A 144,179-nucleotide genomic window follows, 5' to 3' on the forward strand; every position below is an offset into this window, starting at 1 on the left:
AATCAAGCAGAATGAGCGGGGGGGAAAATGTGTTGATTTAACAAAATGTATATTATGCTAAATGATGCTATACACATATATACTGACAGTATATATACTAACATGCTTTTTTTTTACTCATTCTACTTTACAGGAATTATTCATAGAGCCCCCAATCACCACTTCCTGGTTAAAATATGTCCTTTGCACAACCACAAACCCCCACTAGCCAGTGTTCATTCTGACTATCGATCATGCACCACCACAGATGCATGTGCATATGCAACTGTGCAACTATTTGTCAAAGAGAGAACAGAGAAATCATATGTTTGGGAGAAGGGAAATATTTGCATTGTGCTCCGACACAATATGCTGATTTATGCTAAATAAGGGGTCAGACGTTCACAAGTATAGTGAAACATCTCTATTAAGCCTACAGGTGCCTGATCTGATGCACATACCCCACATGTAGAGAACAGTCTGTGCTTTACAGGCAGGAAAAGCAACGTGGCCTTGGCACTGCTAATAAATGAACGAATGTGTTAGTGCATAAACATGGCTGGGTGTTCCAAACACTACTACTAACCAGCACACAACAATTACTAATGTTCCTAACTTCCTAGTAACACACAAGAATCTAAATACATGAGATACAGCATCTCAATGCCAAGTAACATTTGCAATATTAACAACATTAGCTCAGCACAAAAGTATTTTTTAATTAACGTTATAGGCTACAATTCATGCGTCTGTTTATTGCCTTGTGAATCTGCACTCAAAGAATCCACTAGGTGGCACTGTGCATTACACATTAACGTTACCTTCATTCAACTTTCTAGAAATAAGTATATCCACCTTATTCTGCTCTAAACAATGCGCGCCACCATGACGACGACTCCGGTTGCCTACTTCCGGTTCGTAGTGATAGACCTACTACCTGTAGCAGTGAGAGAATGAGTTCAGGCTCTACATGTGCTGTTGTTGTTTGTTCTAACAATTCAAAGAAGATAAAAAACTTTTTAGAAACTGATTGCTTTGAGCATAAGATAAAAAAGGAGAGAATGCCCATGTCTGGTTCCATATCAGCTACATTCAATGCTAGAGAGTAGACGTTTTTGGTTAGCTGCGCTAAAACTGAAGCATCCACCGAAAAAGGTGTATGTCTGTTCGCACCATTTGTTGACAAACGCCTATACGTTACCAGTCGGGATGGGCATTTCAAGCATAAATATTATTCGAAGATCGCTGGGTAATATTCGATTATTATAAGAAAATCGCACCCCTCCATCACATCACGCACACATTGCATGTATAGGCTACACACCAGAGCATGTGAGCAAAGCGGAGCGGTGTGACGCTTAATGTTAAAAAAACCCTAAAACATACGTTTTTCATTTTATGTTTCATAATATAATTTTTTTTTTTATTTCATCTATGCTGATTATATGAAAAGGGAACCGGATGAGATGAGTCAGATAGGATCATAAGATGCCCAATATATCGGAAAACATTTGGAATGGGTCAGACATGATTTTGACCACTTATTAAGTTTTGTTTTGTAGAAAGCCTTTCTTTAAAGTGAATTTAGTTTAGTATAAATTGTATCTTCATTTTAATCAATGTTTCATCAACAAATTGCCAGGATTAATAAATAAGAAGCAAATATAGTAGAAAATATAATCAGGACATGAAGGCACCGGGGCGTGAACTGGAGCGCGTCTCATAAATCAACCGAAACTCAGCGTATAAGATACTTGCCTAACAGACCTGAGAAGTATATCTACAGAAAGCTTGAAATGTCTACTTTTAACCAAAATAATTAAAAACGAACAGAAATGGGCTGCTCTCTGCTTATGTAGGTTAATTCGTATGAAGTGTGCATTTCTCTCTATAGGCGCGTTCACTACTGCGAAGATGGCGAGTCAGCATCGTCAAATTTATCTTTGCAGTTGACACTGACAGAAAACACTAGTTTATTAATAAACAATTCAAATTTTTCATGCATAATCATTACTTTTGCCGGGTTTTTTTGTGGCAAGCTTTATGAGTGCTTGAGATGCGGAATAGGCAATATATTACAAAAACACTCATTATGGTTTAGCATTCTCTCCCATATAGTACACATAACTTCAGTCGTGCACGGGCAGCCCTACTTATTTCACATATTATCTAACCAGCGCGTCACTGCGGGCGTTCTGAGCGAGCGACGCGTAATCTTCAGAAATGCGCTCTCGCTCTGGAGGAAATATTACCACTCCGCTCACATGCTCTGGTGTGAGACAATGTGTATCTTCTTCTGTTGTCTGAGAGTTGACAGCTTTTAGATGCATTATTGGCATCACCAGCTTCTGGTTACATACACGTGTCACCGCATCAGAACCGAAAACATGGGTTCTGGATTTTTTACAGACAATAATCGCACAACCTATTTAATATTCTATAATAAAATCAACTAATCAAATATTCGAAAATCGTGACTCATTCCTAGTTACCAGGGTCTGATCTATATCCATTTGCCATGTGTTTCAGATTGTCATCCCCACATCGCTAAGTTAACGTTAAACTAAATCGAAAAAAAAACATTCATCAAAAGTGATCTGATCAGGTTATTTTTTTTAAATCACAGATAAAAACAAAATGAAAATTTGTAGCCAACAACTACTTCCCATCTTGACCGAACAATTATCTACTACTTTATTAACTTTAAAAAATATCACCATAGCCTTTATGCTAGTGCTCGCATGCTATGTAAACAAACACTTCAGCCGAAGTAGAAAACCATTTAGTCCGTTGAACCCGCTATGAATCATGGGTAATAGAACGGACGAAGAATAAGGTTGATTCTGGTAACGACGTTAACTGGTATCGGTGGAAACAACGGCAATAGTAACTTTTGTTAGTAGCACTCTATTTTTCCTCCATGAAAAGTACATTATCTTTCTAATGTTGATTATTATATGTAACTTAGTTATGTAACTCTGTATTCTGTTAAGAAACGTTTGCTATACAAGGAAAAATATTTGTATACAGCATACAGAAATAGAACAGTGAAGGAAATTCTAAGTTGGGAAATAAGCATTTTTAACTATTTGCAAAGAATATTTGCATTAAAATATGAACACATAGCCTAGTTTTATTTGTATGGTTATATTTATGTCGAAAGCGTAAACGTTTCTTGTGTCGTCACACTCATTTCAATTCAAAACGGTCATATTTGAGAAAAAATTCGAGTAGTTTGCATCACTGGATGTTACTGTCGGTCGTTTAGTAATTCTATCGTAAAACAGTTGACATAAATAATGTTTGTTTCGCTTTTTACATCTTACCTCTTTCAACGTCAAACTGATGCTTCGCGCTCTGATTTTGTGACCAGTAAACCCCGCCTACTTTGATTTGAATTGTAATCTCAATCACTTTGGTGAGCGCTGTTGGACCGCTGTGGTTGACCAAACTAAAATGTAACTTTTAAACATTTTTGTCATCCAAACAATATACAGAACACTGCGTAATGGAGTGCAGCAGATCAGTATACGAAATTAAAATATTCAATTTACTACTCTGTCATTTTATTACATAACGTTAACGTTAGTTTTATTTAGTAATGTAAGTTACACGACCGACTTCCGCGTGCGTTCCTCCGTTGCTATAGGAACAGACGGATGCAAGTCCACGTGGACGCGAGTGTCCCTCCCCGTGAACGCGCAGTAGTGAGTGTTTGATCAAACTTGTCGCCAGCTTTCTTTTCTCATGTGTCCTTAACGCGGTCAGCTTCAGCTTCAGTTTCAGGATCTTCTGGACGTTAAATTAAACTTCAGCCTCAGTCTTTAACTGCTTTGCAGAAATTGTCTGCAGTCAGTGTCACTTCAAGATTGTGAGAAAATGTTTCACTCTTAATAGTAACTTAGGTAGACTAATTTTCAATAAGATATTGTCGCTTCATGGGTGGATTTTATGAAGTAACATCATCGGCTGCCAGTTTAAAGGTAATTTATTTTTTTTTTTTTTATTTTTTTACTTAGATCTGCGTATAACTTGACCATGTCTGCGTTCTGTGCTTTGGCAACTCTGAACAGGAAGTGTGAAAGAAAGTGTGTGAAGGAATCTCCTACTGAGAGGAGGAAACAAGTGTTCCTGTTTTTATCAACTGCTTGTAGAGTTGCATATTGTTTTTCATGTTGTACACAACTTTTTCACTTTGGTCCATCTATGAAAGTGCATTTTTTGCCTTTGAAATTGCACTTCACTTTCTATGTGATAGGCAAGAACAGTGTATTTAGTAACACAACTGTGTTGTTCTCTTTTAAATTTAGAGACTCCCTAGGCATCGTCTTTAGCTACTGTGCCAGTACAGTGTTGTCTAACTAGACTGGCAAGAAAAAACTTTCCTGATAAAACATAATGTTTGCATAGTGTAAGATCTTTGTTGAACCTACCGGGACACACTAATTGTGGATGGTTTATGCTAAACTAAAGAATCAGCTGATGATAGTGTTCCTGTAGGTGTAACGTTACTATATATATATATATATATATATATATATATATATATATATATATATATATACACACTGTATACTGTAGTCAACATTTGAAGTGGATCAAAACCTTTCATCAAAGTTATACATGAATTTTGAACAATACCTGTTCTTGTCTTAGGACAACTTTGATTAACTTTTTTGATTCACTTCAAATGTTGACTACTGATCCAGTCTGGTTTTTAGACATGATATTTAAGTTTGTCCACGCACCTTCAGTAAACTGTTTAAACTCCATAATACAGTACAGTGTTCTCTTCATTAACATGGCAGCATTGATAAAATTTTCATGCAAAGCAGTAATGATATTCCTTTTGAAAGAAGTTCACAAAAGGATGATGTAGCTCTGGTGAAAGGACTCAATAGAGCCAGAACTCAATAGGCTAAGATCAACTTATTTTCTTTTCCTGAAATGTAGTAAAGACTTTACAAATGATTCTATAGATAGACTGGGGTTCTTTAAACTTTATCAGGTCAGGTGACCATTTGTTATACTGTACATTACCATTCAGTATTTGAGGTCAGTCCTTGAGGTCCTTTATTCAGCAAATATACATTAAATTGATCAAAAGTGCCGGTTAATTACAATTATATTTCAATTAAATACTGTTCTTTTTAACTTTCTATTCATCAAAGAAACCTGAAAATATTAAGTATGTTTTCAACATTGATAACAATAAGAAATGTTTCTAATAAGCATATTTGAATGATTTCTGAAGTATCATGTGACACCGAAGACTGGAGTAATGATGCTGAAATTCAGCTTTGCCATCACAAGCATAAATGACACTTTAAAATATATAAAAATAGAAAACAGTTATTTTAAATTGTGGTTATTTCACAATTGTACTGTTTTATTGTGTTTGATCAATACAATTACAGCCTTGGTGAGCATAAGAGATTTCTTTCAAAAACATAAAAAAACCCCTCAAAATCAAGATAACATTTTTCACCTAAAATTTAAAGCCAAATTAGCCCTACAGGGGGAGAAAAGGACTTTAGAAAGATGGCAGCATAATTTTATTTTTACACAGATAGGTAGGTCTATTAGTAAATTCTGTTGTCTTTAGTTATCCTTTCCTTGTTACCTGAATGTCTTAAAAATGAATAATGTTAAAAGTTTAAATTCATACAAAAACAACAATGTTAATATCTTGACTTTTTAGAGTCTAAAATATACTATTAAGAATAAGAAAAGCATAGCTATTTAGATGGTGCAATACCCTTTTCTCACTTTTGTATTTCAGAAATGTACACATCTCTGGAAGGAAGTTAATGTGCCTCAACTTGGCCATTTTGGTGTATTTTTTGTACTAAAATATTGTTAAAATTGGTATGTTTAATGGAGTTTTTTGATAAAAGGAAAGAATATACATTACTAGTTTCAACAATATTTACATTATATTTAGGCATTCCTCTTTAAATACTATAAGTCTAATTTGTTTGAAAATTCATCACATTCGGTTTTTGACAATTGAAAATGAGTAAAGTTAAACAATTTGCCCATGGAGCTGCATTGAAAGCACTATATATCTTGGATTTAACAATTTCGGGCCTTTAAAAATAAACTTACTGTACCAAAAGAAAAGTTGAAGAACCAGAACTTAAAAGGATATTGAGATATCTTTAATACTTCTTGAGTTACAGGTATGCACTCTTTGAAGAAGAGTTTTTTTCCCCCATTTTTTTAATTGTCACCATCGGAATGTAATGAAACAAAGATTGCTAACGTAAACATATTTAACTACTGACATACCAATCTCCTTAAAAATAAAATAATGATGCTGCCATTTCTTTCTGAAGTCATGTTACCCCCTGTAATTTAGGTCCATTTTGACCCTAAAGTCATTTTGGATTTCTCAAATATTCATCCAAATCCATTATTTTGGCATTCATCACTATTTATGTTTGTCTTTATTCAGAATCAAAAATGTGGAAGGAAGTTTTATCTGAACTTTGTGTTTAACACATTTTTTTCCAAAATGAGTTAGATCTAGTCTTGTTGAAGAGGCTGTGACATAAATTTGCCTGTGGCTGACATGATTTTTAGCTTTCCTTATTGGGCTAGTTTTGAGTTTGTGATTATTGGTCAGGTTTATAACGCCACTGAAAGCATCATTCGGTTTCACAGCAAACTTGTGGATTTCCCAGTCAATACACCAGACGAAATGCACAGCACCACTCTGTGGCATGGCTTGTCAGCTTCCATCAATCCCATTAACGTTCAGCTTGTGGTCACTGAACAAATAACGTCTGTATTCCCTTAATAAGAAAGACAGTGTTCCAGTCCTCTAGTTTCTGCTATTCTTGGCAGCCAAGGACTGATTGCTTTTTTGTCTCTCCAGGTTTTTATCCAACAAGACCCTTATGAAAGTCATATGCAAGTGCCACACATAGTTTGTAGGGGTTGATGTTCTCTTAATTAAAGTTCCTTTCAAAAATTTTCGGAGAGGCATGACATGAGTTTTTACTAAGAACCCATCTTAAAGTAATTTTACATGTGATACGCTCATGTACAGTACTAAATAATTACAAACAATATGTATGTTCACTCCAAAGTTGCGAATTCAACCTTAACTTTTATAAAACATTTGTGAATATGTTTGCCTCATATTGGTACATTGGTATGCCTCCTAATCATCCCCATATATACTCATTGGCTTCATCACTCTGTTTATCACTCTGTCTCCACTTGTGTGTGGTGGGCGTTCTGGCGCAATATTGCTGCCGTCACATCATCCAGGTGGATGCTGCACATTGGTGGTGGCTGAGGAGATTCCCACTTCCATATGTAAATGGCGTTGAGTATCTAGAAAAGCGCTATATAAATGTAACAAATTATTATTATTATTATTACTAGCCGTCAAAGGGTACATTTACATGACAACGATACACTAAAACAGCGTTTTTCGTGTACAGACAAACAAACCACCATGAAAACGACAAAAAAACGCTGTATTATACATGCCAGGCCTGTAGTTGGCGACATCATTTTGTAAAGAAACACTACACACCTATAGACCTTATGCACCAGAGAAACGAGGGCGCCGCCATCTTTAGAATATTGTCTTTGAACTTCCGTTTTTGCGTTCGCTCTGTATATTTCTATGGCATCGCTGTCCAGGAGTAATTAGCTGGTGAAGTTGATTTATTTATTGTAGAGTTAATGAAAGTTATCATGAGCATTGTAATGTTTATCATAAGCATTTGTAAAGCATATGTCTTAGCAAATGGACCTTGGAAATGTTTTAAACAAGCCGTTCATTCATAACTACGCAAGATCGCTGTGAAAATACAAGACCGGAAGTCAGAAGACAACGAGCTCAGCGCTGAAAAGGGGCGTGGCTACATAAGGTCTATAGATTGAACACAAGCAACAGCATAGCAACATGTGTATAATAACAACCACTTAGAACATATTAGAAACCACATAGAAACACCCTGGCAACCACTCACAACATCCTAGTATTGTGGCAGCAAGTTAAAATAAAATTTAAAAAATAAATGTAACATTTTTTTTTAGAAAATAAACCACTAATAGAAAATGTCTATAGTTACATAATCGTTTTTTTGTTGTTTTTGTTGTTTTTTTTGTAATATAACTGTTTTAAAATAAGTTTCTTATGCTCAACAATGCTGCATTTATTTGACTAAAATTATTACTGTTATGACTTTTTTATATAGATTAATATATTTTTAAAAATGTAATTGATTCCTGTGATGGCAAAGCTGAATTTTTAATATCACATGATCCTTCAGAAATCATTCTAGTATACTGATTTGCTGCTCAAGAAACATTCTTATTGCTATCATCAATGTTGAAAACACTTGTGCTGATGTATTTATTAGTCTTGTAACGCCTTACAGACCACACACATTTGAACACAGCTCTCTAGCAATTGAAGGCAGATCCATCTGTGGTTTCTCCTCTTTAATACCATTTTCTGTAAATAAACAGAACAATTAATAACAATTCAGCTATAACATGTCGAATGGGCTGTATGCAATGATGCTTTCTCTGAATTCAGAAAATGGACATGTTTATGACCCTCTTTACTCGAAAAACATAACCTGTCTAAATATACACCTTGGCGCTTTCTCTCAATCTGTCGTTCTCTTTCTTTTTAAGGCTCTTTCTTTTCCTGTGCCCATCTCCGTACCCTCGTTGTCTAATTAAAGAGGTGGTTGCTAAGAGATGGTGCTTGGCGGCACTCTAAGAGGATGTGATGTGGTGTAACTCAAAAGCTTTGTTCTCTCTCTCTGCTCTTCTCTTCTGTCAAGGGCTGACCCATGTGAGGAAGGAGAGTTCGCACACACATACGCACACACAAACACACATACACACACATGGACACCATGGCATCTTTCTCCACCTTCAACACCTGTGGCTCCAAGGTGGATCGGGCGTCCCATCGTAGGGGAGAAGACAGGCAGGGGACGCCCAGTGACAGCGACTGTAGTGCTGTGCTTGAGAAGACCAAAGAGTTCTTCCAGATTTGTGACATAGAGAGCAAAGGCTTCATTACACGACGGGATATGCAGGTAAGGATGTTGGGAAGGGAAAAAACGTAAAAAAAGGCGTTTATGTGATTTGTGATTAGGGAGTTTTATTGGTAAAGAAGAATGAAAACACCCAAAATGTATCATCTGGTTTTCCTGGCATTCTTTCCGCTGCAAACCATGAGCTAATTAAACCAAATTGTGTTTGTTCACCCATTAAATTGTTTACTTGCAAAAGAACATAAACGGCGTTTAAAGTAATTCACTTAAAAAAAAAACCAAATAATTAATGACACAGATTGTTAAATATGTAATTGGCAATTTGGTCTTGAAAAAGTACAAATTAAATGCAACATGCTTCTGTACTTACCTAACACAAAATAACAAAAAATATATATTTAAGGGTTCTTACAGTCTTGGAAAACTTGGATATATCAAGATTTTTTTTTTAATTGTTATTTATCTATCTATCTTTCTATCTATCTATTACATGTTTATTTTAAGGTCTAAAATATTTCAGCTATCAGATATAAAATATATCAGCTAATAATTGTGTATATATAGGGTGGATGTTCCGCTTCTTCTTGCGGATGTCAGAATCGAAGGAGCATGTGAGACCGTACTGGAATTGGGGTGGGCGTTTTGAGACCACCTCTTCAGTTGTATTATTGTGCAGATTCGATCACCTCTCCCATTGATTGTACATGCTTCATTTGAAGTCCTGCCCTGAAGAGCCTCTTTCAAAAGCATCACAGCTTTGATCCAGTGTTTGTGGAACATGCATTAAACATGGGTTCCTCATCTTTATTTAAATTATGGCTCTTATTTTTTCAACCAGTTTGGAAATAGATCCCACGGTTTTAAATCTTTCTATTATATCTTTGTGAACATGCTATGAAAACTGTGACAAAACATTTACGTCTTTGACAAAGTAACTTGCATCACGGGTCTACCACATGTTGGTCTGGCAGAAAACGCTGACAACACTATTGGCGTTTCAAAGAGCAGCTTTTTTTTCTAAACCTTCAGGCTGTTAAAAAGAAAAGGCTACAGGAGGTTTATTACTGTTGTTAGAAACTGTCACGTTGGTTTGCGGAGGAAAAGGGTGATGGCTCACAGTTTGTGTTCATCTTTACGCAAATGTTTTCACACGTCTGTCAGCATTTACAACTGACTTTTACGAGTACAGAAAAGGCCCAAATTATTCTGGGACAGCTGATACTAGAGCATATCTGAGCAAACATTTGTCATAGGGTGTGGTATTTGCTTCCTAAGAATAGTAACGTTCTTGCTGTGTGTTAACTGGGTTGATCACTGTAAGATACAGCGTGTGTGATTTTAAAGCTGTCAAACGTCAGCCTTGTTTAAAACTTTTGTCATAACACACAAATAACCTAGTAGAGAACTGAGGAATATATGGTTTGGTTTGTTTTTATAGTGAAATTCAGTTCATGCTTCATAAAACAGGGTTTTGATTTACTTTGTAAGACCAATTCAATTGATTATATTTGATTGGTCGTCTAAATTTAATCATAAAAATGTTTTAAAAAGATCTGTTCATTTATACTCTTAATCTGCTCAGTTTTAGGGGACGCAAAATGCATTGTGCTTCTCATAACGTCTGTATCATTTGTCATGTTGTTGTAGAGGTTAAATGGAGAGCTTCCTCTGAGCGCTGAGGAACTTGAGAATGTCTTTGACACTTTGGACACGGATGCCAACGGATATCTGACCTTTGAGGAGTTCTCTTCTGGCTTTAGTATGTTTCCATTGCATTGGCGGTTCGGATTTGAATTCATAAAGCAGTCATTTAAAAAGCACACACACTTTTTCCTTGATGTATACTATATGTTGTATTTTCCGTTGTCTATATCATTTACTTGCTATTGTGTTTATGTCTATTCAGGTGAGTTCATGTTTGGCACTGGTGTGGCGCCAGTAGAGCCGCATGTAGGTGAGGAGCCGGTCTCAAGAAAGACTCCGGAAGTGCTCTACGAGAGCCAATGGGAGGAGAGAATCAGCAGGGCAGAGGATGATGAGGAGAAACACTTCTGCATGCTAATGGAGAAACTGGGGGCGAGCAACATCTTTGAAGAGTGAGTGTCATTTCAGTCAGCCACATTTACTGGAAAATCTACCGCCTTTTTGAAATGGATCCTATGTTTGATTTTCTTTTTTAGTTTGTTATATATTTTAGTGATGGTTTAAACATCAGTGGACGTTTTCTTGCATGGAACTACACTAGCTAAGATACTGCTTTCATGTTTCAAACGCATTATTTGTGTATTTCTATCTATAATAACTACAGTTATTGTAATTCTAAATGTCATAATCATATAATTTAAATAGTGTATTTACACTAAATTAACAAGCCATAGGAAGTTAATATATAGATATAAATTCCCCCAAAACAGTCAATGGTAAGAGATAGCACACATTTACCCCCTTGTCCTGGGAATCTTTTTAGATTTTATATCAAATCAGGGAACTACACTGCGACCAAAATGGTCGCATATGCGACCTTTTGAAATGCCATTGCGACCCTAATTTTTTATGGGTCGCAAATGTATCACTGATTATTTTTGTACCTATGTTTTTAGGCAATATGCTATGCTTTACTATGAGCATTTATTAAAACAGAAATGTGTATTTTAAGAATACGTTTTATAACGTGCTCTGAGCATTCAACACATCAAGTTGGCTTCAGCCCCGCGACCGTTACTTAGATTAAAACGTACCATTGTATCAGTGCTGCGCGAGCTCTCTCTCTCAGAAACACGGACGCGCGCACACAGAGAGAGAGAAGATAATTGTAAAATGAAAATTGGCTATAGTTTAAATTTTGTTCTTGCTTGTTTTTTTTCTGTCAAAATGTCAGAAAGCATTTTGTATTATCCATCCGTGTTTTTAAAATTCGTTAAATGACGGCCGTTTTACTGCTAACACAGCCCTCATTATAGGCCTATGTCGGATTCATTTAACTTATACTTGATATTATTTTTATAATAAGTGATTTGTTATGCTATTATTGGACTTCTTTCTATTCATTGTCAACTGTTTTCTATAAATATGTTTGTATTGGCTAACATTTATTCAGCTAATGCGTGTCCTGTTTAAAATGTGCAATGTTCAAACGCAAAGACAGCACGTCACAAATAGAAGCCGTTTTCCCTGGATATTGGAATAATAAATACAACACTTTTTTTTTTCAGCATTTTTTTTTTTACTCTTTTCTAGGGGTTTCTTAATTTTAGACAAGTTGACCAGCACACATTATATGCAATGCAATATAATGCATGCGTGTCCTATGTGTGACATATTTTGCACACAGGTAAAGGTGCCCAATATCAGTCATTTCTAAAGTAAAAAAAAAAGAAAAGAAAAGTGTTTTTAAAAATATCTCTTTATTTGATTATCAGTAAATTTGTTTTCTATACAGAGATATCGACCATAACAGCAATATTAATATCGGTTATCGGTATCGGCCACAATTTTCACATCGGTGCATCACTACTTACGAGTTCACGAGTCTGCCCATCTGTGCAAACCAGAGCATGTTGAAATCCATTTTGCTCTTTATTGTGTACAGTATTTTCTATTGCAGTAAATCTATCCCAACCAATGTTAAAGAAAACAAAAACAAGGCGGCATGTGGTTTAAAACATGGCAAGTAAAATAAAAAGCACATCTGTATGCAATACAGTTTCATTATTGTTCATTATTATCCAGAGCGGCTTACTATAAATAATTTGTGCGACCAAATCATATTTTGCGCTAGTAACTGAAAAAGTTAGTAGTGCAAGTGCCACCAGTGGAAAAGGTTAGTGTAGTTCCCTGCAAATATCAAACTTAAAGAGCTTATATATTTTTAATATTGTTGTAAAAAAAAAAAAGTTATACATTGTTGTATAGAAATGTCTTTATTTTGTAAAGTTTTTCCTTTTGATATTATGATTATTTTAAATTTTACTTTGAGTTTGTCATAAAATTAACTTGTTGCTGATTTGACGTTAAATAAATATATAAGAGACAGCAAATTCCCAAACGAAGGCACCTTTGATAAGACCAAGGGATTATAAAACGGGTCAATTATTGTCTTCTCATTCACCATATGGTCAGTTGAGCCCATTTTTGTTACGCATGACCGAATGCACATTCAGCAAACTACCGCCACTCCTAAAAGGCAAACGGTGATGGTGGAAGACATCAATTATAAAAGTTCATCGTTCTGAGTGACTGTAATCCTTGTGTACAGTTATTGCTTTTTCAAAGGGGAGCTGACAGTTTGGATTAGATTCTGATATGCATTTCTAGTCTCAGACTTCACGGCCACCGACCGTTTGCTGAACGTCTGATGCATATGGCACACAACACTTCAGGAGTTTTACTGTCGTCATCTGATTGGTTGAATTTTCCAGGATTAACGGGAGACGTGTGTCGCGTTCTTTAATGGTCCGACTGGAAACGAGGCCGTCATTATGCCAAATCCCCTTATGGAATAAGAAAGCCGTCGTGTTTACGCCTGTGACAATAAGCACTTATCAGGATTAACTAAACGTTGGATTTTCAAAAGTATGTGAAGCTACCAGCATCATTGTTGCAGTCTGTTATTGTGGGGACATCGACTTTACATTTTCACGCCCCTAAAAATGACGCAGAACAAAATTAACTGCGATTGGTTGCTTTACATTTTGGTTAGACGTAGGGCAAATTCCTATCGGAAGTGAGTATCCCTTTGCCCTCCTCACTCTGAAGGGCAGTACATTACCATAAATAATTAAATTAACCCTAACCCTTGAAGTCACCATTGCATGTTCCCTTTGCTAACGGACCTGTGGAAGGGCCCTTCGTGAAGGCATTTAGTTGTTCACTTTCATTTAGAATGCGCCTACAAATGACAGCCCCTTCTGAAGTGCTCTTCAAGGGTGCAAAAATAGTATTTGGAATTCACCCATAATCTTGGGCCGTCCTTGGCCAATAAAAGCTGCTATGGAGTTCAGACATTCTGCTGTCAGTCTGAAGGTCTGGCTACGCGAGGCTAATGCATCTCATATATCAGCGTAAATATACGGAGCCCCTAAAGGGACATGGTGGAAAAAAATATGAGATGGGAGGAAAAATAATAAGTCAATGCTTTTCATAGAAGCTTTGCGTTTGCCCGCAAAACATTTGCGTTCCCCTGCAAAACTTTGTGTTCGCTCGTAAAATGTTTTGCGTCTCAGGGCTTGACATTAACTTTTTGAGGCACTTGTCCTTCGGACAAGTAAATTTATGTTTCACTTGTCCATGCACAAAAGTCACTTGTCCGGGTAAAGATTTATAATTTTATCTAGGGCTGCACGATTTGGGGAAAATGTCATATTCCTATTATTGAGATCAATATTGCGGTTGTGATATGCGATTGCGATATAATAAACAAATGGTTTCATGAGTCAACTTGTTTGGTTCTAAACCAAATGCACACACAGATTAGTGATAATTCTGAAATTAGCAATAACAACTAAATGATTGATAACACCTATAATGATCAATAAGCCATTGATGTTTGGATAAAAATGAACTGTCTAACAGGTAGGACATATACAGAAATTGAATAAAGTTATCAAACAGTCTGCGCAGCATAAATTATAAATTATATATAGACTACTCCTTATTAAAGCTACACAAGTTCTTTAGTCAAGAGCAGTGAGTAATTTTCTCTGTTCCCTTTGTTCTTTCATTAACTTTACTGACAGAACACTTTATTAGTAGCTGGCCCTTTAAGAGCAGCCGCTGTGGACAGAGACGCGGATCTCACACGCGCCTCATTCTCTCACGAGTCACAACTCTTTATGTCCATCATAAGACTGCTCTTGTGTTATGAAGATACTCGACAAATGACATTTTGGCTTAATTGTGTGTGTTGATGTTCGTTCAAGCGCGAAAGAGAACTGTATTCTGGCGCGCGGTCTGTGCATGCGCATCATACTGGTGCGCGTCTTTCTGCGAGTCACATTCAGGACATTCACAGGCCATTCACATTCAGGACATGTCTTCGTTTCAAATCTGTAAAATTAAATCTGTAAAATAGACGTAACGAGTGGCACATAACGTGAAGTAACATGGCATTTTATTTTGCTTGAAATTTAACTTGTCCGGTCGGACAACTAATTTTCTCTTCTACTTGTCCTACAAAAAATCCACTTGTCCCGGACAAGCGGACAAGCCTTAATGTCGAGCCCTGCGTCTGCTTGCAAAACCTTCTGATCTCTTTGTGAGCAAACGCAAAGTTTCTCGGCGGGACGCAAAACATTTACGAGAGAACGCAAAAGCATTGACAAATATTTTTTGCTCCATCTTATATTTCTTTCCTACACCATGTCCCTTTAGGGGCTCCGTATAAATACAACCTTTTGTTTAAGTTTTATTTTCACACAGTCGTGATGTGTAGTTTTGATTTCCTTTCAGGAGACCTATTGCTATTGTGAGCTTTTCTTTACTACAGAAAACTCGGTTAATTATCACCATGATTGAGAAATAATTAATTTCCAAGACCCAGGTTACTTTACTGAAAACATAATTGTAAAATTAAGAGTTTGAAGTTTCTTACTTTGGGCCTTTTATTTATTTATAGACATTTTAACAGTCAAACATTTAATATAGTGCAGTGCTTGTTGAAGCACATTGTTTGTGGAGTGTGATGCAAGATACTACAATAGATAAAAGTTACTTTATGTAAAGATAAAACATACAGCAAACTTTAAAAACTGAGTGGTTGTGGATTTTTTTTTTTTTGGTAAGATATATGATGCAGTAAGTGTGTTGTGATGTCACAGTCCAGGAGAGGTGCGGAGTCTTTGGGCCCAGCTCAGAAGAGATGAGCCTCACCTCCTGTCCAATTTTGAGGAATTCCTTTCCAGGGTCACTTATCAGATCAAAGAGGCCAACCAGGAAAGGACAGAGATGGAGACTGCCCTTAAAAGGTCAGATATCACTTTAGAACTTTTGTTCCTTTTAGAATGTTAACACATCATGCATTTTAAAAAGGATGTTATATTTGTAGTCATATACAACAAGACATTACTACCATAATTGAAAATTTTCTTAGGCCGTGTGTCCACCAAAGCGTTTTTTCACGCAGCTGGCGTAAAATTCCAATTGTTTTCAATGGGAGCGCCTCGTTTTTTAAACGCCATGAGCGTAACGAGGCGCTGAGCGTATATTTAATGCTCAAGCGCTGAGCGCCCGGCGTTTTTTACTGGTCGCCTAGAGTTGAAAAATGTTCAACTTTGGGTAAAACGCTGCGCTCATCACTGTCACTTTTTACACAGCCGTCCAATCACAGTGGAGGAGGGGCGGGACAAATACCACACGACCAACTGTCACAACATTCTTTCTGTACAACGACGTCAACCAGCAGAGCTAACCGAACAAAATGGATGAAAAATAAATTTTTAGTATGAAACAAAATTATCTGCGAAATCAGTTACAAGTAAACTGTGCTGCGGATATTCTGTATCATAGCAACGAATCGTCTCAACTGAAAAAACGCAGCGCTGCCAAAACGCTCTCAAGCGCCCACAGCTAGGCGTTTTCAGCAGAGCGTCCAGCGTTTTCAGCCGGCTAAAAACGCTTTGGTGGACACACGGCCTTAGGGTATGTTCACACTTGGTTCTTTTGGTCTGGACCAAAAAAAGAAAATGATAAATATAGTCCTGGTTCGCTTAGCGTTTACACTGTTATTTTTAACACCGAACCTAAATATACAAAGCAAAAAAAAAAAAAGCTTTTATGATGAATATTTTGCAACAGAACTTGTCGAACATCTGAAACAATGCTGTGTGCTGGGCTAAATGCGTTTGCTGTATGTACGCACATATGATAGAGCTGACAACTCATTAGAGTTGAGCTTATAAAATGTGTAAAGGGAGTCAAAATAGCGTCAGGAATTCCTCAGTTGCAATCAAACAAAGATCTGCTTCGAGGAGACAGGGTTCTGATGCCTGTACCAAACTGTGATGGGCAAAATTGTGACTATGATGAGAAAAAATAGTTAAAAGCAGACCGAGACCCATCTTTTCATCGTTCTATGTCCCCTTGTTTGGGGCACACCAGAGTTTGGATGGCAGCGAGACTGCTGGCTTGATAGCAATGTGTACTGTGCCTTTTAAAGGCATATTTTTGAAATCTGTCAGTCTGACCTGCCAGTTATCACATACGCATGACATTTATTGTAAATGAAATATAATATCATGCTGCTTTTTCTCCTAGAAGATTTCTCTAGCTGCCTTTGTTTCTAACTTCAATATTCTCTCCCAGCAAACCGAGAGAGAAAAAATTTGAAAATGAGTTAAAAAAATAGAGAGATCTTTCTCATTCCATGAATGCATTGAATAGTGTTTAATACTTCGATGTGACCAAATGACTTAAAAGCTTTTTGATTGATCCTGACATCTTTAATAGGAAAGCGGTGACACATGATGATGAAATCCAGAGGCTGTATGAAGAAATGGAGCAACAGATCAAGAATGAGAAAGACAGGATACTCTTAGAGGTGAAGCTTTTATTACAATTGGCCATTTGAAATAACCCTAAACCCTGAGTATACAATATATTAACATTAACCTCAAATTGTGCACTTTAAGGAAAGTATAAAGGAGGACTATAAATTGAAGAGAATAAATCTCATAGAACTGCATTGAAGGAGGGATCTGAGGCATATGTAGAGACCAGAATATCATAGAGATTTAGGAAAGGCGTCTTTTTACTTTGACCAATAAAGAACTATTTATGGTCTTTAGAGATTAAAACAGCTCCTGATGTTGCATTATATATGTTCCTTTGATCAGATATTTGGTTCCTGGGCTCTTGTAATTCTATCTGCATTTTCTTCAAATAAAGTTATGATTCTACAGTAGGAATAATAACTGTTATTATGTTTTTTGGTGGAAACTATAGTAAATTGGTAAATTTTTATGTGATCTTTATGTTCTCCAGGATACTGAGCGGTTCTTGTCTCGCAGTCAGGACTTGGAGCATCAACTTTCCACTAAGGAGAAAGAACTGGAAATTCTTTCTAACAAACAGAAACGGGTTTGTCCCAACAAATACCTTTGTTTGTTTACGTAGTCACCTAACCAGTTTAACTAGTTACATGTATCAGGTAATTGCTCATACATTCACTATTTGAATAATACATTGCAGTTAAAGCTGCTGTAGGTAACTTTTGTAAAAAAAAAAAAATTGTTTACATATTTGTTAAAACTGTCATTATGTCCTGACAGTATAATATGAGACAGATAATCTGTGAAAAAATCAAGCTCCTCTGGCTCCTCCCAGTGGCCCTATTGCCATTTGCAGAAATACACCGCTCCCGGTCAGAAACAACCAATCAGAGCCAGGAGGAATGTCTTAGCAGTGTCAATCACGCTAGTGTACGCGCTGATCACACCCCTCTCTTGCACAGCGCGGGTGCGTACCGTCGTTCAAACTCAAGATTGCCGGTGTGCTGCAGCTGTGCTAATGGCGGAGAAACAAACCTAAACTGCCAATTTCTCGAGTGGCACCTGCTCATAAAAGACATAGGTAAAAGGAAAAAGACCGATGACAATAAACAAGCGAAAAAGAAAGAATTAGACAGAGCCCATTGACTCGGTGTCAAAACTCTAGCCACATAACATGTAACGTTAGATAAAATGTCACGCACTGTGACAAGCAACAATTGAAACCTGCTAATTCACTGGCTTGTCATGTTGCTGAAATAATGTACCAGCAAACCTTATCTAGCATTACATTTCGCTAGAATAATGACTTACATACTGTAACGTTAGTTACCGTTATATTAACGTTATCTTACTAGCTATTTATAACTTATAGAAACAGTGCAACGTTATAAAGTTACATGTATTGCAAAATACGTAATGATTTGAGGACCAAGTTTCTAATCAAAGTATGGGCAGGCCATAGTCAATTTAAAGCATATTGTTGATGTTTCGTCCCTATCAGTGAATGTGCCATCACTGTTTATAATCTGCCGTCGGTGGTCCTGCTTACTAGCCTGCGCGTTCACGGCAGGCTCCGCTGTGGGGGAGGAGCTGTGGAGGGAGGGCTGTAGCGCAGCAGAGAGCAAGGGGGTTGGACCTGTAAGTTGTGCTTGTTCAAATTTTCAGGCTAAGTCAACGTTTTCTCAAAACTCCCTACTGCAGCTTTAAATAAAATTAAGGAAATGACAACCAACTGCAGTGAAAAAAAGAAAATTATATTTTGAAGATATTTGATTAGGAATTACACAGAGTGAGCTCTTTTCCAGAAAGAGTTTTAATTCTGAAGTAAATTTTACTCAAGAACAAATTCACATCTAAATTTTAAGAACTCTAACTCATATAAATATTACTCAGGTTTTACATATTTTTCTCAGATTGTTTAACACAATCAGCAGGTGTTGTAGATCATTTGCTGGAAATTTTTGTTCAAATTTTGGAAAGCAGTGTGTGACGCACACAAAAATAAATGCTGATCTATACACACAATAAACAAAACCCAGCAAAGCCTTTCAATGCTAATGAATGAACAGAAAGTAACAAGTCTTAATGCTTCCTTTGCTTCTCTCATTACAAGCTTCATTTACTTCTCGTCTGTGAACAACTAAACCAAATTACTTTCTTTATTGCTGCAATGCAACTTTGTGCAAAAGTGATTAAACTTACTATCAGTCTCTGCTAATGTGTTTGACTTTTATGTAAAGATCGAGCTAGAGTTTGGTACTGCATGTTTGGCTAAAGACATGATATTGTGTCCTTTTTGTGTGTATATTTAGCTGCATAGCTGTGTGTAAAAGCATGGGTGCAAGAGCTTTCTTATCAATTCATTCCTCCCACAATGTCCCAGCCAAACATTCACAATAACACTTCCAAGGCCATCTCAGTTCTAGATAGTGGTGTAAATATGCATGTCTGGCATGGATGCCAAACATTTGTGTAAAACCTGATGGTCATGTTATCCAGCATGATTTGAGACTGTTTTAAATATATTCTTGTGCTTCAATTGTTTACATGATAGCTCAAATGTTTAATTTGTGTGTACACATGTGATATTTGATCTCTGTTAGCTGGAGAGTCAGTGTCGAGAGCTGCACAGCGAGCAACGAGAGGTGGCCGTGGAGAACGTCAAACTCAAACAGTATAATGACGACTTGAGCCGTGAGCTGGAACACACCACCCAGGAGCTGAGCCTGGCCCAGGAGCAACTCATGCTGCTGCAGGATCAGTCCTCACGCCTGCACGAGGAGCGAGAGATGTGAGGATGTTATGAAATGTTAGGATATTGGATGTTAGGAAATCATCTAGATTAAAAGCCAAAGCTTATTGTGAAAATGCAAATAAGCAGAGATGTTTTCTTGATATTTGTAGTTTTGAGTAATCAAAAGAGGTACTACTATCTAATATCATACATGTATCATACAAATCTAATATACATTATTTATATACAGAGTGCTTGTATGTACAGTTGGAATCAAAATTATTCAACCCCCATTGCAAATCTGGTTTATTGGTAACATTTACAGACTTCAGCTGTTTGCAATGAACAAATCAAACAAAAGTAATTGAATTAGCTCAACACAACACAAATGTTTCAAGTGTTTTATCCTAATGCAACTTTTAATGACTTCTGCAGTCTCAAAATTTTTCAACCCCCTAAATAGAATCCCTCACAACAGCACAAATCTGCAAAACAGGTGTTGTCTCAAACACACCTGATGCTACTAATCAAGGGCTTCATTAGTTGCACCAGGTGTGCTTTAGCTAGAACACATGAAATATCTGAACTCTCTAGGTGTGTCGAGTGTCATGTTTGGCTATATGTTAGAAATATGGCTAAGTCAAAAGAAAGGTCCAAAAAGTTAAGAGAAAATATTATCGCTCTTCATACACAAGGAACAGGATACAAAAAGATAGCGAATGCACTAAATGTTTCTAGAGAGACCGTTGGAAGTATAGTTCGCAAGTTCAAAGTTAAAGTAATAGTGGTTACACTACCTGGAAGGAAGCTATAAACGGCTGCAAGCAGATTTCTGAGAAGGCAGGTTCAGAAAAACCCTCCAGTGACTACAAAAGACCTGCAGCAAGACCTGGTGGCAACATGCACTGAGGTTTCAGCTTGCACAGTAAGACGTGTACTAAACGCATGCCAGAACTCCACGAGTACACCACTGCTGCTGACCCAAAAGCACAAGAAAAGTCGGCTCCAATTTGCTCAAAATCATATAAATAAGCCACAGAAATCTTAAGATTCTGTTCTGTGGAGCGATGAAACTTTTCGGCTATATGGATCAGCGGTATGTCTGAAGGAAGAAGAATGAAGCATTTTTTGAAAAGAGCACACTGCCTACAATTGAGCATGGTGGTGCTCGGTGATGCTCTGGGGCTGCTTTGCATTATCTAGCACTGGATATCTGCACCGTGCTGAAGGCATGAATTAATTTTTGGGAAATCAGGAAATCCTTGGAGAAAACGTCAGTGAGGTGGTTGAAGCTTGAACGACATTGGAACTCCCAACAAGTCAATGATCCCAAGCATACCTCAAATTCCACCAAGGCTTTGTTACAGAAGAAGTCCTGGAAGATTCTACAGTGGCCACAGTCACCTGACTTGAACCCCATAGAAAATCTTGTGGGATTTGAAGGCGGTTGCAGCACCCAAACCCAAAAATATTACTGAACTGGAGGCCATTGCTCATGAGGAATGGGCTAAGATTCCTCGGAAACGCTGCCAGAAGCTGGTGTCTGGTTATACATCTTGTTTGCAGCAGGTCATAAGAGCAAAAGGGTGTTCTACTAAGCACTAAAGATGCTTGCCATGAAGGGGTTGAATAATTTTGAGACTGCAAAGGTCATTAAAAGTTGCAGTTTCAGTTGAATTTGGGGAAACCACTTGAAACCTTTTATGTTTTGAGCTATTTCAATTACTTTAGTTTGATTTGCTCATTGCAAACAGCTTGAAGTCTTTACATTTTGCCAATAAACCTGATTTGCAATGGGGGTTGAGTAATTTTGGATATATATATATATATATATATATATATATATATATATATATACACATGTATGTATGTATGTATGTATGTATGTATGTATAGAAAGTGTAATTTATTCTTGTGACAACAGCTTAATTTTCAGCCTCATTACTCCAGTCTTCAGTGTCACATGGTCCTTCAGAAATCATTCTAATATGGTGATTTATGCAGCATAAAGTAAAGTTAAATAATATGTCACAATTCCGTTTCTTGATATTACAGTAGTGAAAATTAGATTATTTACTTAGGTATTTATATGTTTATTTAATGTTGGTTTCTCATTATGTCAATTCAGTTAGCTTTTGTACATTTTCCCTTGTTTGATTTATTGTCAGTCTTGTTGCTAAACACATTGCCATTAACAGAGTTTGTGTTTACTACAGGGAGATTTATAGGGTTACAGAAAGCCTGCAAAGAGAAAGGGCCAGTCTTCTCAAGCAGCTTGATTTGCTAAGGTAAGACATTTCTATAAATGAAGGAGAAGGTCTTTATGTTTGCCCAGAATTGAAATGTGTTCTAATTAATTCCTCCTAGGGAAATGAACAAACACTTACGAGATGAAAGAGACATGTGCTATCAAGTAGGTTCATGTAGACGTTATATAAGACATTGTACTGATCCTGCATTTTGACTATTTCAAGTAATTGTTTGCTGTCTCTCAGAAACCAAAGACTGCTGCTGCAAAACTCTCATGGACACAAAGGTCTGGATCAATTCCTGTCAATCACGCTGAGCGGAAGCAGTCATTCAAGAGGTAAGGCTGTGTGAAAATGCCATCTGTACACTCACCGGTACTCAAGATGAAAGGATACAGTGAACCTGCAAAATCAAATAAGATTTGAGTCTCCTGAGAGAAAAGAACTAGTCATCTTAGACCCAAGTTTAATCAAAGCTTATTGTGAAGACGTCAATAAGAAGACGTTTTCTTGATATTTATAGTTTGAGTTATCAAAAAAGATACTACTACATCTTGCTCATTTCATTTTGGTGAATAAATTTAAATATAGGCTGTTGTTGTCTCCAGTGACGAGGATGAAGAAGTTCTGCTGCATTCTAAGCGGAAGAACGTGAGTGGCGTAAATGGGCACAGCATGAACCTGGAGGACATGGTAGATGGGCGACCTTCTTCAAAACACCAGCTTCAGAGGATCATCTCAATCGAGGAGGACCACCTCCCGCAACTCCTTCAGCGGGGTTATCAGGCCCAGCTTAGAGAATGGAGTGAAGATGAGGAGTTGGAGGAGGGCATTGATCTTCAGATGAGCAATATTTACCCCACAACCAGCACTCCGACCTCTGTTTCACCCCCTCTAGGAGTCGCACACACGCCCACCTCACCTAGGGGACAGCCTGTGGGCAAAGAGACAGCCCACTCGGTGAGAATATGACCTGATTGGCCAAAACATTTGTTGAGGTTTCAAAATGAGTACACTTTTAAAAATAAAGGTTCTTTATTGGCATCAATGGTTCAATAAAGAACCTTTAACATCCATTTGATCTTTACATTGCACAAAAAAGGCTCTATGTAGTGGAAATTGGTTATTGAGATGAATAAATGTACCTTTATTTAACCAGGCAAGACACTTAAGAACAAGTTCTTATTTTTAACAACACCTTGGCAGGAGAATTAAAATCTCCTGAAAAACATACAAACATACATTGCAATACACACACATATATACATTCAATGAAAATAAAATCTTCACATTTAAGTTTGTACATTGTGTATAAAATTTGAGCATTTGGGTCAAATGGATCCTGCTGATAGAGGTCCCCTTCCATCATTTTTTTTCCAGGATGAAGGGTCCAGTTCAGGTCCAGATCGTTTGTTTAAGATCGTTCTGGTTGGAAATTCCAGCGTGGGAAAAACGTCTCTTTTACGCCGCTTCTGTGATGACTGTTTCCATCCTGGTACATGTGCTACTGTAGGTCAGTGGCCTTCCCTTTACTTGTTAATGTTTTCTAGTGTCTATAGGTAGTTTTGATTTATTCAACCTAAATAGCCTCAATAAAGCACTAGTTCACCCAAAATGAAAATTGTCATGATTGACTTACCCTCATATTGATTCAAACCTATTTCTTTGGGTGTGAGGCCACAGCTTGCTTCTTAACTTGTCACCATGTTGTTGGGTCTGTTAATTCTCCACGTTCTAATGACAGTGAGACCTGTTAAAAGATATTTAATCTCACAAAACAAGGTTTTACTTTCATCCTTTAACACACTCAGGACTATTTCAAATATAACACTAAGTATAGATGTCATAGACTTTTGTAATAGTCTTAACTGCCCATTTCATTGTTTTTTTTATTGCGTCAATAATAGTACTTATTATTATTTCTATTTTTATATCTTATGTTTATCATTTATTTAATAGAAATACTGTAAAAACATTAATATTCTGAAATATTACCATTTAAAATAACTGTTTTCTATTTAAATATATTTTAAAATATAATTTAATCCTGTGATGGTAAAGCTGAATTTTCAGCATTGTTACACCAGTCTTCAGTGTCACATGATCTTTCAGAAATCATTCTTATATGCAGATTTGGTGCTCAAGAAACATTTCTTATTATCAGTGTTGAAAACTTTTGTGCTGCTTAATTATTTTTGTGGAAACTGTAAAATTGATGAATTTCCTTTTTTGAATGTTCCTTTTTTTTTACCATGTTACCAAGTCACTGTTTTGATCAATAATGTGTCCTTTCTGAATAAAAGTAATAATTTCTTTTACATTTTTTTTACTAACCTCAAACTTTAAAAAAGCTTTACAAAATAGCAATGTAGCAATACCATGATGCAGTAATACCACAGTATTTTGGATATGTGCTATGATATTGATCGATTATCATATTCATTACATACACCATGATATTTCCATGGCACTTAAAAACAATAACATGAAAATAATGTGTCTAAATTTGCATGATTCCTATATTGAGCTGGTTTTAAACATTTATCAATAACTTGGTATTGACTAAAACTACAAATCAATTCCATCTGCCCTTTAGTCAGGGCTTGTGCGCGTGAAAAAAAAAAAAAAACATGAAGCATTAAGTGCCAGACCCCCTTCCTCCTCTTTCAGACTGACTTCTTACATGTGTGTGACGTGTGCAGGTATTGACTTCAGTGTGAAGACTCTAACAGTGGACAACAGCCAGGTAGCTCTGCAAATGTGGGACACAGCTGGACAGGAGAGGCAAGTGATATTTGCTAATAGAAACGAGTTTAATTAGGCATAATCTGCATGTTATCAGAGGCCTAGTTGTTTGTTGATCATGCCATTGTGTCTGCTAACTGAGAAAACGGATGAATGCAAAAGTTCCATTGTGGGTTTCCACCGTCAGGTATCGCAGCATCACCAAGCAGTTTTTTCGCAAGGCCGATGGTGTGGTAGTGGTGTATGACATCACTAGTGAGCAGACTTTCACGGCAGTTAGGCAGTGGCTGACCAGCGTGCAGGTGAGTGATTCATTTCCACTTTCTTTAGGACTAAAAGACAAAAATGTATGCTTATGTACACATAAACCTTTAAAATGAAGTTTTTTTAAAATATTGATTGAAATTTTAATGAAATAACGTGGTAACAATATATTTTGTCGAATAAAATGCTCTCTAGTTATGAACATGCCTCTTCCACTTAAATTATAAATACGTCCTACTTCCGACTAGTAATTGCAAGTAGCAATTGGCTTTTTTGTTTATTTTCCTTTTCCATTTGTTTCCATCAGTTGTACAATGTGGTTTTCTTTTTTTATGTATTAGCTATTGGCCTGAAAAAAATAATGTGCCGATAGTCGTCATAAGGAAGAAAACTGTGTTTGTCAAACTATACTGCCATTCAAAAGTTTGGGGCAAAAGTATATCAAAAGTATATATTATATATATATATATATATATATATATATATACATTTCAAATATATATATATATATATATATATATAAAGAACAAATTATTACTTTAGTTCAGCAAGGATGTATTAAATTGATCAAAAGAGACAGTAAAGACATTTATAATAAAAGCATACAAAAGCAAAAGTGATTTTTCTATTCATCGAAGCATACTAAAAAATGTATTATGATTCCCACAAAACTATTTAGCAGCACAACTGACTTTAGCATTGATAATAATAAGAAATGTTACTTGAGCAGTAAAACAGCCTATTAGAATGATTTCTGAAGATTCATTTGACACTAAAGACGAGTAATAATTCTGAAAATTCATCTTTGCCATCACAGGAATAAATTACATTATAAAATAAAACATTTACACAATATTACTGTTTTTACTGTATTTTTCATCAAAAAATGCAGTCTTGATAAGCTTGAGAGCAAGAGACTTTAAAAAAAACATTAAATCACAAACTTTTGAACAGTAGTTTATATCTTAACCAAAAAAAAACGCATTTCAAGTAAGCAAACGGTATCATCACTGCAGGTTTTAATAGTTATAATGGGAAGGGGTTGTCATTTTTCATACTACAGGAGGGAGCAGGTGAGGATATTCCCATAATGCTCTTGGGGAATAAGACAGATCTAGACGGCCAGAGAGTAATTCCGCTGGAAATGGGAGAGAAACTAGCCAAGGTGAGTGAATCTGGGCCCTGGACCTGGCACTTTTGGATCACCATTAAACATATTAAGCATGGCACTCTTGAAATGAACAAGTAAAAGAACAGACTCAGACATCACAAATCAGTGTGTAGTTTGATGAGATATATGAAGTGGTTTCCTGTCAGTTACTGTTGCGTGTACTCAGCAGACATTAAGAACCACACTGAATGACATAAGAATGACTCTTTATTCTTAACATACACTATTCTGTTCACTCTTTCAGGACTTTCAATTTATCTTCTATGAGTGCAGTGCTTTTTCAAGCCACAATGTGACCGAGTCCATGATTCACATGGCAAGGTAAGAGTTCATGGTAACACTTTATTTTACAGTGTTACATGTACTTACTGTACATTACATTTTACGTTACATGCACTTACTGTAGTAATAACAGTAGATTATACATAATAACAAGCAACTTTCCCCAAACCAACCCCTATTCCTAACTCTACCATATAGAAAGTAAATGTTGTTAATTGATATTACCCAGTACGTAAATGAATAAATACACTGTAACAAGGACACCTTAAATAGTCTAATTGAGTTCATTAACAAGTTTATTAAATTACTAATTTCTTTCAAAATCAGAATATGGAAGAGTGTTTTTATGTTCCAGGTATATTCTGTGGTTCACTTAGCAGTTTAATCTGACCAAGAACCACCCTATTCTCACAGAATGCATTTTTGCTTTTCACTGTGTAGAATGTCCATGGTTTTTCTATGTAAACATGCGCTAGACGGATGTATTTGACATTTATGCTCATGTTTGTGCTCATGTTAAGCTCAAGGCTTAAAAAAGTTCAACATTTAAAAAATGCATCTCTATTTCACTGACCTTGAATGCAAAAATGCATTTTGTGTGAACGGGCCCCTTAGACAGGAAATGACTGCCTGACAACCACAAAACAAACCACGGATTGTTTCGTTTTTACATGTTTGGTGCCGGGTTTATCTGTAATCTGTGGTACCACAATAATAGATCAGTATTAACAAAATGGCACATTGGTCCTAGTTGTCAAACAGTTTTATAGAAAAGATTGAAAAATAAGAAATGTTGAAGAAGAATTTCTGTCCATGCACAACAAATAAATACAGATTATTCCACTTGCATAAACGCATGATGAAATATACACTTCTACTTGTGGCTTTTTAGTTTGCTTTGCTTGCTCTGAAGTGAATCTTGAACAAAAATGTTATGCCACCAACCTTAGTTTGCAAGTTTAAAATCCAGTGATTAGGTGGTTTTTGTATTAAAAAAAATGTTTGTGCCTTGTAACCGTGTCTGTTTCTGTATTGTTGTTGTTATTAATACAATTTAAATATTAAATTAAAAACAAAAAAATTGCCTTAGCAACTAACAAAAAAGTTGAAGTTGAAGGATCAAAATGATAAAAATAAAAAAATGTAAATTAAAAAATGTAACTAATTTTATTTTTAAAAAATTGGGGGAAAATGCATGGCAAAAATACTAAAACTAAAATTTTGATAAAAACATTGATAAATACTATAATTATATATTGATAATACTAATAATAAGCTTCAGTAAGTGAATAAACTGTTAGCATAACAATTCTTAATACCTGGAAAAGTCAATTGCATAATGAAACTGCAAAAATTATCGCTTTTCACCACTAATGTTTCAGCCAGCTCATAATTCACACATTATTATTTAGTTGCATTGTACTGCACCTCATATGATGTGACACTTATTTCCCTCTCTGCCAGAGTTCTGAAAGAACAAGAGGACAGAGAAAAAGAGAAAACGGTGTCGCTAGTAGACAGCGCAGCTAAGAAGAAGTCCTGCTGCTAGTAGAAAGCCATCCATAAACACTCACAGACACCTTGGTGTTGGTCTTGGCTGATTTTGGTTTGTCTTGCTCTTATCTTCCTGTTTTCTCCAATATCAGCACTTTTGTATGACCACTGTAGAGTTAAAAATGTTTGGTCTTTCTTTTTTTATAAACCAGTTCCTCTTTAAAGTGTGAAACGGATGAGTTTTATGATAACAATTTAGATGTAGGGCTTTAGTGCACTATAGTTTTGTACACACTAGAATTCATCAAACGTGTCCCTATTAAGGTCATTTAAAACACCCGTCACACTATTGAAGTAAACAAAGTTGTATTTTCGTATTGACTGTTGTTGTACTTTATCTTTTTAATATGAAGTTCTAGGAAAGTGTATTTTAAAATAGCAAAACAAGCTCCTACAGATGCTAGTTTGTTTACAATCGTTTGCACAAATGTATTATTTATTACTTATGATGGATTGAACATCTTAAATTATTCCTTTATTATTCCTAGCAAGCAGGAATGATGGAAAAATGTTTCTATTTGCTCTCACCAGCATGAATATTTTTAACACACTGCCATGAAGCAAGCATATGGTTTGCATGAGGATTCGGTTTTAACAGGGTTCAGTGTTGTTGTTTTTTAACTACATTGAAATGATTGATCTATTGAAATAGATTTTGTCTAACATTGATTTCAGAACACTTTTTGATTGTATTGTATGTATTGTGCCAACAGTAATATATATATATAGTGTATGTCTGTCTGTATTTGTAATTTAATGTAGTCAGTGTTAAATCAGTGCATAAAGTCTAGCAGAATTTATTACTCTTCACACTTACCATAAATAACAATTTCCTCACATTTTTAAGGAAGCATTAATTGTCCACCAGACAGTGGACTTTTGCACATCTAAGAAGAACAATAAGGCTTATACTGTGTTTTATCAAGTCGTTCAGTTTTTCAGTAGTCACAATATGAGTCTTGATATGTAAATTGAGTTTTCATGTGGATTCACACATTGATTCTCTATCATAGCTGGGCAGAATACACTAAATTTGAACACCATGTGAACGTTTTAGATGATTTCACGGTCACAGAGTCTTGTAAATGTTCCTGCTTTATTATATACATGTGTAAATATTAAATAGAAATGTATTTTGAGGGAAATGTTGGAATAAAGAATACTATGTTTGCATTAATTCTAGCTCGTGCTTTCAAGGAAATGGCAAGAGGAGGCATTACATGCCAGCTAACAATAAACACTAAAAAATAAGAATTTAGGTATTGAAAAGGCATTGTTCTGAAAGCTTAGCCTGAGGTTAAACCGGTTAATCCGGTTTTACCTGTTTAAATAAAGTATTTAAATGTTTAAAATGCATAGACAATTCATGTATTTTTTTCTCTGAACTATTTTATTTATATTTTTTTTATCTTGCAGATACTCTTTACACAGCGGGATGGTTTTGCGGTACTTATTTATTTATTTTATTTTTTTAACTGGCTATACTAAAGGAAATATTGAACGTGATGAATTAATATTACCAATGGACCCTACTGAAACATTTAGTGCTGCATATTGCATGTTTCCCATACTAATAAGAATGTGACCCTGGACCAAGAAAAACCAGTCATAAGGGTAATTTTTTTTGCAATTGAGAGTTATACATCACCTGAAACCTGGATAAATAAGCTTTTCATTGATAGATGGTTTGTTAGGATAGGACAATATTTGTCCGAGATACAACTTTTTCAAAATCTGGAATCTGAGGTGGCAAAAAAAAAAAATATTGAGAAAATCGCCTTTAAAGTTGTCCAAATTAAGTCCTTAGCAACGCATATTACTAATGAAGGGAAATAAATTTAATTTACACCATTGATTTACCACGACTAAACCTTTATACACACATTTCATTAAAATATTTCACCAGGAACATATACAATTATACACTTGACTTTTTTCCAAATCTTTCTCTCATTTTTTTAAATATGCTCTCAATCAGGGATGAGGTTACAGTCTAAATCTTAAGTCACACCTGACCTTAAACAGTCCATAAAGTGTTCTTTTATTTTGCCATTGTCCCAGTGGCCTTGTGAGGGCTTTGACTGTATCTCGGTGGCTGACCACACTCACGGCAGCGACCCCGGCTACACGCTCGCACTTCAGCATCCTTAGTTTGCTCCAAGAACAAGTTCATCACAGTGTCCAGTCAGTATCTGGTGTGACCACCATTTGCCTCACGCAGTGAAACACATCTCCTTCGCATAGAGTTGATCAGGTTGTTGATTGTGGCTTGTGGAATGTTGGTCCACTCCTCTCCAATGGCTGTGCGAAGTTGCTGGATATTGGCAGGACCTGGAACACTCTGTCGTATACACCGATCCAGAGCATCCCAAACATGCTCAGTGGGTGACATATCCGGTGAGTATGCTTGCCATGCTAGAACTGGGATGTTTTCAGCTTCCAGGAATTGTGTACAGATCCTTGCAACATGGGGCCGTGCATTATCATGCTGCAACATGAGGTGATGATCGTGGATGAATGGCACAACAATGGGCCTCAGGATCTCGTCACGTTATCTCTTTGCATTCAAAATGCCATCAATAAAATGCACCTGTATTCATTGTCCATTACATACGCCTGCCCATACCATAACCCCACCACCACTATGTGACACTCGATCCACAAGGTTCACTTCAGCAAACTGCTCACCCACACGACACCATACGCGCTGTCTGCCATCTGCCCTGTACAGTGAAAACCGGTATTCATCCGTGCAGAGAACACCTCTCCAAAGTGCCAGACGCCATCGAATGTGAGCATTTGCCCACTTAAGTCAGTTACGACGAAGAACTGCAGTCAAGTCGAGACCCCGATGAGGACGGCGAGCATGCAGATGAGCTTCCCTGACATGGTTTCTGACAGTTTGTGCAGAAATTCTTTGGTTATGCAAAGCGATGTTTGCAGCAGCTGTCCGGGTGGCTGGTCTCAGACGATCTTGGAGGTGAAGATGCTGGATGTGGAGGTCCTGGGATGGTGTGTTTACACGTGGTCTGCAGTTGTGAGGCCGGTTGGATGTACTGCCAAATTCTCTGAAACGCCTTTGGAGACGGCTTATGGTAGAGAAATGAACATTCAATTCACAGGCAACAGCTCTGGTGGACATTCCTGCTGTCAGTATGCCAATTGCACACTCCCTCAAAACTTGTGGCATTGTGCTGTGTGATAAAACTGCACATTTTAGAGTGGCCAGCCTAAGGCACACCTGTGCAATAATCATGCTGTCTAATCAGCATCTTGGTACGCCACACCTGTGAGGTGGATGGATTATTTCGGCAAAGGAGAAGTGCTCATTCAGATTGGAAGAAGCATGAGCTTTTTGTTACAAAACTGTAAGTGGTGGGTCATTGCTAGTTTACTTACATGTGCAGGAATTTGAAAGTATTGCAACATAACCGCTTTCCTTCCATCCAATAGTAAGTCCTCTGTCGCTGACGAGGAGTTTGTTCCTTCCTTTTTGATGAGTGTGTGGTCTCAGAGTTGTTGATTGAACACGAAACCTTCCCTAGGAGGATGAGCATTTGGTCCCTTGAAAATGAAACCGCAAACTAGCTAAAAAAAAGAATTTTATAGATCTGGATTTTGCCAGAGACATGCTTACATTATTGTATTTCATTGTTTTTCACTGGACAATGACAAATAACTTCTATTCTATTCTATTCGATATTCCTGACATCATGCTTATGAAGGAACAGTTTAAACGATTAAACTGGTTGAAATCTTAGCAAGCAAGAGGTAACATGGCGATTTATAAACTTGTCACGGTCGTGACCTGTCTGTACAATTTTCTTTATTTATTTATTTATTTTTACTCGTGGCATACTAACTGGTTGTCAGTTCTCATGGATGCTCTCCTGTGTATCATTTCCTCTGGGGTAAAGAGGCGATAGCATGGCTGCCCATCATTGTACTGACATTTACAGCTGAAAACAAAACAATATCACTTTGTTGAATAAAGGAGCTGGGTACAGCAAAGAATCACCATACACACCTACATGACATCATCAGCTAAGCTGATGTTTTGTTTATATTATAGTAAGCAGTATACTGTGCAAAATGCCATAACCAGTGTGTCTGTTTTTCATAATCTTTTCACGCCCCCTTGTGGACTACAAGTCGTACTACTTTTAGAGCACAATCAAGTATTACACTGCACGTTAGAGGACAAATGGCTTTTATTTTTTGCTTTACCATCCAACATCTTACATCAATATACATATTTATCTTTCATTAGAGAATTATATATCAACCTTTAAAAACAGTCAAGGATGCTTTCAATATGGCATGCTATTACACTTAAACATTTTTCTTGGCTTTAATATTATTAGTTTTAAGCTATGTTATTTACTATTATCTTGACAGATGCTGCAATCATGGCAGAATTATCATTTTAAAACATTTTTAGCATGTAAACCTCAAATTTCAGTAACAAACACTCTATCAGACCTAATTATGAACAATACATATTAATAAAGGACAATGTGCTTTGCTAGTGAACCGAATGTCTTTGGTGAGGACTTGAAAAGTATAATCAGATGTCCCCGGGACGCGACGGATCCCAGTCATCGCCTTGGCAAAGACTCTAATAAGAGCACAGGTGAAGAGCAGCATGCCATCTGAGTCCAGTTCATCAAGATCTCACCGCAGACAGAGCCAACATTTCACATGGCATAGCCTATGTTTTGATATGTATAAATTATGTGCTGTTTCTCTCTCTATTTTCAGCTCTGTTAGCAGATGCAAGTGGAAATGTAATTATTACACACCTAGAATCATAATTAACACTAACACTACATATTACAATCTCATAAAGCTACTAGAAAAACAAATTCACAAGTTCATCACATCACTGTATTGCAAACTCTCATTTGGCTTGTAATTTCCATTATTAGCTTTTGATTCATTTTCCTATGATCTTCATATAGGCGAAAACTGTCATTGATGCCTCAAATCTTATTTTTCTATTATGGATGGGTCATTCTCAGGAAATGGTGTCCACATGATGCACTACATTCAATTACTAGGATACAGAACTTAATGATTTTATATTATCAAAAAATTACTTTGGTGTGTAATGCACAGAACTTTTAAAATAAAACATTCCGTTTTAAATGTATCATTTTCTTTGTATGTCCATGCATCTTAATATAGATTATAAAAAAAACGTAAAACTAAATTGTCCTTTTATTGAAATATATAGAATGCTTAATACATTTGCAAACAAACAAACAAAAAATTCAGATAATGTTGCGACAAACAAAATTGATTTGTTTGAAAATATATTTCAACATCATAAAAATGTATCACCACATAATTTTCCTACAGTCTTTATCAATATTTTTTATGGTCGCATTTATGTAGGCTATGTACATTGGCTTCGTAAAGCTCAATAGTTGTTTTTGCAAACCAGGTGGGAAAATATCATAAAGCACAAAGCAAAAAAGAAATGCTGACTTTAAAAAAATAATGTGGTATTGGCAAATGATATTTAACTAAAAACTTGAAATTTTCAATCACAAACAGCCTCGTTTCCTGAGAATGACCTGGATTTTGTTAAAACCTGATCCTAAATCTACAAAACAACGTATGCTACTGCAATAAAGTTGTTAAATTTAGTTCAAATTAATTATTACTACATGTTTGTAAGTGGAGTCATTCTCTTAATACAATATATTAAACTTCGCAATGTCTAGGACTCGGACGCACACCTTCCAACATGAACTCACACTCTTAATATAAAAAGCAAAGTAACCATAAACTAACACTTAACATTCATAAGCCCATGACATTATTTTGTTTGCAGTGGGGTGCAGTCATAGTTGGCCCCTGAACAGTCGGAGAGATGGCGTACTAGTGCAGGCTATAGTTGGCGAAGGCAAGGACGCTAGAAGTGCCACCCTGCTCCAAAAAACAGTGGCGAGACTCCCAGGAATAACTTATGTCCTGGTCTTTCTGTGTTGCTGTAGCCATGATCTGGAGCAGCTCCTGCATCTGCTTCTCTGAATGCTGTCAAGAACCGTCTCTCGCCTCTGCTGGATACTTAGCGCATCTTATAGTCGTGAGCGATAGCGGCCTCACATAGCTGGCCTTTAAAATCCATCTCAAAGGTAAAGTCCAGATCACGCTGGATAGAAAACAGGAGCAAGCAGAAACGTTAAATTGTACGTAGAATCATTATAATAATTTGAGTTAACTGAATAATACACTACCATTCAAAAGATAGATTTATTGCATTATAACTGATTCAATTAATCAAAAGTGACCGTATTGACTTTAAGGGCCATATTTTAACAATCTAAGCGCATTGTCTAAAGCGCAGGGCGTAAGTGCACTTAGGACGTGTCTGAATCCAATTTTGCTAGTTTAACGACGGGGAAACGGCATGCACAGCACATGGCCTAAAAGGGTTGTCCCTATTCTCTTAATGAGTAATTGGTGTGTTTTGGTTGTAACGTACAAAAAACTAATCAGTCTCATCTCCCATTCCCTTTAAAAGCTAGTTGCGCTCACACCATGGCGGATTGGATTGATATTATTTACACAAATATGCAAGCGGAAAGACTGAACGCTTCTCCGGAGTGCAAACGAATCTGCTCGTGCGCAAGTTTGAAGCTGTGTGTGTGTGAGAGAGGTTAAAGCACGCGAGCAGACCATCTACGGGACAAGCCGAATTCCACAATATATTTTTGTACACTATAATAATCACTTAAAATACATCTTTTTATTTTTAATATTTGGCTAGTTTGTGTGTTGCGCAGTGCCCTGTGTGTGTGTAATAAGCAGAGTGTACGTGCGTTGTGGACCCACCTGTAGGCGCATATCACTAATGCTTCCCTTTAAATGACAAAAAAAATTAAAATACTGCACCATTGACTTTAGACCTGGGGCCTGTACCATGATGGTAGTTGAACAAACTCAGGGTTGCAGGATTAGTTTTGAGTTGACAAAACCAAACCAATCCAACAAGGCTTTGTTGGTACCATGATGCTTGTCATCAACTTTCTCCTTCAACTCAGGCTTTGATCCTGAGTTTAGGAGTTTAGGTGTGACATCAGTAGCCAACAGCCAATCACACGTTGAGAAAGAGTGAAACAGATTAATTTCTCGCGAGAGAAGCAGCACAATTCCCTTATTAAATAAAAGCATTAAAATAGTACAAATTTAATCAAATTTACACATCAAGAAGAAAACAGCTGTCTATGAAAGAGGACAACTAAAAGAAAAGGTCTCGCTACTGTATATCAGTGCAAGTAAAAGTTGTGAAGTTATTTCATACAGCTGATAAAGGTATAGAGAGAATTGAACATTTTAGCTCTCATGTAGTTATTTTATAGCTTCATCTATTGATGATAGAGCGTATTTATATTACCATTATATATTTATTCATTTAAACCGCATAATAATAATTGATGAACTAAAATTGTACATCTGTGATTGATTAAGGCTATAATAATTACATAAATAATATAAAAAAAACATACAAATCTATTATTCTAAATAAGCATCACTAAAAACCAGACGATTTTGTCTTTAAAAATCATTTGCTATGTAGTGACCTTTCATTTGGAGTAGAAACAGGTGGAGTGACTTTATGGCATCAGACATGTGACACTTTGCTCACAGCTGATTGGTCCAAGTTCGGTTTGCAACCTCTTACCTGGAACATGACCTGCCCCAGACCAGGTTAGCCGCGGAGCGTAAGTTACTATGGCGATGAACACTGCTTAAAGCCAAACCACTTTCATGGTCCCTTAAACCCAGGGTTGTCGCAAACTAAACTGAAACATAGCTGGCTAGCCACCTAAACCGGCTTCATGGTATAGGCCCCAGGTTTTTGTTGGTCAATGGCTTAGTCTATTTCAGTTGCCTCAAAATAGCAACGTGGCAACAATGTGCCTGAACAGACCTCGTTTTCAGACTAACACGCCAATGAATTGCAAAAGCGAGTTATAATGTCAGACTTTTCAGATTCTTTTCCCTCACAATTGTGAATTTAAATCTCACAATTCTGTCTTTTTTACCCCTCGCAATTGGCAGTTTATATCTGTCATGAAACAGAAAGATTCACACAAGTATAATCAACAGGTTTATTTGCAGAAGTATGTGATCGCAACGATGGAAGCAGGTGAGTAACTGAACAATATAGTGTTCAGGATGGATATCTGGATGAGTAATGGTCTTATCTGTTGCAGGTTCTGAAATGGAGATCAAGGCAGATGACTGAAGACAAATAGTTTGAGTAGGTATCGTGCAGGTAAGGAGTAAGATAAGTGTTCTTTGAGGGAACAACAAGACCAGATCATGGTGAACTGCAGTGGGAAGAGTTATATAGTGACAGGTGACAGCGATCTCTGTGATTGGGAAGTGCATGCAGGTCAGGGCCAGGGAGGATGATGGGAAATGTAGTGAGGTAGTGACTAGCATGGTGATCGTGACAATATCCTATGGAAGCTTGTTTCTGCCACAGAAAAAAAAATGTAATTGCGACTTTTTATCTCACAATTCTGACTTTATTTCTCGCAATTGCGAGAAAAAAGTCAGAACTGTGAGATAAAAAGTTGAAATTATCTTTTAAATTGTTTTATTCCGTGACGGAAAGAAGCTTCCATAATATACCGCAATTCTGACTGACTGATTTTTTTTCTTACAATTGCAATTACGAAATATGAGATTACAATATGAGAATAGAATATGAGTTTATATCTCTTAATTCTGGCTTCGCAATTGCGAATTTGTGAGGGGGAAAAAGTCCAAAAAAAATATTCAGTGGTGGAAACAAGCTTCCATGGAAAAGTTTTTTAAAATGGTAAAAATATTTCGCAGTATTCCTGTATTTTTTAGATCAAATAAATGCAGCTTTAGTGAGAATAGAAGAATAGAAGACATATTTTCAAAATATTAATCAAATCATACAGACCTCAAACCTTTGAAAAGCAGTGTATTTAAAGAGACTGGAAAGCATGTTTTGAGCAGTACTTATATTAATCAAAGACAGAAAGAAAGAAAGAAAGCATATTAGTAATGAGGGCACATACCACGTTCTTCTCGTTTGGCTTCATGCTGACGGTGCCGACTATCTCCTCTCCTCTTTTCACAGTCAAATACTCCTCCAGATAAAACACTGTTTGCTTCCAGTGTGTGTACGGGGAATCTGGTGCTACAGTGGAGTAAACCGAAGAGAACATAAATAACATTAAATAAATAATAGGCTACATCACACATTGTTACGGCTTACTGGACTCTCTGAAACACTTAATTCTGATTGGTTTCTGCATTTTATAGGTCAAATAATTTTTATAATGGCCGCTACTGACCATGTCATGCTGTCTTTTTTATCATATATAATTTAAACTTCAATCAAAAAATCTATATTTCATGTTAATATATTTATTTGCTAAGCAACCATGATATAGTTGATTAATATTACAAAATATCAGGGTCCTGATCATCCTGTCTGTTTTTATTTTGCAATAGACATGAAACTCTAACAATACAAGTGAATCTTGTACTAACCCTGACAAATTCACTTCACATATTCAGATTATGCTTTCACAGACATAAATCTGTGTAAGCCTGAACTTATTTCAAGGTTGCTGCCAAATAAGGTGCAAATCTTTGTGTGTGTGGATTTGAGAGAGGAAGAAAGGACTCTAAAGGAGTCTATCTGTTTTCTTTCCAGCTGAAATATCACTTGTGCTTCCGTTCCACCCAAGAGGAAACGTCTGCATGCTTACTGAGCAATACGCCGAGCCAGAAAGATCAATAGAACTTAACAGAGCCCTCAGATCAAAATCCCACAACACTTCAACACTGCAACTCCACATCCAGGAGTCAGGTACTCTCTTGCCTATACAATGGATCAGACTGCTAAGGTACACAACAGGGGGGGAAAAAAAGAAATGCAACAACAAAAACACCACACAAATCCTCTGTGAAAACCAGGAGCACAGATCTAATTTGTGTCCAGGTGCTAAACAAGACTTTGGGGACAGAATTAATAACGCAGATGACATTATATAGCCTTTACACAAATATTTCACATGTCATTTACAGTATAATGAATGTGGAAAGAAAGAAAGCAGACCAACAGAGGGCGCTACTTGTCATTACGTTCCAATTGGTGTAGGTTTGCTATCGTTGATGTGTTAAAGTAACACTATGTAGTTTTTCAACCTTCATAATATATTTCCAAGACCCTTGAGATGGTACATCGACTTACAATAGGTTAAATGACACGTCTGCCATAGCCTGACGTGGTCCGTATCGCTTTTACAGGCACTATGTAACTTCGGGTTTCGGGTAGTAACCGGAGCACAAAAAGAACTACAAAATTGGACTGCTTTACGGCATACATAGTTTTTCTTCCTTTGTAATGTCTTTCATAAAATCATGCATCATACTCTACCTTGTCTTGTGGCCATTGTTGATTCCAAAGCCGGTGCTGGATAAACAGCGAGCGTGCGCGTGCGACAGTATAGCTGCGGTAGGCTAAATTATTTACGACAGTGGTAATGGACAATTCTGCTTCCAACCTGTAGGGCGACCGCAGAGGAAAAGTTCCTTGGTGTTGCTTTAAGGCTCGGTTATACTCCAGTTTGGACGCGTACATGGACAGCTGCGGACAGCACGGATGCGAACTACTATACTGTCTGCTGAGGTCCGCTCGGTGAACGCGTTCCATGCATGCGCAGTAGATCGGCTAGATCAGCTTTTTTTTTCAGCGCTTTCGCAGTTTTAACCGCGCAGAAAAATATTTTATATTTTTCATAAAATATCAATTTTATGAAAATATCAATATTTATTACAAAATATAGGCTATTTTATTTATTATAGTGTGTAAATATGTATGTATGTAATTGTTTGGTGCCTGTTTTGGTTTAATGCAATGTTTTTGGCATTGCTGTTTCACAACTGAACCACTAGAGAGCAGACATCGACCACAAACTCAAAGTACACATTCACATACACCATGTGGCCACAGGTGTCTAACATAGAAGTTTTTAAACACCACACCTGTGGAGAAGCCAGTCTTTTTATGACACTTGGTGAATTCGATATTAAAGTAGGTGACCAAAGCATGGACGTAATCGTTCCTCTGGATCTGCAGACAGAAGGAGGAGGTGAAGGACAGTTCCTCTGGCTTCACCGTGTAGATGTCCACTTCCTGAGAAAAGACAAGCAAAGCTTAAGTTGCTATTTCATGGTCAGAAGGGCTTAATAATGCTCTCAGTTGTGTTTCTTTGACGTATCAACTATGTCTCCAGAAAATTTAAGCAAAAAATAAGACCTATAAGATTTATATGGATAGCATAACAGATGTTTTGGTCTTGGTAGAATGAGAATGATAATTTAAGTATTTAGATGACTATACATCTGATCGCAGACTTTGGTATCTCCTGAATCTCTTTGCTGTCTAAAAAATCTGACGTTTTTTTATTGCACAATTCTTACACAGTGTCGTTTCCTCCGAGTATTGAGATATACACTTGCAAATACGAGTTATAAAGTCTTAATTGTGAGATGTAAATTTGCAATTCTGAGGACAAAAAAAAAAACAGCTCACAATTTGGACATTGTTTCTTGCAACTCAGAGTTTATATCATAATTCTGAGGAAAAAAGTCATATTTGTGAGATATAAACAGACCTTTTTCTAATAATTGCTACTTTTATCCTGCATCTCAGATTTTTTTTCTCTCTCAGTATTGTAAGATATAAACTCACAATTCTGAGTCCTAACTGCAAAATATAAACTCAGAATAAAAAAGATTAAAAAAAATCGTAATTGTGAGATAATGATTATGTTAAATGTATTTTCATTCCATGGTGAAAACAAGCTTCCATTCATTTCTCTTGTGGGAGAGAAAAAATCATCCAGTTTGATCTCTTATTCTATCTCTATCTATCAATTCTTCTGAAATGTCATACTGTACAGGAAGCATTTCAGTAATAACGTTAGGATGTTATTACTGCTCTTGGATCAGTACGTTCAGACTGCTATTTCAGACTCCATCATTTCCTGACAGTAAACTGAGCCCGGCCTCTCTGTCTCACCGCTAATATATTTGCCCTGAAAAACAACTGAAAAAGTTATTTGTGGTTTCCTCTCACTCTCACCGCCATTAGGCATCAGGCTTCCCATCTGTAAATGTGTCCGATCTACTTTAGATTCAGTTATAAAGCACAAAGTTTGAAATGGAGCATTAATCACTTTATCAAACAAGGCGATAGAGGAGGTCCGTGTTCCATTTAGCACTTAATTTAAGTGCTTTCATCCATTAACGTGGGGGGCGTTGCTTCATTGGACAGATCTGATCTTTAAAGTAAGTTACTTTATCTAAACTTTAAAGAAAGATGGATGTGAGTAAAGGACAAAATGTGACCCTGGATCACAAAACCAGTCTCATGGGTACATTTCTTGAAATTGAGATTTATACACATGAAAGCTGAATAAATAAGCTTTCCATTGATGTATGGTTTGGTTCATTAGGACAATATTTGGCCGAGATACAACTAATTGAAAATCTGGAATCTGAGGTTGCAAAAAAATCAAAAATCGAGAAATTCGCCTTTAAAGTTGTCCATTTATGTTCTCGATTGTGCTGCATTCACTCACAAACATATATGTTTTATATATTTACGGTAGGGACTTTAAAAAATATCTTCATGGAACATGATCTTTACTTAATATCCTAATGATTTTTGGCATAAAAGAAAACTCGAATAATTTTGACCCATACAATGTATTGTTGGCTATTGTCACAAATATACCCGTGTGACTTTTGACTGGTTTTGTGGTCCAGTGTCAAAAATATCAAAATTTAATTTCCTCATATCATAAGAGGAAAGGTCAGTTCAGCATATGCATCAATCAGTAGAAAAATAAAGTGGCATACAAAGACTCCAGGTGGGATTAGGACAATTAAGCGGCCCCTAAAAATTCATTATTTATATTTAAAACATTATTACTTAAGAAAGACACCAAAAGTACACTTCTCAGGCAACATATTTTCAGTCAGGATATAATATTAATAAATCAATATTTATACAATATTATCAATTTGTTTTCATTCCATACATTATAATGAAGTGATACATGTAAAAAAAGAGTTTTACATGTAAAACATGAAAATAATCAATCAGATTTTTTATATCTGTGTATCCTTAGCTAAAGGTGACTAGTGTACCTTAGACTAGTGTATATCTAGTTTAGTGTATAGTGACTAGACTAGTGTATCTCTGTTACCTTAAATGATATGTTTATCTCTGTAAAAGCTGCTTTGAAACAATCTACATTGTTAAAAGCGCTATATAAATGAGGATGACTTGACTTGACGTGGCTAGTTAGTTCTGAGAAAAATGTAGCATTATTTGGTTGTACATAGGGGTTTAATGTTATCTATATGCAGTGAAATGTAATGTACAGACCATGCTTATAAAATGCTTAAATCCCTTTATTTAGACCTTTACATGTCAAATTGTTTTCCAGCTTTGATTTGCATCAAAGTTTAAAATTGGATTGGTTGTGACAGAACTGCTAAATTCATATCTGGGAAAAGCTAAAAAGATTTTTGCTTCAAATATATTTATTCCATATTAGAGAGGTTTGCAGATGCATTTCACAGTCCATCTGTGGAGCCATAAACTTTCCAGGCTTGATGAATCCGATTCAACCAATAATCATCTCATCAGCACCTTCTCCAGTGGTTTATAATGAAATGAAATTGCATTTCAATGGATCATCATGTAACTGTCACACTGAGTGATGCAGCTAATGATCAGTTACACACTAATGCTGCTGTATTCTCTGTGGATCTTTATCTTCTCATCTACCACAGGTGTGTGAGAAACACGCCTAGGGCCTACACGATTTCTAAGTGTTTGAATGGCTTACCTTGATCAGGCAGGCGTTGGATACCATTTGCTTTGAGTCCACGATGTCCACCAGTGGTTCTTTCATTGCTACGTTCCTGATGCAGGTCATGTCAAAACCATAAACGTTCTCCCACCCTGCTCAAACATAGATACATTTGATTTTTAATAAACAGAGCAATGTATCAGATTCCAATTTATAGTACAAGAAATATGCACTGTAGAAGATATTAGCATAAACTATACTATGGTTTTCTCTTGCTCACTTTAACAGTTTGAAGAAAATCTTCCTGAACCAGTCTGATCTTATTGTTACATGCAGCTGAAGCAGAGGCAAAAGCAGGATCCACGTGCAGCAGTGTTTTATTTAAATAAACTCAAAACTAAACAGACTTGGTAACCAGACTCAGGAACAGGACAGCGTGCATACAGCATTACAACAATACAAGAACTCACAAAGACTAGACTGAAACACAGGGCTAAATACAGGGGCAAACGATCTAAACAGGATAACAAGGGGACGTGGTTAACGGGAAACACCTGGGAAGACTTAGACAATCAACCAATGACACAACAGACAGGGGAACACAAGGCAAGATCACATGACTAGAACAGGGGATAACATGACAGACAAGAACCAGGGACAAGAAACAAAACCCAAACCGTGATATAGCCCCCCCTCTATGGGCGGCTCCCGACGCCTATCAAAACAAAAAAAAATACAAGTTCAGGAGGGTGGTGAGTGGAGGCGGTCTTGGGAGAGGGACGGAGGGTCAAGTCTGTGCAGGGGGCAAGGCAGTTCAGGCGGCCAGGGTGGACCAGGCAGTGAAGACCCCTCGGGCGGCCAGGGCGGTGAAGACCCCTCGGGCGGCCAGGGCGGTGAAGACCCCTCGGGCGGCCAGGGCGGTGAAGACCCCTCGGGCGGCCAGGGCGGTGAAGACCCCTCGGGCGGCCAGGGCGGTGAAGACCCCTCGGGCGGCCAGGGCGGTGACACCGGCTCAGGAACAGCAGACACCGGCTCAGGAACAGCAGACACCGGCTCAGGAACAGCAGACACCGGCTCAGGAACAGCAGACACCGGCTCAGGAACAGCAGACACCGGCTCAGGAACAGCAGACACCGGCTCAGGAACAGCAGACACCGGCTCAGGAACAGCAGACACCGGCTCAGGAACAGCAGACACCGGCTCAGGAACAGCAGACACCGGCTCAGGAACAGCAGACACCGGCTCAGGAACAGCAGACACCGGCTCAGGAACAGCAGACACCGGCTCAGGAACAGCAGACACCGGCTCAGGAACAGCAGACACCGGCTCAGGAACAGCAGACACCGGCTCAGGAACAGCAGACACCGGCTCAGGAACAGACGACACCGGCTCAGGAACAGACGACACCGGCTCAGGAACAGACGACACCGGCTCAGGAACAGACGACACCGGCTCAGGAACAGACGACACCGGCTCAGGAACAGACGACACCGGCTCAGGAACAGACGACACCGGCTCAGGAACAGACGACACCGGCTCAGGAACAGACGACACCGGCTCAGGAACAGACGACACCGGCTCAGGAACAGACGACACCGGCTCAGGAACAGACGACACCGGCTCAGGAACAGACGACACCGGCTCAGGAACAGACGACACCGGCTCAGGAACAGACAACACACACACTGGCTCGGGAACAGACAACACACACACTGGCTCGGGCTCGGGAACAGACAACACACACTCGGTCTCGGGAACAGACCACACACACACTGGCTCGGGCTCGGGAACAGACAACACACACTTGGGCTCGGGAACAGACAACACACTCACTGGCTCGGGAACAGACAACACACTCACTGGCTCGGGAACAGACAACACACTCACTGGCTCGGGAACAGACAACACACACACTGGCTCGGGCTCAGGAACAGACAACACACACACTGGCTCGGGCTCAGGAACAGACAACACACGCACTGGCTCGGGAACAGACAGCACACGCACTGGCTCGGGAACAGACAGCACACACACTGGCTCGGGCTCGGGAACAGACAACACACACTCGGTCTCGGGAACAGACAACACACACACTGGCTCGGGCTCGGGAACAGACCACACACACACTGGCTCGGGAACAGACCACACACACACTGGCTCGGGAACAGACAACACACACACTGGCTCGGGCTCAGGAACAGACAACACACACACTGGCTCGGGCTCAGGAACAGACAACACACGCACTGGCTCAGGAACAGACAACACACGCACTGGCTCGGGAACAGACAGCACACACACTGGCTCGGGCTCGGGAACAGACAACACACACTCGGTCTCGGGAACAGACAACACACACACTGGCTCGGGCTCGGGAACAGACCACACACACACTGGCTCGGGAACAGACAACACACACACTGGCTCGGGAACAGACAACACACACACTGGCTCGGGCTCGGGAACAGACAACACACACTTGGGCTCGGGAACAGCCACAAGGACAGACGTAAACACACACACTGGCTCGGGCTCGGGAACAGACAACACACACTTGGGCTCGGGAACAGACCACACACACACTGGCTCGGGCTCAGGAACAGACAACACACACACTGGCTCGGGCTCAGGAACAGACAACACACGCACTGGCTCGGGAACAGACAGCACACACACTGGCTCGGGCTCGGGAACAGACAACACACACTCGGTCTCGGGAACAGACAACACACACACTGGCTCGGGCTCGGGAACAGACAACACACACTTGGGCTCGGGAACAGACCACACACACACTGGCTCGGGCTCAGGAACAGACAACACACGCACTGGCTCGGGAACAGACAGCACACACACTGGCTCGGGCTCGGGAACAGACAACACACACTCGGTCTCGGGAACAGACAACACACACACTGGCTCGGGCTCGGGAACAGACAACACACACTTGGGCTCGGGAACAGACCACACACACACTGGCTCGGGAACAGACCACACACACACTGGCTCGGGAACAGACAACACACACACTGGCTCGGGCTCGGGAAAAGACAACACACACTTGGGCTCGGGAACAGCCACAAGGACAGACGTAAACACACACACTGGCTCGGGCTCGGGAACAGACAACACACACTTGGGCTCGGGAACAGACCACACACACACTGGCTCGGGAACAGACAACACACACACTGGCTCGGGAACAGACAACACACACACTGGCTCGGGCTCGGGAACAGACAACACACACTCGGTCTCGGGAACAGACCACACACACACTGGCTCGGGCTCGGGAACAGACCACACACACACTGGCTCGGGAACAGACAACACACACACTGGCTCGGGAACAGACAACACACAAACTGGCTCGGGCTCGGGAACAGACAACACACACTTGGGCTCGGGAACAGCCACAAGGACAGACGTAAACACACACACTGGCTCGGGCTCGGGAACAGACAACACACACTTGGGCTCGGGAACAGACCACACACACACTGGCTCGGGCTCAGGAACAGACAACACACACACTGGCTCGGGCTCGGGAACAGACAACACACACTCGGTCTCGGGAACAGACCACACACACACTGGCTCGGGCTCGGGAACAGACCACACACACACTGGCTCGGGAACAGACAACACACACACTGGCTCGGGAACAGACAACACACACACTGGCTCGGGCTCGGGAACAGACAACACACACTTGGGCTCGGGAACAGCCAAAAGGACAGACGTAAACACACACACTGGCTCGGGCTCGGGAACAGACAACACACACTTGGGCTCGGGAACAGACCACACACACACACTGGCTCGGGCTCGGGAACAGACAACACACACTTGGGCTCGGGAACAGACAACACACTCACTGGCTCGGGAACAGACAACACACTCACTGGCTCGGGAACAGACAACACACTCACTGGCTCGGGAACAGACAACACACACACTGGCTCGGGCTCAGGAACAGACAACACACGCACTGGCTCGGGAACAGACAGCACACACACTGGCTCGGGCTCGGGAACAGACAACACACACTCGGTCTCGGGAACAGACAACACACACACTGGCTCGGGCTCGGGAACAGACCACACACACACTGGCTCGGGAACAGACAACACACACACTGGCTCGGGAACAGACAACACACACACTGGCTCGGGCTCGGGAACAGACAACACACACTTGGGCTCGGGAACAGCCACAAGGACAGACGTAAACACACACACTGGCTCGGGCTCGGGAACAGACAACACACACTTGGGCTCGGGAACAGACCACACACACACTGGCTCGGGCTCAGGAACAGACAACACACACACTGGCTCGGGCTCAGGAACAGACAACACACGCACTGGCTCGGGAACAGACAGCACACACACTGGCTCGGGCTCGGGAACAGACAACACACACTCGGTCTCGGGAACAGACAACACACACACTGGCTCGGGCTCGGGAACAGACAACACACACTTGGGCTCGGGAACAGACCACACACACACTGGCTCGGGCTCAGGAACAGACAACACACGCACTGGCTCGGGAACAGACAGCACACACACTGGCTCGGGCTCGGGAACAGACAACACACACTCGGTCTCGGGAACAGACAACACACACACTGGCTCGGGAACAGACAACACACACTTGGGCTCGGGAACAGACCACACACACACTGGCTCGGGAACAGACCACACACACACTGGCTCGGGAACAGACAACACACACACTGGCTCGGGCTCGGGAAAAGACAACACACACTTGGGCTCGGGAACAGCCACAAGGACAGACGTAAACACACACACTGGCTCGGGCTCGGGAACAGACAACACACACTTGGGCTCGGGAACAGACCACACACACACTGGCTCGGGAACAGACAACACACACACTGGCTCGGGAACAGACAACACACACACTGGCTCGGGCTCGGGAACAGACAACACACACTCGGTCTCGGGAACAGACAACACACACACTGGCTCGGGCTCGGGAACAGACAACACACACTTGGGCTCGGGAACAGACCACACACACACTGGCTCGGGCTCGGGAACAGACAACACACACTTGGGCTCGGGAACAGACAACACACTCACTGGCTCGGGAACAGACAACACACTCACTGGCTCGGGCTCGGGAACAGACAACACACACTTGGGCTCGGGAACAGACCACACACACACTGGCTCGGGAACAGACCACACACACACTGGCTCGGGAACAGACCACACACACACTGGCTCGGGAACAGACAACACACACACTGGCTCGGGCTCGGGAAAAGACAACACACACTTGGGCTCGGGAACAGCCACAAGGACAGACGTAAACACACACACTGGCTCGGGCTCGGGAACAGACAACACACACTTGGGCTCGGGAACAGACCACACACACACTGGCTCGGGAACAGACAACACACACACACTGGCTCGGGAACAGACAACACACACACTGGCTCGGGCTCGGGAACAGACAACACACACTTGGGCTCGGGAACAGACCACACACACACTGGCTCGGGAACAGACCACACACACACTGGCTCGGGAACAGACAACACACACACTGGCTCGGGCTCAGGAACAGACAACACACACACTGGCTCGGGCTCGGGAACAGACAACACACACACTGGCTCGGGCTCGGGAACAGACAACACACACTTGGGCTCGGGAACAGACCACACACACACTGGCTCGGGAACAGACAACACACACACTGGCTCGGGCTCGGGAACAGACAACACACACTTGGGCTCGGGAACAGCCACAAGGACAGACGTAAACACAGAAACAAACAGACTTGAACGGTCTCTGGATCGGCAGACGTGACTTGAACGGTCTCTGGATCGGCAGACGTGACTTGAACGGTCTCTGGATCGGCAGACGTGACTTGAACGGTCTCTGGATCGGCAGACGTGACTTGAACGGTCTCTGGATCGGCAGACGTGACTTGAACGGTCTCTGGATCGGCAGACGTGACTTGAACGGTCTCTGGATCGGCAGACGTGACTTGAACGGTCTCTGGATCGGCAGACGTGACTTGAACGGTCTCTGGATCGGCAGACGTGACTTGAACGGTCTCTGGATCGGCAGACGTGACTTGAACGGTCTCTGGATCGGCAGACGTGACTTGAACGGTCTCTGGATCGGCAGACGTGACTTGAACGGTCTCTGGATCGGCAGACGTGACTTGAACGGTCTCTGGATCGGCAGACGTGACTTGAACGGTCTCTGGATCGGCAGACGTGACTTGGACGGTCTCTGGATCGGCAGACGTGACTTGAACGGTCTCTGGATCGGCAGACGTGACTTGAACGGTCTCTGGATCGGCAGACGTGACTTGAACGGTCTCTGGATCGGACGGGACCAGCGACGAGGACTCTGGGCTGACAGAAAGTACAGGGAGGGCTGACAGAAAGTACAGGGAGGACTTCCAGGCATTGTGGGACGCGGGAAGTCCTCTTCCTCCTCCGTCTCCGAGAGCGAGAGGGCGCTGTGCTGGACGGGACCAGCGGTGAGGGCGCTGTGCTGGACGGGACCAGCGGTGAGGGCGCTGTGCTGGACGGGACCAGCGGTGAGGGCGCTGTGCTGGACGGGACCAGCGGTGAGGGCGCTGTGCTGGGCGGGACCAGCGGTGAGGGCGCTGTGCTGGGCGGGACCAGCGGTGAGGGCAGTGTGCTGGACGGGACCAGCGGTGAGGGCGCTGTGCTGGGCGGGACCAGCGGTGAGGGCGCTGTGCTGGGCGGGACCAGCGGTGAGGGCGCTGTGCTGGGCGGGACCAGCGGTGAGGGCGCTGTGCTGGGCGGGACCAGCGGTGAGGGCGCTGTGCTGGGCGGGACCAGCGGTGAGGGCGCTGTGCTGGGCGGGACCAGCGGTGAGGGCGCTGTGCTGGGCGGGACCAGCGGTGAGGGCGCTGTGCTGGGCGGGACCAGCGGTGAGGGCGCTGTGCTGGGCGGGACCAGCGGTGAGGGCGCTGTGCTGGGCGGGACCAGCGGTGAGGGCGCTGTGCTGGGCGGGACCAGCGGTGAGAGCGCTGTGCTGGGCGGGACCAGCGGTGAGGGCGCTGTGTTGGACGGGACCAGCGGTGAAGGTTCCGGCCGGACGGGACCAGCGGTGAAGGTTCCGGCCGGACGGGACCAGCGTGAAGCTCCGGCCGGACGTGGCTGACGTGAAGCTCCGGCCGGACGGTCTCTGGCCGGACGGTCTCTGGCCGGACGGTCTCTGGAAGACTGGCCCCTTGAACGACGGTCCTCTTGGCCCTCAACACTGACATCAGCGGTGGCTGTGCCACGGTGGACATCAGTCCTGGACGCCCATAGACTGATGCCATGGCTAGCTTGATGGCTGAAGAACAGGCTGAGGGGGTACTACGGGCTCACGGAGCTCCTTTTCCTCCACCCCCACAATAAACGGAGAACCGCTCAGCAAAAGAGCCAGGTCGATATATTCTTCCAACGAGCCGTGTGGATCATGGGCAGGCATCACAGACCAGAGTGGTTCTGATAATCCTCCACGGAAAAAGATCATCAGGCATTCGGTGCTCATTTGCACGAGATGTGCCAGTTCGACAAAATCTGCCACGTAGTCCTCAATGGATCGATCACCCTGACAGAGACGCAAGATTTGGATATCTGGGCTCAGGGTTGGCATGGCTGCTGCTGGATCTCGGTGCGGTGAGTTCTTCTGTTACATACAGCTGAAGCAGAGGCAAAAGCAGGATCCACGTGCAGCAGTGTTTTATTTAAATAAACTCAAAACTAAACAGACTTGGTAACCAGACTCAGGAACAGGACAGCGTGCATACAGCATTACAACAATACAAGAACTCACAAAGACTGGACTGAAACACAGGGCTAAATACAGGGGCAAACGATCTAAACAGGATAACAAGGGGGCGTGGTTAACGGGAAACACCTGGGAAGACTTAGACAATCAACCAATGACACAACAGACAGGGGAACACAAGGCAAGATCACATGACTAGAACAGGGGATAACATGACAGACAAGAACCAGGGACAAGAAACAAAACCCAAACCGTGATACTTATGATTAAAGCTACACTATGTAACTTTGTAACTATGGAACTATATATATATATATATATATATATATATATATATTTCACAAAATTACTAGTTTCCCTACATTTTTTATCTAACAAGTGCTGCCTAGACTTCTTTCAAAAACATTAAAAAAAAGAAAGACATCTTACTTACTCCAAATGCCCGAACGACAGTGTATAAATCGAACATATTTAGTTTGTTATAGTAAATGTTTTATAAGCTTTTTTTAATGAGTTTTTTTTTTTTTTGCAGGAAAATCAAAATCAATATAACAAGAAGATAAATTTACTTGAGAAATAACACGGCATAAGATTGCTGCTTTCATAGATTGTAACTTTTATCTTGAGTATATTTTGTCTTACTATATTGGCAGATTTTAATCTTTCTTTTTATGCTTAAAGTGCCCCTATTCTGCTATTTTAAAGTTTCCTAATGTTGTTTTGGAGTAATGCAGCAGCAGATGGAGAGAAGAAAGCAGTGCCAAGTAATACGGAACTGCAAAAAAAATTAAACCAAGGAGACATGTGCCAAATGTCACAAAGTAATGTGATTAAAGCTGCACACGAAAGGTGGTATTTACCTGTGTGCACTGTGCGTAAGTGTCAGTGAATGATGCGGGGTGTTTGCGCCGTTCAAATGAGCCCACTTGGAGGAAAACGTGTTAATCTGATTTTTTTCGTTAATAGTTTTTGTTCACTGAAACTAATAGTTCTAAAGTAGTTCGTTTTCTTGTTTAGCTAATGTTCATGTTTTTTCTTAGCCTGTTTTCTACTGTATTGTGCTCCATACGTGTCCATGAAAGTTTTTACAATGTATTCAAATGTATATAGGTAGTGTTTTTGTTATTGTATATATGTTATATGTTATTGTATCATAAGATGTGCTTTTATTGCACAAAGAAAATAAGAAAATAGTGCGCAGAATAAGAAATTAGGCTGGAAAATAAATTTTCACATTCATTTTAATTAAAATTTTGTGTCATGATCTTTATTATTACCTATCGTAACATTGTAGATCCATTTATTTTTAGATTTTGTATTGATTATTGAACTTATTTACAAACAGGGCTGTACTAAACTGTATGAAGCTTTGACGTTTCCTAACTTTTTTGCATGTCTATTCACGTAGTGAGTGCGGTGAAAAAAATATTTTTGACGCAAAACTTTCCTCACATAGAGGCAGCACCTGTCGGGGCAATCTTTCTTTAGTGCTTGTTTTAAGGGCGATGACGTCATAACATGACGACAGGAATTAAAAGCTTCATTGGAAAACTTAAAGAGAAGGTTCAAATGTAGATATGACATGACGAAAATGACGTTCAGTACGGCCATATGAACGTCAAAGTATGAACGGTCAGAATGACCGCTATGGTCGTTCTTGTAGTTATGGAAGTTATGGAGTGTTAAAGAAGTGAAAAACATCTGCTGGTGGAGTAAGACAATACAATTATATTCAAGATATACAATCTACATAACATAAACAAATCTTAAAATCTTATGCTGTGTAAATTTATTTGAATTGTAAACTTGTAGACATGACTATATATGGACATTTCTTGAAACCCTCTTCAATCGAAATGAGATGTTTGTGTTTGTGTGTGGGTTAGGGATCTCACAATGAGGAATTTTTCACATAGGCATCAAGGAGCTACAATCAAAATGTGAGGTATAAATCGATTTCGAATTTGCGATCATGTGTACTCTGTGTTTAGGGAGCGGCGGTACTGACCGCACATATTGCAAATAAGACACTCAGGATCTGTTACACACTAAATCCTCCACCATCGTCCTGTCAGTCATCTCACTGAGTATAGACTGCTAAACTGAGCAAACGCTTTCAGTTTATAATTATAGCATATTCTGTCTAACTGAACTAAATTGTTTTTATTTCTATAAAAAAAGCAAAACAACAATGGGGTGGTGCTGCAGTGGGCAAGTAATGCACAGGTATACTGTCAAACACAGTGTAACACCAGTAACATGGACTACCACAGCAAGCCTAGTGTATGTGTGTGTGTGTATTGGGACTCACAGTGAATCTTGAAGTCCTTGTACTGCCTGTCTTCAATGGCCACCACATAAAGAGCAGCCCTGTCTGGGAACATCAGACCTCCAGGTTTCTAAAGATGAAGAACAGAGTCTATGTTCACTCTCTAGAGACATTGGCTGTACACATACTCTCAAACAAAACCATACTTCCTGTATTACACACACACACACACACAAACACTGACCAGCCACTTATCTCTGGCGTAGATGACCGTGTTCAGCATAGACTCATAAAAAAGGCAGTAGCCCATCCACTCTGAGATGATAATGTCCACCTGATCTACCGGCAGCTCCGTCTCTTCCACTTTCCCTTTAAAGATGGTTATAACTGGAACACACAGACAAATAAGGCCATGGAGATGCTTGACAGATCCTTTCTACTCTTTGAATTTTTAAGGCCAGTTAAAAGATGTGGGTCAAAACGTGTGTGTGTGTGTGTGTGTGTGTGTGTGTGTGTGTGTGTGTGTGTGTGTGTGTGTGTGTGTGTGTGTGTGTGTGTGTGTGTGTGTGTGTGTGAGTGAGTGAGGGAGTGAGTGAGTGAGTGAGAGAGAGACTCCAGCTGAGAATGTAAAACATCAACTTTTATTGCACTTCCATGAAGAGATATTGCAGTGATCTAATGCCTGAATGAAAACTGAGCATGTTATAGTGATATTATGTTCTAGCTAATTGAAAGAGCCATAACCTGTTAACAATGTGCTGTTTGCTTAATACCGATGGCTAAAGAAAAAAAAAAAGAAAGGGAAATGTTTAATTGGACCATTTTTAGCTTTGGTAATATGTGATGCATTTTAAAAGATGTTGACATGTTTCATGATACTAATAACGGCACTGAGTCTGTGCAGCAATTTCTTTCCATCATTTCCAATCAGATACTGAACAGAATTTAAGTTTTAGACAATCGAAACTATATATTAAACAATATATATATATATTTTTTTGGATAGGATTCTATTTGTAATATTTTTGACAAATAAATGTAGCCAGGGTTTGAAATTAACACCAACCAACCTGCCAAATACGGGTAAAAATCAACTGTGGCGGGTCACGCTGTCAAATCACTAGCCAATTTGGCGTGTTACTTATTATGTTTACTCACTTTGCTGGGGAAGTTTCTGTAAACCAAATCTTTGCAGATTTAGCGAAAATACTCAACTCGTGAGTCATTATGATATATTAAATACAGTGTATTGCGCAGAATCTGTGCATATCTGGCTTACTTGAACATGCACGTCACTACGCAACAAATAATGGCGCGCATTGTTAATTTGCATTCAAGCCATAGGCGAAGATTAAAAAGCATTTGGTTGAGAGAAAAGACATTGTTATTTTCCAACCTCCTACATTTTGTCATCTTCTACAACATGTTCTTTGTACTGTCTTGTTCTGTCCACCTAAAACACATTTTTGGTGAAAAGGATGAGGATGAAAGAGGAAGGGAGGAAATGCATGATAGGATTTAAATGAATGAAAGAAATCCATATATAAATTAATTCTTTAAAAATAATAATTTTTCTTTTGGCTAGTAGAAGTTCTGAATGGCCGGTAACTTAAAAATGTAGTAGCAAAATTGCCCGGTGAGTGAAAACATGAATTTCAAACCCTGAATGTATATTCAATTAAAAAGTATCATCATGCATACTATATTTCTGTATTTTGTAAATAAAACTTTTATATGTTATCTTGAACTTTATCTTATTTGGATGTCAGTAAGATTCAAGTGACATTAAAGACATTACATCACAACTTCAGCACAACTGTTTTCAATCAGAAAAAGTTGTATTAAAATAAAATATTTTTAAATTCTAATAACATATTCACAATAGTACTGTTTTTTGCAATGGTGATGAGCATAATAGGCTTCTTTTAAAAATATAAATCTTACCGACCCCAAACTTTTTTATATAGCCTGTGTATCTAAAAAACAAAATACTGATTAACTTTTGTTTTTGGAAAGACATTTGTTTTTGTGTCCTTTATGGTCATTTTATCATTTATTTGATCATTTATGAAGAGGAATATTTGCAATTTAAATTCTCTCTTAATATTCAAATTACTGCAGAGGTTTTAAATTATGTTTATTTAGGTGGCTGAATAGAAAAACGCTCAACGACCACTCTTTATCCTATCAGTGTCTCATCCTATTTGTCATTCTGCTTTTCTCACACACCCACACAAGCCAGCCAGCTACACAGCAAACACACACTTCTACAATATCGACACACATTGAATCTGCTTACCACTGTCCAGATGATTGGCTTTGATGATTTTCTCAGAGTATTCTGATATACTTGAGCATTCAATCTGAAGAAAAAAAAAAACAGAACAATATAGAAATGTAACTTACAGTTGTTATTCCCCGCTGTCTTGTGCTTCTAGCACATACATTAATTGTTGGTTATAGGTGCTGGTTTAAGTGGTAGACAGTGTTTTACCTTCCCTATCTAGAGGATATCTCTTTCAGACAAGACATAGCTTATAGAAACACTGCGATTTGGTTAATGTTAAAATATTTGGTCACCATTATGTTCAGTTTCAAATGTACATGCTCAATTGAGGTCAATTGATAAGAAGACATGCATACATATTCATTATTTTGCATAAACTACGTTGGAAACAATAAATCCTTCAATGCGAAACAAAAAAACTTTAAATATACTTAACTAGAACTAGAACGCATTCTCAAACATCAGGCATCCGAATGCAAGATAACATGAAAGCGTTTCCTGCGTTTCGTCATTTCTGATCTACGATAAAAGAGCCACAGTGGCTTACCTTATTGCAGTAACTTCCATTTTTATGATATAAACGTACAAAAACTTTCCCGACACAGCAACACTGGCTCAACCAATGGCATGAGTTTGTGTTGGGACATTCTGCTTTTCTGACCAATGTTGCTATTTTTGAAATTATGTTTGGTTAGTCTAGCGGTGCTAAAATAACACAGAGCTAGACAGATTTAGAAGATTGCAAAAATGTGTGTTTGCCTGTGGAGAAGAGTTAATTGTTATATATTATGTTTTGTTACACTCAAAAGTTTGTGGCTGGTGAGATTGTTTTTGAAAGAACCCTATTATGCTCGCCAAGGCTGCATTTATTTGATAAAAATACAGTAACAATAGTAATATTGTGAAATATAATTACAATAAAAAAAAACTGTTCCCTTTCGAAGGGAACTCAACAATACGTCAACGACGCTATGGGGAAACGCCTCAGGCGTGACAGGTGTCTGAAATCACTATCAAATCACGTCAATCATATTGACCGGCGACAGCCCGTGAATCATTAGCGTGAATGATTAACGTGCGACCTGGAAGTATAAAGGGGCGCCTTGCAAACATGACAAACCACCTCATCGTCTTCAGGGACTGTTTGTTTGAAACGCTATTCAAGTATACGAAGGTAAGAGAAGGATGAAACGCACAGCTAAGGCAGATTGTTTTCGTAAGTGTGCCGACCCGTGTCCGAGGTTTCTGACACCGGCCGACACACACGAACTGTGCGTTTTTTGCTTGGGTGAAGAGCACGCACGGGAGGTTCTCGAGGGAGCCCTCTGTGCTAACTGCGAGCGTTTGTCTCTTAAAACGCTCCGCTCTCGTCTGGCCCTCTTCTCGAGTGAAGGGGGTTCAGCGTCTGGACCCCACGGCGCGGGTCCCGCTCGTGCCGAGGCCGAGAGGCGACTTTAATCATGGGGCTCCCAGATGGAGCTCGTCGATCGCCTCGAGAGGGTTGTTAACCTCTCAGATGATTCGACGGCTGACGAGGGCGAACTGCAGGTCGATGGGGAAGATTACTCACCGACTGTACCTGCAGTTGATGCTCTTCAGGACGCGCAGGAGATGGCTGAGGAGGTGGATGATCAGGTAGATCCTGAACCTCCTCAGCCACCCTGCCCCGTGTATGCAGAGCTGGTGGATGTGATGGAGCGTGCTGTCAATAGGCTGCAGCTGCCTTGGCAGCGCGCTAGAGGAGAGATCGCTCGCGGTAGGCTCGACGATCGGTTTCTCCCCGGCCATACACCACCAGCTCAGGTGAGCCTTCCATTCCTTCCTGATCTTCACACGGAGATCGAGAGGGCATGGAAGAGCCCATACTCTGCCCGTATTCACCGACATCAGCGGGCCAGTTTCGCTGATGTCGAGGGGATCGGAGAGCATGGGTACGTGTCAATGCCGCCCATTGACGAGACGTTCGCGAACTATCTCGTGTCTGGGCAGGCAGCGACATTGAAAGCTCCAACCCTGCCATCCAGACCGCTAAAAACAACGGCTCGTTTGAATGGCAGAGCATACACGGCAGCAGGTCAGGCCGGTGCTGCACTGCACACCATGGCAGTATTACAGGCGTACCAGGCCGACCTGCTGGGGGATCTCGACCAGGGGGCAGGGATGTCCCCTGAGGCGGTGGCTGAGCTGCGCCGCACCACAGATCTGGCTCTCCGGGCCACCAAGCAAACCGCTGCCGCGATCGGACGGTCGATGGCGGCGATGGTGGCCACGGAGAGGCATCTGTGGTTAAGTCTAGCCGACATCGGGGAGAAAGAAAAAGCCTTTCTCCTCGATTCGCCGGTTTCGCCTTCCGAACTCTTCGGCACCTCCGTAGAAGCGGTGGTGGGGAAGTTCAGGGAGGCGAAGGCGCGCTCAGCAGCGTTTAAAACTTGTATACCGCTGAGATCCGCGTCTGTACCCCGGCAAGCGGGAGAGCCTGGCCCTTCACGGTCTGAGGACCGTAGGCAGGGTCAGCGAGCCAGTGTCGCCTCTCGTGCGCCCCCTCCCTTGAGGAGCAGGTCGCAGAGAAGGCGTGACTCCCGCAACAGAAGAGATTTGAGGGAGGTTGTCCAGCACAAACGCACACAGCGTTGGTAATGGATAACCTCCCCGGAGGGTCACGAAATCTGCCCTCTCTCTTCTGACCCCCAGGCGTTCGTAACATCAGGCCTGGGGATGGGCCTATGATGAGAACTATGTTCTGATGGCCCACCTAGGCTGGGTTAGTGGAAACGCCCCTTTCAGGCATGTAAAGTGGCGGATCCCAGGTTTGTAAAGAACTATCTGGCGAGTCTTCACTTTGCACGCCGCAGGTGAGCTGCTGGTCTTTTCAAAGAGTACTTTTTGTGATTAAAAAATAACATATCTCTCTTTACAGACCTCGTTCCCTGTATAGAGTCATGGGGTCATGTCAAGGTAATAAGGTAAGAGAACTTTATTGGATTATCAGGGCCCTGAAGTTCCCCGTTGGGTGGCCAGAACGGTAACTGTGTTAGCCTTCGGGCTGCTAGCCACCTCAGGGTAGAGTGGTTGGTCTCTCTCTTTAAATTGTTTTACTTAGAGTGTTGACTGACGCTAGAGCTTCAGATAGATCTTATGTCCGGCCCACAGGTCCGTTTTGACTTTTTCCTGAGTATGTCGCCCCTTGAGCTCTGTGTGGGTTTTCATTAGGCTGAGCGATTCTGCAGCCCTTTGTATGGAATAATACAGACTATATTCTTTAGTAAGGCTGTGGCTCCTCCGAGCCCTCAGATAGATCTATGCTTGCAGGCTGGCCCTCACCAGGGCCGCCTCTGTAGCTGGCCTAGGCTGTGCCAGGGATATTAGAGGCGCTCTGCTAAAAATTTTAGCATTTCTTCCTCTGACCCTTCACTGTGTGAATGTTGGTTTCTAGCATCCCTGTATAAACAGCCTCCTCCAGTGGGAGTCGTTAGGCCAAGGCCCGCCCCCTTCTCTGCATTCTGGGGTGACTAGAGTAATGCAGCGTGGTGCTGAGGATGGTTTGTAAGGACATGGTAGGCCTCAAACAGGCCTCCGTGGTATATATGTCTTTATTGAGCAGGGTTAGGCCGTCTTTCGCTTCACGAAGAAGACTGGGTTTCCTGCCCGACCCTGCCATGCAGAACTGGCCTATGGATTTAGGCCGCCAGTTTAGGCTTCACTCACCTCGCTGAGCTACTGCTCGAGCGCTAGGTTGTAGGTGGTTGGCTTTCATTCAAGCCCCACTCCCCTAGGTTGGGCACAGATACATTTCTGTCACCCCTAGAGCCGCTGGCAGGCCCGCACCCTGATAACCTCAGGGTGAGGTGTGAGTATTCCCCTGTGATACAGGGTAGGTCTGAGCACTTCACTCCCAGTTCTGTTTTATCCCACCTCGCACCACTATGGCTCGGGTCGAGTATGAAGTAAGCTTCACTTCTTCTTTGGTCGAAGTACGCTCCCCTGAAGCCAGAGCATTGCCCTGAGCTGACGCCCATGCTAGATGGTAGGCCCCTGACTAACTGGGGCCTCCGTTGAGGCAGAGTGGCGTATGTTGTACTCCCCTTGTTTTAAGGGTGCTAGCTTTTTTGCGGAGTACACTGCCATGGGCAATGTGATTAGGCACCAGGATGCTGTAGGCGCTGTGTAGTATGGTTTCCAACAGTGTACTTTATGGCAGAATATGACTTGCTATTAGCTAGTAGGCCCGACCAGGCCTCCCTGATAGGCGAGTCCCCAGCTGGCTGGCCTTAGCAGGCCACCTTATACTTTGGATCAGGTAGTAGGCCTCTCCGGGCCTCCCTGTAACGCTCCCTAGTGGTGCTGGGTTTATGAAGCTAGTGGTCTCTTGCTATCAGTTTCAGCTAGCCTTAATAGGCAGCTGCTGAAGGCGAGCTTGCGCCCTGGCTCGCTAAAGTGTTCATTCTCTGCTAAAGGACGGAACCTTTTCTGCCTACAGCCTGGTTTGCCTACCAGGTAGACCTTGTGCTCCCCTCACGAGGGTCTCTATGAGCATGCGGCTGCCTGGGTCTGGTCAGACGGTCGTAGGCCTCTCGTGAGGCCTCCCAGTTAGATCAGCCCTTAGGCCTTCACAGGCCTCCTCAGTGTTTTGAAACACAGACACTGGGTTGATCCGTGGATCGAGTAGAGAAACTCCCCTCGCTAGCAAGGGTCGGAAAGCACTATGCTGAGTCATACTCTCCGGGATATCCCGTCTCTGAGATCCGGGCCGAGTGGTTCACTGTCAGCTTCGCAGTCCCTCGGGTTGGATGCCTTACTTAAGGCATTTGTCCAGAGGCTCTGTCTTCAGACAGACAGGATTTGGCCAGACTAAGTGTCTATGTACTGGCGCCAGGTCAGGCCGTCCTGGTGGCATTTCGGGGTGAGTACGTTCCCCTGAATAGTGACTGGCTGGGGTTCCCTTGGGTTCCCTAGCCACATTCCCTAGAAGGGACCCTTTCTAATTGGAAGCTGAGGTTCCAGGCCCGGAGCCGGCCCAGGTAGACCTTTCATTTAACCATGTTTATGAAGGTTTTTCTGTGAGGCTGTAGCTTGGGCTATGACCGTAGGGAATGCTGTCACTGACAGCCCAGTGTGACCTGAGGGTGAGTGGTTCTAGCGTTTCATTTGAAGTTGCTGGTTCTGACAGTTGTCACTGCCACTTGGCATGCACTCCCCTTAGCATGGCGCCGTTGGTATATCGTTCCCCATAGCGTCGTTGACGTATTGTTGAGTTCCCTTCGAAAGGGAACGTCTCAGGTTACGACTGTAACCTATGTTCCCTGAGAACAGGGAACGAGACAATACGTCTCCCTGCCATGCCTCGGGGCTTGCCTACCGTACAGTCCCTTCAGACGATAAGGTGATTTGTCATGTTTGCAAGGCGCCCCTTTATACTTCCAGGTCGCACGTTAATCATTCACGCTAATGATTCACGGGCTGTCGCCGGTCAATATGATTGACGTGATTTGATAGTGATTTCAGACACCTGTCACGCCTGAGGCGTTTCCCCATAGCGTCGTTGACGTATTGTCTCGTTCCCTGTTCTCAGGGAACATAGGTTACAGTCGTAACCTGAGACGTTTTCTATTTAAATATATTTTCAAATGTCCTTTATTCCTGATGTTAAAGCTGAATTTTCAGCATAATTACTCCAGTCTTGTGTCACATGATCCTTCAGAAATCATTCTAATATGCTGTTGGTGTTCAGGAAACATTTCTTACTATTATTAATGTTTGTGGAAACTGCAATATGAGTTTCTATAGGATTTTTTTAAATAGAAAGTAAAAAAAAAGGAATTTATTTGAAATAAAAATATTTTGTTCATAAAAGTCTTAACTGTCACTTTTAATTAATTTAATAAATTTTAGTCTTTCAAAAAAGAAAAATAAAAAAAAAACTTACAGACCCCAAACTTTTGAATGATAGTGTTGGTTGATAGGTTACACAGAATGTCCTATCCTTTACAGTCTCTCAACATAAAGTGCTGGATGATTCTTGCAACTTGCAAACCTGCCTATTAGACATGTACCTCTGATCAGCCCTCAGCCACCTAAATAACATTATTTTGCATTTACAAACAGTCCAGATTCCTGTCTCGTTGTCAGATATAAATATATTTAAACAAGCACACATAGTAACAGGGCTGTCAGTGGCCCGAGGCTAAAGGGAAGAGGAGGAGAGAGTAGGAAGCTGCCAGCAGTATAAGTGAGAGGTTGATTCCTGACAGAACAGATCCTTCTGCCTCATGACATCCCTTGGGTTTTCCCAGCAATTGTTTGTGTCCAAATCAAATCGCCGTCTACTCGAGTGTTGCACAATGAGTCAGTCAGCATCGCTTCAACTGACAAACTCTCAGAACCCTCGCTTTTTCCTACATGGTAGCGTCATTGGTTTCAGTAAAAGTTTCACGTACTGCAGTGGGTCAGCTTTCAGAGTTTAAAAGTAATCAGAGAAGCCCATAACACAAAAAAGTCAGCACATTTCCACTTTCAGAAGAAAAGTTTTTGATGTGCAAGATCAAGATGAGAGGAAAGTGCCTGGGACTGAGCTGCAGTAAACAGAGATGAAGGGCAAAACTTTGCAACTTATATATATAATAGAAGTATCTTGTTAAGCATTAATGGACTTCCTGTGTCACGATCCCCAGTGAGAGTACCCATCATTACCACCAGAGGGCACTCCACCCCGCACTATTGTCATTCTCCAATGAAACTAGATTTCCCATAACTCTCTGCCTGGACTCATCTTCCCTGATTGCATCCACTTGTGACTCATTACCTTGTTTAACTCACCCTGGTTTTCACATGCATTCCTTGCGAAGTCTTGTACGTGTAACACTGAATTTCTGAGCGTTTCCACTGTTTTCCATGTTCCTGGTTTTTGTTATCTGTCTGTGTTCTGGTTTTCCCGTTCCTGTCTCACCCTCTGGATTTGTTTGTCATTGTTTGGACTGATTACCCTGTGCTTTTGACCACTGCCTGTTATATGGTTTATGATCTTGGATTTCCCCATTAAAAAATGCACTTGTATTCTCAACCTTCGTGTCTCGGAGCAGTTCGTTACATCCTGGTTTAATGCATGTTGTCAAAGAAAAAATGTTCACAGTAAAGCTCTTACGATGGAAGCATATACTGTAGGTCTTTGCATCAAGGTAAATGCTATTCAGTTTCATTAGCTAGTAAACCCATGGCATGACATGTGTGAGGACACAAGAAAATTACTGTTTTGCAAACTGTGGGAAATCAAAATAATTTCAGTGATAAATTACACCATGTTATAGGTGCATGTTACATAACATGTATGCTATATAATAAGGCTGCACGATATATAAAAATGATCAAAATAAAGCAAATGTGCACCTCGCAATGGTTTGTGATTAATTAATGATTTAATACTTCAAAAAGTAATTTATAGTTAATGTTTTGGGTCAATGCAGATAGCATAGCTACTGGCACGTAGATATTAGATGATGTTTTATTAACAAGGTTCGGCAGGAACACGTTCAAATGATCTAGCCAATCAGCACGTGAGGAGGCCTTTTTATAGGTTGACTGTGTACAGTTGAGACTCCTTAAATAACTTGCATGCGCAGCAAGCACAAGTTGTGCTTTTTGCTGTGCACATGCGTATTAGTGTCCTCTTTGATCGTTGGAAATTTGAACAACGGACGCATCTCCGATCCGAAGATATCGGCAAAAGTTTTTTTCTAAGGAAAGACGTTCACTTCACCATGCACACTTCACAACAAATAGCTTATTTTACTTATGTGACTGTTAAACGTAACAGGTATCATCACAAACGTTATTCTGTGCCCTAAAAACTGGCATATTTCATGATATTGTGTCATGCAAGGTTATTGCAAAATCTAGAGAAATGTGCGAAGTGGCCAGCGGGGTACAGACACACGTGTATCAACTGTACCCCGCGATAGAGTTCTATAGAGCATCACAGTCCCACCCACAGCCGGTGCCGGAAGTAAGAATTCAAAACAATTTCTCCATTGACAGTTGGGGTATAAGCCATAAAAACGTAAATATACATGGTTGACTTAAAACCAGCTATGGCTGTACTAAGCGATTGTATATGCTCATATAAACGCCAAAAGTTCATGGGGTTCTAACCTTGTTTTGAGATAAATGCCTTTTATTCGCGATGTCTAGGATAAGTACTTCATTACCCACAATCCTGAACAATCCCACAATTCCACAGGGATGCATCTGATTGGTGGAAGTCGTGTAACTGTCTAGTTAAACCGTTAAACCCCGCAAAGGTCCGTGAAGACTGAAGATCGTTAATAAAAAAATAAATTAATAAAAAGGAGGAAAACAAAAGTGTTCAAAGGGGTAAAAACCACTTCAAATCGGTTCATGTAGTTGAGTGTAGCATGTCCAAGGGTCAGCTTGTGGGTTTTGTAAGGGCCAGGCATGTGGTGACTGAGTTTTGCAGGGAGGTTGGTAAAGTTAGTTAGCATTATCGTTCACTTTAGCAAGGCTACTGTAGCCTTCATATAGTATGAGTCATATCAAGCACTTTATGATGCCACTGTCAAAACAATATTTAGCCTAGGCATACCTCTTCATGCATTTACTGAACATTTATGTAATAATTCATGGCAAGTTAATAAACTGAATATGATGGTGGTCCAAGAGCAGACCATGCACCGGTCCATGCATCAGACCGGTGGCATGGTGCACTTTCTGGTTTGCTGACCATCACTTTTTAATTTTCACTTGTTGTGGATATTAAGAAAATACGTTAAATATTATTTAAATTAAGGATGAACGAACTATAACTTCATGAATAAAATGAGCATGGACCTCAACCTGTCCTGTCAGCAGAGTGTCCTGTGTCATAAAGGGCTTTGAAATAAACACACAAACTACACACTGAACACACACGGAGGAATGGACGCTGGGGAGCAGCGACTCTCTCTCACACACACACACACACACACACACACACACACACACACACACACACACACACACACACACACACACACACACACACACACACACACACACACACACACACGTAGTGTTTCCATGTTTTATGGGGACTTTCCATAGACATAATGATTTTAATACTGTAAAAACTGTATATTCTATTCCCTTACACTAACCCTAACCCTAAACCTACCCATCACAGAAAACTTTCTGCATTTTTAAATTTTCAAAAAACATCACTTAGTATGATTTATAAGCTGTTTTCCTCATGGGGACCAAAAAATGTCCCCACACGAACAAGGATTTCAGATATTCCCATCCTTATGGGGACATTTTGTCCCCATAATGTAGGGTTTACCAGGCCACACACACACACACACAGGAATGGACGCTGAGGAGCAGCGACTCTATTATTTACACAATTACTACTGAACTATATAAAATTTACTAGAGGAAAAGGTTTGCGTGGCCGTCATCCGATTTGGAAGTCGCTCAAAAGGCTCTTTCGCGGTTGTGGGTGGCTGGCTTCAGTCGACTTCAGTGAGGTGCGGTGGTTTATGGGATGAGGAGTTCCTTCGCTCGGAAATGAAAATATGTACACAGTCTTGTACCTTTGACTTTTTTTGGATTTTCTCTTAGTTTTTTCACTCGAAATTATATGTTGTATGCTTATGAGTTCAGCCGTAGCTGGTTATCCTCAGACATGCTCTAAAACTCTTTAGATACGGATTTTTCCAAAACGTCAATGGGAGAAATGAATGGGAAATTTACTTCCGGCACCTAAGCTCTCTCGGGCTGTGGGCGTGACTGTGACGCTCTATTACGAAACACTCTATTTAGTTGTTCAATGTTATGATAACAGGTTAAACGTCGTAATTAGCCAGCATAGGACGCAAATGAAAATAAAATTTGATATTTGTGATATTTAAACTGTGTATTATCAATGAATATATTGTTCCTGTTTTATACATTTTAACCAGTGCTAATTTAAATAAAATTAATTAATTTAAATGGATAAATAAACAAGCATGTTGCCCAATTGTTATTTTCTTAATTTGTCTTTATTATATTTGCAATGAACGGTTAGTTACCTTTACATCATTAAAAATGGGTGTCTCAACTGTACCATGGTACTGTCTCAACTGTACCACATATGGGTACAGTTGAGACATAGTTGAGACAAAAAGCACCTTATTTTTATGAGCTAATTGTGGAAAATATAAACTACTTATGGGTATTATTGATTGATAATATCTTAGTCTACAAGCTAATGAAATGTCATGTTGCATGTCATGTGGAAATTCACTTCTTTTTAGTATCTATTTTTGTGTGGAAAAATCAAAATGCAAAAAGTGTCTCAACTGTACTCAGTCTACCCATATATCCCGTTGATGATGCGAGAGTCCTCCTGGTCCAGTGACCCCCTCCCCCCTCCCCCCAAATCAGCGCACCATCAGCATTTTTTGGGGGGGTTGGCAGTATCGTTTCATGGCTGTTATCCCACGTTGATTTGCAACTTTTTGGGGGTGTACTCTGGTTTCGGGCCTAAATACTGAACTCTGAGCCCTCTGCTCGAACAGCACGCCAAATACGCATACTCTTACACTCTGATCTGATTATTTGTAAGTGTGAACTATGGACTATGAGAACTATGTGTGAATTATGTCTATGCTCTTTAGGTGTCTTGTAAGGGGATTATTTGTAAGTGTGAACCCGTGAATTGGGATATGTCTGCGTGTGTGTGCATGATAGCATGCGCGTGCTCTGACGCAGGACAATCAACAAGCTGCGATGCTCTCATTGCAAACTAATCTGAGAAGATGAGTCAGCCCGAGGCACTCGCAGCTGCTGCGGCTGACGATTTAGTGACAAAATGAAAAGCACCTCAAAGATATGGCAGTATTTTGGTTTTAAAAGAGATGAACACATGCAGACTGAAGTTATTTGTAAAACATGTAAATCTCGACTGGCAATGCGAAAGGGAAACTCTACAAATCTTTGCAGTCACCTTAAGATGAAGCACAACAATTTGTATCAGCTATGCTTGGCAAAAAAATCTTCAAGCACAGGTGAATCAACCCTCTTTCCCGAACCTAACACTCCATCGCATCAAACTTTGAAAGATTAACACCGCAAGCTCCTGGCATCATAGAGAAATAACATAGGGCATAACATGCTATCTGGCAAAGGATATGGTTCCAATCGCCATAGTCAGGAAACCAGGTTATGTGCACTTGATGAATACCAACGTATAACATTCCCTCTCGCTCTTAGTTTTCCCAAAACAGCTCTGGGACTGTGAGAGGCTTTGTCTGTTTGGAATTTGAGTGAGGCGTATCTAGTGAGTTTTATCATGGACAACGCAATATAATTAAAGCTAGTGGAACATTTCTCTCATAGCTGGAAAAAGAATGAAGCACTGAAAAAAGCACAGAGCAAACTTAACCAGCCAGAATATAGTCTGATCACAGAGTGCCCAACACGATGGGGCACTAAGCAGCAAATGATGGAAAAGATACTGGAACAGCAGAGGGTTTTGACACAAATTCTCTCTGAAAATCTGAGTACAAGACATCTGGTTGAGGCCCTTGAGTCACTAAACAAGGCATTGAAGCCACTTCAAGAGTTTACTGATGCTCTGTCTGCGGAGGACTACATGAACATTTCTTATTTACACCCAGTTCTTTATTTACTGAAGACAAAAACAGAGAAGACACATTGGTGATATTCTCAACTAAAACCAAAGTGCTGGCCTACATGGAGGCAAAATATGAGGATCACCAACCGAATCTCACAGCAATTCGTACGTATTTTACAAGGTGGCTAATTTGTACGAATTCATACAACCTCACTCGTACGATTTTCGAAATTTGTACAAATTAGCCACCTCGTACGTACTCGTTGCATTGGGATCACACAACCCAAACTCTTTTGAACATTGCCCCTTTTCTTGACCCAATGTTAAAAAAAGACTACATTTGTAAGGAAAAACTGCCACAAATGAGTTTAAGGGCAATATCAGAAATGAAGGCAATTCAGAAGTTAAGAATATTTTAAATGGCAAGAATGATTTGAGCTCTTGAGTGCCTCCATGTTTTATTATTAATTATTTTACTTTCTTTTCTGGGAGGCACAGCCTGTTGTTGACTTCTCATCATCATTAGGTGTTGAATCAGGGAATCAGCCAAGCTAAAGTGCCATACAAGTACACACAAGTGCAAAGAGGATGAAGTCTTTAAGGAGCTTTTACAGACCTCAGTCACATCTACATCTCCGTCTGAATCCTCTGACCAATCACTGAAGTAGAATTTAACAGCTACATTTTGATGCCCAAACTCCACACTGAGGAGGAGCCGTGGTGGGAAATTCATGAAATCAATTATCCCCACTTAAAGGGATACTTCAGGATTTAGCATTAAGCTTTGTATCAGTAGAAAACCAGTAGTATTTTCGAATTACCGCTGCTTCGCGCTCAGTAAGGAATATAGGTAGTTTTGCTGTATTCATTCAGTTAGAACGCTACTTGTATTGGCTTTAGGGCCTGTTCACATATCACGTCTTTTGCGCGCTCAAGTTCGTTATTTCAAATGTAGGCGCGTGGTATGCGCGCTCATAATGGAAGCAATGCGGTCGACGCGCTCGTTTTTCCAAGCGTGCCCGCGCCGCATCGAGATAAAAACATCTCAACTTTTCAGAATGCCGCAAGTGTTGTCCTTGCTGTAACGGAGAGTGCAGCTGATGGTTGCGCTTAGCAACGACAGACGCCTCCGGTGCCGATACCGATTATTACAGATCAAGTAGACCGATAACCGATATTTTAAAACCGATATATAGCCATATAGCAGGTTACAGGCCTCACCCGGCCTTCCTGGATATAAGCTCCCACATATTGTGGTCGCCAGGTTACAGGCCTTACCCTGCCTTCCTGAGTATGAGCCCCCATGAGCCTCTACAGGTCAGGTTACAGGCCTCATCCGGCCTTCCTGAATGTGGGTAACCACACACTGTGGTCACCAGGCTTTTAGGCCTCTTAGGCCTTCCTGGGTGTGAGCTCCCACAGCTGTGGTCGCCAGGTTACAGGCCTCACCCGGCCTTCCTTGTTATGAGCTCCCACATATTGTGGTTGCCAGGTTACAGGCCTCACCAGGCCTTGCTGAATGTGAACTCCCACTCACTGTGGTCGCAAGGGTGTGGTTGTGAACTTTCACATGTCAGGCCTCATCAGGCCTTCCTGAATGTGAGCTCCCACCCACTATGACTATCAGGTTACAGGCCTCATCTGGCCTTCCTGATCATGGGTAAATTCAGGCCTCAAAACCTGCCTCCTGAATTTAGGGTGATGAAGTACATGCACATTTACTTCATCTATTTTCTTTGTACGCTCCGTACCTTCTTAAACCCATACTTATGGTAAGTCACACGACGAAACTTCTTGTGTACTTTCTAAAATCCATTTTTTATGGTAAGGGTCGTGCGCTGTATGCTTCAGTCCCTTACTATGTGGCTTGACCCCGGTCTTTCACCTTGGGTCCCACTCTAGATGCGTCCTGTCGTCAAAGTATGCTACGACAGACGCCTTTCTCTAGCTACCTCCACTTTTGATCCAGGCCTTCCTGGACTCAGAATGGCTAAGTTCATGCACTTTGTTTCATGTACTTTCTAAAATCCATATTTATGGCCTTTCTGGAAGTAGCCCCACATGGTGTGGTTGTCAGGTTACAGGCCTCCCCAGGCCTTCCTGAAAGTAAGCTCCCACAGGTTGTGGTTGCCAGGTTTCGGGCCTCACTGGCCTTCCTGAGTATGAGCTCCCACTTACTGTGGTCGCCAGGTTACAGGCCTCACCCGGCCTTCCTGAATATGAGCTCCCACATACTGTGGTCACCAGGTTACAGGCCTCACCGGCCTTCCTGAATATGAGCTCCAACATACTGTGGTCGCCAGGTTACAGGCCTCACCCGGCCTTCCTGAATATGAGCTCCCACATACTGTGGTCGCCAGGTTACAGGCCTCACCCGGCCTTCCTGAATATGAGCTCCCACATACTGTGGTCACCAGGTTACAGGCCTCATCCGGCCTTCCTGAATGTGGGTTCCCACACACTGTGGTCACCAAGTCTTTAGGCCTCTTAGGCCTTCCTGAGTATGTACTTCCACATGCTGTGGTCGTCAGGTTTCAGGCCTCACCAGCCTTCCTGCTATGAGCCCTCATGTACTGGAGCTCCCCACATAGGGGGTCATCAGGTCTTAGGCTTCAGAAGACCTTCCTGGGTTTGATCCCTCTTAGTTTCTCAGTGTTCAGAACGTCTCTGTGATCCGGAACTGAATGGTTTCTGCCAGCTTCGCAGGCCTTCGGTTTTTCGGATGCCTTATCCAAGGCAATTTCCGGAGGCTCTGTCTCGGACAGACAGGCAATGGCCAGTCGGTGCATCTTAGTATAGATCACCAGGCCAGCCTGGTGGCATTTCAGGAGGCATGCTCTCCTGAATAGTGACTGGCTGGGGTACCTTGGGTCCCTTAGCCACACTCCCTAGAAGGGACCCCTTCTATTAGGAAGTTGTGGTCCTAAGCCTTTGAGCTGGCCCAGATATTTCCCCCATTAACTATGTTCTAGCAGTTTCTCGGCTCATTAGCTTGGGCTATGACCGGTAGGGAGTGCTGTCACTGACAGCCCAATGTGACCTTAGGGTGAGTGGTTTCAGTGTTCTTTGAATTACTGGTTCTGACGGTTGTCACTGCCCTTGGGCATGCACTCCCCTCAGCATGGCGGAGTGGGTATTTCGTTCCCCATAGCGTCGATGACGTATTGTTGAGTTCCCTTCGAAAGGGATCGTCTCAGGTTACGACTGTAACCTATGTTCCCTGAGAACAGGGAACGAGACAATATGTCTCCCTGCCATACCTCGGGGCCTGCCTGCAACAGTACCTTCAGACGATAGGATGTTGTTACGGTCTCAAGGCGCCCTTTTTATACATCCAGGTTGCATGTTCATCATTCGAGCTGAAGAAGCACGGGCTGCCGCCGGTCAACATGATTGCTGTGAGTTGATACTTGATTTCAGACACCAGTCGATCAGTCGATGACGTAATGTCTCGTTCCCTGTTCTCAGGGAACATAGGTTACAGTCGTAACCTGAGACGTTTCCATGTCATTTTACAATCAATAATTACTCCAAGAAATTTTATATGATTTACTCTTTCTAATTCATTTTCATTAATAGTAATCCTGATCTCATTATTTATCTCTTTATTACTAGATACCATAAATTTAATTTTATTTAAATTTAGTGACAATTTATTCAAATCAAACCAATTCTTTAATTTATATAATTCTTTCTCTACCACCAACACAAGCTCTGTAAAATTTGGGCCAGAACAATAAATTGTTGTATCATTCGCAAAAAGAATACAATTTAAAACATCTGACACTTTACAAATATCGTTTATATATAACAAAAATAACTTGGGGCCCAAAACAGAGCCTTGCGGAACGCCACAGTTAATTCTCTGAAAGCAGGACGCAACTCCATTTAAATTAACATATTGGAAACGGTCTGTTAAATAATTTTCTAACCAAGAATATGCATTTCCCCTAAATCCATATTTTTTCAATTTATATAATAATATTCTGTGATCAATGGTATCAAAAGCTTTCTGTAAATCCAAAAAAACTCCGATTGCATGTAATTTTTTATCTACTGATTGTGATATATTTTCTACCATTTTAACAACTGCCATTGTTGTTGACCTATGAGCTCTGAAACCAAACTGATATTCATTCATTATAGTATTTACTTCAACATAGCTATCTAATCTTTTAACAAATAATTTCTCTAATATTTTTGAAAATTGTGACAACAGAGAAATAGGTTGATAATTACAAAACAAATGTTTATCGCCCCCTTTATACAATGGGAGAACTTTTGATATTTTCATTTGAGTTTGATTGCAAATATATGTAAATGGATAAATAAAAATTTCAATAATATTTTTAACCATAAACATATCAAACCCATCATTATCAATTGACTTTTTATTCTTACAGTCTTTCACTATTTTCAATATTTCATCTTTATTAGTTGGGTTTCAAAAACAATGAATTTGGATTTTCGTGTGTTACCTCAATTTCCATTCCATTGTTTGGAATGGGTACAATTTTCTTTGCTAAATTATTACCTAGATTTACAAAATAATCATTAAACTCTTTAACTATTTCCTCTGTACGACGTATTGTATAGTTGTCTTTATTAAAAAAGTTAACACTATCCGTATTACTGTATTTTTTATGTATTAAATCATTAAGTACCTTCCATATTCCCTAAATGTTTTCTCTATGTTGTATCAACAATTTTGTGTAGTAATCATTCTTGCTATTTTTAATTATATTAACTAGTTTATTCTTATATGTTTTATATTTGCTTTCCGCATCTTGAGTTCTGGGAATGTATACAGTTCCTGTATAATAAATTTTTCTTCTTGCAGGACTTTATAATTCCTTTAGTAAACCACGGTTTCTTCATATTACATTTATATGTTATCGTTTTAAATGGGCAACATTTATTATAAATTTCTAATAATCTCTCCAAAAAATACCATAAGCTTCATTTGGATTTTCATAACTATAAATCTCATCCCAGTTACACTTATTTAATTCCATTTGCAGTGTTTCAATTGCTTCAGATGTTCTATGTCTCACTGTCCTTGAATATATAGTTGGACCTAATGGTGGTTTAAACACATTTTGAAAGCATGCAAAGACAGGCAGGTGGTCACTAATATCACTTATTATAATACCTCCATCAATTTTACCAACATCATTTGAAAATATATTATCAATTAATGTTGCTGATACTGTTGTCATTCTTGTTGGCTTTGCTATTACTGGAAATAATGTACTATTATAAAAAGCATTAATAAATTCTGTGGTCTTCTTATGTCCCCCTGGATTAAGCAGGTCAACATTAAAGTCACCACAGACAATATTTGTCTTATTTCCATTTGAATTAAACATGTTCCCTACAAACTCAATAAAAATATCCAATGATGAACCAGGTGTTCTATATATACAACAAACAATTATATTCGTTTGTTTTTCCATACGAATCTTAACAGTAACACATTCTAATATACTTTCAATAGTGATTGACCTACTAGCCATTATATTACATTGCAGACTTGAGTCCACATAAAGAGCAACTCCACCTCCTCTCCTATCTTTTCTATTCATTACAAACATTTGATATCCCTCTAATTCTACCTCTGCTAATTTGTGTTCGTCTAACCATGTTTCAGAAACAGCTACAACACTACATTTTGGAAACAGATTCAAAAAATCTTTTTTTGATTTTTGAAAAGTTACTCCACAAACTTCTACTATTTAAATGTAGGCTATTATAGAAAAGGCATGTTTCATATTCACTCCTCTCTTGAACTGTTCTTCCGTATAATAGCAACAATTTGGCTGACTACACAAATATTTATCCGGATCAATATCTCTTTCAACGTCATACTTACTATAATTTATATCATCTATCTCAACACCTAGATGCAATATATTGTCATCATCAATGTTACATACTGCCATTTGTAAAAAATAGACTAATGTAACAAAAACAAACATAAACTAAACTAAATACTTGTCCAGCAACAAAAGAAAATCTTCATAAAGTTCATCACCTATTTTCGCAAAGAAAATTGTAATCTTCTTATCCTGAAAAGTGGTCTGATCAACGGTATTGAATCGGTATCTCATACAGTTTGCAATTAGAGTTTCTTGAACTGTTCCAAATCTTTTGGTTCCCTTACCGTGATCACCTTTGATTCTTCTGGCAACCCATTTGTACGGACAAAAACACGACCATTTCTGGTCCATGTCGCCTGTATCTTCTTTTCTTTCCACAAACTCCTCGCTTGTCTTGCAATATCTGCGTTCTTTCTGGTAAGGTGTTCGTTGATGTACACTCCAGTTCCCCTTAGCTTGCGTGCTTGTTGCAGTAAGTCATCCTTGCGCTTTCTGTTCGAAAAGCGAATTACTATCGCCGGATTAGCAGGCTTTTGCTTACTGGGAAGCAGGTGACAAACCGATATAGACTATCCTTCATGTCAATGATGATATCCTTTTTTGCAAAAAAAAGTTACCACTTGTTGCTCCAGTGTTTGCAGCTCCTCTTCCGGTGCGTTTTCCCCCTCCATAGCGCGCCCAGTGCCAGCTGCAGCTTCTCGGGCATAACTTCGGTGTTTTGTTTCCAATCCATTAATAATTACTTCATCTACTCGCATATACTGTTCTAGGTCATCAATTCTTCTCTCTAGCCCATTTATGACCTCATCCTTCTCCGAAAGAAGTATTTTTAGATTTTTCACTTCATCCAACAGCGTCACTATCTTAGCCTGCTGCTGCGTCAGGGTGAAGATGTCTTTAGACATAAAATTTAGCGATCTCTTAATTTCTTCCAACTCATGGTTTACTTCCACTTGTGGATCTACTCTCTTAGGCGGCATCTTTGATCCAGTTGAACATCAATAAATGACAATTTTAGATCAATTCACTCCATCAGTTTGCTTCTCCAGGATGCAGCAAATCCTCCCATGATATGGCGGAAGTATCGGAGATTTGAAGTATACAAATTCGATTTGATTGTACTGACCTGCTTTTTATTAATTCATCAAGAAGTTGACAAATTCCGTGACATTCTGCTTTATACAGTAAATTCCGTTTTTATGACTGGATCCGTGTTTTCTGCATCGCGGACATCACAGGACCTTATTATATTGAGGTGTTTTGCAACTTCAGTGTAGTAATTTATTGCTACTTCAGCAAAGTCTGCTGCTGCCTTAACTTTGAGAGACAAGACAACTGATGTGTGATCAGTGCAGCAGCTCCAGTCAGCGAGTGCTGTCAGTGTGAGTGCTAAACTTTCAGTGCCAGCAGCTTTCCGCATTGATTGGCCGGACTCGTGACTCCCAACAAATCAGATGTGCGGGACATTGCATTGGTCTGGTCTACAGAGTGGTGAGTTCCGACAGAGGTGGCTGCGTCAGAGCCAAATATAGCGCATTTCAAAATTAAATTATTTTATCGGCAAATCGGTTTTGAAAATGGCCGATACCGATAACCATAAAAATGCTCAATATCGGCGCCGATAATTGGTCGACCCCTACTCCGGAGCGCAACCACCCTAGCGCTTTGTAAAAAGGAGAACACGGCGCGCCTAGCGTTTTCTACGCGTTTTTAGGCGCTAGCAGCTATATGTGACAAAATGTCACAAATCTAAATCTTTTGTCTGGCTGCATCCCTGCAACCTCCACTCCTGCAGAGCGCATATTTTCCAAAGCAGGATTTATTGTTAACAAGTCGAGGAGCTGTCTTTTACCCAAGAATGTGGACATGTTAGTGTTTTTGGCCCACAACATAAAAAAGGTGGACTAGGCCTGCAGATCTATAAGTAGCCTTATCGGCTTTATTATGCTGATAATCAATAGATTGTGTTTTCTTATGTTTTTGTTTTTATTTGTACACTTGACGCGTTGGAAAATAGCCTAAATAATGTAACAAAATGAAAATAAACCTATATGCCTTCCTACTTTAAGGTACAGCCTATTATTATTAGGATTGTTTTTTAGGCTATTTGGGTTTTTTGTGTGTTTGTTTTAAAACACCTAACGTCGGCTGGACTAAAGTTAACGCATAGCTTTGAAAGTAAAGAAGAATATACAGCCTGTATAAACGAGAGCTTTTGTTAGAATTTTTAATTATTTGTCAGTAGCAGTTATGTTTTTTGTAGCGTGTGGTGTGGTGTGGTCAGGTGCGCGATTGTGACTGTCACTATAGACCTAGGACAGAGGTCCTCACTTTGCAGTTAAAAAAATCACTTAATTTTCAAAGAATTGTATTATTATTTTAGTTTTATGTATTATTGATGTTTTTTCGTTGTTGTTTTATAAATGCTCTATGACAATTGTTTAATAAATGTTCAATCAAAATGCAAAACATCGCATTTTTTTTTTTTTTTTTTGTCGACTAATCGTTGCGCAGGACAGGACTTTGGTCGACTAAGGATTTATTTGGTTGACTACAGCCCTAGTTACTGGAGTATGTATTAGCCTAGAGAATGTGTGGAGAATTTTTCAGATACTGCCGCCTGTAACCAGTAGGCGTGGTTTGGGAGTGGCTTGGCCTTGTAAGGGCAGCAAAGCAAGTGCATTCTGGGAGTTGTTGATTTTCAGCCACATGAGTAAAAAATACATTTTCTGCTTTTTCTCAGTCTAGAATGCTTCAATTTCAAAAATGATTTCACATTTCTACTATATAAATGATCACTATTAAATACACATCCGTCTTTCCAGTGTCTGCCACCAGCACACCCTCAAAAAGACTTTTCAGTACATCAAACAATGTTGTTACATGTGAACACACATCTCTGAAACCAGAAAATCTGTAACAATTTTAGTATGAATGCTGAAATGTGACTAAGCAAGCAAGCCATGTGAGGAAGACAATAAGAGAGGAAAAGAAGTAACTCCACTCTGTTTCAAGTGAGATCGAAGAGTAGGGATGTAACCAAATTTGCTTATCCATCTCTGTCCATCATCATGGCCTCCTAATCATCTCCATATATTGGCTTCTACACTCTGTCTCCTCTCCACCAATAAGCTGGTATTTGGTGGGCGTTCTGGTGCAATACGGCTGCCGTCGCATTATATTATAATTATTCAAGTGTTTTTGTTTACTTGAATGTCCCTGATGTTTTCATGTTGATATACAGGTAGCTATCAAGTTGAGCAAAGTGTTAGTGGTATTTACATTGATTAAAAATCTGATTTGTTATATGCAACATTAAAACATGTTGTTCACTTTCAGAAGTTGTAGTGATGCTTAATTTTCCCTGAAATAATGTGCAACATATCTTGGTCATATATTTTTCTTTTTTTTAAATATATTTTAATTGAATTTAAATTGATTTTGATTAGAAACTTATAGCATTATTGTATAGAATATTGCATTATTTATCAAGTTATCGCATATTGCATTTTTCTTCAATATCATGCAGCCCTACTATACATCATGTGAAAGCAAATAAATATCTAGTTTTAAACCTCATAAACATCCACAAAGTGTAGTATTAGCATTTACATTTATGCATTTGGCAGATGCTTTTATCCAAAGTGGGTTATATTGTATTTAATCCAATGCAATGTATCAGTTCATGCATTCCCTGGGAATCGAAACACTGACTTTAATGTTGCTTGAGTCTTGGTGACTTGATAGACTAAAGAATTGAAAAGAATTAGGTTTTGTGCTAGTCTGATGAGATCCTCCAACGTCGGTCTTGTCGTTTTTGTAATCATATCATTGGCTGTCTTCCTCTGCACCTTGTACCCTCAGATTGTGATATCCTTTTCCAGTGATCTTTCCCTTCGAACCATGTGACCAAAGTATGACAAACACGGTTTCATAATTTGTGCTTCGAGTGGCATTTCCGCTTTGATTTCCTCTATGATTGACTTGTTAGTCCATCTCGCTGTCCATGGCTCACGCTTTAACGGTTGCTCTGTCGATGAAGGCACGAAGACGAAGATGATGTAACATTCAGGGAATCCACAGAAGACGAAGATCAAGGAAATAAGGTTTATTTGACTAGAACTTAAAAAAGCCAACAATACGAAACAGTGTGCACTATACACAAACAATAACCGACCTTGAACACTGACAAGAGAGGAACTTAAATACACAGAGGAATAAGGGGATAACAGCTGAAGACGGTGAGTGGTGATGATGATTGTTGGCAGGTGTGGGTAATGGTGAATGAGGTGCAGGTGTGGGCCAAGGAGGATGCTGGGAGTTGTAGTGTAGACAGGGATAAACGATAGACAGTGAGGATGACGATTTGGTAGTGACTGTGACAGATGAAAGGTTTCCAAGATATTTAAATAATCCAAAAGATAATACAGACAAGCTACTGCAGACACAACCAAACACATTCGAGACCAGACAATGAACATCAGACTAGCAGGAACTTAAGTAGTGCAGATAACGAGGTGCTAATTAAACACAGCTGAACTGAACTAACTCATAATTCTCGTGACCATAGAGATGGGATACATTTGATGAAACAAACTAAAATTCCAAACTAACAGAACTATGACGCACGCAGGATTCTTCTCCAGCACCATATTTCGAATGAGTCAATCTTCCTTCGATCTTACTTCCGGATTGTCCATCTTTCGCAACCGTATAGGTGACAACCGAGAAAATGAGGGTTTGAAATATTTAATCTAGCGGCTTCTTAGCATATACAGGTGCTGGTCATATAATTAGAATATCGTCAAAAAGTTGATTTATTTCAGTAATTTCATTCTAAAAGTGAAATTTGGATATTATATTCATTCATTACACACAGACTGATATATTTCAAATGTTTATTTCATTTAATTGTGATGATTGAAACAGACAACTAATGAAAATCCCAAATTCAGTATCTCTGAAAATTAGAATATTACTTAAGACCAATACAAAAAAAGGATTTTTAGAAATGTTGGCCAACTGAAAAGTATGAGCATGTACAGCACTCAATACTTAGTTGGGGCTCCTTTTGCCTGAATTACTGCAGCAATGCAGCGTGGCATGGAGTCGATCAGTCTGTGGCACTGCTCGGGTGTTATGAGAGCCCAGGTTGCTCTGATAGTGGCCTTCAGATCTTATGCATTGTAGATCTGGCGTATCGCATCTTCCTCTTCACAATACCCCATAGATTTTCTATAGGGTTAAGGTCAGGTGAGTTTGCAGGCCAATTAAGAACAGGGATACCATGGTCCTTAAACCAGGTACTGGTAGCTTTGGCACTGTGTGCAGGTGTCATGTAAAATGTAAAAATCTAGTTTATATTCTGCATTGAGCAAGTGTTTTTCGTTTGCGATGAGCACTGTAACATAGACACTGAGGAGAGTTTTTGCTCTCTGGCATTTGATTAATATGATGAAGCCATTCAGAGAATTGTTCATTATCACAGTGCAACTGGATAAGAGCAGCGAGGTGCAAATCACATCAGCTCAATTACAGCAGAGACCGCGACTCAGACGGACTCCAACACATGGCTAGGCTTCCCGAGGTAGTTCCGTTCTCTTCTGGAAACTGAGAAAAGCTCTTGAACATTCTGTCCCAAGAGGATGGCAGGACACATAAAATCGAGTTTTTTCTCTCCGTTCATACTCTAACTTGGCTTAACAAGCTCTGGCTTTAGTTCTCAAAGAGAAAGTGCAAAACAAGCACCACATGGTTAATGTGGCCCTTCTGACCTTTTATTTTTTGGTGTGCCTTTTTCTCAGATTTATCCGAAGAGCCAATTACCACATCCTCACAATGTAGTGTGTTAGAGCCTGATACATCAGCACGGCCAATAAAGGCTGCCCGCTAAAAACCTTCACTAACCACAGGGGAGGAATGCATTAAGGGGTAGAGGTCTGAATAAACAGGCCAGGAAGTGAGGAAGCGAAATGGAATGAAATCGGGGAATTGCAAGAAAGAAAAACAGAAGGGGTCCCTTATAAAAAAACTACTATGGTGGTGTTATGGTATAGTGATGCTATCGCATGGTAGTTCAATGTTGATTAAATTCTTGTGAATCACAGATACCAGTCCTGCACAGAGGGATTTTGAGCCATTCCTCTTCCAGAACAGTGGCTAGATCACTATCTGATGCTGGTGGAGGAAAACGGTTTCTGACTTGTTCCTCCAAAATTCCCCAAAGTGGCTCTAAAATATTTAGATCTGGTGACTGCGCAGGCCATGAGCGTTGTTCAACTTCACCTCAGGTTCATCAAACTATTCTGTCACAAGTCTTGCTGTGTGTATTGGTATGCTACAATGCTCGAATTTGGCAATCTCAACATGATGTTTATTATGAATAAAAATATATTTAATGTATTTAATATTCATTTTTAAAATGACATTTAACAGTGTTACTAAATTATTTGTAAAGCCTAATTAAATCTGTAATTGAACTATTGATACAGATTTTTACTGTAAAGCTGCTTTGAAGCAAGTACATGAAGTGTAGTATAAATATTGCTATATGATTAAAATATTGGCTGATATATAATAAATATTGAATGATTAATTAGTGATAAGGTGTATATACACATATATTTGTGTTAAAATGCAATCATTTTTAACAAACAATTCATTTGTTTGTGATGGCCTTTAAACATACATGTATTTCTGTTTTGAACTTATATTTATGATCCTTATTAGGAAATAAGTTGGTGGTAATACATGATCATATCTCTCTAAAAACAGAGGATTATTCCCTTACACCTTCAAAAGCTCTTGGTGCGACTGCAACACATGATGCTATTTTGGGCTCTGTGGATCATTCCAGCAGGGTGGGAGGCTACAGGCTCATGTGGTTTTAGGCATAAGGAGGGCTGCCCTCTTACCCCATACACGTGCTTGGCTCCGGCCTTGGCAGCAAACATGGAGAGGATGCCAGTACCACTCCCCACGTCCAGCACGATCTTGTCCTTGAAGATGTGTTTGTTATGGTACATAGAGTTCCTGTATGTCATCATCCTCACTTCATCCTTTAGCATTTCCTGTACATCCATGCAGACACAAAAAACCTTTTACTACTTTGTAACATGATTGTGTTTCAAATTCTGGTGAGCTGACTACCTAGACAACATTAGAAAACGTTGCTTTAAAAGAAAAGTACCATAGTATAATCATGGTTGTTTGGGCACGGTACCATGTTTTTTTTACATTTATGCATTTGGCAGACGCTTTTATCCAAAGTGACTTACATTGCATTTCAAGGTACACATTTTACATTCTTATCAGTTCTAGCTTTCCCTGGGAATTGAACCAATGACCTTGGCGTTGCAAGCGCCAATGCTCTACTGTTTGAGCTACAGGAAAAAAAAAAGACTTTGGAAAAAAGCGTCTGCCAAATGCATAAATGTAAATGTAAATGTAAATAAACCATGGCACCGTGGCCAAACAACCATGATTATACTGTGGTACTATGATTTATTGTTCCTTTGTGTGCCATTTAAGCTGTGCCATTTTTTGTGTGCCATTTATTGATGGTAATCACTGGACATGGAGTATCTTTTGATTTGATGCATCATTACACCTTGTAATGGCCTTTTTTAGAAAGGGTATGGGCCCATGAATGCTGTCTAGGTAGATACAGTATCTCACCCGGATGTGAAACACAGACAAAAATAAGTATTCAATAGTTTTAATGATGTCTAACCCATAAAGCCTACTGTATCAAATTTGATTACAAGATTTCTAAAGTCCAATTTATACTTCTGCGTCGAACTCAAGCCGTAGCTACGTCGTAGGCTGTGTGTAGCATACGTACCCTTCGGCGTACCCTGACGTGCACCTCTCCAAAAATGTAAAAACACGTCAAATCTACGCGGACCGCAAGCGCTGTGATTGGTCTGCTGGAACCCCTCCTTCGGGTGTCACATGCTCCCTCTGCATGTGTAATTGTGCATCAATGCGGACAGCGACGCAGAAGTATAAATGAAAACCAACGCATAGCCTACAGCGTAGAGGCTCCAGCGCAGGTCCAACGCAGAAGTATAAATTAGCCTTAAGAATCAAAACATTGTGTGCAACAGTTTTTTTTTTTTTGCAATCTGCTACTTGCTTTCTGTCATTTGACACACACACACACACACACACACACACACACACACACACACACACACACACACACACACACACACACACACACACACACACACACACACACACACACACACACACACACACACACACACACACACACACACACACACACACACACACACACACATATATATCATATATCAGGTAAAAGGCCTTTTAGTTTACTTCTAAAAATGTGCCCTTCAGATCGTGGCACATGTGTCTTTTTTCTGTGAAATCTTTACTGATTTTAGGTAAACGTAAGAATAACTTTTATGTTGTCAGTAATAGTAATCCATAAAAATTAAATACAGTATTCTGCCAATGGATGCTTTAAAAATGCATCCTACGTTAACAAAGCATCGTCTTGTTTTTTTGGACATGATTTTTTGAAGTACTTTGGAATAACATAAAACTATGTTATATTAATACATAATCATTCACTACCACAGTTATTATTCATCTTTATTGTAAAAACATAAATTAAGACGTGGATCTCTGACAACCTGTGAGAAAGTAAAAAACTTGCTGTCACCATTACAGCATGTCTCCCCAGATCTATGCAGCTTTTTTTGGTGTATGCCTCTGTCACTTTTAGATGAGAGAAGGGAAAAAAAGATCTGACCTATATACTAAAAATTAGTCTGAACAAAATTAATCTTGCAGGTCTCGCCTGAACCTCCCGTTCTCTGCACTCTCTCTCATCATAATTCAATGACACCCCCACCCCGTCCCTCCATCCTGCTCCATTTCTCTGCATACTCTGCATTATATATAACTCCCAGCATGAATCAACATGACTGATGTTGATTACCATGATTACTTATATCCTACAGTACATCATATGTCTCAGCATCTATGTTAAATGCAAGCATCCACTGCTCTGATGTGCTCATACCTCATGAATACCGAAGTGGGCATACGAGTCAAAATAGTAATCCCTGGAGGTCATCTCATCGGGGTTGAGGAACTTGGCCATCTTTCCTCTGCCGGGGCAGCTGGGTAAGCTGGCTGAGTGAGGAGTGTGAGGTGCGAGGGACGGGTGTGTGGGCCGCTGGGCATGATGGACCGATGACACTGGTTTGGGCAGAGGAGAAGGCTGGACCGACCGGGATGGGGCGGCACTCAGGGGCTGTTGCTAAAACGGGGAGAACGAGAGAAATTCTCATCATGGTAATGTGAAGAAATGATTGTATACAGTGGCACCAAAAAGTATTTTGACACTCAAACCATCCTTAAAAATGTTTGAACACATAATGCAAAAAATGCAACAAATACTTAAATGATAAAACAATAGATATACTGTTCAAAATTAAGACAAAAGTATTTGGACACCTCGTGGTTATCAAACATCTGCTGGGACATCTGTGTGAACTTGAGAGAACTGTGAAAAGGTCATTTTTTTTGCATATGCCACTTGGTTTGATATGTTTCTATTGCAATAACATTTTTTTCAGATAAGTGTCGAAATACTTCTTGGAGTGACTGTATAATTTAAATGTAAGGTATATATCGGATTATTTGTTATATTATGTTTATTTTATTTATGTTTTGACGATTTTAGATTGTTTTAATAAATGTATTTTGATAAATAACATGAATTATAATTGATGAGCTTAATTAAAACAAAGTCACAATGCAAAAACAAATCAAAATGGTCCTAAATCAGGATATTTAGTATTAGTTTTTAGTATTGTTTTGTTTTTGTAAAAAAGGAAGGAAAAGTTGGCGCACCACAGCTCCAAAAATATAAAAATATGTATTTCATGTTCTCACCATTAGTGACTTTTCGAGCCCTGTGGCTCTTCATCGGACAATTAACACATACATGATACATACTGATAATCCCTTAAATACACCACAGAACTACATCAGATGATCAAAATTATTTTGTGGTTTAGCACTTTCATTGAGCTTTTTGCACGCACATACATGCTGATAAGCCCTTAAATACACCACAGAACTACATCAGATGATCACATTTATTTTGTGGTTTAGCACTTTCATTGAGCTTTTTGCCCGCTATGCACGCACTTTGTGTTGAATCTTTGTTTTTATCACATTCAGGCTTGACTTGATAATTCAAACAAAGATGCTTGATGCAGAAGAATGATAAACTCACGTTCAATAAACACCTGAAACAATACAGATAAATACGAAACTTAAACACAAGACAATGAACAGAAGATAACTGATGGTTTAAATACACATTGGCTGATGAGGAACAGGTGAGACACTAATCAATAAAACGATACTCGGTTACTAACATAACCTCGGTTCTCTCTAGAAGAGGGAACGAGTATTGCGTAAGCTAGCTTACGTTATGGGTAAAGTCATCTTTGCTCGAGATATTGAAGCCAAAAATTATCCTTAATTTTGTATTTATTGTCAACGCAGTGCAGCAGCCAGCAGACCAAGAGCAGGCCATCTTGCGTGCTCATTGGCTGCCCTGCGGCAACTGCTGCAGCCTACCACCTAGCCTCGCGTGTGACGTCACGTCCAATGAGGGCGCTTTGCGCCCTTACAAGTCATAGCACGCCAAAACGGGGGTGGCTTAGTGTATAAAATTCAGGCTCGTAGGCGGCGTGACTGGTTTCATCAGCTGAAGCGAAAAACGCTCATGGTGCCTGCACGGTCAGGTTACCCAATACTCGTTCCCTCTTCTTGAGGGAACCGAGGTTACGTTAGTAACTGAGTATCGTTCTCTAACAAAAGGTTCTCTCGTATTGCGTAAGCTAGCTTACGCTACGGGAACCCATTGTCAACGCCGTGTGCGCCCACCCTCCACTTCATGAGTCCCAGGGATTCCCGGGGAACATAGATAAGTGGGAACAGGTGGCCAGCAAAACGGGCCAGCACATGTTATAAGCACATACAGGGTATACAGAGCGGCGTCGCCGGTCCGTATAACTATTCACCATATAGTGCAGCTCAACCAGGAGAGCTAACGTTGAAATGAGAAATGACCTGCGCTTTGAAGGGGGTGCCCAACACTTTAGAGACATAACCATGTCTTGGCTTGAGGATGACTTTAGAGTCATTTGGCCCGAACTCAAGACACAGATAGCGGGTGTAAATCCCCCACACGTTTAACTGATGAAAGAGCTGTCAGAAAAACGGTTTTGAGCGAGAGGTACTTTAGGTCCACGGAGTCTAATGGTTCAAAGGGGAAAGCTTTCAGGGCCTCTAGGACCAGTGAAAGATCCCACATGGGAACTGACGGGGGTCGCGGGGGATTCATCCGTCTAGCTCCTCTAAGGAAGCAAATGACGAGCTCGTTCCTTCCTATTGACTGGTCGCGCGTCTACTCAGCGAACGCTGCGACGGCCGCCACATAGACCTTAAGCGTGGATGGGGACCTGCCCTTATCCAACAGCTCTTGAAGGAAACTAAGCAACCCCGGGACCCCACACATTCGTGGGTCTAGATCTCTATCAGCACACCATTTGGAGAACACCGACCATTTAGACGCGTAAAGCCGCCTCGTAGAGGGAGGTCTGGATTGCGTAATCGTGTTCACCACTCCTTCTGGCAGTACAACGGGTATCCAGATTGAGCCTTGGGCTTGAGAGAGGAGATCTCTCCTCACCGGAATCGGCCAAGGGGCTGTGTGGGACAGCCGCATCAACTCCAGGAACCAGGTTTGATTCTCCCAGCGCGGGGCTATAAGGAGCACCGAGTGGCACGTTTCCCTTATTCTCTTGATTACCTGTGGTAACAGAGAGACCGGAGGGAAAGCATAAAGTGGGAGGCTGGGCCAGATTTGGGCCAGCGCATCCTTGTTCTTTGAAAAGAACAGCAGGCAATGAGCTTTGTCTTTTGACGCAAACAGGTCGACTTTCGCTTTGCCGAAGAGGCGCCACAGTAACTGGACTGTTTGGGGGTGCAGGGACCATTCACCTGGGGGAACGTAGTTCACGGACAGTTTGTCTGGAACGCCATTCAAGTGGCCTGGCACATGCGCGGGTCTCAGCGACCGCAGGCGGCCCTGAGACCATATAAGAAGGCGTTCCGTCAGATGGCAGAGGTTTCTGGATCTGACGCCGCCCTGACGGTTTATGTAGGACACCACAGACATGTTGTCCGAGCGGACCAGTACATGGTGGTCCTGTATGAATGGGAGGAAGCGTTTGAGCGCGTTCTCGACCGCTATCATTTCCAGACAGTTTTTATGGAAGCGTTTCTCTTGGTCTGACCACAGGCCAAAGGCCGGTCTTCCCTCGAAAACGGCGCCCCAACCTAGGTTGGAGGCATCCGTCGAGATGACCAATCGGTGTGAAACAGCCGCCATTGTCACTCCCCGCTGGTACCAGTCGGCCGCTAACCAGGGCTGCAGAGCCGAAACGCAGCTCTGAGTCACTCTGATTCATCTGTGGCCTGAAACCCAAGCCCGGTGAGGCACTTGGGTGTTCAGCCAGCGTTGTAGCGGGCGCATGCGCAGCAGGCCCAGCTGAAGCACAACCGCAGCTGATGCCATACAGCCTAGCATCCTCTGGAATGTCTTCAGAGGTGTAATGCTGCCCTCCTGGAAAGATGCGGCTAGCTGTCGAACACGGCGTGTGCGCTGTGTCAATAAGCATGCCGTCATGGCCACAGAGTCCAGTTCTATTCCTAGGAAGGAAACTGACTGACTGGGCAGTAATGAGCTCTTGGTCCAGTTGACCGTAAAACCCAAGCTTTCCAGATGGCTGAGAAGCACAGCTCTGTGAGATAAAAGTTCTATCTCTGACTGGGCTAAAATCAGCCAATCGTCCAAATAGTTCAGAATTCGCAGCCCTTTCACTCTCTAGGGGCCGAGAGCCACATCCATGCACTTTGTAAATGTAAGAGGGACTAAGGATAGCCCGATTGGGAGGACGGTGTATTGATATGCCCGACCATTGAAGGCAGAATCTCAAGAATGGCCTGTAACGTGGGGCTATCGGGATCTGAAAGTATCCATCAGATCGAGAGAGATAAACCAGTCCCCCGGGCGAATTTGCGCGAGGATTTGTCTGGTCATGAGCATTTTGAACGGCCATCTCATTAGAGCTTTTTTCAAATATCTCAGATCTAAGATAGGACTTAGAGCTCCGTCCTTCTTGGGTACGAGAAAATAACGGCTGTAAAAGCCTGACTCGCTCTGAGAAGGAGGTACTGGTTCTATGGCCCCTTTGTACAGCAGTTTGGCTATTTCTGCGCTGAGTAGATGCGCTACATCCGCTTTCACTTTCGTCTCGGTCCGCGCTCGAAAGCGAGGGGGATGGCAAGCGAACTGAAGCGAATAGCCTTGACTTATTGTGTTTAGCCCCCAATCTGACACACCTGGAATAGCCTTCCATGCTTCTACATGTATAGCTATGGGCAGAATGGGCTCCAGGTTCCGTTCGCCGCGTGAGCGGGGCACGCGCGCTCTCTGATCTCAGTAACGGCGGCTCGATGAAAGCTGTAACTGCCTGTACCACGATTACTGGGAATGGGGAACATTTCGTGGCGATATTTATCGCGAGCGGAGCCTGGGGCGAAGTGTTTGTCAGTAGGCGTGAGCGCTTGTGGGCGGTCACGTGACTTACGTTCATAACATGGCCGCTGTGAGGCTGTTGCCGTGTAACAGAGCAGGCAGCGAGTAGGTGTGAGCACAGATTTGTGGGCACATTCTCTACATCTAACACTCGAGCGGCATTTGCCAGCTTTATGAGAGTGGGCTCTGTGAGCATGTGAGATACATGGTGCCTAGTGTTTATGTGTAGGGGTGAGCACTGACTCGTGGGCACGTTTTCTGCACACAAAACATGAGCCGGATAACCAGAATTTATACTCTTTCTGAGATTTCTCTGGGTTGCTGTGAAAACGGCGTTTGTGAGCAGGCGAGCAGGCTGTGTTGCCGACTCGTTGGCTGTAATATGTATGTCTGCAATAGCCTTCTCTGAGGGGACTGACAGGACGAGATGTTTTGACGGTGGTCCGGCCGCAGCGAGACCAAGGCGCCTTTTCCTCACTGGCGTTACTAGGAGGACTTTCCCTGCTCGGGCTTCAGCACAACCGAGGTGGCCTGCGTCCGGAAGAGTGTGATCTAGGGCGGCCGCCCTATCGACGCTGCGGAGGCTGAGGCTGGGCTGGGCGCTGGCTAGCGTGTCGTGCAGGCGGCTCACGTGGGCGGCTTGCAGAAGAGCTAGCACGTCGCGGCAGGAAGAGATTCATGGCCTGTGTGGTCTTCTGCACTTCGGAGAAGCGGTCGACGATCCCGTTCACCGCTGGGCTGAAGAGACCGGAAGGGGAGAGCGGCGCGTCGAGGAACACGGACCACTCAGCTTCCCCCATGTCCACCAGCGTCACCCAGAGTTGCCTCTCTGTGACGGTGAGCGAGGCCATACATCTGCCCATTGCCTGAGCTGCAGATTTCGTCGTGCTCCTCAAATCCGTAAAGGCGGCCGGGTCCTTGCTTTTCTCGTCCCACTCACGGCGGAGATCAGCCTGAAGGATCTGCAGCACGGCCATCGAGTGCTGGGTGGAAGCAGCTTGTCCAGCGGTGGCGAAAGTGCAGCCTACAAGGGCTGAGGTGGTCCTGCATGCTTTAGACGGGAGGGCAGATCCTTCAGCGCCATCTCGCAGAGGTCGGGCAAAGGTGCGCTGCGAGCGCCTCTTCCACTGTGGGGATAGAGGTGTACCCCTTCTCTGCGGCGCCGTCCACTCGGGAGAGCGCCGAGGAGACATTTGAGTGGAGCCTCGTGGAAAATGGTGCGTTCCATGATTTAGACAGCTCAGCATGCAGCTCCGGCAGAAATGGTGCAGATCTGGAAACGGGCGGGGGCGGCGACTGTGCAGAAAACAGCCATCGAGCCTGTTGGGTGCGGGCTCCTTAGGCGGTGACCAATCGATGCCGAGTTGGTCTACGGCCTTGGAAAGGAGGCGCATGAGTTCGGCGTCCACGCCGGCCTGAGTCCTGCTGGATTCCTGGACGGAGGAGGAGGCGGAGTGATGTGAACTCGACCACTCCTCGCTGTCCGATGCCAGGATGGAACAGCTGTCCACTGTGTGGTCTCCTTCAACTTCGTCCCCTGAGGCGGCGGCAGCGCGGGCCGAAGCCGACAGCTGCATGTCCGGGAGGGACGAAGAAGGAGAGGGTGAGGCCAGTGGGAAACGTTCCGGCGAGCACTTCACTGTGGCCACAGGCTCCGGCATCCTCTGAGCACGGCGCTTCTTCCTGCACGGTCCAGAGGGTGGAGTGACAGCGTTCTGTGTGAAGGCTTCGAGTCGAGGCCGCAGGGTCGACAGCGGCAGCGCTTCACAATGCTCGCAGGCGCCCGCATCCAGGGCGAGGGCTGCGTGGTCCGGTCCCAGGCAGAGAGTGCAAATCACGTGGCGGTCTCCTGCGCTGAGCGGGGCTCTACACGAGCTGCAAGAAAGGCGAGGCATTTTGTATGAAACGCTCGCGCTCTTTTAGTGAGAGAGAGTGAGTGTCGCAGTGGCGAACACACACAGTTTGCAAAGCACAAAAAGGATACACGCCGGATGGCGTAGCAGGCACGGATAGCTGAAGGTGGCGAAGACGGCCGGCTTCTTCAGGCACTTTCCTCTGCTTATTGGTCGCTAGATTGGACAAGTAGTAACGCAGCCTACGAGCCTGGCTTTTATACGCTAAGCCACCCCCGTTTTGGCGGGCTATGACGCGTAAGGTCCTCATGGGACGTGACGTCATGCGCGAGGCTCAGTGGTAGGCTGTACCAGTTGCCGCAGGGCAGCCAATGCAATATGGCCTGCTCTAGGTCTGCTGGCTGCTGCACTGCGTTGAAAATAAATACAAAATTAAGGATAATTTTTGGCTTCAATATCTCGAGCAAAGATGACTTTACCCGTAGTGTAAGCTAGCTTACGCAATACGAGAGAACATCTGCTAAGAGAACAATTAATCACTATTAAAACCAAGAAAACATAAACTAAACAGGACAAGGGAAATAGGCAAAACGGAACAGAAAGAACTTCAGACTTAGGGTACGTTTACACGACAATGATATGCTTGAAAAGGATAAGTTTTTCCTTTGAGTTTTCCGCGTACAGATGACACAACTGTCAAAACTATCCCCATTCACACTGATCCGCGTAAACGATTAAAAAGTCTGTATTCTGCTGCCAGGCCATTAGATGGTGATGAAACACTATAGACTGAACACGTAATATGCACGTGCATGACATCATCATCTTATGAGATATGCATTTTTGTTTTTTACACGATCAGCTTTTTCAAAAACTTGCACTTTGAAACCCGTTTTCAAAAGTTTGCGTCTTCAGTAGGGTTGGGTACCGAAACGCGGTGCCAATAGGGAACCGGTTCCGACGTAAACGGTAGCAACCGCCTGATTTCGGTGCCTGACTCTCTGTCTTACATGCGCTTCATGAGGCACACGCGCACACACACACACACACACACGCACGCAAGGTCTCTCGCTCTCTCCCTCTCCGCCGTGCGCGCGCTATACAGCTTGGAGCACAGTCTCTTCTGTCTCGCATGCGTGCTCTTGCTCGCTAGCTCGCTCTTGATTCCGGGAGATTTCAACTAATTTGTGGGCATCAGTGTAAAATTACGCGTCAGAACGCCCTCTCTGTGCCGATTGTCTGAAGCCCATTTAGGGCGCCGCCATCATCTGCTCAGATTTTCTGCCGAAAAAGGAAGCTTGTCGGCAGCACGAAGATCTTGGCAGCGAACACAGCGTCTCTTTCCCTTTTCAGAGAACATAGGTTACACCAGTATCCAGAGACGTTCTCTTTCATAGGTTAACTCAACGCTGCGTAGCTAAGATGCAGTGGGAACGAAATACCAAACTCGCCAAGCTAAGCGCTGCCGTAACTAGTACAACGACCAGATAAATTACATGAATGTTTCAAAGCAGACAAAACATGGGAACCTGGAGACATGTCGAGATTAGATTACCCTGGTAGTAATCTCTATTAATCTCCAGTATTATTACATTGTTTGATACAATATTGTTTTATTTGATATTATGTAAATGTGAATTTTTATTTTATATTGGTTTATTTATTATTATCATATGTTCTATTTATATTTTTTAAAGATTTAAGTTAATATTGTGTCCAGTTTGGCCCTGTAAATAAAATGGTATTATTTTTTGACAAAGTGTGTGCAGTTTTGTTTTCTTAAGCAACCGGTTCAAGAACCGTTTAAGCACCGGAACCGTTAAAAAATACCGAGTAGGTAATGGTATCGGATAAAACCCAACCGATACCCAACCCTAGTCTTCAGGCACCCAAAACGTGGTTTTCGTGTAAACAAATGGCCAAATGCATCAAAATGTTTACGTTTTGAGTTGAAAATGGTGTCGTGTAAACAGCCATTAAGAGTTCCAACACACACAGACCAAAACTGGGACAGTTTTTTTTAGGGGTGAAATATGGCCTGGATATTAATTGATGACATTAAAAAAGCTAAATGAACAGTGACAATTCAGTGCTGTTTAAAAATAGTCCTGTCCAAGAATGTCCAGCACTTGTCTGTAATATTTCTGTGACTTGGCAGAGATGGATTGTGCCTTAAAGCAAAGGGAGTGCAGGACAGTTAGATTGCCGTGGAAAGGACTTAAGACAAGTATTACATATGGTGAGCCTCTCTGGCTCTGATTGGATCTTCTGCATCCTGCAGAGAAGCTTGGCCCTTCCTCAACCTGGCAGAGAAAATGCTAATGAACCATCATCCCACATTACAGACAACAAACGGGTATAAACTGGCCATTTGAGCCACCGGAAGCTTTGACACATACATAAAAAACAAATTTATATATTTACAGTATTTATAAATCTGGGATTTAATGAGTTTGAAGTGAAAGTATTTGATGAACGTATACTATGTGCAGAGAGCATTCACTCAATATTATTATCTCATTTTTGATAAGAGGTGGCACAGCGACGCAGCAAGAACTCTCCCGTAAGCATAGATCAGAATTGTCACTCCACCGTTGGCGGGTAGGGCCCGACAACCATGAGATGCCCCCATTGAAGCTACTCAGGCCCTCTCAGCTTGCCGTCCGTGATCTGCTGCGAACTACTCCCATCAAGAAAGGTGCAATCTCTCCCGACTGGTCGTTCCAACTGCTCCCCGTTCGCGGGCCAGCAGGGCCCGTCAGTCCGGCACGGTGAGCCGCCATCACGGCCCTTCTGGTCAAGCAACCAGGTCCCTTCTCGAGATGCCAGCCCGCTAAAGGAGTGCCGAGTCTTTAGTCCGACGGCTCTCCTCTGCTCTTCAACCTTTTGTGGGGAGTACTCTGGGTTCGGGCCGAACTTCGAGCTCGGAGCCCTCCCCCGGACAGCACGCCAAATACGCATTAAACTTTACTCCCTCTAATTGTATATAAGTGTGAACTCGTGAATTTGGGGTCCAGAGTCTGAGGCCAGTGGCCCCTGTCTCTGTAAACTTTGAAACCCTCTGATCTAGAACATTTTTGTACTTTAAATAAGCTCAAAACCCATAATGTTTAGAGCTAGTATCCTACATATAATGTTTTCTCATATATTTCTCAAGATTTGCAATTTTGTGATAGTGAAGATATGTCTTTGTATTTGCATAAGTGTGCAAATGTGTGTGTGCAGCCTTTTAGCTCAGGGGATTTAAAATAATGAGTGTCAGCAGAGGGGAAGAGCAGCTGTATAAAGAGGCATAAAGGTGTTCGGATCTATTAGAAAGACGGGAGAGGGGAACACATGTCCTTGCCCCTCCAGTCAGCTAACAAATCTCATTTCACATTCTATTTTTAACCTCAACAAATGGCACATTTCGGCAAAATTCCACCTTTCAACCATGCTCTTGAGAACTCTAATAGTTTTTTAGTGACATAACTGGATTGATGTGTGTAAAGGGAAAATAGGTGCTCTTGGGGTCCGTTCACAAATAGAACTGCCATAACTTTTCTCTAGTGTTAGTTTATGACAGGGAACAACCTAAGAGTTTAAGAGTTGTTTTGCATTGCATTTCTAAATCATTAATGTATTCAGAGCTCTTATGAATTTTGCAGATTTATGGGCAGCCCTCTCTGCTTTGGCTGGGCAAAAGGCTGAAACTGCTAGTGTGCATTTTAGAGCTAAGTGGTGTATTCTCAAGGAAGAACCATAACTGTAAGCTTTATGCTTTTGAAACCCACTGCTGACCTTGAAGAGCACATCAACATCTCTATTGAAAAGGCTGTAAAACCTCTCAAATGACTGCATTCAAGTTCATAGCCATTCAAGAACATGCAGATATTGTCAATTACTTAAAAGGTTACACTTTTTGAAAATGAATGTTCCAAAAAAGTGTTTTTGCAGCAATCCCATAGAGGAACCATTTCGGGTTTCTCAAAGAACCTTTTAGGGAAGTTCTGAAAATAACCATTTTTATCTAAGAATATTTCAATAATCTGAAGAACCTATTTCACTATAAAGAACCTTTTGTGCAATGAAAAGATTCAATGGATGTTAAAAGTTCTTTATATAACCATATAAGCCAAATGAGAACCAATTAAGAGTGTAGTTCACCCAAAAATGAAAAAGTGAGTCTTTTTCCTCACTCTAATGTCATTGATTCCAAGTATTATTATTTTTTCTTTTGTGGAAAATTGTCTGTTTTTCTTTTATTTTTTGACTGTTCAGTAAAAGTTGATGAGGTCCAATGTTGTTTTGAACCCATTTGACTTTCATTGTGAAGACAAAATTTCTTTAAAATATCTTCTTTTTTGTTCTGTAGTATAAAAAATGTCATACAGGTTTGGAATGACACGAATGAGAGAAAATGATGACAGAATTATAATTTGTTTAGTAAACTTTATTTTAAAAGTCTAGTTACCTTACACTAAACACACAAATTATATCTACTCTCTGTGGAACCCTATTTGACTTACAGCCCTAGTGCAGAGCAGTCTTGTGTCTGCTATTTTGGGAGGGGTTTCAGAGGTCAGGCAGCATCTATCACAGAGAGTTTTAAAGATCCCTTGACATTATACGGTGGCCTACTGCTGCGGTGAACTTAGCGAGGAACTTTTAACAACAGCTTCGCCCCCTTTCTTCATCCTTTATAGAACAAGGATTAGATTTCATGCTTCCATGACTATGTCAATACATTCCAGCTGGCTAATCCCTCATTGAGGATTGCATTAAGTTCAAGGCTACTAATGAAACCGGAATTCATCAAAGTGTTTTGCTCAATGGCAGCACTGCATCGCAACCTCAGAATTGTAGCGTGTAGATGAACACGCTTCTTTGATCTGATTCTGAGTAGTGTCAAAGTAACAAGGAGAAAACTCAGGTGAAAACCAACAAGGAAACTAATCATTAACACAAACAAGACTGAACAAAAAAACTGATAGGAACTAAGGGCTTAAATACACAGAGTGAGGTAATAAACTGGAACAGAAACAGGTGCGTGATAAATCAGAAACCATGGAAACTAATAACGACCAGGAACACAGGCAAAACGGGAACAGGGAAAATGAAACCAAAACCTGATGACTCAGATTTTTAGCTTTCTGCCCTACTGCAAACGGACTTCTTTGACATTCGCTGCCCTCCCCTAAAACTCTGGCTAAATACTGTAATGGGACACTCAAGTAGAAGTGCTCACAGGAGTGGGCCCAGGGCCAATTTCGATTTTAAGATGCCTTCCTTTATGACAACACAAAGTTATTCCAAAGCTTTGATACAATAGTTTCCAAGCTTGCAAAATCTCAGTATTTCAGTAACAATAAGGTTTGGAGTCAATAAAAAAGTGCAATTGAATAAATGCTAAGTATGTTGTTATCACCAAAGTCAATCCATCTTAAATAAGGGCATCAACAACACTGGACTACATTCAGGCAAGGTTCAACTAATGAAAGGCAATTTTAACCAAAAGTTACGTCAGGTTAGTGCAAGTTGTCACATTTCAGGGCAAAATGTCATGTATGTTGTAATTTTATACATTAAATTAAATCTGCAATTATTTTAATATGGGCAATATTAAAGACGTGTTTTACTTAGGATTTTTACATTATTTCATATTTTCACAGTATTTAAAATTTAAAAAAATTGTATAATTAAAAGTTTAGTTCACCATCCCTCAAGTTGTTCCAAACCTGTATGAGTTTATTTCTTCTGCTGAACACAAGATAAGATATTTTGAAAAATACCGGTAATAGTGGTGGAAAAAGCACTGAAAAAAACATACTAAAGTAAAAGTACCATTACACTCCAAAAAATGTAGTGTGAGTAGAGTATAAAGTTCTTGTCCAAAAAACTACGTGAGTCAGATCGCGACGCGCGTCTCTTTATATGAAGTAAATGGGAGCGGGAATTCACCACATTTACGCGCATATTATTAACGTAAAGGAGGGAGTTTACAGGCCTACGCAATACCCCCAACGTCACATCAAATGTCAGGCCCTGTAGATAGGCTAGCCTTTATGAAGATAATTTAGTTAATTTAGTCATGTGAAATGTACCTTAGCATATTAGAGGAAGACGCTGATATCTCGATTGAATTGATGCTTGAAGAATGCACTTTCACAGAAGCCACGAGTAGCCTACCTCGGCATTCGCAAGCGTTTATGTTGCGCCTGGTGAGTCGGATGCAATAGACTAGATCTGTCAGAGAACGGTTGCGTAATCAAATGCTGCTTTGGGCTGGACAAATGGTTAAATATCTGGGCAAGCTACGTTAAACTACATTGTTGTGCAAATTCTGCAATGGTTGATCCATTGAGAAAGACATTTAAGTCTGCTCCAGGGGGATAGCTCCTGTAATAGCTAAGCGTATCCTACTGTCTGTGAGACACTTTTATAAAGCACAAGTTAATGACTAATTAGTGATTGATTCGTAATAGTGTCTTGAGCAAAGCTCCGGTTCTCTGCTATGGTCGCTGTCCTTGGTGCTGCACCTGCGTCGAGGAGCGCAGCAGTATTGGAAATAACTTAAAGGAATTCACCCCAAAAAGAAAAATTCTGCCATCATTTACTCAAACTCAAGTTGTTCCAAACGTGTATGAGTTTATTTATTCTGCTGAACACAAAAGAAGATATTTTGAAGAATGTCGACGGTAAACAGTTGATGTGCACCATTGACTTCCACAATTAGTAGGCTATTTGATACTCATTGGTGCCCATCAGCTTGGTTACCAGGGGTGTGCAGTAACGAAATACAAATAGGCCTACTCACGTTACTGTAATTAAGTAGGTTTTTTTTAATAAATTGTAGGCTATTTTTTTGAGTAGTTTAATTGTCTAATTTTACTTTTACTTGAGTAGTACATTATAATACTATTACTCCGCTATTTCCTTCCGTGGACTATGTCCCATATAACAAAAATCATGCCCCCAGAGTCAGCTGCTATGGGGTGTTCCATACTACTTACATGCTTGTTTTAAAATTTTATTTCATCAACGTGATTGGATCGAGCAATCGGTCTCGTACGTGACTGTTGCCAAATAAAATTCTCCATAGAAAACTTTAACCGCTAGCCTACCATTGCCGCTAGAACGCCTCCCGTTAGGTAAAAAACACAAATAGCCCTACTGTCAATATTTAGCACATTAGCCTATTACTGGTTAACAATTCCTTAAAACAACAACAACAACAACAACAAAACGTTATTGTGTTCCTTAAAATATATAGATTTGAGATGACCTGTGAACTGTGTAAGTGATGGCAAAAGACCATTTGTATCAAACTAAGTATTGTAGTAGGCTATAGCCTAAGCAGCAGGAGAGCCGTGATGCGTGAACTGATTTTGGTGAAAGTAGCCTACAGTGTGTCACAGTAAGGCTATTGACGTTTTTGCGAAAGAACAATTGAGCCGCGAAATAAACATAGAAGTTCGTTTACACACGTTACAATTCGCACACTGGTATAATAACTCAAAACCTCAATCCCAATTGCTTTTAAATGTACGTTTTGATCTACTTGGGCTTCATAACTGAAATTAATAACAATTGTCTCGTTATTTGATCTGTTAATCCACGTATGTCGCTTACCTCAGTGCTCTCCGTATCCGCCATTTTTCTCCTAAGTAGCAAACAGCGGGAGGAGTGTTTAATTCCCATAAGAGCCAGCGGGATCTGCTCCGGATCGTGCGATAAATGGATGATAAAACCCTCTTCAAAGTCTTTCCCGCAGCCGTTTGCTTAATAACCTCAAACAAATCACAGAATAAATTTGAATCATGTTCCAGAAGATAAACGAGCCCTAAAACTTGTTGAAAGCCCTCCTAAATCCATGGTGTAAAAGTTACCTACAGCAGTGGTTCCCAAAGGAGCGCATGGCGAACTCCATATCGTGGGAAAAATATTATGTAGCCTACTTATTAAGAGGCTCCACATCCTTCCATGGCTAGAGGAATATGAGATCAGTTGGGCAGTAAAAGTGTTAATCATTCACGTCTCCATCCTTTGGATCTGGAATAAAGTCCCCAAGTAACCCTTTAAATATGTTATGGAGATCCCTTGTCTGAAAATCGCTCTCTTTATTATAATAGGCTGTTTCAGTGAGGCAAAAAAATGCTTTCTACTGCTCTGAAATCGCTCGTCGATCACTGAAGAGATTCTCTCACATATAAAAGTGACTCAAAGACGTTGCTCCACGCTACAAATCAGATTTTCGAAGATTTTCTGAAAATAGCTAACGTTTAAAGGTCCTCTTATGAGATGCCGAAGGATCTTAAACGACGAATAAGTTGGATTCCTTTAAATGGAGCAGCGGGAGCTAATGAGATCTGTTTTCACCTCGCCTACATCCTCTGACCGGCTGAATCAAATGTGATTCAGGAACTGAGCAGGTTCCAGTGCTGCTGTAATACTGAAGCCCCCCCCCCACACACACACACACACACACACATACACACACACACACGCACACACGCACACACGGTAAACTTCAATTAGTAGACCAATTTTGTACCTAAATAAACGTTCCGGTTCGTTTTCTCTTGCACTGAGAGGTTTATTTATTTTTGTATGTAGCCTACACCGGTTAAAAGTAAAAAAAAAAAGTAAAAAAAAAAAAAAAAGAAGAAGAAAAAAAGACTAGGCTAATTTTAATGTTTTTGAAATAAATCTCTTGTGCTCTTCAAGCTTGAATTTATTTGATCTAAAATACAGAAAAAAGAATAATAATTGTGAAATATTATTACAATTTAAAATAACGGTTTTCTATTTTAAAATACTGAATTGCTGAATTTTCATCAGCCATTGCTCCATTCTTCTATGAAGGACTAAAAATGACAAAAGAAAAATAAATAAATAAATAAAAGTATAAATACATAAATAAATAAATGCAGAAATATAGTGAAAATAAATACATTTTGGTAATATACATGGCTATTTCTGTATTTTTATATGTATGTATTTATTTATTTATTTATGCATTTATTTATGTATTTATTTATATATTTATGCATTTATTTATACACTTCTGTATTTAATTATTTCTGTATTTATTTATTTATTTATACATTTGTTTATTTATGTATTTCCACATTTCTACATTTATTTATTTATGTATTTCCACATTTCCACATTTATTTTCCCTGCGCCTGTATGCTAATTGAGTGGGGGGTGCCAACATCAGTCTGAAGCAGGATTGGTTAGCTCGGGGCTGCATCACTAACCAGGCAGAAGCAAACGATCCATCTATCCATCTCTGGACGCAGGCTACCTATGAATGCTGCGACTAGTGTGTAATACAAATTATATGACTGAAATATATTTCTGAAAAGATTTAAGGCGAGAAATAGACAATCCAGCAACAGAATATTGATTCATATTTGATCAGCATTGCCTAGTTTTACAGTTTGTTGTGAGCCTGATGCTTTTCTTTTGACGGGTCCATCATGCACTGCGCAGTCGGATCTACTGATTGACATCTTCTTAATCTATGGTGATATCAATCAGCAGATCCCGTGTGTCTCTAGCACATTATGCATGTGGGGTCTCCAGCTGGAGAGACGAAATGGCTTCAAGTGGGAGGCCGCTGGCGGACCTGTTGCGCGATGTGGCTGGCCAGCTCGAAAGCACAACCTTTTAAAGTTGGCGATAAATTCACAGATTCAAACTTAATAATAAATGCAGGTTTGATGGGCATAAGAGGCTGTGGCAAGTTGAAGTGAACCCAAATGCAATCTTTAATTATAAACACTAAATCAAACATAAAACAAAGACTGGAAACGAGAACAAGAACAAGAACAAGAACAAGAACCATTCACAGGTAACATTCAATCCACGACAAAGACATGGATGGGCTTTAATACACTGACTAATTACAAGACAAGGAACACCTGTGAACAATGATGATTAACAAATGACAAGACACGTGGCAGGATCACATGACTATCAGGGAATTGTTGTGTTGGGTTCTTATGATAAGAATAAAGACGTAGCCGGATCTATTCACATGGATCCTTTATTCTTTACTGCTCAAACACTGACTCTCTCCACCCCGTCCTCGCCCCTTACTGCCACCTAGTGCCCTGGCAGTGTAACAATATTATAGATCACACCACATCTTCCTTTCTGAAAAGCAATAGACTGTGACCTATGCAGTTTTCAGCAGATTGCATAAAACTATAAAACTCTTACACTCACTTGTGTATCTTTATGAAACATAGCTCAACTATAACACATTTCTTTACAGTACTTATTTAACACTCGTCTTTCCTGAAAACTCTTAGTGAGACCAAATTACACAAAAAAAATATGAACTCGTTGGGGCCTCTTTAAACTACACATGAACACACAGTAGTCACCCTAGACTGTTAACACCAAACAGGATTCAACATCTTATTAAACTCTTATAACATTTAACTGACTAAACCTTCCTGTAGTACATTTGGCATCTTTTCTTTTCTTCTTTTTTTTTCACAGATTCAGTCTATCTGGCTTTGTGATAACCCTGCCAGATCGGGTTCTCACAGTTTGGGGAGTGTTCCTAGACCCCTCCGGAGACACATGTCCAGTGTCTGTCGAAGTGTCCTGCAGGTCAACCCCTGCAGCATGCTCTTGTATGTTACTACTTTTGTCTGCCGAAATGGGCATGAGGTGGCGGCGATTCCTCCTCAAAGTGCCCTGTGGTCCACTGACCAGGTAAGATCTAGGTGTTTCATGTGCGGCTGTCACAGTACCTGTAGATCTTGTATCTGTGATCCACACTTGATCTCCTGGTGACAGGTCAGAGAGATTTCTCACTCTGTGTCTGCGGTCGTAGTTGCTTGCATCCATCCATCTCCTCTTACTTTCTTTGCACTGCACCGACCGAAGGTCTGGAATGGCTGGCTCCAACACTGCCGGGAAAGCTGGCACAGTGGTGCGCAGGCGCCGCCCCATAAGCAGCTGAGCTGGACTGAAGCCATTGTTCAAAGGAGTGCTCCTATAAGCCAGCAGCGCACGGTAAGGGTCAATAGCTTTTTTCAGCAGGTTCTTGATGGTTTGGACAGCACGCTCGGCCTCGCCGTTGCTTTGGGGGTATCTTGGGCTGCTCGTTACATGCTCAAATTCATACTCTGTGGCGAAGGCCGACATGTGAGCCCCTGCGAACTGAGGCCCGTTGTCTGTGACTAGAATCTCTGCCTCTGGTATGCCGTGCCTGGCGAAAATTGACTTGAGGTGCATCACCACATCCACACTCCTTGTCGGGCTCAGCTGGGCCACCTCCACGTACCTGGAAAAATAGTCCACAACAAGCAAGTAGTCTTTGTTTTTCAAAGTAAACAAATCAGCCCCTAGCTTCTGCCATGGCCTATCAGGTAGTTTGGAAGGCATAAGAGGCTCAATCACATTGGCACGTTCTTTAACGCACGCTGTGCATTTCAACACCAGCTCTCCTATTTGGCTGCTAAGCCCCGGCCACCACACGGATTGCTTGGCTCGTTCACGGCATATGACTATTCCCTGGTGACCTTCATGAATTTTCTCTAGCACACTATTCCTCATTACTGAAGGGATAATTAGTCTAGTACCCCGCAATAACAGTCCATTGTGAGTGCTGAGAACAGCCCTATCAGTCCAGTAGGGTCTTACTAGCACATCCAGTCTGCTGCGATCTGGCCAGCCCTCGCTGCAGTACTTCATCACTTCCGCGCACACGCTGTCTGCACTCAGCTGTTTCCGCAGCTCGGACAGGTAAGCATCGCTTGCTGGTAAGTGTTCCATCACAGAGTCCACGTATATGTTAGTTTCCTCCATTAAGCCATCTACATCAGTCACGCCATCCTTCAGCGGCGTCCGTGACAGTGTGTCTGCTGTAGTAAGGCTTTTCCCTGGGACGTGCATGATCGTATACCTGTACCTCATGAGTCTCATCCTGAATCTTTGTATTCTAGGTGGGAGAGAATCCAACGCTTGTCCTCCCAGCAGGCTCACGAGGGGCTTGTGGTCCGTCTCCAACTCAAAATGGAGACCGATGATGAAGTCGCTGAATCTTTCACATGCCCATCTCAGGGCCAGTGCTTCCTTCTCCACCTGAGCATAGTGCTGCTCCGTGCTTGTGAGCGCCCTGGACGCATAAGCCACAGGCGCCCAGGTCCCCTTGCATTTCTGCAGAAGTACACTGCCTAGCCCATATGACGAGGCATCGGCTGATATTTTCAGTTCTTTGTTTGGGTCATATAACTGCAGGACCGGAGTGGACGCTAACTCATGCTTGAGGCTGGTGAATGCCTTCTGCTGTTCTGGCCCCCAATACCACAGGTTCTTTTTTGACAGCAGGTCTCTGAGAGCTTTGTCCTTTTCAGCCAGGTTGGGCACAAACTTGCCTAGCTGATTCACCATGCCCAGAAAGCTCCTGAGATCGCTGATGTTGTGTGGCGGATCCATCTCACGTACAGCACGTGTCTTTTCTGGGTCTGGGCTTATCCCATAAGCTGAGATGATGCATCCGAGAAACTTCACCTTGGTTTTTCTGAACTCACACTTGGCTGTATTCAGTGTGATGCCTGCCGCCTGTGCCCTCTGCAGCACCGCATGCACCCGTGTGTCGTGCTCAGCTTGTGTGGAACCCCATATAAGGACATCGTCCATGTGGCAGACAACCCCTTCCAAGCCTTCCGTCACTTCCGTTACCATCCGGTTTTGAAAATGTTCTGGAGCGGAGGCAATACCAAATGGTAAGCGGTTGAAGAAAAAGCGCCCGAATGGGGTGATAAAAGTGGTGTAATGGGCACAGTCTTTTGATAATGGGATCTGCCAAAACCCCATGTTGGCGTCCAGTTTAGTGAATATCATTGCTCCAGACAGCATTCCAAGCGTCTGGTCCACAGACGGGAGGATAAACTTTTCCCTGCACACCGCTTCGTTGAGAGGGGAGAGGTCAACACAGATCCGGATTTCATCCTTAGATTTCTTTGGTGCGACCACCATTCCAGAGCACCACTCTGTCGGCTGCTCAATCCGGCTGATGACTCCTAGCTGCTCCATGCATGACAGACAAGAACAAGACACAAAAGCCAGTATGTATGATTAAAAAGATTAGCACTTTCAAGACATATCATTAAAACGTTTACAATCGCATAAGTTGAAATCTCTAGACATGTCAATCTTCTAGAAATAGCTGTTTTTATAACTTTATTATTTATTTTACATATTACCCCAAGATTATTATTAAAATAAAATGTGATATGCACCCTCCTCATAATAAATTTTGCCCTTTCATCAACTCAATGCTTTTGTGTCCTCATATTTATATTATATCTCTCTTGTTCCTTAGTAAAACCATAGCATATCATCTGAGACACTGCTGGGCTCATCTTTGAATCTTGTTGCCAATGATGTTTAATGGAACTCCTGGTTCAAAGAACTAATGACAGCAGGGTGGATGTAACATCTGCTCTCTCTTTGTACTTTGCCGAAGAGCTGCTGTTTTCTGTGGTGTTCTATGAATTCTCTTTCCTGGCCTTATCAGATCACTCTCATCTTACAAAGCGCAGCAATTCAAGATATGGCCCTCTTACATGTATTTCCTAGCATAGGATAGGTAGTATGAAAAAAAAAACGCAATAGGAAAGAAGGAATAATAATCGTAGCATACTTCAACTGATAAATATCAAGAATAATACAGAATGATGTCTGTGTTATAAACATTGCAGTATATTTATTCATATTATTGCATTTGGTTTTATTATGCATCATGTTGTTGCACACTGTATCTAAACTTTTTTTTTTAATCCATTTATTCCATTAAGGAGAACTGAATATAGAAATGAAATGTGGGGAATTTGTGTGGGTTTTCAAGACTTAATACAAGTGAAATGAAAGTCAATGAAAATCTGGCTTCGCTTTCATTTGCATTAAAAGATAAGCATTATGGCAGCCAATAATTTTCAGCGGAGCATGAGGGGATATTCTGCACTCTTCTGAGAGCTGTGGGAGTTGTGGTGCTAGAACAGGAGCATGAGCTTGTGGGTGTTTCAGGAAGAATAAGCCAAACTGTGGACCAAGTCGGTGGACAAGCGATCTGCCAGGTTTTTAAGCAATCTCAGTTTACAGAAAAAATATAAAACTGACTGCTGATATCCTGGGTTAAGGAAAATCTAGAATTATATGGGGTATTATGAATTTTAGGTCTGTGTTTCTGTGAATCGTCTCGGTTACGTATGTAACCCTAGTTCCCTGATAGGGAACGAGACGCTGCGTCAAACGCTGCGGGAACGCCCCTGCGTTGTGCGTCATGAAGCACGTATGGAATCAGCCCAATGGAGAGATGAAACGTCATAGGCGGGTGACGTCATCGACCAGGAAACTATAAAGCACCCCAAAAACACAAGCGCATTAGCTTCTGATAGGCTTGAAGGAAGCGCTAACGGGAGTGCCGGGAGTATGGCGGAGCGACGCAGCGTCTCGTTCCCTATCAGGGAAGTAGGGTTACATACGTAACCGAGACGTTCCCTTTCAAGGGAACTTCGAGCTGCGTCAAACGCTGCGGGAACGCGAATACCCACGTCGCCATAGGACCAAATGACCGTCATGTGAGACTAGCGCACAGAGGACGAGAGCACCTGTGCCCCAGGGGTAGAGCTTAAGTCTAGGTCATAGAACTTAATAAAAGTATGCGGTGAAGACCATCCAGCCGCGTCACAAACATCACTCAGGGAAACCCCCGACAAAAGAGCTTTAGAAGCAGCCATACTCCTGGTAGAGTGAGCTCGGACAACCAAAGGTGAAGGCTGGCCAGCCGACTCATAAGCAAGTGAGATAGCCTCAACCACCCACTTGCTCATTCTCTGTTTAGACGCCGGACACCCTTTCCTGGGTGGCCCGAAACATACAAAAAGTTGTTCTGATTTCCTCCACAGGGCAGCTCTGTGGACATAAGCGTCTAATGCCCTAACAGGGCAGAGTGAATTAAGTTTCTCCTGGTCCGATGACATAAATGGAGGAGGACAGAAAGCCTGCAGAACCGAAGGTCTAACAATATTAGTAGGAACCTTAGGAACGTAACCTGGTCTAGGATGCAGAAAAGCTTTAACCATGCCAGGTGCAAATTCCAGGCACGAGGGTGAAACCGACAGAGCCTGCAAATCTCCGATTCTTTTTAGTGAAGAGATAGCAAGCAAAAAGATAGTCTTAAAAGTGAGAAACTTCTCGGGAACTTCTTCGATAGGTTCAAAAGGAGCTAGGGAAAGACCTTCTAATACAATGGCCAGATCCCAAGTCGGCACCCTCGTACGAACTGCTGGCCTCAGCCTCAAAGTGCCACGGAGGAAACGAGTTATAAGCGGGTGTCTCCCAAGAGAAACTCCACTGAAAGGGACGTGGTAAGCAGCTAGTGCCGCCACATACACCTTTAGTGTGGAGGGGGATAACCCTGTGGAGAAGCGCTCCTGCAGGAATTCCAGCACTGCACCCACTGGGCAGTTAACTGGGTCCTGCAGGTGTTCTCCACACCAAGAAGTGAAAAGTTTCCACTTCAAGGCATAAAGCTTCCTCGTGGATGGAGCTCTGGAGTTAAGAATGGTCTCAACAACCTCGGTTGAGAGACCGGAGTCTATGAGCTGGGCCCCCTCAGAGGCCAAGCCCACAGTTTCCACAATTCTGGGCGGGGGTGAAGTATCGTGCCCCCCGCCTGGGAGAGTAGATCCCTCCTGACCGGGAGCTCCAAAGGAGAACCGTCCAGGAGAGAAATCAGGTCCGCAAACCATACTCGGGCCGGCCAGAACGGGGCTACTAGTAGTAGACTGACCCCGTCCCGGCGGACCCTCTCCAGAACTCCTGGTAACAGAGCAATCGGGGGAAAGGCGTACAGACGTGACCTCGGCCACGGCTGCACCATAGCATCCAACCCCAGGGGGGCTGGAAGAGTGATGGAGAACCACCGATGACAATGAGTGGTCTCCTTGGAAGCGAATAGGTCCACCTCGGCGCGACCGAAACTCAACCAAAGGAGCTCCACCACCTCGGGGTGGAGTCTCCATTCCCCTGGCCTCGGCCCCTGCCTCGACAGGGAGTCTGCTACCACATTCAAATACCCAGGGAGATACATTGCTCTCAGAGATAGTAGCTTCCCTTGGGACCACAGGAGGATCTGACGGGCCAACTTGTAAAGCCGGCGAGACCGCAGGCCCCCCTGATGATTTATATAAGAGACCACCGACGTGTTGTCTGATTGAACTAACACATGATGGCCTCTCAGGTCTGTTAGGAAGTGTTTCAGAGCCTGAAACACAACCAACATCTCTAGACAATTTATGTGCCACGAAAGATGATGATCCTGCCACAGACCTTGGGCTGGGCGACGACTCATGACCGCCCCCCACCCTGTGAGGGAAGCATCCGTCGTTAGCGTTATGCGACGACAAAGAGCCCCCAGCACAGGACCTTTGGATAGGAACCAAGTTTCTCTCCACATGACCAGAGCACGAAGGCAGCGCCGCGTGACTTTGAACGTGCGGAGCGGATTTCCCCTCGGGGAGAATCCCTTGGTCCTGAGCCACCACTGTAGCGGTCTCATGTACAACAGGCCGCAAGGTATAACGTTGGACGCTGCTGCCATCAGACCCAACAGTCTCTGAAACTGCTTGACAGTGAGTAGCTGGCCTAGCTTCACTTGTTTCACAGCTGAGAGAATCGAAGCGATGCGGGTCGGAGAGAGTCGCGCCCGCATCGATACCGAATCCCAAACGACACCCAGAAAAGTGGTCTTCTGGGAAGGAGATAATACACTTTTCTTTGCGTTCAGCCTCAACCCCAACTTTCTGATATGAGCGAGGACGACATCTCGATGCCGAACCGCCATCTGCTCGGTCTGAGCTAAAATCAACCAATCGTCGATGTAATTGAGAATACGAATGCCCTGAAGCCTCAGAGGCACTAGTGCTGCATCCATGCATTTCGTGAAAGTGCGGGGAGATAAAGCTAGGCCAAACGGAAGAACCCTGTACTGGTACGCCTCGCCCCCGAAGGCGAACCTCAGGAACTTCCTGTGTTGTGGAAGGATGGACACATGGAAGTATGCGTCCTTCAGATCTATCGTGACAAACCAGTCCTCGGACCTGATTTGAGACACGATCTGCTTGATAGTGAGCATCTTGAATTTTAGCTTCCCTACCGAGCGATTCAATATGCGCAGGTCTAAAATTGGACGCAACCCCCCATCCTTCTTTGGAACGATGAAATATCGGCTGTAATAACCTGACTCCAAACTGGGAGGAGGAACCCGTTCTATAGCCTCTTTTTGAAGGAGCGTTTTCACCTCTTGTTCCAATACCAGAGCCTGCTCGGGGCCCACCACTGTGTGCAGAACCCCTCTGAATTTTGGTGGACGACACCTGAACTGGATAGCATAACCCTTTTCTACTGTCTGCAGGACCCAATGAGATATTTTTGGAAGGCTTTTCCACTCTGCCAGAAATTCTACTAAGGGTACCAGCCTCTCGAGACTGGCCTCTGGTGTAACTTGAGCAGCAGACGCAGCGCCCTGTAACGGCGCACCGGCAGGGAACAACTGGTCTGACCGCTCTGAGACCCTCCTCAGAGGGAGCGAGCGTCCCTCGGGAAAGCGCTCGCTGGGATCGTCTGTGCCCCGGCATAAAGGCGGGGTTGGCAGAATGAGCCCCTGAGGGCACCGAGGAGGAATGGGCACCGTAAAAAGAGGTGAACACCTTTCCGCCTCGGTGGGGACCACCCTCAGCATCCTGAACGGCTTGGCGTCAGGACTTCTTCTTAGCCGAAGCCTTCTTAGCCAATATAACTGTCCTCAGATCAGTTCTACTGGGAGAAGGCTTCGGCTGAGAGTGTCGCGGCTGAGCCCACTGTCCAGCAGGGGGAGCACGAGACGCGACACTCTGCCTCTGCTGCGCTCTATGTGATGAGCTCGAAGACGGCCGGGGCTGCTCCCGCCCAGCAGCCCCAGGGACATGAACTTTAAGGGGAAGAAACTTTTTAAAAGCTGCAGTTTGTTTCTTTTCTTCTTGGAATTTATCGATAACTGAATTCACAGCATCACCAAACAACCCCATGGGAGACAGAGGAGCATCTAAAAGAAAAGCTTTTTCTCTCTCTTTAATATTAGTCTGATTTAACCACAAATGTCTTTCTGCGGCCACCAGAGCTGCCATAGAACGACCCATTAATTTGGCCGATTCTCTGGTGGCACGCAGGGATAAATCAGCAGCCTGACGCAGTTCGCGAACTACGTCAGTACTGACCTCCTCACTCTCACTCATGTCCCTTAGCAGATCAGCCTGGTATGCCTGCAAGATAGACATAGTATGCAGACATGACACAGCCTGACCTGCTGCCGAATATGCTTTACCCACCAAAGCCGAAGTGTTTCTTAAAGGCTTGGTGGGTAATGCCGGTGCCTTAAAAGATGATGCTGCTTCGGGGGAGAGATGGCTCGCAAGCGTCTCTTCCACACGAGGCAAAGCACCATAACCATGAGCCTTGGCTCCCATAATATTAGCGTATGTTGAAGTCTGGGGACTAAACACTCTATATGACACCGGTTTTCTCCATGATTTCGACACCTCGGTGTGGAGATCATGGAAAAACGGCAGGCACCGGCGTGGAGGCTGCACACGTGACGGCAAAAATCTCTCATCCAACTTTGATTTAGAAACAGACTCCTGTCTAGTCACTGGCCATTCAATATTAAGTTTTTCAACAGCTCTTGTTAACACCTCCATAAGCTCATCACTCTCAGGAGTGTGGGGTGGCGAATCCTCCACATCTCCCTCAACACTAACAACATCAAGTTCCTCAGAACTGGATAGCTGCAGCATTGGTGCCTCAGCCCGAGCGGAAGAAACCGCAGCGCGTGCTTCCGAACCCGGGACTGAGGCACTGGATCTCACAGGTGAAGGGAGAGATAAGGCAGAGCCCGTCTCAAACCCCGCTGTGATCCCCACGATAAGCGCCGCCGCTCTGCCTCGGCAGAAGCGGGACCCGAACCGCGGGGAGCGCGCACCGAACCGCTCTCCTCAAAGAGCGATCGGCGGGAGCGGAGCGTCCTTAACGGCAAACGCTCGCAATGCTCACAGTCTGCTCCCTCGAGAGCAAACTGGGCATGCTGAACTCCCAAACAAACAACACAAAGATCATGTGTATCCCCGCTCGTTAAATAACGCGAGCAGGGAGGAACACACTTTCTAAACTGCTGTTCGTCCGCCATAATCTCTCAATATATATATATATAGGGATAAATTGTTTGTGTGGTGCAGGGTATGTAAGACAGACAATATCACACAGGGACAGATTCACATGTAGCGCGACTGAAAGCACAGAAGCTAATGCGCTTGTGTTTTTGGGGTGCTTTATAGTTTCCTGGTCGATGACGTCACCCGCCTATGACGTTTCATCTCTCCATTGGGCTGATTCCATACGTGCTTCATGACGCACAACGCAGGGGCGTTCCCGCAGCGTTTGACGCAGCTCGAAGTTCCCTTGAAAGGGAAATGTTGTTTTCAAGGTAACTCAAAGAGCATTGGTTGATAAGTCAGTTTTTGCTCATTTGTGACCCTGGACCACAAAACCAGTCACATGGTTCAATTTGTTCACTGAAAGTAGAATACATAAGCTTTCCATTGATGTATGATTTGTTTGGATAGCACAATATTTGGCCGATATACAACTATTTGAATATCTGGAATCTGAGGGTGCAAAAAAATCGAAGCCTTGAGAAAGTCCATTTATGTTCGCGATTGTGCTGCATTCACTCACAAAAACACATGTTTTATATATTTACGGTAGAAACTTTACTAAAATATCTTCATGGAACATGATATTTACTTAATATCCTAATGATTTTTGCATAAAAGAAATCAATCAATTTGACCCATACAATGTATTGTTGGCTATTGCCACAAATACACTGTATAACCGTGGTAATTTTGACTGGTTTTGTGTTGTGGAAATCCTGGTTTGTGATCCTGGTTCATTGGGTTCATCTCACACTCACTTCTCACGATCGCCCCCTAGTGTTTACTCACCTCTGTGGCATGAGGTGTGTGGCAATTTGCTGCTGATGAAATTTCTCATTATAAAAAGTAAAAAAATTTTGTTGATAATATAATATAATATAACACAACATAATATTCAATATATTTTTTTTTAAAAAAGATGTAAAACAAAAATTAAACTAAATTAATTTATTATATTATATTGCTAAAGAAGATTATTATATACATTGTATAGTTATAAACTGAGAAAAAATATTATATTTTGTGACAACATATTTGATTATCTATGAGCATCAATTTATGAATATACCAAAATAGGCATATCAATATTTACCAGTGGTGATAATCCTACCCAGTTGTGACACCTGGCTGCCAACTCACAATTGAGCCATCACGCCAAGCCCAAGCCAGGAGAGCTCTTGTAATTGGATGATTGGCGCGTGGATGTGGCATGTGTGAACGCTCATTAAGCTTGTTGCATGTGGCTATGAATCAGAGTTTTATAATTTGTCACCATGGACCTCTTCTGATGTAAAGCATTTGAGACAAGAAGCCAAAGTGTTTCTATTTAAAGAATGATGTCGAGGCTCTACCCCAGCTGTAGTAGTTTTGCCAGCAGTGTTGGTTCTTTGGGATCACTAATGCGGTGTTCTGACCTTTTACAAGATTATTGACAATAGTCAATAGCCTCTATTACCTATAACATTCTGGCTTTGCAGTAACATGAGTAGCATGTGTATAATGCCTCAAAATGCCTCACTGGGTTTGAGAACAGAGCATCTAAGTCAGATAGGGAAAGGTTAAAAAAAGACATTTTACAAAGTCTTTATTTTGTTTTAGGGGTCTACTAGAATAGGATTTCATGGTTGATTGTTCAAAAAACACATTATCATTCACATATTTTACATTGTTGCAGCACCTCTCTTCCCACTCTGTCAGTAACATTCTGTTTGGTTTGGAAGCCCCTCCTTCTGATTGGTCGACTGGACCAGTATGATGTGATTGGTCAACCACTTCAAGTGTGTTTCTGAAATGTCACTGCCCTTACTATAACCATGAGTTTCAACACTACCTATGCAAATCAACCAGGCCTCGTCCCCTTTTTTAAGGTGAATGCCTTGGTCGGGAATTATTTAAATAAGGAATACTGTGACGTGTATGTACATTCCCGGAATAAATCTCAAGACTACAATCAAGGTGTTTCAGGGAGTTTAGAAATAGTGCTTACTGATAGAGTAACTCCATTTGGAGAGGATTTTGTGCTTCATAACTTTGAAGACCTTTTTCATGCTCAAACAGCAACATTAAAAACTAAAAATATATGAAAATGAAAAAAATAAAGGATAATGCACCCTCCAATTTGAATAAATTCTCTCGGAATTAGTTTTTTGAAAACGTAGTGCTTTTGGAACATTCTGTATTTTGTCGAATCTAGTCCATGCATCGTAATAAACAAGAACATTTACAAATTTTTCACAGTGTCAGCAAGGTTGCTGCGACACTTAATTAGTGAGCAAAATAATGTTCTGAGTTGCAGCAGTTTGTTCTAGAAGTTTTTTGTATCGTCTGTGCTTTTTCATGATGTTTCTGTACTGTAACCATCACAGAACTCAAACAACAATTCAGCTCATTAACGATGGTTTGTTGTGAATAAAGTGTAATGTCTGGTACTTTTAAAGGAACAACATTTCACAATAGGGGCAAGCTGCTCCTGTTTGCAATAATTGACTCTTCTGTGCACACTTCCCTTTAAGCTACTACATCAGTGTTTCACACAAGGACACTTTTACATTAACAACCTCTGTGCTTTTATCCTGTGAATGTTGAAGTGTTTGAAATGGTTTATCTTTGACAATCAGGAGTTGGTACAGTGCCTTTACAGAGTAATGAAATATCTTAAAAGCATTTGAGCCTTTGTTTTCATCATGGCACGTCATGACAAATGCATCAGTGTGATCAGAAATGGGACTTTTCCACAAGACTTTGCCTTACGGTGCTGAATACAAATACAGGAGCCATTACACACAGGCACATCCACTCAGTACGAGAGGATGATTGTCGCCTAGAAAGTCTTGGTAGAGTGGATGGCATCCATTCGCTCCATAACCTATGCCCAACTGTGACTTTGAAAACTATCATTGGCTCTCTGTTTCTAGCATATATTTAATCTGGCAGCACAGAGCAAGTAGCCTCTTTGACGCAGACTAATCTGAGGCCCTGCTGGAGGAGACAGATAGACCAGCTGAGTGTGTGTGATGTAAAGGCCGTCTGGTCTACTTTCCACACAGAGACATGTGCTCTGTCCCAAAGCTGCCAGCATTTTAAGGCATCACAAGCACATACTCGATGCGAAGGCCTTCCAAAAGGTATTTACCTTCTAAAATGCGACAATCTCTGAAAAAATACAAGATGATATAGAGTAGACGAAGCAAGAGAAATGTTGAATATAAATATTTATATTCATTAAATGACAAAAAGTTTGCCTATAGATTACAAAAAAATTATAATAAATTAATATATTTTTTGTCACATAATATTAATTATATAATACATTTATTATGTACCGGTATATAAATTGTTTTGATTTTTTTATGTCGTTTTAAAAAGTCACATGCTCAGCAAGGCTGAATTTATTTGATAAAAAAAGGCAGTAAAAAGGTAAAATTTTATTGAAAATATACTGTTTTTTATTCACATTTTATTTAATGTAATTTATTTCCTGTGATGGCAAAGCCGGATTTTCAGCAGCCAGTACTTTATTGACCAATTTTTTTATATTGCAAAACAATGTTCAGACATCCAGGAGCACTGATCAATGTGGCTGTAGGAAACAGTTTGCCTATGTAGGAACCAAGGTGGCTCACTTAGGAACACAGCCATAGACAGAATGCAAGCTCATCGTTTAAAGTGTTGTATGGGTTTGCATCAATGCACATGTGTCTGTGTGTGAGATTGTGTGTGTGCAGTTTAAGGGAAGGAGTCCAGGTGGCATGTTAGGCCTACTCTCAGGTTAATTAGACTGCTGCTCTGTCATGTTTAGCGGTTTGTGGGTGTGTATTTAAGCTGTGTGTGTGAGGCCAGACTGGAGTGTGTTACCTTGTGGCAATGACATTGTGATGTATTTGACATATTTACCACTAGGCATCTGGCCCTGGTTAATGGTGTTCCGAGAGAGAGCTCTACAGCTGGTGTTACCCTCAGTGCTGGAGCTGATCCAAACTTTAGAGACATGCAGATGCGTATATTGGATTTAAAATCGGACCGAAGATCTCATAAGACTAAACAAGAGATGAGATGAATATGGCATTTGGTTATTCTCTCTTTCTCTCTCTTTCCCCCGTCTGCTATTTTTAGTATATGTGACTCTTTTCCTCTCTTTACACTTTGATGTGGTGGGATTCATATTTAATGATCCATGAGAAATAGGCCACTGCAGAGCTAACCTGAGAAAAGAACAGCACTCTTTTCAATAATACAGTCTGCCTTTAGCCCTTTTGAGTCAGGCAGGAAACCTGAGGTAACTTCAGCCACAGTAAATCTCTGAGTCAAATCTGTTTGACGGCTTTGAGCACAGGTGAAAAGAAAAGTCAGGGCTTGGCTTACAAAACAGCTTTAAATATTTAGGCCTAAAGTTGTGGCTGTAGTAAAGTGCACGATGACAAAGGAGATCAACAAAAACAATAATAAATAAATCCAATACGTAACACGCAGGAGATCGACGGGAAAACAAAGGCTTAAATTCACAGGGGCTGCGTACGAAAACGTAGGCAGCTGACTTCTTGTCTTGTTATCAGGCAAGGATTTTGTAGGCAGTGTTCGCGCAAAAAGGTACCTGGCAAAACTGATTTCGGACAGACTTCTGAGGCAGCATAAATGATCAACAGCAAAATAGAGCAAACTTTGGTGATAACTGTCACAATCCTCAGCACCAGACCAGTCACCTCAGCACTCTACATTTCCCATAATCCATCCTGGCTCACACCTGCACACACTCATCTACTCATCACACCTGTTTGTTTTCATTTCATTATCTCTGTGTATTTAGCTCCTCTGTTTTCAGTGTTTGGTTGTTGTATGTGTATATGCTATGTTATGCACTCTGTTATGGCTGTCTGCCTTTTTGTTTTCTTAAATCACGTTTATATTTACATCCAGTCTTCATCCGTTTTCTTCATCTTGTGACAATAACTAAGCAAATATTTAAATAATACAATAGTAATTTCTCACTTAATGACATCAGAAGTGGAAAACATTGGTCAAACGCATACAATTACACACAAACTGTTGTAACTGGGTTTTTTTTTGTACTCACTTCAAAACGATTCAAAAGAAATATTCTGAGGTGAATCAGAAAAAATACACAGTTTAATTTAGCATGTATTTTACATGCCTGTTTTAAATCAGTGCAGCATAGTTTTGCCAATGCGGTTGTCATAGTGACCTACTTGTCACTAGGACTTGAATACTTTCCCAGTAGATTTAATGCCAGCAACACAATTTTTCACAAAAAGGGTCATATTTTGGCGTCTGCCTATAGTGCCTACAGAGCCAGCAGATTTATCCCCCGGTCCTTAGAGCGCACGGATCACCTGCTACAGTATACAACCTGTCCTCTATCTCAGATGCATATCTGCCTTTACTGAAGAATCTACTCAATAGTAGATGGCCTCACTATTGCTTTTGGGAAAAACATCCCCAAAATCATAAATTAATGAACTTAAGAGAAATTCCTTTGATTTTGGCAAGAGTATCTACATACGCTGTCTCTTTTCTTCAAAGGGTTTTCGTAAAGTCTCGCAAAAAAAATAAATGAAAAAAGGTTTGATTCTACCAGAGGCAGACCTCACAGTCATCTTCCAAGATTTAATCGAAACCGTCAAGCTAAGTTCACACCGAATTTGCGACGCCCCTTTCCTAATTATGATTCTCTTTATAATAAATTGCTTATCTGAGTGTTTTCATTTTAGGCCCAGGATGTGTGGAAATTGATTGGGTTCTGTGGTGATATAGAGTCAGCTGTTTGTTTTGGAACCTCTATCATCATTGATCTTCATCTCATTAGGAAGAAAATGAGCCAAGGACAGATTAGTCCTGTGTGCTCAGCTCGGTATTCTGAGACAAGGACTCACATCCACTGAGTTCATCTGTTCATGCTTAGTGAGAAAAACGAAGGCGACTCTACAAAGAGGTCTGCAAAAAAACATGAGTGGTGTTTAGACATGTGGATATATAAAAGTGAACATTACGTTCTTTATATTTTCCCCTCATCCATTAAAGCTAAAACAATTAGTTTAAGATAGAATTTCTATATTAAGAAAACAGCTGTGTTGAAATTATAACCCAAGGGGGCATAACACAACAGCATTAGCAGAGTAAACAAATAGCACTAGTCTTCAACAGAATTACATAATGTGAAACAAAACTGTTTCAATGAATTACTTGACACACTTCAACTTCAAGTGACAACAGTATAAATACACATTTATTGATTTGTTTGCTCAAGACAACCACAGGAATGAAATAGAAACCATTTGCATTGTTTTTATGATTTACAATTTGTTATTTGTAAACCCTACCCTTCACTAGGAACTATCTTGAGCTTAGCTATGATGTGAAAGCTAGCAGACTGGGATAAATGTGTTTATTTTATCCTTTATGAGCAGAGTAGGAGAGAGAGCTATATAAAATGGAAAACTCCTATATATTGGAAAGCTAATTGTCCAAGGTCTAGTCACAACAATGGGACCGCCTGTGATCCAATTATGCAATCGATATTTCACTAATGTTCTTGCATTCGTTTTGTCACATCATATAATCCCTGGATTTTGCTGAAAGTTTATGTGGCAGAAGCATTTGTCCTATACTGAAAAAGTTGTAGAAACTATTTTCTGTCTGGCTAAACCAGACTCAACGACAGATATAAACAATCCAAACAATCATTTATTGAACAGATGGACGAATGGGACAGTTACTGAGTTAATGCTGGTGGATAACTTTCGTTTCTTTCCGTTGCAGGTAGTGAATGGTGATGATGGTAGAAGAACTGGATGAAGCACACACCTCTTGATGAACCCGGTGAGTATGCAGGGTTCAGGCACGAAGACGATGGAGATCGTTGGAGAGAAACGAAGGAAACACAGGTTATTCAACACAGGAGATAAACAAGGGTTACTGAGTCAAGTCAAGTCAAGTCATCCTCATTTATATAGCGCTTTTAACAATGTAGATTGTTTCAAAGCAGCTTTACAGAGATAAACATATAATTTAAGGTAACAGAGATTGGTTTGGTTTTATAGTGGCTCTTGAAAAATGTTTTTTCCAGCTAAAGTTAGTTTTGATTGATTCAATTTCCGTCTAAATGATCATTTGTTATTAAATTAGGGGCCGCTAAGACGACACCGTTCTCTCTAAACAGACTTTAAACGTGAACCTGTGATAGACGCTGATGGCGTTCACATGCGCATTAAGAATTGATTCTATAGTTGTTTGCGTTTGAATATATGTGCGCAGGTTTGTAATTCCTTACAAACCATGCCTAAACAAACTACTTGTCTATAAATTTTGATGCAGAATTTTTATTTTATCTTATCACTTTGGGTAGGTACGCGAACCGAAAAATTCCACAACGCTTTATCTGTAGAGTGGTATAGGGATCCTCCATAGGGAGAGGCTAGTTGGCACTTCAGCACTGCATTGTCATCAGGTCCAGGCGAAAGTCCTTCGTTCGATCTGGAAACGGCCTGGATCCAGCTGCGGGAAAACCTCGGGATAAACAAAGACACTAAAATTAGCGTAGATGCCATTCTTCTTATGATGTAACGAGTACATCAGGATATGAGGGAAGTGTTCCCAGTTCCGGCTGACCTAATCTAAGCAGCCTAATATTGAATTATAGAAGGCTATAGAGTGTTATGTGAATGCTAGGTCAAAGAGATGTGTTTTTAGTCTAGCTTTGAACTGACAGACTGTGTCTGCTTGCCGGACAATGTTAGGAAGATTGTTCCAAAGTTTTGGTGCTAAATAGGAAAAGGATCTACCGCCAGCAGTCGATTTATATATTCTAGGTATTATCAACTGGCCGGAGTTTTGAGATCGCAATAGACGTGAAGGACTATAATGCGTTAAGAGCTCGCTCAAGTACTGGGGAGCTAAACCATTTAGTGCTTTGTAAGTAATCAGCAATATTTTAAAATTTATACGATGTTTAATAGGGAGCCAATGCAGTGTTGACAGAACCGGGCTAATATGGTCGTACTTCCTGGTTCTGGTAAGAACTCTAGCGGCTGCGTTTTGAACTAGCTGTAGATTTGTTTATTAAGCGTGCAGGGCAACAACCCCGTAGAGCATTACAATAATCTAGCCTTGATGTCATGAACGCATGAACTAGTTGTTCCGCATTTGTCAATGAGAGCATATGACGTAATTTATATATATTTTTAAGATGGAAAAATGCGGTTTTACAGACACTAGACACGTGACTTTCAAATGAAAGATTGGTATCAAAGAGCACACCCAGGTTCCTAACTGACGACGAAGACTTAACAGAGCAGCCATCAAGTGTTAGACGGTATTCTAGGTTATTACGTCTGGAAGTTTTTTGTCCAATAATTAGAATCTCTGTTTTTTCAGAATTTAGTAGTAGGAAATTACTAGTCATCCAATTTTTGATATAGACTATGCATTCCGATAATTTTGTGAATTGGTGAGTTTCGTTAGGTTTGGAAGAAATATAGAGCTGAGTATCATCAGCATAACAGTGAAAGCTAATTCCATGTTTCCTAATGATATCTCCTAAAGGTAGCATGTACAGAGTGAACAGCAGCGGTCCTAGTACTTAGCCTTGTGGTACGCCATACTGAACTTGTGATCGATAAGACATCTCTTCATTTACTGCTACAAACTGATAGCGGTCAGATAAATATGATTTAAACCATGCTAATGCAATTCCACTAATGCCAACATAGTTTTCTAGTCTATTTAAGAGAATGTTATGGTCAATGGTGTCAAATGCAGCACTAAGATCAAGTAACACTAATAGAGAGATACAACCACGATCGGATGATAAGAGCAAATCATTTGTGACTCTAATGAGAGCTGTCTCAATGCTATGGTGCGGTCTAAATCCTGACTGGAAATCGTCGCAGATACCATTTCTTTTAAGAAAGGAACACAGTTGTGAGGATACTGCCTTTTCTAGTATCTTTGACAGAAAAGGTAGATTTGAGATCGGCCTGTAATTGACTAATTCTGTAGGATCAAGTTGCGTTTTTTTAACAAGCGGTTTAATCATAGCCAGCTTAAAGGTTTTTGGTACGTATCCTAGAGACAAAGATGAAATAATGATTTTAAGAAGAGGATCTATGACTTCTGGAAGCATTTCTTTCAGTAGTTTAGTCGGTATAGGGTCTAACATACATGTCGTCGATTTAGATGAATTAATGAGTTTGCAAAATTCTTCCTCTCCTATGGCAACAAATGAATCAAATTTTACCTCGGGGAGACTATAACGCACTCCCTGATGTGATGCTGTAGTAGACGGTTGCATAGTTATAATTTTGTCCCTAATATTATCAATCTTATAAGTGAAGAAGTTCATAAAGTCATTACTGCTGTGTTTCTTGGAAACTTCTGGGCTTGAAGCTTTCTTTTTCGTTAGTGTAGCCACTTTTTCAAATAAATACCTTGGATTATGTTTATTTTCTTTTAATAGGGTTGAAAAATAAGCAGATCTAGCAGCTTTTAAAGCCTCTCTGTAAGCAATCGAGCTCTCCTTCCATGAAATCCGAAATACCTCTAGTTTTGTTTTCTTCCAGTTGCGCTCCATTTTTCTGGCTGCTCTCTTAAGGGCCCGGGTGTGCTCGTTGTACCACGGTGTTGGACTATTTTCTTTAATCTTCTTTAAGCGCAACGGAGCAACTGTATCTAAAGTGCTGGAAAGGAGAGAGTTAAAAGTTTCTGTTGCAATATCAAGTTCTTCTAAGCTATCTGGGATGCTGAGGCGATGAAACTGATTAGGAAGATTATTGATAAAGCAATCTTTAGTGGCAGAAATGATAGGTCTAACATACTTGTAACATGGAGTTGGCTTTGCAGCCTTGGCTAAATGTAATTTACATGAGACTAGATAATGATCTGAGATGTCGTCGCTCTGCTGCAGAATTTCAACAGCATCAACATTGATACTGAAACAGCAAAGAGGTAAGAAGTGAGTTTTCACGTTCAATGCCAGACGATGAGTGACTGAGGGTTTGTTTACATGACAATAATGTACTAAAACAGACAACAACGTTGTCAAAAAAATCCCTGTTCACATGGATCTGCGAAAATGACTAAAAAGGCTGTATCATGCCAGGCCAGTAGTTGGCGATTTCACTTAGTCAAGTAACACACCTCAAACACATAATACGCATGCATGAACATGTAAAATGCATTAGCATGACGTCACCGTTTACACAAATTCACATTTTTGTTGTTTACAAGGAAACAGTAAAGGCATCGGTTTCAAAACCTGTTTTAAAAGGTTGGTGTTTCAGGCCCCCAAAATGCTGTTGTCGTGTAAATTAAGGGCCAAAACGCATACAATGTTCTATTCACCCAAAACTCGTTCATAAAGTGATCATCAAAAAAATCCATATGAATCAAGTGATTTAGTCCAAGTCATCTGAAGAGACATAAGAACTCTATATATGATGCATTCATTTAGGCAAGTTATCATTGGTTAACCACACACACACACACACACACACACACACACACACAAACACACGTCTATTTTTTAATTTTTTTTAAGAATATTGGTAGGCTAACCTCCAATAATGTTGGTAGTTAATGGTGGCCCACAACCAGGATGTGAATTTTGCATCAATGTTCTCATTTTAAATGTGCTTATGGCATACAACCCACCATACCACCATACTGCCCTTTACATCTTTTGACATTTACAGAGATTTAGCAGTGGTCAAGTTTAGTATTGAGGCATGTGTTTATTTTTAAGGTCTTGTGTAGTTAGCGCTCACCCATTACAGCCACACAATCACAAACCATTAGAGTCACAGTGCTTGACAGGAACAACGTAGCATCCAACAATTTTCAAGGCTCATACCCCTAAACTATACTTACAAATCAATACAAAGGCAAACTGTATTATCAAGTTTGTTTCTGACCAGTTGACAGTTTCATATTAAAAAAATGAGAGCCATAATTCTTCCACACTGTGGCAAGTAGGCAATAATTCAGGGAGCTCAGATGAGCTGCAAATCCATATTTGCTTTGATGGCACCGATGCAGGTGGATGTCAGACATTTCTGACGTTTTTGCCCACATCTGAGACAGCACAGTGAACAAGCGAAAGATTAAAGTTTCATGTTCTTCCGGCTCTCTGTCCCAGAAGTGTAGTTTCCCTGGAATTAGAAATGATTAATTGTCATGCCACAGGCAGACAACTGTCGATGACAAAGATGGATATTTCACAGATTCCACATCCTGAACACAAAACTTCTACAAGATTTATGGCAAATAAACATCTGATAATCAGTAATAGCATAGCGGAATGCAATGGATGGGTGACAGATTCTGTAGGTCTATGTTTTTTTCTGGATGCGATTTGTAAGGAAGTTTGGTGGTTTTTCTACGTAGTGATTCCATAATTATTTTGAATTCTTTTTTTGAGAAACCCATGACGCAGTTTTTGGTTCTTATACTAAAAATAGGTAATACTCCAAATCAATAATATTGTACACGGGCTTCATTATTTTCAGCGTTCAAATCACAAGCCTCAAGTACACAATACATACCAGTTCATGAGTTGAGTTGGACATGATAAAAGTAATGACACAACTCATAAGATTCATTCATTCTGCCTGGTTTTGCAGTATTTTTGCTATTGTGTGCGACCTGAGAGAATAACATAACAAAGAGATATGTTTGTCTATTTATTGCTTTTGTACTAGGCTACTGCGTTTAATGGCAGCTGCATCCATCACATTCAATCTACACAGCATACTCCTCAATAAAAAAGGGTTCTAGACTAGAAAAAAAATCCTAAATCATATATTTAGGAGCCAAATGACTTACAGTAGACAAATTACACAATGGCTCAAAAAACGTGGTGGGTGATTCAAAAGTGATTTAGTTCCTATTTGATTCTGTCATTGTAGGGATCCTGATTGTATGCCATTTAAATGTCACTTTGTTTTTCAAGAATATTTATATTAATATATTTATATTAATATCACGTCTCACATGTGGGAAACAGGGATCTGATATCGGTTTGTCATGAAACAGAAGTTAGATGTTTCTTCACTATTGTGACGTATATCTGAGTGAAAGTTTTTGAAGAAATAAATGTAAGGCAAAACTTGATTTTGTACATCAGGAATTTATTGGATCGTTGGATTGTTGTGGTTCTCCCACCCTCATGTCACGTCATCAGAGAAGAGAAGAGATGTTGCTGCAAGTTATTTTGATTAAAGATTACGAGGACACATGCATTTAAAAAAAAAGATGTGCACTGATAAATCTTTCATAACAAATACTGAAATTTTCCATAAAAAACCCCCCAAGATTTGTCAGTATTGATTGTATGGTGACTTTAACAAGACCAAACGTCACCGAAATATTTTGGTTCCAGTATTTAAAAACATATAACCAGTTTTGAGTACAAACTGGTTCTCGATTCCCTATGTGTATGTGTCCCCAGCAGCCATATCACCCTGTAGCCCAAGACTGATTGCCCAATGAAGTTAAGCAGGGCTGAGCCTGGTTAGTAGGCCACCTGGATGGGAGACCTCCTGGGAAAACGACTCGGTTACTAACGTAACCTCGGTTCCCTGAGAGGAGGGAACGAGTATTGCGTAAGTAGCTTACGCTATGGGAAAACTCCTTTTCTCGAGAATATTGAAGTCTTTATGTAAAACGCATTGCAGCTGCACAGCTGACAGCAATGAACGAAGGCAGCTCGGTCATTGGCTGTGCTGCGGCAACTTGCTCGAACCAATGACGGGGCGACTCTGAATGCGCGACCAATGAGCGCGCTTTGCGCCCGCGCGCGTCAGAGCCCGCCAAGATGGGCGTGGCCAAGAGCTATATATTGGGCGCCCCGTCATGAGAGTTCTTTAGGTTAAAACGACTGAAGCGAACTAACCAAGCACAAGCACGGCAGCTTACGCAATACTCGTTCCCTCCTCTCAGGGAACCGAGGTTACGTTAGTAACCGAGTCGTTCCCTTTCGAGAGGTCTCTCCTATTGCGTAAGTAGCTTACGCTATGGGAACACCATGCAAAACGCCGTGCGTGCTGAACTTCGCCTTATGATAGCCAGAGGCAGGTGCCTGAGCTAAAAAAGCAAAGTTATCATCCAACTAGCCGGCAGAGGCGAGCTTTATATGTGGGAAAGAATACAGAGCGGCTAGAAGGCTCAGTGTGACACAAGCACATACATAATCTAGATACGAACTCGTAGTTCAACTAGCATCATGCTGATAGTACATTGGAATGCAGTGTCGGGACCTGTAGGTTGTAGAACCTGATAAATGTGGACGGTGAGGCCCAGCCTGCCGCCGCACAAATATCCTCGATCGGTATCCCGCTCGACCATGCCCAGGAAGAAGCCACACTCCTGGTGGAGTGTGCTTTGACTCCCCAGGGGCATTGAAGTCCCTTAGCTTCATAAGCCAGCGCTATAGCCTCAACTATCCAGTGAGAGATTCTCTGCTTTGAAACGGCGGAACCTTTCGTACGGCCGCCAAAGCATACAAACAGTTGTTCTGTCTGTCTGAATAGGGCAGAACGCTCCTAATACACTCTGAGAGCCCTAACGGGGCAGAGTAGATTAGCGTCGTGTTCGTCTGCTGGGGACGATAGCGCAGTTAGGGAGATAACCTGTGCTCTGAAGGGAGTGGTGAGCACTTTAGGAATATACCCATGTTTCGGTCTAAGGACGACCCTGCAGTCGTTAGGTCCGAATTCTAGGCAGGCAGCGCTTGTCGAAAGCGCGTGCAGGTCGCCCACTCTCTTGACCGAGGCGAGTGCCAGCAAGAGCGCAGTCTTGAGCGAGAGCTGTTTAAGGTGCACGGTTCGGAGTGGTTCGAACGGAGGCCCTTTAAGAGCGTCTAGGACAGTAGCTAGGTCCCAGATCGGCACTGAGGGGGGGCGTGAAGGGTTCATCCTCCTAGCGCCCCTTAGGAAACGAATAATTAGGTCGTTTCTTCCCAATGGACATTCCATTACAGGGTCGTGTGATGCTGTGATGGCCGCCACATATACTTTGAGCGTGGAGGGGGCGCGGCCCGCCTCCAGAAGCCCTTGTAGAAAAGCGAGTACGTTCGTAATCTCGCATGTTTCAGGGTTCAGGCCCTTGGCATTACACCAGTCACTGAACACTTTGCATTTCTGGGCATATAAGCGTCTCGTGGAGGGCGCCCGCGCCTCAGCGATGGTTTTTAGTGCTCCGCTCGTGAGGTTCCTGGGAACCCGTTGAGGGGCCATGCATGAAGGGCCCACAGATCGGGGCGGGGATGAAATATCATCCCGTTGGCCTGACTGAGGAGGTCTGGCCTCAGTGGAATCGGCCGTGGTGCAGATTGCATTTGCATCAGATCTGGAAATCATGTTTGGTTCTTCCAGAGTGGGGCTATCAGCAGCACTGCGTTTTTCTCCTCTCTGACCCGACTGATGACCTGCGGTAGCATCGCGATCGGGGGAAAGGCATATTAGGGACGGCTCGGCCAGCTCTGGGCGAGCGCATCCATGCTTTTCGTGAAGAAAAGAGGGCAGTGCGCGTTCTCCTTGGAGGCGAAGAGGTCGATCTCCGCTTTGCCAAAGGTTTTCCATAACCACTGAATCGTCAGCGGGTTTAGAGCCCATTCTCCTGGGAGAATTTTGTCTCTGGATAGCATGTCCGCCCCCTGGTTCAGGGCACCTGGCACATGCGCTGCTCTCAGCGAGCGCAAGTTGTGCTGGGACCATAAAATGAGTCTCCTGGCCATTGAATGCATGGAGCTCGACCTGAGTCCACCCTGGCGATTTATGTACGATACTACCGTCATGTTGTCCGTTCGGACCAAGACGTGTTCGTTTCTCAGCTGTGGGAGCAGGGCTCTGAGAGCCAAAGCGACCGCTTTCATTTCCAGACAGTTTATGTGTAGGCGCTTCTCCCTCGTAAAGGGCCCCCCAACCTATTTTGGAGGCATCTGTCGTTATCATCTTTCTCCTTGTGTTCACACCCAGACTCACGCCTGACTGGTACCAGTCGGCGGCTTTCCAGTGCGTCAGGGCTTTTATACAGCCGTGGTTCGCTCTGATTAAAAGGTGGCCCGAACGCCACGCGTGAGTAGGGACGCGGCTCTTGAGCCAGCGTTGGAGAGGGCGCATATGCAACAATCCTAGCTGGAGTACGGCCGATGCTGAGGCCATGAGACCGAGCATCCTCTGAAACCGCTTGACGGGGGCGAGCGCGCCCGCCCTGAATGATGTTGCAAGGCGCCGGATGGTGAGCGCGCGCTCTGATGAGAGACGCGCTGTCATTTGCATCGAGTCTAGAACTATTCCCAGGAAAGAAATCCTCTGGCTGGGAGATAGTATGCTTTTTGCAAAATTGATTCTTAGACCCAGGCATTCTAAATGGCTGATAATCCAAGATCTGTGTGTTATTAACTGACTCTCTGATTGTGCTAGAATCAGCCAATCGTCGAGATAATTCAGTATTCGCACTCCCCTTCGCCTTAGGGGGGAAAGTGCTGCATCCATACATTTCGTGAATGTACGGGGAGCCAGGGACAGGCCGAACGGAAGTACTGTGTACTGGTACGACTGTCCCTCGAAAGCGAATCTCAGAAACGGCCTGTGATGAGGCGCTATTGGAATGTGAAAGTAAGCATCTTTCAGATCCACTGAGAGAAACCAATCTCCTGGGCGTACTTGCGCGAGGATATGCTTGGTTGTTAACATTCTGAACGAGCGAATCATTAGTGCTTTGTTCAGGTGTCTGAGATCTAGGATGGGGCGGAGACCGCCATCCTTTTTCGGGACGAGAAAATAGCGGCTGTAAAAACCTGCCTCGCTCAGAGAGGGGGGAACAGTTTCCACAGCGCCCTTTTCTATTAGTTTGCGCACCTCGGTGCGTAGAACATGTGAGCACTCTTTTCTCACTTTCGTCTCGACCACAGTCGTAAAACGTGGTGGTCTGCGAGCGAACTGGAGCGAGTATCCGTGCTTTACTATATTCAATACCCATTTCGGCATATCTGGAATATTTTCCCCTTCCGCTGCGTGTACAGATATGGGCTGAATACAGGCTAGGGGCGGGCCGCTGTGACGCAGGGACCCGGCCAGCGAATCGCCTGAGCTCATAGCTCTCAGAGGCGCGGGCGCGCGCTGAGCAGCTGAGTGAATGGGCGCGTGTGTGATTACAGCAGCGCGCGCTGTGTCTGTAAAACTCGCAGCCTGGGCTGGGGTTGTGTTTGACACTGTAAGGACAGTGTTTATAAGTGGGGGTGCATAAACAGTGGTAGGCACACGCGTCACTTTTATAATGTTTCCCGCTTTTACTGGGGATGAATTTATAACTGTGTGAACAGTGCTTGTGTGTAGTGGTGCGTACATGACCGTAGGCACGTGATCTACATTCATGGGGTGCGCAACTTGAGCTGGGAATGAATTTGGCACTGTTTTGACAGTATCTGGGAATGCACACTTTGTGGACATGTGAACCCTTAGTGACACAGGCAGAAAAAGACTCTTTTTGTGTTTTCTGTGCGTCGCCGTAAAAACGGCGTTTGTTTGCAGGTGAGCGAGCTCTGTGACTGGCCCATTGACTGCTGTATGAACATATCCAGCCGCCTGTAAGGGGACTGGGTAATGCTTGAGCTTTTGCAGAGAGAGTGGTCCGGCTTTTGCGAGACACGCACTCTCTCTTTTCATTCTTGTGGCTAGGACGGCTTTCGAGGCTCGGGGTTCAGCACAATCTTGGGCCGAGGACCCCGTCGCTCAGAAGGCGGCTTGTGGTTGTGAGAGCGCGAGCGGCGTCGAGCGTCAGCCTGAGGCGCGGGCTGAGAGGCGGTGGGGGCTGTTCTAGCCCGCTGCGGCTGCGGCGGCCTCTGTCTGCTCTGCGATGAGCTGGAGCGCTTGGGCAAGAAATGCCGCATAGCTTGTGAAGCATTCTGGGCCTCAGTGAAGCGTTCGGCGAAACCCTTAACCGCCGGTCCAAACAGCCCGATAGGCGCGTCGAGAAATGGCGCCTTATCCGCGTCCTTCATCTCAGTCAGAGTCAACCACAGATGGCGCTCGAGAACAGTCAAATTAGCCATGGCACGGCTGATAGACTGGGCGGTGGCCTTCGTGGCTCGCAGGGCTATGTCAGTCGCGCTGCGTAGGTCCTTAAAGGCTTCGGGTTCGGGGCCAGACTCGTCCATAGAGCGGAGAAGCTTGGCTTGGAACACTTGAAGTACCGCCATAGAGTGAAGCGCTGATGCAGCTTGGCCGGCGGCGGCGTAGGCGCGACCGGCGAGAGCTGAAGTAGTGCGGCAGGGCTTCGAGGGGTGGGAAGCTTTGGCTTTCCATCCGGTGATGGAGGGCGGGCAGAGATGATTGGCCACGGCCTCCTCGAGGGGCGGTGTTCCCTCGTAGCCTCTTTCCTTCGCGCCGTCCACAGAGGAGAGCGAGGAAGAAAAAGAAGGCTTTAGGCGCGCAGAGTGGGGGGCTTTCCACGACTTGGTGAGTTCGTCGTGAACTTCCGGGAAGAAGGGAGAAGGCCTTTGCCGAGGGGCCTGCTGGCGCCCCTGCAGAAACCACTCATCCAGTCGGCTCCGGGTTGGTTCTTCGGGAGAAGACCAATCGAGCCCGAGGTCTTCCACGGCCTTAGAGAGAACGCGGATAATCTCGCTATCCATGGTGGAGCCCCCGCTCGCGCTAGCTAGCGTCGACGGGGCGGGGTCGAGAGTGGAGCCCGGCCAGTCGTCCGATGCAGCGTCGATTGACAAGCTGTCATCCATTCCCCCGTCGTCCTCGGACGCGCCGAAAGTCACAAGGCCCACCGCTCTGCTAGAGGGGTGTGGGTCCGGCTGGGTGAACTGAACCGGCGGTGGGGAAGGCAAGAGCGGCGGTGAAGCACGCGGAGACTGGCTCGGCGTGACGTCACTGAGCTCAGGTTCAGGAAGCCTCTGTGAGCGGCGCTTTTTCTTAGTGCGCGGCTCGAACAGAGGGATGGCGGCGATGGGCTCGCTCACGGCGAAAGCGGCGAGGCGAGCCCGCAGTGCGGAGAGACCCAGGTCGTCACATTCGGGGCATCCGCCCTTGGTCAAAGCAGCTTCTGCGTGGTCCCGGCCCAGGCAGCGAGCGCAGATGATGTGACGATCCCCGTCCGGGAGAAGGTCTCTGCACGACGCGCAGGAAGGCATTTGAAACAACGCCTTGGAAAAATTGCTCTTTTACAAGTGTCGCAGAGCGAACAGATGTAAATACTTGCGTGAGCACTACGCCGGATGGCTCAGTAGGATCGCGTTAGAAGGCGGCTGAAGGTGCCGACGTCCTCGTAGCAAATCCCGCTGGTATGCTTTTCGACGGCGAAGCTTCAATAATCCGGAGGATCCAGCGAAGAAGGTGTTCGCTGAAGGAGATTAAATCTAAAGAACTCTCATGACGGGGCGCCCAATATATAGCTCTTGGCCACGCCCATCTTGGCGGGCTCTGACGCGCGCGGGCGCGAAGCGCGCTCATTGGTCGCGCATTCAGAGTCGCCCCGTCATTGGTTCGAGCAAGTTGCCGCAGCACAGCCAATGACCGAGCTGCCTTCGTTCATTGCTGTCAGCTGTGCAGCTGCAATGCGTTTTACATAAAGACTTCAATATTCTCGAGAAAAGGAGTTTTCCCATAGCGTAAGCTACTTACGCAATAGGAGAGACCTCTCGAAAGGGAACTAGGTTTCTGCTGGAAGAGGTGTTATGAGGCCAGCAGGGGGCGCTCACCCTGTGGTCTGTGTGGGTCCTAATGCCCCAGTAAAGTGACAGGGACACTATACTGTCAAAGAGCACCGTCCTTCAGATGAGATGTTAAACTGTGGCCCTGACTCTCTGTGGTCACAAAAAATCCCAAAAGAGTAGGGGTGTAACCCCGGCATCCTGGCCAAATTATTATTATTATTATTTGTGAGGATAAAGAGAAGGTTGAATCAGCGTTAATCTGTAGATTACAGTGGTGTTGTGTGTCTGACAGGAGGCCACTGCTTGTGCTGACAGCCCACTTATTAAAAAGAGTCCAAATGAAGGGCAGATAACTTAAGCTGAATTGGATCAATAATGATTAAAGGGCTTTGTGTTTTTCTTCAGGGAAAAAAAGAAAAGCTTAGAAACTTAAACTTTTTTAGTGTAAAAAAAAAAAAAAAAGCTTAATTCTTGAACCTTAGTAGATCTAATTAAAGCATTTCAACATGCCATATCTGTCACATTCACCTCCTTCATCTGTGTCTTCACTACACTTCCCAGCATTCCCGGTCATCATCACCTGCACCTCATCATCCTCACCGTCACCTGTGTCCCATCACCCACATGCACTGTGTCCCATCACCCACATGCACTATATCACTCCTTCAACCAACCTGTTACTTACCAGTTGATCGATCCATCCATCCATCCATCCATCCATCTCCGACTGAGTTTCCATCTGCACAAATAAACGTTTAAAGCTTACTATCCAGTCTGTTCCTTCTGTGAGCCCTGACAATAGGATGATCCTCAAACATGAAAATTAGACATCTTCCAGTCCAATGATAAAAATGAAAAGGTTTTTTATTTTTATTTTATTTTTTTACAAAATTAACAATAAGAAGTGACCTCCTTTTTTCCTAGTATTTCCTGCTTGGTTTGCTGTCCAACAATCTTGAAAGCATTTTCATCATATCCATTGCACAACTGAATGTGGAACCGTTGATGTTTTCTCCCCCAACTGTCCTCTGGACTTTAACTGGATTGAAACCCCTGGGCGATTGTGTGAGTTTAGATGCGCATGGTTTCTCAGCTGTTTGTGATTTATTGCTGCACCATTATCCACGGAGTGGCATTATGGAGCACTTCCTGATGGCTGAAGCCTTTGAACTTCAGCTCAAGGCGAGAGGAGTCCTATCTGGTGTGTGCTGATAAAACCCTTGATCGACTCGGCAAATCTGACAGTTCTGTCAAACACTCTCTGGGACTCCGACATCAACTAGCCAGCAAGGACACCTGGAACAAAGAGGCTAAGAATACCACCTGAAACTGCTAAAAATAAGTTTATCTGATGGCTAACATTTCTTGTCCTTTTGACATTGCTGCAGAGTCTCACTTGGAGAGCAGTGAGATGCTTTTGGCAAAGTGTGTGTAAATCGAGTGAAGAGGACAAAGACTTTTGGGAAAATTTCTGTTGAAAATGTTCCAATGTTTCCAAAGAGGTGTTCTCTGATATAATTTGTCAATCAAGGTCACCTAATAGGTTTTTAGTCCCTTAAAGGAATAAAGTCTGTAATCATTTTACATATTTTTGATATATTTATTAATTGTAGATCATAATTTTATATCATAATCAGTTTTATGTCACTATACTGTAATATATACAAAGTTATGTCATGAAACTAGATGGGACAGGCTGTCTTATCTATTTTGACAAAGTTGTGTCATGAAACTCTAGATGGCACAGGCTGTCTTGTCTGTTTTGTCTTCGTTTAATGTTTATTTGTCTATCTTGGGCTTGAGCACATGGCTCTGTCTTTGTTTGTGTTGGCCATGTGCTCCTCAGTGCTGCATTTAGTTTTCCATATAGCTTTGCTCCTGTTTTCTATTCGTCAAGTTCCAGTCTTAATTTTGCTTTAGTTCTCCCAAGCCAGTCAAGTCAGCTCCTATCATCCCAGAGCCTATTAATTCCACTCCAGTTATGCTGGAGCCATTTATGTCAACTCTAGTCATCTGTGAGTCAGTTAAGTCAGTTTCAGCTACTCTACTCAGCCGAGTCAGTTCCAGTCACCCTGGTGTCAGCCAAGGCAGTGCAGTCATCCAAGACTCGGATGAGATAGTTCCAGTCGAGTCAATTCTAGGCACCCCAGTGTCAGTCGAGTCAGTTTCAATCACCTCAGAAGTGGCCGATCATTAATTTTGCATGAGAGCTGAAGAGAAGAGGAGGGCCCATGCTATGAAGTAGAATGCCCTTCTTTTAGAGGTCCCAAAACCATTGGTCCAGAAAGACCCGAATCACAAGGTCCCAAAACCATTGACCCAGGAGGCCCCAAGTTGAGCCCCCTCGATTCTGATGGTCCCAAGTCCAGTGGTCCCGGAGGACTCGAGTCAGTAAGGCTAAAAGACTTTGGTCCAGGGGGACCCAAGTCACAAGGTCTTAAAGCCATTGTAGTTCAGGAGCCCCCAAGCCCGGTGGTCCAGCGCTCCCTTTATATTGTGCTCCTTTCCCTCATGTCTTTGCTGATTCGTTGCATTCATTGTGTGTGAGCATTTCTTACTTGTCTACAGGCATTATCGGTCAGTACTACATGTAGTTTTCCCTGTCTTTCCCTGGTCGCTGATTCTCCTGACCTGACAGTTAGTCTGGTGCTTCTGCAGTTTATTTCACCAAATGTTGAGCTTCTGGTTCCCTGAGCCGCTGCCTGGTGTCCATTGTTGCCTTAGCATCTGGAGCTGCCTCATTCCCGACCAGCATGTTCTCCTGTTGTGTACCCTGCCCTTTTGTTTGAATTGTGTTTCCTCCTAACATATCTTGTGCTGTGTCTTTTGGAATTAATACACATCACCCCCCTGCTCTCTTGTCCTGGGAGAAGAATTATTATTATTTATTTTATTTATTTTTTGCATTTCCAAAATATGTAAATTCAATATCAAAATAAATATATCAAAAAAACATTTAGCTTATTATACATTATTATTATTAGCATCATCATCATCATCATCATCATCATCATAAAAATAATCTAAAATCAATTATTTATACTTTTATGTTAACATGCTATAGGTAAACAAAAAAAATCTAATATTAATCAGCTTTAAATATTTAAATAGATTGACAGTAATCATTTAGATTATGTGAACACATATTGGCGCATTAAAATGCATTATGGTCTGTTGAACTTTAATAATCATTTAGTTCTATTTTCACAGTATCCTTATTTTTATTTATTTATTTTTGACAAATATAATACAAAGGAACCAAACAAAGCATGATTCAGGGGAGGTGGGATTTTTATCAGTGAAATAATAAACTGCCAGCTGTGTTTGTTTTTATGTCTGGCGAGGGTTTGGATCTTTTACAGAGGCTGAGCAGAACGGCAGCCTTTATCAGGCAATAGATGCCGGTGTCGTTACTCGCTGCATTCGCTCTCATGTGGCAGGCCATGTATTGTGGTATCACATTTGATCACTTATGTTATGAGGATGCTTGCACAGACAGGGCCTCCTAAATGCAACTATACAATTCACAGTGGACGGCCTATATCAGTTATAAAAATTGAATTTGACTGCTCATATTTACGAGAAAACCAGGGAAAAATCGTGTATTTATTTAAAAATAATGTTCGATTAGTTTTTTGTTTTGCAGGGTTGCGTTTGCATAAATCCACTCTAAAAAGTGTGAAATGCCATTGCATTAGATAATAAAATGTCAAGTGGCATATATTTTAAAGTGAAAAGTGTACATTTTCATGATTTTTGTTTTTCTCACAAAAATACATTTGATAGGGGATCAGTAGACATTATAAGCTTGGCTCATGAATATTAATTAGGTGACTTTATATTCACCGTTTTACTCAAAAGCAGGTATGATTAGGTAAGTAGATTCAAGCCTTACACAGCATTGACCTTGATGCAAACTGGTAAAAAGTCATTGCAAAAAAGCAAAGTTTTCTTTTGAAAAAGTGTTTGCAAATACCACTTTGTTTGATACTTTATTATTTAATACAGTAAAAATCTTAAAAATGAAAGCGTCTAAATAGGGTCAAAGTATGTCTGTGTGGACCTAAAAGACAGAGGAAAAATTACACAGAAAGCCATCAAGCATCAGTGTGTCCCAATTTATTCCTCCAAGCAACATGAGTGTGAGAGGGTTGGTGGTAAAACCAAATGTGTTTATCTGGATTCTAATGGCTACAATCTCAGTGATGGGAAAAAAAGCCACAGAGCGTTTCACTGTCAGTCTATTCTTGCCTCTGGTCATAGTGGTATTAACATGACAGTTCCCCAACTTTATAGTGGTTGTAAGTTGCCCTCAGATTCTTTGATTTCGAAATTCAAAGATTTCCCTCTTGTGATATCACTGTAATATGTGGTATAGTGTCACACACTCAGGCACTGCTCCTAACTTTTCCTTCAGGTCTTCACTGACTCATCCCACACCCCATCTTCACCCTTTTTTTGTTTGTTTTTTGCTAATTAAAAGCTTTCCCGCCATGTGAAGAAAGATTTATGAGCATGCACCTAATGTCTGTCTCTGATCACATGAATAATTGATTGTGGAAAGGTTGCCTTTTTCAAAGATCAGGAGATTTTATGGAGTTCCCATTTATTTTTCATTTAAGTATCAACATTGTCTCAGAGATGTAACAAGATTCCATTAAAGGTCTTAAAATAGACACAAATTTGTGAGACAATTGTTGACCTATGTTATAATATAGGCCCGGTTTCACAGGCAGGGCTGAGATTAATCCAGGATTAGGCCTTAGTCCAATTAGGGCATTTAAGTATAGCTTTTATAAACATGCCTTAGAAAAAAACATATGCATCTTGAGACAAAACAACAGCTCTGACATATTTTAAGATATGTCAGTGCAGTTGTTTTCAGTTAAAATAGCTCAAACATGCATTTTAATCTGGGACTAGGCTTAAGCCTTGTCTGTGAAACCAGGGAATAGCATTGCATAAGTAATCTAGACAGTAGAGCTTATTAATTCGAACAGGATTTGATCAGAAATTAGTTAAAATGGGAAATGATGTGCAGTAGTGGGGAATTTTCAGTGACTCAGTCACTTGAGTCTTATAAACATGTTCAACATAAGATTTATTTAGATTGTTTGATTTATTCAGATGATCTGATTAATTTAGTGGCACTTTTGCTGAGATTATAAATTCACGCCAGTCAGTGTTTTTTGTGTTATGACTGAGTCATCGAATCATTAGAGCTGCACAATTTGGGGGATGATAAAAAGTAATGTAAAAATTCCAGGTTTGCTGTGCTTGTTTGTAGGGGTGCGCAGTTTGGCCCAAATGTTGTGATTTTATATCAATATGGTTTAAAAAAAAATTATTATTACTAAATAACAATTACTGAATTAAAAAAAAAGAAGAAAAAAGAAACAATACTATTGTAACATAGTTGTCACAATCTCCAGTCACAGTCACCAGCCCATTCACCACAGAACTACATTTACCAGCATCCCTCCTGGTTCCTACCTGCACTCATTTAGCCATCACACAACCTGCCTCTGCTTATGTGTGTGTCTTGATGAGGTGATAATTAATCACCTTGCACACCCTCATTGTCTGGTCTCATGTGTCATGTGTTTATTTATCTGTTGATCCATAATGAGCTACTTACCCGACTATCTTCCAGTGACACTTACCAGTTACAATCCCATCTTTGATCATCTTCAGTCTCCAGCAATCCTCTTTGCACCAGTCTGCACCTACAACGATAAGAACTGTTCTTCATAGCTAAGTGTTTGCTGATATTTAATGAACTCAGTCACTCACCTGCTTGCATTGTTTGTTTCCTGCACTTACTGTACTTGCACATAAAAAGGATATAGCATATGTTCTATGGTTGTGTGGATCCTTCTCTACAGTAGAGGAAGCAGTCCCAGAGTCCACTCCAGTGAGAGAAGTCCTTGAGCCTGCTCCAGTGTTGGCTCCTGCCCCTGAGCCCGCTCTAGAGTCCGCTCCAGTCGATGATTCTATACTGGAATTACCCCCAGTCCAAGAGTCGGCTCATTTCTCCGAACTCAGTCAGGAGCCTGCTCAGATCCCCAAACTCAGCCAGGAGTCCACTTAGATCTCAACGATTCGTTACGAGTACGCATCTCTGCTCTAGAGCTCAACCTAAAATCCTCCTCCTGGTTAAGAGGAGGCTAAGGAAGAAGAGATCAACCTTTCATCACTCTGATGCAACCCCTGAGTCAAGTCCAGTGATGGCTCCAGCCCCTGACCAGAGTCCAGTGATGGCTCCAGCCCCTGACCAGAGTCCGGCTCCAGCTCCAGAGCTCAGCCCAGTGCCCGCACTCTTCCCAGAGCTCAGCACAGTACCTGCTCTACCATTAGAGTCCTCAACCAACATGGCCACCCTGTCAGAGTTCCCCACTATCCTGGATTCTATGCCTGAGTCTCCTGATTTTAGGGCCATCATGCCTGATCCCAACCAGATAGTTCCAATCCCTGGGGATTCAGAGACTCTTCTACTCCTGACTGCTCTACCCATTATGGCAATCACTATCATGTGCGTTTGGGCCGCACACTGCTTTCCAACTCTTATCAAAGTGGCAGTATTCATCAATGAACTTACTGTGTGACCCGAAGCGACCACAGAGGTCTTTCCCAAGTTTTCCAGATGCAACCAAAAATACCATTCCTGAGTTTTATGTATGCCCTGAAGCGACCACAAAGGTAGTGTATAATATTAAAATATTTATCCAGTTCCATCTGGTTTGAAGATCGGAGTCATCAATAAGATCAATAAAAACCCACGATCCTCAGTAACGCCGACCCTGACTTCTCCCTTCCGAGTTTCGGCACCAGTGTGATAAAAATTGAGGGAAGGAAGAAGAAAGAAGTCAGGGTCGGCGTTACTGAGGATTGTGTGTTTTTATTGATCTCTCTCTGCCAGTCACTACTCCTTGTGTCGATGAGGCCTTCACAAGGGAGAGTCTAGTTGTCACAATCGATTGATAATGTTCTATGTGCATGCCAGGTTAAAAAGATGTGTCTCGATTTAAACTGAAATAGTGTGTCTGCTTCTCGAACAATGCTAGGAGGACTATTCCAAAGTTTAGGTGCTAAATAGGAAAAGGATCTACCACCTGCAGTTGATTTTTATATTCTAGGTATTATCAACTGGACAGAATTTTGAGATCATAATAGATGTGAATGACTACAATGCGATAAGAGCTTGCTCAAGAACTGGGGAGCTAAACCAAATTTTAGTGCTTTGTAAGTAATCAGCAAGATTTTAAAATTTACAAAATGTTTAAAGGGAGACAATGGAGTGTTGACAGATCTGGGCTAATATTGTCATACTTCCTGGTTCTAGTAAGAACTCTAGCTGCGGCATTTTGGACAGCTGGAGTTTGTTTATTAAGCGTGCAGGGCAACCACCCAGAAGAGTATTACAATAATCTAGCCATGAGGTCATGAACACATTAATGATTTCTCCCAAGGATAGCATGTACAGGTTGAAAAGCAACGGTCCTAGTACTTTGCCTTATGGTCCTCCATACTGAACTTGTGATCGATATCACATCTTTGAAAAAAAAAAAAAAAAGCAACATTTTGAACAAAAAGCTGAGAAAATTTCGTTTTTGTAAATGACTACGTCCGGATCAGATTCAGAACGATGATAAAAACATAGATTGAGAATATTGCATTCATCAACTCTGCTTGCACAGTCCTATACCTTTTCATGGGTCGACATTTCATTTTTTATTTATATGCTGTTTAATATTTGATGATCACATTATATTATATATCTCAAAGCAATACTTCCATCGCTTGTTTCTGCTTCTTCTTCTTCGCCATTGTTTTGATCCTGGGATTCTGTACTCTTTCAGAAGATGAAAAACAGCACCTCCACATAACAGTGAAAACATGGATTGCCAGGAAAATTCAGTCAATGGTGGGGAAATAGTTAACCAGACAGTCTACTAGTAATCTCATGACTCGTTTTGACTTGTAGTTGCAAAGTTACTTATAGTTAGCAGAATGTTTGAAGTGGAAATACAGTGTTACCCAAGTCTTTAATATTTTCACAATGGTGACTATAAACTGTCACTGTTCTTCAGAAATATTTAAAAACGGCTATTGTTCATTAACAAAATGGTGAACTTCTGTATTAATTTGAGCAAAACTCTCTATTTGGTCCCCATTTTGCTGTATTGTACAAACTTTTTAAAACTTAAAGATATTTCAGTTGTAATATTTCTTTTCTAGTGATGACCTTAAGGATTTTAGTATTTTGACATTACACATTTTTCCTTCCCTGTTTAGAAGACCAAATTAGGTGGAGAAAGAAAAAATGTCATTGAATGCAATGCTTAAATAACATTCCATGGTATATTTCATTTGTACAATTTCAGGACTGCAATTACTGCTGAATTACTGTGTTGAGAGCAGTGGACCCTGTGTAACTCTCCTCCCAGCAAAATGGAGCCACTCACTGTATTTGACAGGGCCCGTAATGAGTTCCCTGGGAGACGGGGCTACATATCAGACCGGCCTCATTAACACCTCATCATGCAGATGGGCATAGAAGCTCCATTCCTGTTCTCTTCCTGTCTGGAGGACATCTGCTGGAAGCAGCTCGAGGACCAGCCAGGTGGCACTCCAAACCCCTGTGACATTTTGTTCACTGATATGTCATTTTGATGATGACACATCATTTCACACGATCCCTCAGGTCCTTGCTTGAAAAATAGTCCTTGGAACATACTCCTTTTGCTTAGCCTTTTCCAGGCTGTAAAACATATAGTAATTACTGTCATGATAGATAGAGTGTTGCCTGGTGTCCCAGTTGGTCTGCTGAGCTGCTGCCTGTTTATTTAGTAGTTTATTAAAGGGGATATTCAGACCACTGGCTACTGCTCAAAAGCAACTCCTCTTGTCTTCTTTCTTTTACTTCTCATCATCATTTTTATACTCTGACCTCTGTATTTTTCTAGCTTACCTCTGGGATGATCATTTTGTAACTGCAAGTATAGGTGTGATTTGCTTGTGCGTGCCGTCTGCGTTTTTGCGGGTTTGCGTTTTTGAGGTTTGTGCAGAGATAACGGATAATTGTATGCATCTTCGAACCTATTTCAGGGAGTGCGTTCTCGAGACACCAGGCCCTGTTTTATGCGGATGGGCGGCCGGAGCGTGTTAAGGGTTTTTCTGTTAGAACGGTGTCGTGTTAGCGCCCCCTAAGTTAATAACTAATGATCTTTGCAACGGAAGTGAATCAATTAAAACTAACTTTATGTAGCAAGTGGCTCGATTTTAACGACTACGCCACCCCAAGTTAATGGGGAAAACAACCCACATAAAGCATGCAAATACGTTTCACCTGGAAAAGGCAAGAGGCATGGGCTTCCATACAAAAATGTTTTATTGACGGTAAAAGTTGATCAACAAGGATTTAAAATCGGTAATTCACTTGGGTCATGATTGAATTAACAAAACAAAAAAAAAACAATACACAAAAGAAATAGACAAGATTCACAATAAATCTCCACAAGATTTACAATAAACCCTCACAACATTCACAATACACCTTCACAAGAGTCACAATAAACCGTCGCAGGGGCTGAGGCTTCCAGTCAGGAGCAGGCTAGTGTGCCGGCAGCAGGTCCACCATTAGAAGCACGCCAACCCAACGTACACCCACCAAATTCACTGCAAATAACCAAAAGGTAGTGACACGGCAATAATGAGACTGTAATAACACTCTTAGTGAAACACCTGCAGTGAGACAAACAACCAGCCCGCCCTAGGAAGTCCTCAGCTCCTAAAGGAAAGAAAAAGAATATAAAGTAGTAATGAACTAAATTTAAGTAAACGAAAAAAACATTCAAAGTCAATTTATTGACTTTAACGTGACGAAAACCAACCAAAAAAACAATATACAATGCACCCCAAAATAAAATATAAATACTATAAACAGATTAAAGACAATAAGACAATAAACAAATACACTGACCGCTGCAGGAACACCACCCAGAATTAACTGCAGTACGCACGGGAGTTATTACAGGCAGACCGGCCAATCAGAATCAAATAATAATTACACGATAAAAAGGACAATTTAATTTAACAAAAGCAAATAAACCAAAACACATTCAAGGTCGGTCTATTGACTTAACAGTCCAACGTGACCGACACAAAAAAAAAAAAAAAATTTACGTTAACCCAAAATAGCAAAGTATAAATACTCTAAACACTCGCATTCACACTCAAAAAAAAAAACAATAAACAAATACACTGTGACCGCGGCAGAAACTCACACCAAATACAGAGTTAACTGCAATAACGTTACGCCTGGAAATGATTCCAGGCAGACACGGTCACTCAGACATCAAATAACTAGAAAACAAATCTACCAAAAACAAAAGTAAAGAAATGCCAACTAATAACAAAGAAAAACAGAATAATCCTTCAAGCCCGCATAGACATACTTGACTTAAACGTAACAATGTGGAGAAAGCAGAAGCGTGGCTTTAAAGAGCGAGTGGCGAAGAGAGAGAGAGCGCGCCGTTTACTGCGACTGCTCACTTAACCCGCTTTAGCGTCCACGAAGACCTTCAAAACAGTAAACAAGGGTTACGACCTACAAAGTGATCGACCAGTTACCCGCCCGATAATGCAATGAAACACTATCCCAGTTTACCTACCAGAGAATACGATCGAGATACACTTCAACATATCAAAGAATCAATTAACAGCCTTGTTGACTGCAACAGCTGGTGTTCCGATCAGTCAAGCTGCGAAGCCACACCGATGGAAGCCCTGAAGGCACACCGTACTGAAACAAATTGCCACAACGCAAGTTAGGACAAAAAAAAGGAAAGAAACTTCCCACTACGCCCCGAGATGATACCAAGCATACCTGGGAGTAAGCAGCAACCCACGCGCACAAACCCTCAGCAACCCCGCAGCGCACTCCGTCTGTAGTTACAACGAAAGGGGCGGGTTTTCAACCATGACGCACCCCAAGAGGCCTGAATGAATGGTTTATATACCCCAAATGGGCGATTGCTCATTGGCCACCTACCAAATAGTACTGACGTCACACGACTTCACTACATTCTACCCCTTACTTTTGTGTCGTCGCCCCGACGATAAATACAAAGAGAACATCAGTACCAAGGCCTAAACAACCCAGAACTAATACTAGACACTGTCCCGGAAACAGATACCTCATCCCTTACATTTTCCACTGCTCGCGGAAGATGGTGGATGTTAGAATGTTGCCCCGCTGTGGCTCGTCTCGTTCGTCGCACAGCCTCAGCACTATCCCTAAACCGGTCGGAGGGAAGAAAGATGGACGCGCCAGGAAGACCCAAATCCACATCATGCACCAAATTGTTTACAGAAGGCAAGGACTCTACAGAAGGCCCCGTGCCTTCCAGAGGAGGTGGCACTGGTGCTAATGGAATCATGCAAGGTGCAGGTGGTTCTAACACAGCAGGACATACTCCCCCAAGTTGACCTGACACGGCCGGCAAAACCCCTTCTACAGCCACCCAAAGGCCCAATCTCTCCGCGTCCCCCAGTGAGGACAACGGGCTAACTGCGGGGCTATCAGGACATACAACAATTGGGGGGTCCTGCTGTATTCGAGTCTTTATCAAAGAACGATGGACGCGCTTAACCTTTCCCAAATCATCAACGGGTGCAACAGTATACACAGACCCTCCATCTTTTGGTGCCCGCAGTACTCGATGCAACACAGAGCTCCACAGGTCCTGGATTTTATGACGACCTCTCACGCTATGATCACGGAGATAAACCAGTGTACCCTCCCTCAGTGGTGCATCACGAACATGTTGATCGTGCCGTTTCTTACGGTACTCGGCAGCCGCCTTTAAGCGTTCCCTAGCACCCTCAAATGCCACATGCATCCTTGCTCGATGCTCTACGATCCACTCATGGACCCCGCCCTCCCCAGGTTCCTGCACCCTACCCAAAAGAAAATCAACAGGGAGTCTAGGTTCCTGGCCGAACATCAGGAAATATGGAGACTCACCTGTGGACTGATGGGGGGTAGTATTATAGCAGAACAAGATCTGCGGAAGGCAAGACGCCCAATCCCTTTTCCTAGAAGCTGGCAGAGTGCGCAGGAGGTTATGAAGGGTTCGATTGAACCGTTCACACTGACCATTGCCAGCCGGGTGATAAGGCGTAGTACGGGATTTTTCAATCCCATAAAACCCACAGAGTTGTTTCATAAGGGCCGATTCAAAATTCCGGCCCTGGTCGGAATGGATGCGACCCGGAACCCCGAACCTAAAAAACCACTCTGTGACCAAAACTTGTACTACGGTCTCAGCCCGCTGGTCTCTGGTCGGAACGGCAAGGGTGTATTTACTGAACACATCTGTTAACACTAGAACATTCTCATGTCCAGAACAAGAGGGCTCAAGCATTGTAAAATCAATAGCCAAGATCTCATTTGGCTTAGAGGCCAGGACATGGCCCATAAAACCCCGGCCAAGTGGTTGGGTGTCCTTGGCCAGCTGACACCGCTCGCATTCCCGACACCATTGCGCTACTTCTGCCGACATCCCTGGCCAATAACACCGCTGCCGTATTAGTTCTGTAGTGCGTTCAACACCCTGGTGTCCATGGTGCTGGTGCAATTGGGTCAATACATCACGTTTTAAAGCTACCGGTAAAACCAACTGTAGTACCTCCTCACCACCATCAGGGCGTGACACACGGCGATACAATAACCCATTTTCTTTTACGAGACGATCCCCTTGCCGAAGCAAAGTCAACACAGACTTGGAAAGCTTTTGGCGCTCTGCAGAGCTGGGAAAAGACCCCTGCTCCCAAAACGCCAAAACTCTCTGAATATCAGGATCCGCCTCCTGTAACAAACTCAGGTCCTCCAATGAGAAACTGGGCAACGTGGTGATCACTGCCTGATTGACCTGTACTACTGGTTCTGCCTCAGCTGCCTGCCTTACCACTGCTGGAATAACGGTCCCTGGTAAGAAATTCTCACGTGTCTCCTGAGAAAACTGGTACTGTCTAGAGAGAGCATCTGCATTCCGGTTGCTTCGTCCGGAGCGATACCGGACCTCAAAGTCAAAGGAGGCCAACTGGGCAGCCCAACGTTGTTCGGTGGCTCCCAGTTTAGCAGATGTCAGGTGGCTAAGGGGGTTGTTATCCGTATAAACAATGCACTTCTGTCCCAATAGGTACTCTCTAAATTTCTCTGTCATGGCCCACTTGAGCGCCACAAACTCCAATTTCATGGAACTATAGTTGGTCATGTTGCGCTCAGTGGGCCTAAGACTGCGGCTGGCATATGCAATAGGGCGCACCTTATCTCTGTGTTCCTGCGAGAGGACCGCGCCAAGCCCGCTATGGCTAGCATCCACCTCGAGAATAAAGGGCCGGGAGAAGTCTGCATAAGCTAGCACTGGGGCGGTAGTAAGCCTATTCTTCAATCCCTCAAAGCTCACCTGGCACTGCTCCGTCCAATCCCCCCCCGTAAACCCATGAGGAGCCCGCTTCCTAGGTCCCGAACTAGAACACGCCGCCACCAGCTTATGCAGGGGGCCAGCCAATTTTGCAAACCCCTCTACAAAGCGGCGATAGTAGCTAGCGAAACCAAGAAACGAACGCAGCTCCCCCACATTAGATGGACGTCGCCAATCAGCTACAACCTCAATCTTAGCAGGATCGGTTGAAACCCCTTCGGCCGATATGACGTGACCCAAATACTTTACTTCTCTCTGGAAAAACGCGCACTTGCTTAACTTAACCTTGAGCCCTTCACGTTCCAACCGACTCAGGACTACCTCTAAACGCTCCAGATGTTGAGCTACCGAGGTGGAAAATACCACCACATCATCCAGGTATAAAAGCAAGGATTGACACTGTTGGTCCCCGAATAGCCATTCCATTAACCTCTGAAAGGTGCCTGGGGCATTGCACAGGCCAAAGGGCATACGGTTCCACTCAAAGAGTCCAAAAGGTGTACAGAAAGCGGTCTTAAACCGATCTTTCTCTGTGACTGGAACCTGATTATACCCACTGGCCAAATCAAGGGTCGAAAACCAACAGGCACCACTCAGGGAATCCAAGGACTCATCAATTCGGGGCAGAGGAAACGCATCTTTCCTAGTTCTGGAATTAAGCTGACGGTAGTCAACGCACATGCGTAGACTACCGTCTTTCTTCTTAACCAGCACAATCGGTGAAGCAAATGGACTACAGCTCTCTCGAATGATCTCAGCCTCAAGTAACTGGTTTATATGGGCTTTTACTACCTCATACTCCGATGGAGGTATCCGACGGAAACGCTGGCGAATGGGAGTCTCATCTATTAAAGGAATATCATGGCAGATTAAGTTTGTACAACCCAAATCTCCCTCCCCAGTGGAAAACACAGACTGGAACTTGTAGAGCAAAGCCCTTACCTGACACCGCTCTACCTCTGATAAACTTGACAGATCCAATTCCTCAACCTGCTCGAGCACGGTAGATGCCATTTCTGCATTCTGAGCACCCACAACAGCCACAACTGACTGAACTTCAGTAACACCTGTGGGCAAACTCACCACATAAACACTACTCAATGTGCCAATCACGGAACGAGAATAAAGCATCACATCAGTCACGCCAACATTTACCACAGGTATATAGGCAGTCCCCTGGATTACCTGAACGACCGCCGGGGAGGCTAGCAACCCAGCAGGCAAACCGGACCCAGGAGGTTCAAAAAGGACAGCTCCATTAGAGTATTCATCGGAACAAGTAGCCGGAACAAACTTAACCGTGCCGCCTGGAATACGACAAGGCCTACGGCCTCGAACCCGAACCATACCCATGCGATTCACACTAGTTAAGGTGTTACATCACTGCAATATTGTAGTGCCTGAAATATGAAACGCGGAGCTTTTGACACGTCTCGCAAATTAAAGAGAGCAGGGCCATGCTTTCCAAAAAGCCCCTGGTAACATCGCTTCAGAACATTCATTCCGAGAACGCCAGGAACCTGATCACACAAGCCACCAGGAGGGTCTCGGACAACAAGTACCCCGCAATTTGAAACAACTTGGCCACAGAGCTCAATATCTAGCTCAATATAACCAAGATAAGGAATTGACAGACCATTAGCGGCACGAAGCTGTAACCACTGACAAGACCGAAGTTGTTCCTGACCCAATGGCTCAAAATGCTGCCGAAAACAGCTCTCTGTAATGGTGGAGACCATCGAGCCGGTATCAACCAAACAGGGCAACAGCACTCCACCTATAGACACAACAAGATGAGGACAAGAGGACATTAAACGAGACGTAGGAACTAAACCATTTGACAAAGCAGAGCCAATGGACTCCCCAACCGATCTGTGGCTCTGCAGCTCGGTGGGCGCTAGTTTTCCGATTGGGCAGAATTGGAAGGCTGCCTACCCCCAGCAACTGGTAACATGGAATGCGGAGCACGTTGGGGAGCTCGCTCCCCGTCGCAATCTCGGGCAAAATGGCCTGGCTTTTGACACCTCCTACAAATTACAGGCCCATTACGAGGAACTCGATTACGCACTTCTGGACCTTGCAATCGGGCGAAACTTTGTGTTAGCTGATTTAATTGCTCTTGCTGTACTTTCAGCATTTCCCTTAACTCACCCAATTCGGACGTTTGAAACGAATTACGGGTCCCCACCTGCGTATCCCCACGTACACCATACTGAATTCCATGTGCCAACGGGACAGATAAACTTCGGGCTCTCGCGCCGCCTGGCATCCCTTCCTGCTCCCATCGAAGGGCCTCGCTCCGCACATCTAACAAAGTGGAATTAGGTTGTCGGCGCACCAACTGTTTAAGCTCTCGTCTCAAAGTACTATCATTGACGTGTTCAACAAATTGATCACGTAGCACTGTTTCAGTGTTTACCAGAGCATGCGGAGATTGTCGCTTTACCTTCTCCAGGAGGCTCATCAAGACGAGTGAAAACTCCAGAAGTGTTTCCCCCTCCTGCTGCCTCCTAGAGAAGAAAGCTTCTTGCAGGGCTATATATGACAATGAGCACCCATACAACTCACGCAGTGCTTTAATAATTTTCTCCGGATCCCCACGCTCCTCATCCGAACGATATCGTATCTCCTCTCGCGCTTCCCCCTCTAAGTGGTCGAAAAGAAAGGCCTGGTCTGCAGGGGATAAATAACGGGTTCTCATACATGCCTTGGCTTCCTCAACCCATTCATTAATACTCACTCCAGATCTTCCACTAAATTTTGGGCACCTCCTATCTCTGGGCACAAATACAAACCTATCAGTTGCTGGAGTATTGGTACCAGTCAATGGTGGAGGTATGGAGGAAAAGCCTGTAGCAGAAGGGCTAGGTCCAGCAACGCTAGCCCCCTGCGGATCAGACGCCCCCTCCTGTCGCAATCTCTCGTTATCAGCTCGAAGTTGAGCCACAAGCTCTTTAAGTTCCTGTAATTCTCCCTCCATTATTATAAAATATATATATTGTATATACCTTATACTCAACCACAAGGAACGTCACCAAAGGGAGTCAACCCAGAGACTGACGTTTCCAGAGCACACGCTGCTGCTTTCTTCCTACAAAAGAGGAGAGAAAAAAAAAAAAAAAAAAGAAAACAAATACAAATACAAATCTACTATACGGTCCCACGCCTCTGCCAAGAATCCTGTGGAACCCTGCCGACTACGCCACATGTAGCAAGTGGCTCGATTTTAACGACTACGCCACCCCAAGTTAATGGGGAAAACAACCCACATAAAGCATGCAAATACGTTTCACCTGGAAAAGGCAAGAGGCATGGGCTTCCATACAAAAATGTTTTATTGACGGTAAAAGTTGATCAACAAGGATTTAAAATCGGTAATTCACTTGTGTCATGATTGAATTAACAAAACAAAAAAAAAACAATACACAAAAGAAATAGACAAGATTCACAATAAATCTCCACAAGATTTACAATAAACCCTCACAACATTCACAATACACCTTCACAAGAGTCACAATAAACCGTCGCAGGGGCTGAGGCTTCCAGTCAGGAGCAGGCTAGTGTGCCGGCAGCAGGTCCACCATTAGAAGCACGCCAACCCAACGTACACCCACCAAATTCACTGCAAATAACCAAAAGGTAGTGACACGGCAATAATGAGACTGTAATAACACTCTTAGTGAAACACCTGCAGTGAGACAAACAACCAGCCCGCCCTAGGAAGTCCTCAGCTCCTAAAGGAAAGAAAAAGAATATAAAGTAGTAATGAACTAAACAATTTAAGTAAACGAAAAAAACATTCAAAGTCAATTTATTGACTTTAACGTGACGAAAACCAACCAAAAAAACAATATACAATGCACCCCAAAATAAAATATAAATACTATAAACAGATTAAAGACAATAAGACAATAAACAAATACACTGACAGCTGCAGGAACAGCACCCAGAATTAACTGCAGTACGCACGGGAGTTATTACAGGCAGACCGGCCAATCAGAATCAAATAATAAATACACGATAAACAGGACAATTTAATTTAACAAAAGAAAATAAACCAAAACACATTCAAGGTCGGTCTATTGACTTAACAGTCCAACGTGACCGACACAAAAAAAAAAAAAAAATTTACGTTAACCCAAAATAGCAAAGTATAAATACTCTAAACACTCGCATTCACACTCAAAAAAAAAACAATAAACAAATACACTGTGACCGCGGCAGAAACTCACACCAAATACAGAGTTAACTGCAATAACGTTACGCCTGGAAATGATTCCAGGCAGACACGGTCACTCAGACATCAAATAACTAGAAAACAAATCTACCAAAAACAAAAGTAAAGAAATGCCAACTAATAACAAAGAAAAACAGAATAATCCTTCAAGCCCGCATAGACATACTTGACTTAAACGTAACAATGTGGAGAAAGCAGAAGCGTGGCTTTAAAGAGCGAGTGGCGAAGAGAGAGCGCGCCGTTTACTGCGACTGCTCACTTAACCCGCTTTAGCGTCCACGAAGACCTTCAAAACAGTAAACAAGGGTTACGACCTACAAAGTGATCGACCAGTTACCCGCCCGATAATGCAATGAAACACTATCCCAGTTTACCTACCAGAGAATACGATCGAGATACACTTAAACATATCAAAGAATCAATTAACAGCCTTGTTGACTGCAACAGCTGGTGTTCCGATCAGTCAAGCTGCGAAGCCACACCGATGGAAGCCCTGAAGGCACACCGTACTGAAACAAATTGCCACAACGCAAGTTAGGACAAAAAAAAGGAAAGAAACTTCCCACTACGCCCCGAGATGATACCAAGCATACCTGGGAGTAAGCAGCAACCCACGCGCACAAACCCTCAGCAACCCCGCGGCGCACTCCGTCTGTAGTTACAACGAAAGGGGCGGGTTTTCAACCATGACGCACCCCAAGAGGCCTGAATGAATGGTTTATATACCCCAAATGGGCGATTGCTCATTGGCCACCTACCAAATAGTACTGACGTCAC

General features: G+C 42.1%; 2 protein-coding genes across 3 annotated transcripts; one reads left to right on the top strand and one right to left on the bottom strand.

The window, feature by feature from the left end:
- Positions 1-3,624: 3,624 nt before the first annotated feature.
- cracr2aa (calcium release activated channel regulator 2Aa) lies at positions 3,625-29,673 on the top strand. The gene is made up of 18 exons (XM_077193631.1): positions 3,625-3,962; positions 8,796-9,056; positions 10,662-10,773; positions 10,921-11,110; positions 15,830-15,976; positions 17,457-17,547; positions 17,991-18,086; positions 20,101-20,288; positions 22,448-22,519; positions 22,599-22,644; positions 22,727-22,818; positions 23,089-23,440; positions 23,861-23,993; positions 25,183-25,264; positions 25,413-25,527; positions 26,553-26,654; positions 26,905-26,981; positions 28,407-29,673. The coding sequence occupies exons 2-18, from the start codon at positions 8,862-8,864 to the stop codon at positions 28,489-28,491; spliced, it is 2,175 nt and encodes a 724-aa protein (XP_077049746.1). The 5' UTR covers positions 3,625-3,962; positions 8,796-8,861; the 3' UTR covers positions 28,492-29,673.
- A 3,016-nt stretch (positions 29,674-32,689) lies between these two features.
- LOC143696848 (protein arginine N-methyltransferase 8-B) lies at positions 32,690-96,148 on the bottom strand. 2 transcript variants are annotated; one of them, XM_077193634.1, is made up of 11 exons: positions 95,616-96,148; positions 95,355-95,512; positions 81,289-81,528; positions 79,148-79,303; positions 54,762-54,825; positions 52,707-52,849; positions 52,505-52,592; positions 42,425-42,540; positions 39,546-39,696; positions 37,568-37,689; positions 32,690-34,656 (listed from the first exon to the last, which is right to left on the bottom strand). In XM_077193634.1, the coding sequence occupies exons 2-11, from the start codon at positions 95,421-95,423 to the stop codon at positions 34,573-34,575; spliced, it is 1,233 nt and encodes a 410-aa protein (XP_077049749.1). In that variant the 5' UTR covers positions 95,424-95,512; positions 95,616-96,148; the 3' UTR covers positions 32,690-34,572. The 2 variants fall into 2 exon arrangements, with proteins under 2 accessions (XP_077049749.1, XP_077049748.1); XM_077193633.1 differs by having other exon boundaries at positions 95,612-96,141.
- Positions 96,149-144,179: the final 48,031 nt, after the last annotated feature.

This window comes from Siphateles boraxobius, unplaced genomic scaffold, assembly GCF_051911475.1.
Source record: "Siphateles boraxobius isolate OS27281-9 unplaced genomic scaffold, OSU_SipBor_1 31, whole genome shotgun sequence".
In the NCBI taxonomy this organism is placed as follows: Eukaryota; Metazoa; Chordata; class Actinopteri; order Cypriniformes; family Leuciscidae; genus Siphateles; species Siphateles boraxobius.

Bases quoted from the DNA above. Each gene is read 5' to 3' on its own strand.
- LOC143696848 (XM_077193634.1), bottom strand. From the start codon at position 95,423: ATGGGAATTAAACACTCCTCCCGCTGTTTGCTACTTAGGAGAAAAATG. The intron at 42,541-52,504 runs GTGAGTCCCAAT...ATGTTTGAGCAG, and splicing joins CAAGGACTTCAAGATTCACT to GGTGGGAGAACGTTTATGGT. The intron at 34,657-37,567 runs GTATGTGCCCTC...TTTTCTATCCAG, and splicing joins AGCCAAACGAGAAGAACGTG to CGTGATCTGGACTTTACCTT.
- cracr2aa (XM_077193631.1), top strand. From the start codon at position 8,862: ATGGACACCATGGCATCTTTCTCCACCTTCAACACCTGTGGCTCCAAG. The intron at 20,289-22,447 runs GTGAGGATGTTA...TGTTTACTACAG, and splicing joins CTGCACGAGGAGCGAGAGAT to GGAGATTTATAGGGTTACAG. The intron at 26,655-26,904 runs GTGAGTGAATCT...TCACTCTTTCAG, and splicing joins TGGGAGAGAAACTAGCCAAG to GACTTTCAATTTATCTTCTA.